We start from the raw sequence: 144179 nt of genomic DNA on the forward strand, positions 1-144179 counted from the left end.
AACAAAGTTATGCATGAACGTGAATTTTCTTCATAGAATTCATTATAAAATATAATCGTTCCAGCAAACCTATGCATGTAAAGGCAAGAAATAGCATTTTAGCTTAGCATAAAGCTAAATGTTCAAATGACAAGTTACAAGGTTAACTATTTTTGCTTCTCCAAACTTCAAAACCCCACAGAGTGTACACAACAACATCCTTTTCTGATCCTATGTGAATTCTGTTCATAGAATGAGGCAGAAAATATATTATTTGTAGCTTTCTATAGTGTTAAAGGCTACATTGGTTAGCATTTCTCGTAAAAAGAAATACCCTAACTACATAAAACATTGACAAGGCTTGTAATCATGTATTTATTGGATTTATGTTTCATCCGTCAAAGTGTTTCTAACTGTTTTTGTTAAGCTGTAGAAACACGATGTAGCTGCTCTATTAAGCTCCCAAGGGAAAGTTCCTCAATGACGCCATATCCACCTTTTTACCCACGACAGTGTGAAAGTGCTCGTATGAATGAAACAAATCATAAAGTGTTTCAATGCTGTTCAAAACTCCTCAAATTGCATCATTTATATGCAGGGGTGGACTGGCCATGGGGAGAACTGGGACTTTTCCCGGTGGGCCGGCTGCAAAACGGGGCTGTACACCATGCTCAACAACATTTGGGCAGCTACCAAAAGGATTTTTGCTGCTTGTTCAATTTACTAAAACAACACAATTCTAGAACATTTTGTAACAACTTGATTTCATTGCATTCTATCCATTTAAATTTGTAAAATGGAAGTTTGCTCAATCAATTTGAGTTGGGACTACATGAACTAATGTAGCATTGATGAAACTGGGGAGAGTAAATGTTAAAATAAGTGTTATTTTGTGTTTTTGTGCAAGATGAATATAAAGGGGGATACTTGTTAGTCTTTCATTTTTTTGTTATGTTGAGATATAGAAGAGTTTCTATTATGGTGAAGAGTTCAGCTTGATCTGAGGCTGAGGACAGGTAGATGTCGCACATGAAATAGATTGCTCTCTTCGTTGAGCAAATGCTGTGCTAATCATAGCATAGTTACTAAACTACACTCTGTAGTGCTACCAACCAGCATGTTTTTAGCATGCTAACATTCACTCTCACTTATTAGTACATTAAGAAATAAAATAGATTTATTTGAGTTACACTGACACGTCTAATTTTGTTGGGTTTACCCAATTCAACTAGGTTCTTTCTACACAAAGTGTTTGTGTTGAGATTACTTTAAAAAATTAAAATTAAAAAATATTTGAATCTATTTATTTTATTATTTTTTTGTGTGTGTAATCAGATTACTATTACTGACTGATACTCAGGGTACATGTATTTCTAAAAAATATTAAGTAGATTATTACATTAAAACATGAACACGTGTGACAATGAACAAGAAAGTAAAATAGGCATTTTGAATTTGTTAAGCAGAATAAGAAATATCTTGTTTTGGTTACATAAAAGTAAAGTAATTATATGATTATGTTTCCATGAAGAAGTCGGTTAAGTAATCTGGTGTAGAGAAATAATTAGTAATTGTTAGTGAATTACTTTGAGTAACTTACTCAACACTGGTTATAATAATGAGAATCCTCAATGATAATAATAATAATAAATGCTAGACGCATTACGGTAGTGAGGGATTTGGAGTGAACGTGCTTAATTGTCATGAAAATAATATCGGAATGTAAATGATCATACAAAAAGGGAACAAAAATAGGCTTAATTTTCGTAAGGCAAAATTATTATTTTTCTTTTCATTTTGGGGGGAAATTTAAAATCGAGCATGTTTTCATAAGATTTACCATTATGTCGAAAATACGGTAAGGGGTACAAAACTTGTAAATAAAGAAAGCATGCACAGGTCCAATGGTAAAGATATTTATTTTAAAATGATATACACCAGGTGCCATTTACAGAACAATGATAAAATAAGATTTTTTTGCAAATGCAAACAGACCTTTTCTGTAATGTACATGCTTTTCTTAAAAAGTTCTTAATCTTAATTAAGGTCTTAATTTTAATCTTTACAATAGGCGACGTGGAAATCCTGGAGATGAGTCCTTGTGACATCTTGAACTTCATATCTTTGGATCCTGTCTTCTTCATTTCATATTATATTAGTGTTTTAATAAGACTTCAAAAATGGGCTTCTGTAGATCTAACAAATGACACAGATATCCCCTTCAGTGTCTGATAACTTCATAGATTTTAGCTGGAGAGAAAAAAAAAGAAAACAGATCAAATAGAACTGTACTAAATAGAACACTGTACTATTGGATGAGATTTTTAGTATTTTGTGATTAGCATCAGTAGACGCTTTTACATGTCATCTTTGTCCTTAGCTCCGTGTTTGAGGATGCGAGTGAACTCTACGTAGTTGAAGTTTCCTTTCTTGTCGATTGGTGCCTCACGGAACAGTTCGTCCACTTCTTCATCTGTGAAACGATCGCCCATGGTGGTCAAGAGCTCACGGAGGTGGTCTTCATGAATGAATCCTGAAGAGTAAAAGATGCTAGGTTAGATATTCTCTTGATTAGATACTTACACACAATAATTAAAGAGCTAAAAAAAAGTTTGACTTCTGAGTAATTCTACAAAACGGGTGCCATTAAAAGTCTTCGACTACATTGAAAATATGATATTCAAAATCAGATTTAAACCTGGAAATAAACTGAGTTTAAAAAAAAAAGAAAAAAATTGCAAACATTATGGCTTAAAATTAAGGGATATTTAAGATTCTGCCCTTATTAGCAAATTTGTACAAAAACTTGTGGAGTTTATGCCAGCTCGAGTGCATGCTCTTATGAAACTAAGTGGGGGGCTTACAAAATGCAAAAAAAAAAAAAAAAAAAAATCATAAATTCATGTTAACTGATAAATAAATAAACACAAGTTAAAGTCTTTTAATCACTTTCTCTTGATTTCTGTTTGTCAGATGTCAACCCTGTTAACATAATTTTGTACAGTGAACAACTGATAATTAAAATAGCTATTTATGTAAATATCAGCATTAGATTCTCTTCGCAAATAACTCCTTGTAGTTGTAGTCACAACCTTGCTTGTAATGTCAAATTAAGTTATCAACCCTGTTAATGTCAAATCCTGTTATGATTTATGAAGAAATAATTATGTCCCGACATATATTAAAATGTATTCATTTAGTTTTAGATTTATCTTAACGATGCAATTTGTTATCCCTTAAAAAATTATTGTGTATTGATTAAAATCTTAATTTAAAATTCATTTTAAAATCTCCATATCAGTCTGGAAAAGGAAGCCATTTAACAAAATAACCCATCTCTCTTTCTGAGACCATCGACTCTGGGAAAGATTTGCAACTCTTTTAGAATAACAGGTATGTATAATATCTATTCATAACTATAGTATAGAGTAGTACTGTATAGTGTTGAGTTGTACAGTATAGTGAATTTAAGTAAATTATAGTACAGTGTAGTATAGAGTAGTATAGTATAGTTTAGTATTCAATAGTGTAGTGTAGTATCGAGATGTATTGTGTAGTATAGAATACTGTAGTGTAGTATAGTACTGAGTGGTACAGTAAAGTGTAGTATACTGTAGTATAGAGTAGTAATGTATAGTATAGTCTAGTGCAGTATTCTATTGAGTGGTATAGTATAGTGTAGTATAGTATTGAGTAGTATGTTTAGTGTAGCATTGAGTAGTAAATTGTAGGATAGTGTACTATAGAGTAGTATAGTATAGTACTGAGTAGTATACTGTAGTATAATGTTGTTTAGTATAGTGTTGTATAGTACTGAGTAGTATATTGAAGTATAATTCAGTATAGTATAGTATAATGTAGTATAGTATTGAGTAGTACATAGTATAATGAAGTGTAGTATAGTCTAGAGTAGCATATTGTAGTATAGTGTAGTGTAGTATTGAGTTGTAAAGTATAGTATAGTGTAGTATAGTATTGAGTGGCACATAGTAAAGTGAAGTGTAGTATAGTATTAAGTGTTAAAGTATAGTACAGTTTAGTATAGTATTGAGTAGTAAATTGTAGGATAGTGTACTGCAGAGTAGTATAGAATAGTATAGTATTGAGTGGTACATAGTATAGTGAAGTGTAGTATAGTATAGTGTATAATAGTATTTAGTATATTGTAGTAAAGAGCAGAATAGTATAGCGTGGTATCATGCAGTAAAGTATACAGTAGTGTAGTATAGTATTGAGCAGCATATTGTAGTATAGAATAGAGTACAGTAGTGTATAGTGCCGTGATGTTTAGTATAGTGTAGTATAGTATGGTGTAGTATAGTATTGAGTGGTATAGTATAGTGAATTGTAGTATAGTACTGAATGGTATAGAATAGTGTAGTATGTAGTGTAGTATAGTATAAAGTAGTATAGTGTATTGTAGTATTGAGTATTACATTTTAGTATAGTATAGAGTAATATTGTGTAGTATAGTTTACTGTGGTGTGTACAGTACTGAGTGGTAAAGCATAGTATAGTGTAGTATAATATAGAGTAGAATAGTATAGTGTATTATAATACTGAGTTGTATATTGTAGTATAGAATAGTATAGTATAGAATAGTGTAGTGTTTTATAGTATAGAGTAGAATATTATAGTGTATTAAAGTATTGAGCAGTATATTGTAGAATCGAGTAGTTTCATGTAGTATAGTATACTGTAGTGTAGTATAATATTGAGTGGTACAGTATAATAAAGAGAGGTGTAGTATAGTAAAATCTAGTATAGTCTTGAGTAGTATATTGTAGTATAGAGTAGTATAGTATTGAGTGGTATAGTATAGTGAAGTGTAGTATAGTATAATGTAGTATAGTATTGAATAGTATAAAATAATGTAGTGTAATGTAGTATAGAGTTGAATAGTTGTGGTTCACAAACTTCTTTAGTGTGAGGCCCCCTTTGTCTTAGCAATCAAATGTTCTATAGTGTATAACTAGCAATATATCTACTCATGTTTCTGTTTGATGACGTTGCAGCTTTGGGATAGTGTTTGGGATAGCAGTGAATTCTAATCAGCAGATTTTATTTTAGGAATAGGAATTGACAGTGCCTGATTTATATACTTTTGTAATTAATTTTAAAATCATTCTAGAATTTTTCGTCAGCCTCCCTAGTGCCACCTTATAGTCCACCAGGAGGCCTCGGCCCATAGTTTGAGAATCACTTTAGTATAGTGTAGTGTTGTATAGTATAGTATAGAATAACTATATATTATAGAATAACCCACTGTACCAGAAGCGTCCTCGTCAAAGCATGTGAAGGCATTTCGTATGACATCTTCAGGGTCGGTTCCGTTTAGACGTTCTCCAAACATGGTGAGGAACATAGTGAAGTTAATGGGTCCTGGAGCTTCACTCATCATACCCTCCAGATACTCATCAGACGGGTTCTTCCCTGGATGACCCGACAGAACAAAGAATGTTTTAATAGAGTTAGAATTAGAATAAATCTTCAAATGGTTTTCCATGTGCACATTAAACCTAGTCTTGGCACCAAGTAGGTCTATGTAGGTAGGTCACACTACCTTGGTCTAAGTTTAATTTGTTTAGATAAAACCATTCAAGTGTGGTTGGTTATAAATTAGATGATTATTTGCATGTTATTTGCCTAGTAAAACATTATTGCTAAAAGACATTATTGGGTGCATCTCACAGAACCTATTAAAAACATTTCCATGTCATTTTTCACCATTAAAATAAAAACAAAATAAGAAATTATATTTCGCTTAAAAAAAATAAAACCTGTTTTTAGGACCATTCAAATGTTTTTGCAATGTGACATTATTTTCCCATTAAGCATGTTTCCCTACAAATGCAATTGTGAAACACGATAATATTATTTAAATTGTAATGTATTTATACATCATGGTAATATTTGTTGTAAATAAGTCATTGTATGGGGATCATGCTGCATCATAATCAATAAACACAAATGTGTGCTGCATTACCAAGAGATGCCAGCATATCATGTAGATCCTCTTTATCAATAAAGCCATCTCTGTTCTGATCAATCATATTGAAGGCTTCTTTGAACTCTTGGATCTGTGATTGGTCAAACATGGCAAACACGTTGGAAGTAGCCCTCTGCGGGCGTTTCTTCGTGGTCTTTCCCTTGGCACGCTTGGCAGCAGACATCTTGTTTCTGTAATGAAGGGACAGATAAGAGTTAATTATCACTTATTTAGAAGAGAGAACAAACTCCAAACATAATTGTAAAAAATACAGCCATCAACTTTAACTTTTGTGATCATAGTGTGTTTTCAAATGTTGAGTATGTAAAAAATGACATGAAGCAACCACAGAACAATATACAGTGTATTCTCATTAACTCTTGTATCCTTACTGTTAGAGGGACATAAAACAAGCAAAACTTTTACATCATACTTTGACAGAAACCCATTTTAGGTTATAGATGCTTCAGTTAAACTTATGAACTCTTAGAAATGACACTACTAGTGAAAAGTTGGGAAATACCTACTCACTTTTTATTATTATAGTTTCAACATTTTAGAATAACAGTAAAGACAGTTAATTTGTCCACAAAAGTATTTCAAGCATTTAAGGATACGCCTTTAGGTCAAAAGGTTTCCAAGATAATGTCCAAACTCTTGAATAGTAGTGTATATTGACTGACAGTACTTATAACTAGAAGTTAAAACACAAACTGTGTTAATACATTAGCCATTAACAGACCAAACAATGGTTAAAACCACCTAAATTAATATCTTCTAGTAACTATACCTTGTTTTTCTGTTGAAACAGGTTGAGAATGTGTGACTGTGTTGGGATTGTTCCTCAGTCAGACTGAAGGGAAGTTTGTTTGGATTTTCAGACTTTCTCCACACCTCCCTGTTCCTGAGTTGGCCAATAAGGTCAAACTCCTGCAGTCGGGCGCGTCTAGAGCATTTAGCCATACAAGGCAAAGGAATCTAAGAGCGGCTGGGCTCTCATATCCTGAGAAACAGCAGAGTGTTTTCACAATAGCTTGGGCCTGGCTGAACAGAGGCCTTATTTAGCAAATAAATTACTGAGTATGTAGCACAAAAGATATGTTTCCTTTCCAGCATGTCAGTGTAGATGAAGGCCAGAGCAGGGTGCATACAGGTCATATTCATGTAATTTCAAGCCCTATAGGGGGTGCTGGGTGAGGAATTTGCATTATAGAAAAAGATGCAAATTTATAAGCTGCTGGCCTGGTAACGTAGAGAGATATATCTTACTTTAGCTCTCTTTCTCCAATATTTATATGCATAAATGGGTGTTTTATTATACCATTATGGAAATTTAGAGCCATATAATGTTCCCACAGCACAAAGTGTTACTTATTTTTAAAAAGTTGAACAATATATATATAAAGTACACTAATGAGCCAAAACATTAAGATCGCAAAAGAATAAAGTAGATCATCTAACAAGGCCACATGTCAAGGTCTGGGTAGATTAGATGATTAGCGAACAATTGGTTCTCGTGGTCAACGTGCTGAATGTAGGAGAAATGGGCAGGAGTAAAGACCTGACTGACTTTGACAAGGGCCAGATTGTTATGGCCAGATGATTGAGCCAGAGCATCTCTGAAATGGCAAGGCTTGTGGGGTGCTCCCGGTCAGCAGTTGTGAGTACCTACTGACAGTGATCCGAGGAGGAACAAACCACAAACCGGCGACAGGGTGTTGGGTGCCCAAGGCTCATCGATACACGAGGACAATGAAAGCTATCTCGTCTGGTCTGAACCGACAGAAGGTCTACTGTGGCACAAGTCATAGAAAATTTTAATGATGGTTACGATAGGAATGTGTCACGACACAGAGTGCATCACACTTTGCTGCGTATGGGGCTGTATAGCCACATACCAGTCAGAGTGCCCATGATGACCCCTGTCCACTGTCAAAAGCGCCTACAATGGGCACACAAGTGTCGGAACTGGACTTTGGAGGAGTGTAAGAAGGTCATCTGGTCTGATGAGTCCCATTTTCTTTTACATCACGTGTATGGCCATGTACATGTGTGACGTTTACCTGGGGAAGTGACGACACCAGGATGCACTGTGGGAAGACGACAAACCAGTAGAGGGAGTGTGATGCTCTGGGCAATGTTCTGCTGGGAAACCCTGGATCCGGCCATTCATTCATGTGCCTCCTACCTAAACATCATTGCAGACCAGGTACACCCCTTCATGGCAATACTATTCCCTGATGGCAGTGGCCTCTTTCAGCAGGATAATGCGCCCTGCCACACTGCACACATTGTTTGGGAATGGTTTGAGGAACATGATGAAGAGTTCAAGGTGTTGCCCTGGCCTCCAAATTCCCCAGATCTCAATTTGATTGAGCATCTGTGGGATGTGCTGGACCAACAAGTCCGATCCACAGCAGCTCCACCTCGCAACTTACAGGACTTGAAGAATCTGCTGCTAATGTCTTGGTTCCAAATACCACAGGACACCTTGTGTCTTATAGAGTCCATGCGTCGGCGGGTCGACGCTGTTTTAGTGGCACGCGAGGACCGACAGCATATTAGGCAGGTGGTCATAATGTTTTGGCTCATCGGTGTATATATTATAGTATATACGAATATATATGATCATATATATTATATTAATATACTATAGTATATATTAATAAAATAATGATATATATATATATTCATAATTTAACCAAACAATTATTTAAATAATTAAAGAAATATTTTAGATATATAGATATAAATACATATATAAATGGATGTATAATTAAATATTTATAATTATTACATTAAACAATTAAACATTTTCTTTATGTAATTGAACAATCATTTAAAATAAATATTATATAAAAAATTCTATACTTATATATATATATATATATATATATATATATATATATATATATATATATATATATATATATATATAATATTAATATAACTATTTAAATAATTGTTTAATTGAATAATTATTAGACAAATTGTATTCCTCATGATTAATTTTATTGTTGAACAAACACAATGCCCTCAGTCAATCCAAAATGTTATTGAACCTCAAACCTGAATGTTTAACAAAAGAAAAGTGAGTTTTGTCATTATCAGGGGAATATATAAGTGTGCACACTTATTAGGCAACTAAATTACAAAAATAATTTCTCCCAACTCAATTGTTTATTCTCAATTTTTTGAGTAAGTGCAACAAATAAGTAACACAAAATTTCAAATTTTTTCAAAAATTTCAAATTTTTTATTACAATTAATTAAAATATTCAGTGGCCAATATAGCCACCCTTCATTTCAATAACTGCCATGAGCTTCCATCCATGGAGTCTGTCAGTTTCTTGATCTGTTCACGATCAACTTTCGCTGAAGCAGCAACCACAGCCTCCCAAATGCTGTTCAAAGAGGTGTACTGTCTTCCCTCACTGTAAATCTCTGCATTTGAGAAGGGTCCACAAGTTCTCAATAGGATTTAAGTCAGATGAGGAAGGGGGCCAAGTCATTATTTGATTATCTTTGAGACCCTTGCTGGCTAGCCAAGCAGTGGAGTACTTGGATGCATGTGATGGGGCATTGTCCTGCATAAAGATCATGGCCTTCTTGAATACTGAGGACTTCTTCCTGTTCCACTGCTTTCAGAAAGTACTTTCCAGAAACTGGCAGTTGGTTTGGGAGTTGAGTTTCAGTCCATCTTCAACTCGAAAAGGTCCAACTACCTCATCCTTAATGATAGCAGCCCATACCAGTGCCCCATCTCCACCTTGCTGGCGTCTGACTCAAACTGGTGCCCTGTGTCCATTAGTGATCCAGCCACGGGCCCATCCATCTGGTCCATCAAGAGACACTCTCATTTCATCTGTCCATAAAACCTTTGAAAAATCTGTCTTCAGGTATTTCTTTGCCCAATATTGATGCTTCAGTTTGTGAATCTTATTCAGTGGTGGTCGTGTTTCAGCCTTCTTGACCTTGGCCATGTCTCTGAGCACTTGACACCTTGTACTTCTGGACACTCCAGGTAGGTTGCAGTTCTGGAATATGGTGGCACTGGAGGATAATGTGTTCCTGGTAGCTTCACGTTTAATTCTCCATGTGTTTTTTGCGCCTCAGTTGACTATTCGCAACAAAACGTTTGATTGTCCGGTGGTTACGCCTCAATACTTTAGCTATTTCAAGAGTGTTGCATCCGTCTGAAAGGCATTTTACAATTTTTGACTTTTCAGTGTCAGTTAAATCTCTTTTTTGGCCCATTTTACCTGAGGAAATGAAGCTGCCTAATAATTATGCACACCTTGACATAAGGTGTTAGTCACTTTCGCCACACCCTCCCTCATTACACAAATACATACCACCTGAAAATGACTGAATCCAATAAGCATTCAAGTTTATATGGTTTGGAGCTGGAAAATGTGCATGGAAATAATGATAAGATCAAAATACTCACTTGCCTAATAATTGTGTATGCAGTATATATATATGTCTATGTATATATATATATATATATATATATATATATATATATATATATATATATATATATATATATATCCCATATGTGTATTACTTTCTTCTGCTGAACCCAAACGAAGATTTTTAGAAGAATATCTCAGCTCTCTAGGTCCATACAATGCAAGTGAATGGTGACCAGACCTTTCAAGCTCCAAAAATCACATAAAGGTACATAAAAGTAATCCATATGACTCCAGTGGTTTAATAAATGTCTTCTGAAGCGATACAATCCCTTTGCGTGAGAAACAGATAAATGTTTCTTTCAGAATGTGAAAGTGAAAGTGGAGATTTATTGTAAAAAGGACCTAAATATTGATCTATTTCTCACCCACACCTATCATATTGCTTCTGAAGACATAGATTTAACCACTGGAGTCGTATGGATTATTTATGTACCTTTATGTGATTTTGGAGCTTCAAAGATCTGGTCATCATTGACTTGCATTGGACCTACAGAACTGAAATACTCTTCTAAAAATCATAGTTTGTGTTTTGCAGAAGAAAGAAAGTCAGACACATCTGGGATGGCATGAGGGTGAGTAAATGATGAGAGAATTTTCATTTTTGGGTGAACTATCCCTTTAAGTCACACTTAAGAATGTATGTATGTTGTATGTCAAAAAGTTTGAGTGGCATCTGCAATTACACTGCAAGTGCTAGAATTATTATTATTATTATTATTATTTCAGAAAGACAATTTAGTTCTGATAAAAATGGTGCCAATGCGATTTTACTGGATGTATGAAGTCAGTCCCCCTTTGATATTTTGTTCATATTTTAATGAATTTATGAAAAAGTACTATGATATTGTAATGTTTTTGGGCATGTCCCATGAAAGTGCCATTGTACATGAATATGGTTATTAGTGTATAAATCAAAGTGCCATAGTATACCCATACAGACTTCTAAAATATGACATTATGTGAAAAACACATATATGAAATATATCTTCAGTTATGATAGTTTAATGGCCGTTTTCATATATGCAACATATCAAATTCATTTCAAATACTAGTGGAATTTGAATATATATATATATATATATATATATATATATATATATATATATATATATATATATATATCTGTTCTCTTAAATATATTAACTATAATTTTAAATTGTATATGCTCATATAAGGCCATTTATCAGATTTTTATTACCATTTGATACAATTACCATAGTACAGTACTTCATATAAGGGTTCAGGCCACATAATTAGACACTGTACTCCATAGAATATTAACAGTATTTTTGTTTTGAGTAAATATTCTGACATCAAAATGATAAAAAATTTAAGACAATAATAACTTACATTGATTACATTCCCTAACATTTAATCAGTGGATTTATTACTTTATTCAGTGCTTAGGCAATAAATAGACTGTACATGAAAATAGTTAGAAAATAAAAAAATAAATACAAAATAAATACAAAAAAATTTATAATTAATATATATTTATATTTGAATGCGCAATCAATTCTGATTGATGTAAAATGTATCCAATCATATGAGTGCCCTCAAACCACGCCCCAGCAAGGCTCCATCACTGTGATTGGTTGGATTATTGAGCGGCAAATTTTACTAGCGAAATGTTTCATTTGAGACACAAAGCGATTCTTCCGCCAAGGGGCGCTTCACGGCTCAGACAGACGACTAACTCTCGGATCCGCATTCAAATCTCACAACGGTTATCGCCTCATTTGAGATATTGGTAAACTAAAGCGTATAATATTTTTAAATTAATTTTTTCCAAGGACAAATAGAAATCTGCCCAGCAATCTCTATACAACTATTCCTTAAAATGACTCATCTAGAAATCATAAATAGCTGTGATTGGTCCATCTATGCCCAGCGCTGAGAAAAGTATTTGGTAACACGTGACAATGCCGTTGATTCGTTTTTTTTTTATTTTATTTTTTAGAAGCTGTCTGGATTTTACAATTGAATAATAGCACTGAGAAAATTCAACAGCCATTTAATTAAAAATACACTGTAAAGAGTTAAAATAGAATAATTATTAAGTCGATTATTTGTGTCTGACCAATTAGAAACAATGTTCGGCTGCCAAACCACGCCCACTCTGGTATGCCTACTCATGCCTCTACTGCTACTGATTTTATTTCTGTTGTTAAACCAGTTTGCATTGGACATATTCAGCATACACACACATACACATTTCCTGAAACACAGCGTTTTAAAACGTTTCTTTACAAACGCTTCTAAAGGAAAACATTAGTAACGTTATATGGATTCGTGTGTGATATCCGTGTGTATTTGTCTTATCTCCGGTTCAGGGTGAGTACAGATCTGATTTTGAAATACACTTATAAAACAGCATGTGTAATATGATGCTGGGCCTCTTATGATCTGATCTGATCTGAGTCATTTGATACCTGCGCAGGTGGACTGACATCTAATGTCCTCTGCTGACCTTCACACCTACACATCAAGACCTGTAATCTGCATATTCAAATCATGGACCATCGAAAGGACAACAAAAAGGCAGAAGCCAGAGTGAATGAGAAGAAATGCTGTGAGTTATTATTCTCTACTCTATAATTGTTTATTAGTTTGTATACTTTTATCCTAAGTAAATTACAGTACACTTACAGTATTACAAGATCAGTCTACCTGGAGTAACATGAGACCACCTTAAATCATGGACCAACCCTTGAATGGTTTTGAACCTACAACCTTTTGGTTTCTGGCACAGATCTTGAATGTCTTAGCTACACTATCTGTATTTAACTGAATGTTTAAAAAAAAAACAATTTTATATATATATATATATATATATATATATATAATTTACAGGAATAAATAAAATAATAAATAAAGTATGAGCAGTAGTAATAACAGAGGGCCTTGCCTTAGCAATAAATAAAATAAATAAACAAATAACAATTATTTAATACAATAAAGTTAATCCAATAATACAATGAATAAAACAAACAAATAAATAAATAAAATAATAAAGTACGAGCAGTAGTAATAATAGAGGCCTTTTCCTAAGTAATAAATAAAAGATGAACAAATAGCATAATAAATAAATAAATAAAAATGGATTCATACAGTAAAATTAATAAAATAATAAAATAAATAAATAAAAGATTAAATAAAGTATGAGCAGTATTAATAATGGATGACCTTGCCTTAGCAATAAATACAAAATAAATAAATAAAACAAATCAATTTAATAAATAAATAATAATTAATACAATAAATGAATTAAATAAAACAAATAAATAAAATAATAAATAAAGTATGAGTAGTAGTAATAATTTAGGACATTTCCTTTATAATAAATAAATACATTAAATAAATAAGTACATTAAAATTAATACAATGAAATTAACGAAATAATACAAAAATAAAACAAACAAATAAATAAATACAATTATTAATAAAGTATGAGCAGTTGTAATAATGGAGGACCTTGCCTTAGCAATAAATATATAAATTAAATAAATACAATACAATTTATGAAATAATAAAATAAAACAAACGAATAAATAAAAAAATAATAAAGTATGAGCAGTAGTAATAATGGAGGGCCTCGCCTTAGCAATAAATAAATAAATAAAATAAATAACAATTATTTAATACAATACAATTAGTCCAATAATACAATGAATAAAACTAACAAATAAATAAATAAAATAATAAATAAAGTATAAGCAGTAGTACTAATTTAGGACATTGCCTTTGTAATAAATAAATACATTAAATAAATAAGTAAATTAAAATTAATACAGTGAAATTAACGAAATAATACAAAAATAAAACAAACAAATAAATAAATAAAATATTAAATAAAGTATGAGCAGTAGTAATAATGGAGTGCCTTGGCTCAGCAATAATAAATACATTAAAAAAATAATGCAATAAAATGAATGAAATAATAAAATAAATAAAACAAACAAATAAATAAAATAAAGTATGAGCAGTAGTAATAATAGAGGGCCTTGCCTTAGCAATAAATAAATAAATACAATAAAATTTATGAAATAAATAAAACAAACTAATAAATAAAAAATAATAAAGTATGAGCAGTAGTAATAATGGAGGACCTTGCCTTAGCAATAAATATATAAATTAAATAAATACAATAAAATGTATGAAATAATAAAATAAAAGAAACAAATAAATAAAATTATTAATAAAGTATGAGCAGTTGTAATAATGGAGGGCCTTGCCTTAGCAATAAATATATAAATTAAATAAATACAATAAAATGTATGAAATAATAAAATAAAAGAAACAAATAAATAAAATTATTAATAAAGTATGAGCAGTTGTAATAATGGAGGGCCTTGCCTTAGCAATAAATATATAAATTAAATAAATACAATAAAATTTATGAAATAATAAAACAAACTAATAAATAAAAAAATAATAAAGTATGAGCAGTAGTAATAATAGAGGGCCTTGCCTTAGCAATAAATATATAAATTAAATAAATACAATAAAATTTATGAAATAATAAAACAAACAATTAAATAAAAAAATAATAAAGTATAAGCAGTAATAATAATGGAGGGCCTTGCTTTAGCAATAAATAAATGTCTCATTATATATTTAATGTACATTTAGAGTGTATTTTTTGTTTTTCTTGACAAAACATCACTGATATCCTACTATATTACTAAATGTTTTCCTACTATATAGTACAGTACCTAAAAAGACCCTTGTTTTAATTTGCAGTGATTGGAATGTCAGTATTGCAGTGTGTCACTCTTGTACGACTTTATGGGATCTTTGCACCTCAAATCTTCCCAAACTTGAACAAAATGATTCCGTCATTTGAATTGAGAGCAGAGAGCTTGAGCTTTAAGATGTCCACTCAAATATAAAAAGAAATCTTAATCGGATTGAAATTTGAGCTTTGGGTCAAACAGTGTGCTTGTGGAATCTAAAGCCCTGTTAAGTGACATGTCAGATCCTGTTTTAGTGCAGGGTAATATACTTATATATGTGTGTGTGACCGTGAAATGACATCATCATACAAGTCAAGTCAGGTCAACTTACTTTAGAAAGCACATTTAAAAACAACAAAAGTTTAACCAAGTGCTGCACAATTAGATATAAAAGTGTTAGAGAGTACACAAATATATATAAATAATCAAACAATAAGCAAACAGACTAAACACCAGTAAACAACATGTAAACTTGATCTTAAATAGTATCAAAAGATACAGAGTAAAATAGGTTTTAAGAGAAGATTTAAATTATACAACACAATGAGGCTTGTCTGATACCTGATGGTTATGCTGAGACAAGCATCACGGCTTCCAGCATCTCTCATGAATAGTTAAGAAGACTGGAACTCGGCCTGGGTAGCTCAGCGAGTATTGACGCTGACTACCACCCCTGGAGTCACGAGTTCGAATCCAGGGCGTGCTGAGTGACTCCAGCCAGGTCTCCTAAGCAACCAAAGTGGCCCGGTTGCTAGGGAGGGTAGAGTCACATGGGGTAACCTCCTCGTGGTCGCTATAATGTAGTTCTCGCTCTCGGTGGGGCACGTGGTGAGTTGTGCGTGGAAGCCGCGGAGAATAGCGTGAAGCCTCCACATGCGCTACATCTCCGCTGTAACACGCTCAACAAGCCACGCGATAAGATGCGCAGACTGATGGTCTCAGACATGGAGGCAACTGAGATTCATCCTCCGCCACCCGGATTTAACGCGGAGTCACTACGCCACCACGAGGACTTAGAGCGCATTGGGAATTGGGCATTCCAAATTGGGGAGAAAAGGGGAGGGAAAAAAAAAGTCTGGAACTCTTATTTCCAAGAAAAAGAAATGATGTCAATAACCACTGCAGCGGAGAGCTTTATGTTGCAATTCGGTAAAACCAACTGATACTTCTCAGTCTTTGATTGATATAGATCTCAAAAACCTTGTAATAACCTTGTGAATGTGTTTTCTTTCCATGAATGAGAAACAGCAGAACAGGAACTGTTATGAGCATAAACAGGGTCACTTGGAAACATGAAGTTCATCAGATGTCGTTCTACTGGTATATACTGCACTAAAAGGGAAATTGCACAAAATAAATCATTTGTGTGTTTATGTTTTCATAGCGTGGGCGTCGTACATGACCAACTCCCCCACTGTGATAGTACTGATCGGCCTTCCTGCAAGAGGAAAAACGTATATATCTAAGAAACTGACCCGCTACCTCAACTGGATCGGGGTTCCGACAAAAGGTAAGGTGATGAGGTGTTTTTTACCCATGAGATATTGTAGTTTTTCTTCCACAAGACTTTTCGGTCCCACTTTATATTAGATGTCTTTAACTACTATGTACTTACATTAAAATACATACAATACAATGTATTTATTTTGTAACTGCATGTTATTCTGCAAAATTCTCACAAGATTCACATTTGCTGCTGTTGAAGTTGAGGTTTAGGAGTAGGGGTAGGTTTAGGGGTTATGGTGAGGTTAAGTTAGGGAAGGGTTAGGGTTAGGTTTAAGATTAGAGGTTAGGTTAACAGTGTAACTACAGATGTAATTAATGCAGGTACTTTAAATGTAAGTACAATGCAACAACACGCATGTACATAGTAAGTACATTGTACCAAATGCTTAAGTACTCATTAGTTAAAGACACCTAATATAAAGTGGGTCAGATGTTTCTGAAAGTACTGTTGCTTTATCTTCAAGTTTCTAACAGAACAGGTGTGTCTGTGTTGACAGTTTTTAACCTGGGTGTTTATAGACGTGAAGCAGTACAGTCGTACAAGTCGTACGACTTCTTCCGTCATGACAATGAAGAGGCAATGAAAATCAGGAAGTAAGAATTGACACAGTTCTCTGTGTACAGTATAAACAGGATATGTCCAGTCTTACATTATGCACACCAATAGGACATTTCAGTAGCTAAATTACATGTATAAACCAAATACTACTTTAAAAGACAAATTTAAGTGGCATTTATTTTTTTACCTGTCATAATGTAGTTTTTCATCACCATTTTCCACCCTCTCACTGACCCTTACAATTAAACAGGCTGTTTTTTATTCTATATATAAATAACCATTGTTATGATTGCATATGAAATTAGTAAAAATGCACGCTGTTGAGTAGCCGAATACTGAATTATGTAAATACGGATGGGCGGTCATATGTTAATCAGCACTTGGTAACCATCTTCATTACCATGAAGATTTCTGAAAGGGTAAATTCTGAATTAGTTTCAATGGTTTAGTTTCCATAATAAAGTAAATTGTCTGGGCGGGCTGAGGAGGGAGTTTTGAGTCTTTATCATATGCTTTTATTTCAAAAGAGCAAGAAAAATCCACGATTATTATTTCAGAAAAGTTGTTAATTGTACACTTCTCTCATTTTTTGACACAAGAAACTCAAATATTCAGACAGATCTCCGAAATTATGCTTTAAAGTCAAACCCTCAGGGCAGTGCTAATGAATAAAGTCAACAAGGCTACTGACACTTTGAAGTTTTGTATGATTATAGGTGGGGTCTGATATCTTTGAGGTTCCGGCTACTGTATCTGATTTGTTTTCTGTCTTTTCTCAGGCAGTGTGCAATTGTGGCTCTGCAGGATGTGAATTCATATCTGAATCAAGAAGGAGGGCAGATCGCTGTAAGCTCGATTCTTATGACAGTTTTTACCTTTGGCCTTTACATACTGAAACTAGATTTTTTCCAATTATTAGATTAAAGATTGAATTAAAGATTGTGTAGTTTGAGGTACATAAATAAACATTTTGCATTAAAATCAAATTGTTATATTAAAGTCAATTAAAAATGGTAAAATTCAATTTTTTTATGCATAATTGCAGTTCAGCCTTGACAACAACTGGAAAGATTTAACATGTTAATGTGGGTATGACACGCTGATAGGATATTGGTCTTGGTGGACTCGATCTGCTGTGCTGGTGCTGCTGCTGCTGCTGAGCAATTACGTAGACTAGCTACTGCTAGAACATACACAGAGCATGTGGACATGCTGCTGCAAAATTAGGCAAAAATCCCTTTGTTGCAGATCTGGACAGGTGGAGCCGGGGGGGAGGAGGGTTTCGGAGAAAACTCACAGTGTGCTGTAGTGAAACCGGCTTAATTGCAAACTGAGCAAATTTAAATGTTAGGCAGAGAGAGTGTATGCAAGTTACACATCAAAGGACCTATAAGCTTACACCATGTGAGCCGATTGATTTGACATATTACATTTGAGCGAGCTGATTGGCTAACAGATCAAATCAGCTTACGCCATTCAGAGTTGCATGCCTGAATATAGTCATTTATGTTGGTTAGTAAACTTGATACATTATCATTGATCAGATATTTCCTAATCTATATGTCCTCAGAGTCTTTGTTTGCAGTGTGAATTAAAGCATTTGTCTCTGACAGGTTTTTGATGCTACAAACACAACCAGGGAGAGAAGAAACCTCATTCTGAATTTTGCACAGGAGAACGCATATAAGGTCAGTGTCACAGAGGAACTGTGAATATCAGTCATTATTTACTGAAATATCAGCTGTTCTTTGGTCTTTGTCTGTCTGTTTTTATCAGTCTTTTTAAAGGGATAGTTCCCCCAAGATTGAAAATTCTCACATCATTTACTCACCCTTATGCCATCCCAGATGTGACGTTCTTTCTTTTCTTCTGCAGAACACAAATGAAGATTTTTAGATCTAATTGATTTTCGTTGAGAACAGAACAAAATATAACTCCTTTTTCACTGTACATCTTGCCATTGCAGTCTCTAGGAACGATTATGATTTCAAGCTCGATTACACTTCCAGGTGCTTCATGCGTGCAAAGAGCACTAGGTGGCGCTAGGAAGAATAACTGAGCTTGAAATCATGATCGCCAAGGAGACTGCTGATGTCAAGATTTATAGTGAAAAAGGGTTATTTTTGATCTGTTCTCACCCAAAAATCATTTGGATCGCTTCAGAAAACACTGGACTCTTTGGAGTCTGTGCTTTTTGGAGCTTCAAAGTTCTGTCCACCATTCACCTGCATTGTATGGATTTACAGAGCTGAGATATTCTTCTAGAAATCCTCGTTTGTGTTCTGCAGAAGAAAGTCATACACATCTGGGATGAGGGTACGGAGCCCCTGAGTGGACAGGGTGGGAATTGTATTTCTGAAATAGTTTTGCTTTCCCTCACAATAGTTTGCGTTCCCTCGCAATAAGTTTTGCATTCCTCGCCATAGGTTTTGCGTTGCTCGCAATAGTTTTCCGTTCCCTCGCAATAAGTTTTGCGTTCCCTCGCAGTGGTTTGCGTTCCCTCGCAATACGTTTTGCATTCCCTCCCAATAGTTTGCATTCCCTCGCCATAAGTTTTGCGTTCCCTCGCCATAAGTTTTGCGTTCCCTCACAATAGTTTGCATTCCCTCGCAATAGTTCCCTCGCAATAGTTTGCGTTCCCTCGCAATAGTTTGCGTTCCCTCGCAGTGGTTTGCATTCCCTCGCAATAAGTTTTGCATTCCCTCCCAATAGTTTGCGTTCCCTCGCCATAAGTTTTGCGTTCCCTCGCCATAAGCTTTGCGTTCCCTCGCAATAGTTTGCATTCCCTCCCAATAGTTTGCATTCCCTTGCAATGATTTTTGCGTGCCCTCGCAATAGTTTTGCGTTCCCTCGCAATAGTTTTGCATTCCCTCGCAATAAGTTTTGCGTTCCCTCACAATTGTTTGCGTTCCCTCGCAGTAAGTTTTGCGTTCCCTCGCAATAAGTTTTGCGTTCCCTTGCAATAGTTTGCGTTCCCTCGCAATAGTTTGCATTCCCTCGCAGTGGTTTGCGTTCCCTCGCAATAAGTTTTGCTTTCCCTCCCAATAGTTTGCATTCCTTCACCATAAGTTTTGCGTTCCCTCGCAATAACGCAATAAGTTTTGCGTTCCCTCGCAATAAGTTTTGCGTTCCCTCACAATAGTTTGCATTCCCTCGCAATAGTTCCCTCGCAATAGTTTGCATTCCCTCGCAATAGTTCCCTCGCAATAGTTTGCATTCCCTCGCAATAGTTTGCATTCCCTCGCAATAGTTCCCTCGCAATAGTTTGCATTCCCTCGCAGTGGTTTGCGTTCCCTCGCAATAAGTTTTGCATTCCCTCCCAATAGTTTGCATTCCCTCGCCATAAGTTTTGCGTTCCCTCGCAATAAGTTTTGCGTTCCCTTGCAATAAGTTTTGCGTTCCCTCGCAATAGTTTGCATTCCCTCGCAATAGTTTGCATTCCCTTGCAATGATTTTTGCGTGCCCTCGCAATAGTTTTGCGTTTCCTCGCAATGGTTTGCGTTCCCTCGCAGTAAGTTTTACGTTCCCTCGCAATTGTTTGCGTTCCCTCGCAGTAAGTTTTGCGTTCCCTCGCAATAGTTTGCATTCCCTCGCAATAGTTTGCGTTCCCTCGCAATAGTTTGCATTCCCTCGCAATAGTTCCCTCGCAATAGTTTGCATTCCCTCGCAATAGTTTGCATTCCCTCGCAATAGTTCCCTCGCAATAGTTTGCATTCCCTCGCAGTGGTTTGCGTTCCCTCGCAATAAGTTTTGCATTCCCTCCCAATAGTTTGCATTCCCTCGCCAGTAAGTTTTGCGTTCCCTCGCAGTAAGTTTTGCGTTCCCTTGCAATAGTTTTGCGTTCCCTCGCAATGGTTTGCGTTCCCTCGCAATAATTTTTGCGTTCCCTCGCAATGGTTTGCCTTCCCTCGCAATAATTTTTGCGTTCCCTCCCAATAGGTTGCATTCCCTCGCAATAGTTTTGCGTTCCCTCGCAATGGTTTGCATTCCGTCGCAATAAGTTTTGCGTTCCCTCACAATAGTTTGCGTTCCCACACAATACGTTTTGTTTTCCCTCGCAGTAATTTGCATTCCCTCGCAATAAGTGTTGGGTTCCCTTGCAATAGTTTTGCGTTCCCTCACAATGCATTTGCCATGGTTTTACTATAGTAACCATGTTTTAACCATGATATTCGTATTGAAACCTTAGTGATAATACAGGAAAACGAAAACTTTGGTAATAAAAATAATAATTTTTCGGGTATTATGGTTTTACAATGCAAATACCATAGTTTAACTATGGTTCTACTATAGTAATATTGTGGTAACGCTTTAAAATAAGGTTACATTTGTTAACATTAGTTAACAACATTAGTTAACGTGAACTAACAACAAACAGTACTTTTACAGCATTTATTAATCTTGGTTAATTTTAACATATACTAACACATTTTTTAAATCAAATGTTGTATAGGTAAACAGTAATGCACTATGAACAAACAAACAACGAAACATTTTATTTTTATTAACTAACATCAACAAAGAATAATATTGTAAAAAATATTCTGTTCATTGTTAGTAAATGAGACCTAATGCATTTACTAATGTTAACAAATGTAACCTTATAATAAAGTGCTACCGATACTGTAGACTGTAGTAACCGTAGTTTTTGGCGGAAAACATGTTTTTTTAAGTAGTAAAATATAAATAACCACAAGATAATGATTTTTATTATCAATAGTTTTTGTTTTCCTGTGTTGTTATGATGGTTTTACTATGAATGTCAAGGTTAAAATATGGTTATTTTAGTAAAACCATGGTAAACTTATTGCGAGGCACGCAAAACTATTTCAGAGAAAATATTCCCACCCTGTCCTCTCAGGGGCTCTGAGGGTGAGAAAATGATGAGAGAATTTTTTTTTTGGTTGATCTATCCCTTTAAGAAACAAGGATATAGTCTATGATGTTAACATGATTATTATGGTTTTGCAGGTGTTTTTTGTTGAGTCACTGTGTGATGACCCAGAAGTCATTGCTGCCAACATCCTGGTGAGTGACACTGCAGAAAATATACTCATATACTATCATTACATTCACTAAAAATGATTATCCATTGAAAAGTGCTGTCTAGATTTTAAAACTCACACTATGGGCTGGTAACACTTCTTATAATCTCAAAATGGCCAAATATCGGCTGATTTATTGGCGTGTGGTTGATATATGGGTCTATCACAGCATTCTACATCAAAATGGCTACTTTGTTATTATTGACATTCATGGATATCATGTATGTGGTGTGTCATGAATCATGGCTTCAATCCTGTAAAGTTTTAATTAATTTCTGTCCAGGATGTGAAAGTGTCCAGCCCTGATTATCCTGAGAGAGGCCGAGAGAGCGTCATGGAGGATTTCCTCAAAAGAATCGAGTGCTACAAAGTGACGTATCAGCCGTTAGACCCCGATGAACATGACAAGTAAGATTATACCTTCTCGATGATAATAAGAAAACATTTATCATTAAACTGAAACATAAAAGAAGTTTATTGATCCCTGAGGGAAAATAAACCACTTAAATACGTTTTTTTGTACTGCTGTTTTAATTCCATTTGCTTCCTTCAATGATTTGTGATTTAACTATATAATGATATTCAAAATCAGCAGTTCATCTGTGACCTGTGATCGTAATTTTCCTATGTTTTGTCACAAAGTGCCCAGCAGAGGGCGACTTTAGACCAATGAATTCTGTAATTCAATACAATTTACTGAATTTATTTTGTACATTTGTTTTAATGGTCATCTTAAATACCCCTTTTGGAATAGGTTTTAAGTATTGCAAACTTATGTGGCCATTTAAACATTTACCAAGTTTCACTAATAATTCTGAATCCTTTGGACACTCGAGGACATTTTTGAAATTCCTCTGGCTGAAGCGCTCGGCTTTTCTGTAACATCCAGTTGTGAAATGAAATGTGTAAAGGTTGAAGACAGAGCTGTGAAAGTATCTCTTCCTCTGTCATTGTCTTCATACATGGTGAATTAGTTATTATTTTCTTGGCATACACGTGCTCATACAACATCCAGAAAACTGTTAAACTTACTTGTAGACTAAACTCTTGTAAGACAAGTCATTTTTCCCCTTTTTCACCCAATTTGGAAAGCCCAATGCGCTTTTAAGTCCTCGTGGTCGCGTAGTGATTCGCCTCAATCCGGGTGGCGAAGGACGAATCCCGTGGCTTGTTGAGCGCGTTGCCACGGAGACATAGCGCGTGTGGAGGCTTCACGCCATCCACCGCGGCATCCACGCTCAGCTCACCACACGCCCCACCGAGAACGAACCACATTATAGCGACAACGAGGAGGTTACCCCAAGTGACTCTACCCTCCCTAGCAACCGGGCCAATTTGGTTGCTTAGGAGACCTGGCTGGAGTCACTCAGCATGCCCTGGGATTTGAACTTGCGAACTCCAGAGGTGGTAGCCAGCGTCTTTTACCACTGAGCTACCCAGGCCCCATCGAACACTATTTTTGAGAATTTTACTAAACTGAGTCACCAAATATACAGATTAGCACAGTAATAATTTAATTTAAATCTAAATTCAGCATATTTACATATGTGCATTAATTTAGATTTAGATTTGGTATTAAAAGTATTAAACCCCCTAATACCACCTAATACCACCTACCACTGACTAACAATAGCAAGTAGTAAATCATGGTTTTGCATTGTGTTTTAAACTATAGATTATTTGCTATTGAAATAAAAGGACACAGAATTACGTCAACACAGGACAGAGCATTTTTCGTCTAACGATTTCACAGGATCTTTAAAACTGATTTCCTCTTTGGCTCTCGCTGGCTCTTTTTTCAGGGATCTTTCCTTCATTCAGGTGATCAATGTTGGTCAGCGTTTCTTGGTGAACCGTGTTCAGGATTACATCCAGAGTAAGATCGTTTACTACCTCATGAATATTCACGTACAGAAGCACTCGATCTACCTCTGCCGCCACGGCGAGAGCCAACACAACGTCCAGGGCTGCATCGGAGGAGATTCTGAGCTATCCACCAGAGGAAAAGAGGTACAAATGAAAGGTTTTCATTCATTTATTATGGATCCACTGGCTCTCTCATGATTTGAAAACTAGAAAAGGAAAGTTTGTGAAAGTTGTCTTGACAAAGTCTTTGTGGTAATTTTATGGTAATAAGTCTCAGGTAATTTGAATATTTGGGGCAGGTGGTTCTATTTTTTTAATTTATTTATTTTTATCCCCTTTTCTCCCCAATTTTGGCATGCCCAATTCCCACTACTTACTAGGTCCTCGTGGTGGCACGGTTACTCACCTCAATACGGGTGGCGGAGGGTAAGTCTCAGTTGCCTCCGCTTCTGAGACGGTCAGTCCACGCATCTTATCACGTGGCTCGTTGTGCATGACACCGCGGAGACTCACAGCATGTGGAGGCTCATGCTGCTCTCCGCGATCCATGCACAACTTACCACACGCCTCATTGAGAGCGAGAACCCCTAATCGCAACCACGAGGAGGTTACCCCATGTGACTCTACCTTCCCTTGCAACCGGGCCAATTTGTTTGCTTAGGAGACCTGGCTGGAGTCACTCAGCACGCCCTGGATTCGAACTTGTGACTCCAGGGGTGATAGTCAGCGTCAATACTCGCTGGTTCTATTGTGTTAAATCAATAAATGTAAATGTGTTTTGCAGTGTTCCCATGGTCATGGAAATATCAGGGAATTTTAAAATTGTGATTTCCAGGCTTGGAAAAGTCATGGAAATTAATGAAACTTAAAAGTCTTGGAAAAATCGTGGAATTTGTTTTTTTATAATTAATATATTTTTATTTATTATGCTCTGTCCTAAAATATTTAATCGGGGTGTTATGTTGCACTGGATTAAAAACACATGGTAAAGAATTTAAAATATATTATGTTATTTAGAATACCTGACCAATTAGTGACAACAACGTGCTGCTAATTCCCACCCATTTTAGGATTCACGTTTTCAGGCTAATTGCCATTAACCTGCTTATTTCAGTGATGTGTGTCTCTCTTTGCTAATTTTCACATAAGCTACTTTAGCATGTAAAATTTAGATTTTACAGCTAAGTTTATCCATGACCCTGTACCTTTTACAATGCCTGGCTCAGCATGGCCAGGTATGAAAAATGGCTGGCAAAGGATTGGGATCCTACACGGGCAGCGTACAAAATAGGTTGTAAGTCTTTTGATCTTTCTAATATGGTGGAGGCTTTTTTGAGCAGCCACATGAGGAGCAAAAAAACACCAACATGCAGGAACTGCTCAAGCTTCCGTATCTTAAGTTAATCATTATTTTAGCACGGGCCGTACAGAGGAAACCTTGTTGTGGAATATTGAAGTCTCTTTCCCTCTCCGTAAGAAAACTCTCGAAGTCAGGGGTTCCAGATGTCAAAGGTTAAGCTTTATTGAGCAACACAACAAAACCTGAGATGCCAGCATCTGAAATCACACTTCAGGATCATGCATATTTTATACAGTCTCTGTTCCACCTTCTCTCTTTGAATGACGGCCTCTTCATCCAATAAAAGCATCTTATGCCTCCCTAGTTTCATCTTCCCTTCCAGCTGGTCACCTTTGGCTCCAACTTGCTGTTTCATCTCAGTGCCTTTTTTGGTGACCTTAGCGTTATCAGCACCAGCTCTGCTCATTAAATTTTCCTTTCAATATCCACATTCACACCTCCCTTTGGGTCATACAAAGTTTGATAGAAAGAGGCAAAACCCTTCAGACATAATTCGGAAAAATTATGTGCTCACTGCTGAAGTACTTTGGGCACTAAAATCCGCGATTATGTGATTTCGATTTCATTTTCAGAATGAGAGGCTAAATGTTTGGGCATGGAAATTAGCTTTCAAGTCATGGAAAATTCATGGAAAAGTCATGGAAATTCATTGGTTGAAAAGAGTGGGAACCCTGGTTTTGGGTGTTTGCTAGGGTGTTGCTACCTAGGACTTTACTTGGTGGTTACTCAGCTGATGCTAGGGTGTTCTGGCTGATTGCTAGGTGGTTGCAGGGGTGTTGCTCTGTGGTTGGTAGGGTGTGCTGGCTGGTTGTTAGGGTGTGGGATAGGTCAGGTAATCATGACATAATTTTCATTTTTGGGGGAACTGTCCTTTAACTACATGTAAAATTATTTGTTAAAGGTATTTGCCAGCAACAATATAGATGTAAGTTAGCACATGATTGCATGCCTTGCTGGAAAACAATGACTGAGGAGAAGGATCATAATGTAGGTTGTATGCAATAAAAATCATTCCATCTGAATATAACTAAAGGTAAGAATTGAGGTAAATATTAGTCCCCTGGGAGATATGTATGAGATTTGTTAAATTTCGGATGTTTTAGTTTTTCAAGATTTATTTACGCTACCGGGAAAATGTTTTGTGGACTGATGAAAGGTTGGATTATTTGGGAAGAACATGCAGCACTACGTATTGTGTAAAAAGAGCCCTGCGTACCAACATGAAAACATCATCCCAACGGTGAAGTACGGTGGAGTGAGCATCATGATTTGAGGCTGCTTTGCTGCTTCGAGGCCTGGACCGCTTGCCATCACTGAGGAAAAATGAATTCCCAAGTTTATCAAGATATCCTACAGGATAATGTCAGGGTTGCTGTGCTCCAGCTGAAGTTCAGTAGAAGTTGGGCGATGCAGCAGGATAATGACCCTAAACATCGAAGTAAATCCACTACAGAATGTCTTACAGAAAAAATAAATAAATCCAACTTTTGGAGTGGCCCAGTCAGAGCCCAGACCTTAACCCAATAGAGATGCTGTGGAATGACCTCAAGAGAGCCGTTCACACCAGACATCCTGAGAATATGGCTGAGCTGAAGCAGTTCTGTAAGAAAGAATGGTCCAAAATTCCTTCTGAAAGTTGTGCAGGTCTCATCCGCAGCTACTGGAAACGCACGGTTGAGGTTATTGCTGCCAAAGGAGGATCGACCAGTTATTAAATCCAAGGGTTCACTTACTTGTTCCATAGCACTGTGAATTTTAATGGGATGTGTTCAAAAAAGACATTGTGTTGTTAGCTTAAGCATGTTGTGTTTGTCTATACTTGTGACTTTGATAACGATGAGATTACATTTTATGACCAATTAATGCAGAAAACCAGCTAATTCCAAAGGGTTCACATACTTTTTCTTGCCATTGTAGATAGACAGATAGATGAATGTCATAAACAGGCTGTTTTTGAAACTGTACCTTTAAGACTTCTATATTTAAATTACCTGTTTTTTAAAGATCAGATTACACGTTTTTGTGTGCATTATAAGTGGATTTTAGGGAAAACCACAAACATTTGACAAAAGTGTAGAATTTAACCTTAACTTTAAGATGTATATAATATTTAGCAAAACTGTGAATCTTGAAGCATAGATGAACAGTAACTACTGTAAACACAAACTGCTTTTATATACTGTGTACACCAGCATGCTCTGCGGCAGCACTTTACCACAGCAGGTGAGGAAAGTTTTAGGCTTGTTAACATTTTCCCCACTTTGTTTTAGTTCTCAAAAGTACTGCGTGGGTTCCTGGAAAACCAGAAGATCCCAGACCTCAAGGTGTGGACCAGTCAGCTCCGACGTACCATCCAGACAGCGGAGGCACTGGGCGTCCCGTACGAGCAGTGGAAAATACTCAACGAGATTGATGCTGTGAGTTCTGCGGTGCTGTTTTTATTGTAACAGCAGCACTTCTGTTTCTCATATCAAAATTTGGACTTGTTATTCATAATTTACTGTGAAGGAAACAGAGTTTTTTGGTAGAACTTGATTAGTCAATTTGAATCAGAAGTTTACGGGAAGTGTATCACATCTCACTCATTTAACTCATAAACCAAGGGCTTCCAGTTTAGAAACAAATTAAAAATCCATGGAGGTGGACGACTTTGATATCAATTGCAAAACAGAAAACAAATCCACCGTGTCATTAGTGAACAAAGTCTGAATCAGTGGAGAAATATTTGTGCCCCATTGTTTAAATTGACTTGTGTGTTTGTGTTCTGTATCAGGGTATTTGTGAGGAAATGACATATGAAAAGATACAAGAAACATATCCGGTAGAATATTCACTCAGAGACCAGGACAAATACCATTACAGATATCCAGGAGGAGAGGTATGTACCATTACCAAAATTCACAGCAATCAGTGAGTGGTAAATAGGGATGCACCGATGTATCGGCTGCCAATATTTATTGGCCAATTATCATTGGCATATCTGTTATAAGCATGAAAACACCAATATGAAAAAACATTGGTTTATTTATAATATTTTAATTCTTTCTCATTCTCACGTTAATGTGGAAAAACCACCATAAATGGACGCGACAGTTGTGCAGGTGACACTTAACTATAGGCTACATGATGAGGGAAACCATTCAAAACTCTTTGAAACCAGCAGACTTTGACTTCTGAGACATCGGTATGATCGGCATTAATGCTGCATTATTGATTGAAAAAAGATTAATATCGCAATATGGCCTTGCACGATTACTAAACCTTAAAAGGCTGTTTTAAAATTCAGTCTGCAGTCAGCGCTGTGTGAGCATGCGGCGCCCTCTAGTGGTCTGGACGGCATTATCCATTATACGACTATAATACAGAATATAAAAAGGGGTTTTGTTCCTTTGATTAAAATGTTTTATTTTTCCATGATGTGGTTGACATTTCCGTGGAATTGCCCAAAATATGCATGGTATGAATTTGTAATGTTCTATTATATACAATACATACATGTAAATGTGAGTTCTGTTGTTCTGAACTGCAAAAACCAAAATGCAGAATTGCTTTAGAAGTACAAAATAACATATCAATCAATCACCGTGTTATCATATTGAGTTATTTTTGTATCTTTTTGTATCTTCTATTTATCTTTCATTGTGGCTCTCTTTAAAATGTTGGCGTGTCATGTGTTCAACAGATCCAATCCATGTTCAGAGGAAAAAAGTTATTGTTAGAACAGTAAAAAATAATTTGTACCTCTTTGTACAATATTAAAAGATTAGTTAACCAAAAATTTAAATGTAGTCATTGTTTACTCACCCCTGTGCTGTTATAACCCTACATTACTTTCTTTTTCTTAACACAAATGGAGAAATTGTGAAACAATTTTGTGCTCAGTGATGTCATACAATGGCAGTTTATGGTGACCACCACTTCAAGCTTCAAAAGAATCCAAAAATATAATTCAGAAGTCTAATAAATTATTCCATGAGACTCATGATTGTTATGAAAGCATACGATGAGGTTTGGTGAGAAACAAATCGAAAACTAATGTATTATTTAGTGAAACTGTGACCAACCGTTGATCTCCTGTGCACATTCATGATAGATAATGATAGCAACAGTTCACGCAGTGCCCTCGCGATATTGGGGCATTCAAGTGAAAACTTGTTTTCTTTATCTATAAACAGGCCTGCCACAGCGATAGCGACAACAGAAAACACAATACAGCTGCACACAAAACAGAGAACAGAACTTACTAAACATGTCTGAAGAGTTTGTAGTCAAAGAATTGATGCATTGCTATGCCCAGCCTTATTTTTTTAACGGAGTACTTAGTCACAGTCATACCATTTCTTAAACTGATGGCAAACGGCATGTAATAAAAGGTATATTTTCTATGGTAATCAGAGTTTTTGTCCTAACCAGCAGTGATGAGCACACGGTACATTCTATCGATTGCTGTCTCCCTTCTAGCTGGTCACCTTTGGCCCCAACTTGCTGTTTCATCTCAATGCCTTTTTTGGTGACCTTGGCGTTATCAGCACCAGCTCTGCTCATTAAATTTTTCTTTCAATATCCACATGCACACCTCCGTTTGGGTCATACAAAGTTTGATAGAAAGAGGCTGTAATTCTTTCTAGAGAAGCCAAGCTGCTACAGGTGGTGTTTCTTATCCTTAAAACTCGCTTGACACATGCATTCCATCCCCTCCTGTTTCCCAAGGTCTCTCATTGTCTGTATCACATCAACTCATTTTCCCTTGACACAGAAAGGCCTTACACAGAGAGAGACTGCAAGCTAAGCTGTTTTCCATAGTTTCAAACTGCATCAGAGTAAATCAGAGTATTAAATCAATAAAAGAATGATTAAATGTGCAACATATTGAATAACATTGATAATGCAGTTATTCGTAGTACATTGATTACACATTGTCATTTTTAGATAATTGCATATTGCATACATATTAATTTATCAAAATTGGATTAACTGAATGATTAAATAAAAATATTCCATACTTACCCGTCTGCTCCAACAGCAAAAAAATAAAATAAATCTACGATTACGCTTTCATAGCTTTACAACAGAAGATACAAATATACAGCGCTGATAACAGCAGTAAGAAGAGAGAAACAGGCCAATTTTTCTGTTACTCTCTCAGCAGCTGTGTTAGAAGTTTCATCGCAGCTATGGAAACTTATTCCAGGGTAATATAATACAAAGTGCAATGTTATAAAATTACACTAAATATTTAAAAAAAATTGGAAATATAAAAATGTTTGCTACATTTACGTTGTTAAAAGAAGGTGGAAACGCATCATAACAGGTCTGTGAAAAGTGTCCATAGTGAATTTCACTCACTATACCAACATCAAGAACATGTTCAGGCATACAGTAAGGGCTTGACTTAACCATGAATTACGGACAAATTATTGACAGTTTTCTCCTGTTCTAACTGGCCATGTTATTTAGAGATTTCAAAGAGATCTAGTTATGCGACAAAAGATGTATTAGTAAAAAAAAACACAAAAAACCCCCAGACATCTCTTTGTGAGAAACAGTTTTGTCCCTCTTCTCTTGCTGTAGTCATATCAGGACCTGGTGCAGCGGTTGGAGCCAGTAATCATGGAGTTAGAGAGACAGGGTAACGTGTTGGTGGTCTGCCATCAGGCCGTGATGCGCTGCCTGCTCGCGTACTTCCTGGACAAGAGCGCTGGTACATCACACACACACACACACACACACACAAACACGGTATCTTGTGTGTTACTGTCCTGATATCCTCTGCCTGTTTACAGACTATAATGAGATAACAAGAAGCATGAGAATCTAGGTTTCTACGAGCTGGTTTTTATTCAGTAAGTGTCCAAATGAAGGGACAAGGGTTGAATGGGATAGTTCACCCAAAATTTTGATGACATTAAAATAAAAATTGAAGACATTCCACAGGGCTTAACAATAAGCATTTTTTTCTTCTTTCTTTTAGTCAGGTTAGTAGTTCAGATTTTTACTTGCCCTGTCTTTGTTTTGACTGGCCCCACCACAAAAATGATACCTTTTTATTTTTATGGATTTTTTTTTATTATTAAATCTTCATCCATCTTAATGAGTTTTTCTGGTGTTGTTGTATTGTACAGATGATTTGCCTTATCTGAAGTGCCCTCTTCATGTGGTTTTAAAGCTGACCCCAGTGGCTTATGGTATGTGTTTGGTTTCTTTTGAAAATGTAATCTAGTACAATGACTAATAATTTATAAAAATAAATAATGCACTACAGTGTGTATAACACGGTATTATGAATAACTTTAAAATGTATTATGTACAGTTTTGCGCAAGTTTCTCAAAGTCATCCTCTACAAATTACTGATTACTTAATTGGAAAAATTAATCACACTTCACAGAAAAGTTTGTGTTTTTTTCCGCTCAACGAATAAAAAATAAAAAGTCTGTTTCCTCCTAATTCATACTCTCAACACAACACTTTTCTCCTTTACAATAACTCTTTAAGGGGTGTACGCCCTTCAGCTGTCACCAAAACACAAACGGACGTATGAATGTAATTCATGTTTTACATGTATTCTGCATAAATAATATTATTATAAAAATATGTTTAACCCAAAGCAATGTAATCAAAAGTAATTAGCTGTAATCTGATTTATTGATAATATAATGCGTTATGGTACTTTTCGTACTAAAAGTAGTTCGGTTACACTCAACACTAATTTAATGCCTTTTTTATAATTCTGGCTGAATAAAATAGGTTTTGTCATATCTGTTGGTGTAAATGAGATGGAAATGACAACTTTCATTGCTGTATATAATATTTGTCAATGTCTGTTGCTTCTATTACAGGTTGTAAAGTTGAAATGTTTGACCTGAAAGTAGAAGCTGTAAACACACATCGGGACAGACCACTAGTAAGGAAATATGTAACTTTTATAACATTAACAGTTATTACAGTTTATGCCCTTTATAATAAGTTTTAATGCATTATTCATATTAACATCTGTTAAATCAATGGCTCTCTACTGGTTTTGCTTTGGGACGCCCAGTTTATGTTTGGACATCAAATGGCGACACAACATTGTAAAAAGCGTAACTTGTATTTAATGTAGCCTGGGTCGCATTTTATTTTATCTTAAGAATTTTATTTTGGTGCATGGCACAATATTGTGTCTTTTCCTCTTCAGTGCGGTTTAGCATGTCGGGGCTGTCTACTGTTTGAGAGATTTGACTTCCTCCCGTAGCTCTTTGGAACATTCTCACTTGAATTAACATGGGTCGCATCAGTTTTGTGGTCTGCGCCACGATATCGAGGGAAACCCGGTTGATGCATGCGCCCTTCAGAGATACAGTAGGTTAAAGCAGAGCAGATCATTGGTGCAAGTGATTCTGTGATGGCTAACGTGGAAACCAGGCTTCAATCGCCCCGCGGAAATATCGTGTTGCAGATGAGAAGCATGTTTAGAACGTATAAAGCGCAGAACGCCAGATTAATAAAATTTTTGTTGGGCAGCTGGAGAAAGATTTTCAATTGAGGGAGAAACCTTTTCTTTCCCTGCTGTCCGGGACACCATCCAAACAGACCTGTGATCCACTTTTGGGTCGCGACTCAACAGTTGAGAAAAACTGTGTTAAATAGAAATTCAAGACTGACTCATAACGTCTTTTGAGAATATATTTTTATATATTTTTTATTTGAATTGTATTATTATGATGGGCTTTTACCTTTATTTGAATAGAACAGGGTGAAAGGTGACAGGAAATGATCCCACTCCAGGCCCCGTCCTCTGTTTTTGTGCAAAATAATTTTGGATTATTCTGGTTTATGTTGTGGTCCAAATGGTTTGTCCAAGACAAATACATCTTCATAAATCAGCGACTAAGAAAAAACCCTGAAAAAACAAAACACTTTTCATGTCGTACCTCTAATGGAACACTAAGGGCTGACTAAGTCACCGTACGGTCTGCAAAGTTTGTTCATATTACTGTGGTCTGTTTTTGCAGTGTAAGTATGTAGGTGTGAGTCTTGCCTGTAAACACACAGTGAGAGAGCTTGAAATTGCAGACCACAGGACTGTGGTCAGAGCAACAATATAATGCTGAGATTCAAGCACAAACAGGTTCTGTGTCTCTCCTTTCCTCTCTGTTTTTTTCCCCCCCAAGAATAGTTTTGGCTTGTATTTGAAAGCTACAAGCTGTTGGGATGAGATCAGCATGTAATTTTATTCTACTTTATTATATTCTTTTTAGCCACAGAGGGAGTTTCCCTGCCTGAGCTTTAATTTCACTATGTGCATCAACACAATCATTTGAAAGAAAACAGGATTTTTCTTGCACTTTTGAAGCATTTGATGTAGTATGTTTTGTTCACAACTCAGAGCTCCCTCCACAGAAACCAGATCAGATTTCGGCCCAAATAAAAAAATAAAATGCTATATATATATATACACACACACACACACACACACACACACACACACACACACACACCGATCAGCCACAGCATTACAACCACCTGCCTAATATTGTGTAGGTCCCCCTCGTGCCACCAAAACAGCGCCAAACTGCATCTCGGAATAGCACTGATATTTGTCTCACCACAATAGTACTTTGTCAGTTCAAACCAGTCTGGCCATTCTCTGTTGACCTCTCTCATCAACAAGGCATTTCCGTCCACAGAACTGCCGCTCACTGGATGTTTTTTGTTTTTGGCAACATTCTGAGTAAATTCTAGAGACTGTTGTGTCTCAGGAGATCAGCAGTTACAGAAATACTCAAACCAGACCATCTGGCACCAACAATCATGCCACGGTCCAAATCACTGAGATCGCATTTTTCACACCATTCTGATGGTTGATGTGAACATTAACTGAAGCGCCTGACCCGTATCTGCGTGATTTTATGCATTGCACTGCTGCCACACAATTGGCTGATTAGAAAATCGCATGTATGGTTGTTGGTTCCAGATGGGCTGGTTAGAATATTTCTGTAACTGCTGATCTCCTGGGATTTTCACACAAAACAGTTTCTAGAATTTACTCAGAATGGTGCCAAAAACAAAAAACATCCGGTGAGCAGCAGTTCTGTGGACGGAAATGCCTTGTTGATGAGAGAGGTCAACAGAGAATGGCCAGACTGGTTCGAACTGACAAAGTCTACAGTAACTCAGATAACCGCTCTGTACAATTGTGGTGAGAAGTATATCAGTGCTATTCTGAGATGAGGGTTGGTGCTGTTTTGGCAGCACGAGGAGGACCTACACAATATTAGGCAGGTTGTTTTAATATTGTGTCTGATCGGTGTGTGTGTGTGGATATATATGTATGTATATAAACTCATCAAAAAAAGAAACGTCCCTTTTTCAGGACACTGTATTTTAAAGATAATTTTGTAAAAATCCAAATAACTTTACAGGACACTAAAGAGACCTTTATACTGACTCTGAAAAACACCAAAAGAAAGATGCCCAGGGTCCCTGCTCATCTGCGTGAACGTGCCTTAGGCATGCTGCATGGAGGCATGAGGACTGCAGATGTGGCCAGGGCAATAAATTGCAATGTCCGTACTGTGAGATGCCTAAGACAGCGCTACAGGGAGACAGGAAGGACAGCTGATCGTCCTCGCAGTGGCAGACCACGTGTAACAACACCTGCACAGGATCGGTACATCTGAATATCACACCTGTGGGACAGGTACAGGATGACAACAACAACTGCCCGAGTTACACCAGGAACGCACAATCCCTCCATCAGTGCTCAGTCTGTCCGCAATAGGCTGAGAGAGGCTGGACTGAGGGCTTGTAGACCTGTTGTAAGGCAGGTCCTTACCTGACATCACCAGCAACAACGTCGCCTATGGGCACAAACCCACCTTCGCTGGACCAGACAGGACTGGCAAAAAGTGCTCTTCACTGACAAGTCGCGGTTTTGTCTCACCAAGGTTGATGGTCGGACTCGCATTTATCGTCGAAGGAATGAACGTTACACCGAGGCCTGTACTCTGGAGCGGGATCGATTTGGAGATGGAGGATCCGTCATGGTCTGGGGCGGTGTGTCACAGCATCATCGGACTGAGCTTGCTGTCATTGCAGGCAATCTCAACACTGTGTGTTACAGGGAAGACATCCTCCTCTCTCATGTGGTACCCTTCCTGCAGGCTCATCCTGACATGACATGACAATGCCACCAGCCATACTGCTCATTCTGTGCATGATTTCCTGCAAGACAGGAATGTCAGTGTTCTGCCATGGCCAGCGAAGAGCCCGGATCTCAATCTCATTGAGCACGTCTGGGACCTGTTGGATCGGAGGGTGAGGGCTAGGGCCATTCCCTCCAGAAATGTTCGGGAACTTGCAAGTGCCTTGGGGGAAGAGTGGGGTAACATCTCACAGCAAGAACTGGCAAATCTGGTGCAGTCCATGAGGAGGAGATGCACTGCAGTACTTAATGCAGCTGGTGACACCAGATACTGACTGTTACTTTTGATTTTGACCCTCCCTCTTTGTTCAGGGACACATTATTCCATTTCTGTTAGTCACATGTCTGTGAAACTTGTTCAGTTTATGTCTTAGTTGTTGAATCTTTTTATGTTCATACAAATATTTACACATATAAGTTTGCTGAAAATAAAAGCAGTTGAAAGTGAGAGGACGTTTCTTTTTTTGCTGAGTTTATATTTTTACATACTGGGACCTTTCAGTAATGTGGTGGGGATGTTGTTTCTGATTTCACATGCAAAGAAGTTAGCCAATCATAACAGAGGTTATTTACTTATAGAAGTCTTAAAGGTACAGTAGCAAAAAATGCCTTTTTTATTAAGGAGCAGATAGAGCGTGGAAAATGATAATGTCACACTAAAATGGTTTTGGTGCTTGACAAAAATTATAAGAATTATATGAATGATATGGTCACTTTAATGTTAATATGGCTTTTGTCACAGTTTTCACCTGCATACTTAATCCCTTAAACATTCTTTTTTTTTATCAGGGAAACACCAGACAGGAAGTGCTACCCACTCTTCTTAGAAGAAACAGCTTTACGCCACTGTCTAGTCAGGATCAAGTCAAGCGACCTCGCCTATTTAGCGTTGGCAACCCGCCCCGTTTACCAGCTGTTCCTGCTTTATCTTCCACACGATTTCCTGACGCACAGGAAAGTGAGGAACTGAACGAGAATCAGGTTAGACTTGTGTGTGTGGTTGTGTGTGTGTGTGAGCGTGTGATTTACATTGTTTCCCTCTGCATAATAAATCAGTTTATCATAAATGTCCCATATGATCAGGAAGCACAGACAATTACAGCTTAAATACTGAAATATATTTACTTTATATTTTAAAAAAAGTACATTAAAAAAGTTACAAATACATAGTATCAATCAAATATGATGCATCATACACACAGGGCCTTCTAGGAATGTCCTTTGTACTGTTAATTATATGTCACCATAAATTGGAAGGGGCTTTGTATTTTTTACCTACAAAAACCATTATTTAAAAGCTATTTTCGTGTAGAGTACATTTATTCATTATTGTAATATATATTTATCCTAAATTATAAATTCACACTTTACATTTAAATAACAGGTTTTTGGGTCAGTGAAGTGATGCAATTTTTTATTTATTTTTTAAATCTATTAAGATATTCAGTAATACATAAAAATACAATTTGCACAAAACAATTACTTGAATTCACCTGTACTATGATGAGCATGTTATTTTTTTTTTTATTTTTATTTTTTCTGGATTGCAATATTTAAAAAATATTAAAAAAGTCATTTTTATATTTTTTGGGGGACTTAACCTCTTGCGACCCCACGTCCACATGCGTGAACGTTGTATGTTGGCTTCGCTATACGCAATGCATAATTAAGTTTTTATTTAAACTGACTTCAGGAGACTCTGTGCTGTCAGTAAAGGGTTAAACCTTTGATGTACGGAGTCATGTGACCAAACAACATGGCGCTGATCACAGCGGAGTTAGTGTTTGGTTGAAACGCCAACAAAACCACATCTGGTAAGAAATCTAATTAAGTTTTTACATTGAAACCTGTTTGAGTCAAAAGAGTTGAGTCTCTAGTTTCATCCGATATTACATTTTTTAAAGTTGAGCGATTTATCTAGAAATGGCACGCTGCTAAATCCAATGACCATGTACGTGGACTGTATGCTCATTTTCATTTAAAATATCCCATATTAACTGTTCATTATCACATTGAGAATCAATGGATGCATCCAAAAGCTGAAAAATATTGCTTTCAGAGGGTTTATACAGAGTTAGGATGAAAATAATGTGCATTTAGAACTGTTCTGAGACCAGTGCAGACAGACAGCACACTGAAGTCATTCACTAGGATCTCTAACCCTCACTAAATAGGGAGCAAGGGAGCATCCTGTAGCTCCCTATGCAGCTAAGTGCATTCAATCCAGACTTGCTATTTAAAGTTCAGTTTCAGGCTGCAGATGATGTTTGAATCACTCAACGTTTGGCAGACATGAGACAATGATAATCAGTACATAGATTCAGAATTTATAATGTATCGTTTTATTTTAACCTGGTTGGCAGTGATTGGATGATGCTGGCCATTACTTTGAATCAGAATTAATTATGCTAATTTCTTTTTTTTTTTTTTTTTTTTCTCCCCAATTTGGAGTGCCCAATTCCCAATGCGCTCTAAGTCCTCGTGGTGGCGTAGTGACTCGCCTCAATCCAGGTGGCGGAGGACGAATCTCAGTTTCTTCCGCGTCTGAAACCGTCAATCCGTGCATCTTATCACGTGGCTTGTTGAGCGCGTTACCACGGAGACAGAGTGCGTGTGGAGTCTTCACGCTGTTCTCCGCGGCCATGCGCCCCACCGAGAGCGAACCACATTATAGTGACCACGAGGAGGTTATCCCATGTGACTCTACCCTCAGTAGCAACCGGGCCAATTTGGTTGCTTAGGAGACCTGGCTAGAGTCACTCAGCACACCCTGGATTCGAACTCACGACTCCAGGGGTGATAGTCAGCGTCAGTACTCGCTGAGCTACCCAGGCCCCCAATTATGGTCATTTCTAATGTAATGTCTGTAACATTAATAACATGAAACATGAATAACCAACACTCCTGGAAACATAATAAACAATTTGATTTAAAAAATCAGACTTTCTATAGCTTGGTATTATTTAAAATTTCAGAGGTTAGTCCCACTGTCCACATATGTGATCATACATTTTTTTTAGGAAAAGTATTTGTTTAAAAAAAAAAAAAAAAAAAAATTCTTAGGTAGGGGCTACTAGTTACAAATCAAAAAGGGGAATGAAAAATGCACACAGCAGTCACGCTCGGGTCTCAGGAGGTTAAAGTCAAAAATGTCTAAGTGGTGTAACTGGATGGTTTAAAAAAACAATGAAAGTCTTATTAAAAGCTCAAGTTATTGAAAAAAATGTATTTCTAAAATATTATTAATATTTGAAAAACTTTTGTCCACCAAATCAAAGTCTGGTGGTGTAACCAACATGAAGGTAGCCATTCTGTTGTCATATGACCAACAAAAAAAACAAGCACACAGATATTTTGTCATTTTGTTTAGGTCAAATGGAGTAACCCTAAGAAAACTTGATATTTGTGATAATTTTACCTTAATCTGTATGAAACTATTTTGAAATTAATGATTAAGATGTGTATACTAGAACACCTTTTACTTGATGGTTACACCACTTGACATTTCTCATTTTTATAATTTTACTTCAGACAACTTCATTTGTCAATGACCATAATGTATACTGTAGTACATACTGTAGGATTTTTAAATTTATCCATTAAAATGACATTTTGTACAATGTTTTTACAGTTAATTTGTTTGATGGAATAAAAGTCAACATAGTCATTATTGCCACCACACCAACAAAGTAACCCATATGTTCTGTCTCATAGGAAATACTTAACTGCTTCCAACCTGGAGACTCGACAGACGCCGTCCAAGAGTGACAACATAAACAAACCACAAGTTGTGTGACTCCCGACAACGTAACTTGAATATTTTCCGCTTGTAAACAACCTCAAAAGACCTGTTTTCTCCAAACAGACTCTGACGGTATGACGCCTGATGCAAACAATCAGAAGTCTAAAGGCAGTTGCCGAGTTTGAAGAATCGTGTAGCACATTAGAGTGAATGCGGTTTAATGCAGTGCAAGCACAAGCGATCCGTCCTGTTCAACCATCATCCATCCATAAACATTTGGAATGGGAGTTGATGAGTCTGAAAATGACTTTTATTGATTTATTGACTCAACATTAAATGCATAGAATATTCATTCATAATATTAAGCTGATTGATGACTTTTGGGACCAGTCAGAACATAGTTTAGAGCCAAACAGATTGAGTGGGTGCAGCTTGTGGGACCAGTTGTACCACAGAATGTTGATTTCGGGAAACCGACGAAGCTAAAATTGGTTTGATATGGTCATTGGTCTTGCGGCATTTTCTGATGCCTTAGTAATGTGAATGCCCATGTTGCCACTGGATATAGTCTAAAACATTTTTATTGCAATTTTAGGTGTTAATTGTCTGTGATATTACCATTGAAAGAATGTTCTGTGTTCAATACAAGTTAAGCTAAATCAACAGCAATCATGGCATAATGTTGATTACCGCAAAACAAATATTTTAAGTCATCCCTCATTCTGTAAATTTTAAAATACTCACTTTTTTGTAAATTATCGTCACAAGACATAAACAATATGTGGGTTAACATGATTTAACATGATAACCTTCTCTGTCCATAGTTAAATAAAATGTTACAACTTTGCTGTCATGATGACACAACACTTAAACACCCCCCTAAACTCTATGGGGGGACTATATTGCGAAAAAAAGTTTACGCTTAAAACATTAAAGTTTACGTATACATAATTTAAGCATATGAGGTATCATTTGAAATCTGAACTTTTCAGAGATAACCATCAATCCTGCATTAATGTTACTTAAAATATCAAAATAAGGCCTCAAATCATTCGCGTTGAAAATTAGCGCCCCTTAGAGGTAATAGGGTAGAAATATTTATATAAAAATAAAGGTCTTTCACATAGCGTAAATGAAAGCTCTCACTCTCAGAAATGTGACTGAACAGCCCTAATACCACAGTTCGAAAGATTTTTTTCAAAAGAACCACAAAGTGAAATATGATTTCTGTAAGTCATCAGATACAAACGTCTCTTTTATGCTCCAATAACTGCTGCTGTTAGCCCCAAATAGCTCAACTTTATATCTGCTTTTACCTTAGAAACCTCTCTAAAAAATAAGCCATTGGTAACTTGTCTGCGAGCTTGCTTGGCTGAATAATCCAATGTTATATCTTAGATGTCCAGAACAAAATATGCCATCCAGAGGGAAAAGCATGCAAAACAAATGATCAGAAAATATGTTTTCGACATTAATGATATAATGTTTTACATCATCGTAACCGATGTGGATCTCAACTTTCTAATGACTCCTAGATTCAGCTTCTAGTCTGCTCAGAGGCCGAGATATTCAGTGGAACAACAAGGGCGGTTTTCTGAAAAAGTATACCATTTTTTTTGCAATTAGTCCACAGTATGTGTGAATGGTGAGCTTTTAAATTTGAGTGTGAAAAATTGCAGGCGGCAGCCCAAAAATGCACCAGAGATTATGGAGTTAAACCCCTTCATCCCTCCACTGACTATAAAAACGTCAATTTAAACAACTTTACAGCTCAAATAATACACGTTTTAACAGAAGACTTAATGTAAGTGCTTTTATTAAATTATTAAATTCACATTTCTGCCTTTAAACCCTCCAAAAATTTGCCCCATTCACTGTAATCTCGATCGTTTGACTTTATTTAAAGAAAAAGAGGGACAAATTGAAATACATATTTGTTATAATAAACATTATGCCACAAATGCTAGTCGACTGAGCTTAATTTGTATTGAACAGCGGACTGATTCAGCTTTATAACAGTTTTTGTTGTGATGTTGTACAGCTCTGTATAAATATTTAATTCAATATTATGAATGTTTTTTATAGTTTCATGATGTCAGAAGTCATGTAGCAAGGGTTTGTTTAATTTATGTTCTGCATATTTTTCTCTTCAAACTTTCTATAGTTTAGAAAAGGGATGTCAGGCTAATGCTTGAAATAGTATATGAAACTCTTGATTGAATCTGTGATGAATGTCTCATCATTAGATGATATTATACTGCATATTATTAGTCATTAATAGTTTCCTCATTTTTCTATTCTCCCACCGAAGACCAGGTTCTGGATGTGTCAGAAGAATATTTAAAACTACTGAGAATATTTCCACTCATAGTGTTGTAATATGTTTTTATGGTTATGTAATATAGATTACCTTTAGTGGAAAGCTTTAAGCTATTTAAACACTGAATGCTTTTGTTTTGCCTCAGACTGGAAAAGGAGGTATTCCAGATTGTTTTTATATTTCGAATAAGTTCAAGTGGTTTGACTTTTGCATTTGTAACTGTAGTCTTAGAAAGGCAACGCACAAATGTTTTTAAATTTAAGTAACATGCCAAATGTCCTTCAACCATTCTAAGGTCTTAAAAAGTGAGTGCATTGTAATTCGTAATAGTATTAATACAAATAATAATTAGGTGACATCATTGGTAAGTATCTAATCAGTAAGTGCCTTTGCATCGCAACCAAAGTCTTTAACCAATCAAAGCCTGATGCTTAAATGCTCCAAAGCTTTGTGAATTAGTGTGCAGAATTTTAAATTCTTGGACTCATAAAGACCCTTGTATTTTATCCAAAGCATTTATTTTAAAGTAAATGTGATTCTGAAGTTAAGAAAAGAGTTTTGCGTTCTGGTTCCAATGTGTTTCATAACCAGGATAAAAGCATCACAATATCAGTATCAGCTGTATATAATGTAATGTCATGCTGAAGACCATTCATTAATAGACTTTGTGATGTAATAAATCAACCTGCAATGCAAGTCATATGATTTTTTTTCCTGTCACATATATATATATATATCTTAGTACTATACATATAAATATTTGTATATGCTATATTTGCAGGAACCATGGGCACTGCATTTAATTTGCAAACCTTGATTGACATGTCCTATAGTTCCAATACCAGACTTTTTTTGGAACTAGGATTTTAAAAAAATGTTAGTCATATGATAACGCAAAGGCATCTTTAGGTACAGTTCTGAAAATGAAATATTGGTGAGCTTTATGTGACGTAATTCCTTACGAACCCGCTACAAATAAAGCAAAACAAATATTGTCCACCACTCAAAATAAATAAATGGGATCGTTCCATTTTCATCTACCTCGTTCATGTTCATTTTGAGCTGAACTGGTTAATCTGGTGGGAGATTGTCACAGTGTTTGCTGTAATTCTGATAGCAGGGTGAGGCTCCCTCAATTATTTATACTCCCTTTTCCTCCATCGTGACCGCAAAAATAGACTGGTCTGTCATGTGGAAATGGGTGATTTATTGCCATCGTCACAACATCAGTCAGTGCTGCTCATACAGATCTGGATGTAAAATCGACTAGTAGAGTGTAGCGCTGGCAAAGGTTTAAAGTTCAATTACCAGGGTACTCATGCACCGATGAAAAGGATAGCTATACATATAACACTTTATATAACTTACCTATTCATAGCTATACTTTTAAAGATCATAATGGATTATCACACATAAACAACAAATAAAAAAAATCCAATACAGCCTATTTTTAGGACTTTTTTGCATTGCAACATTATTTTCATTACAAATATACTATAAAGCAAAATTAAAGATATATCAAAAATATATATATTAAAATATGATTATATTTTTAAATAATGGCACTTTAAAATATTTGATTTTAACATATACAAAGAATATTTTAATTACATTTTAAATATATTAAAATAATAATATTTTTTTATTTTATTCGCAGCACATTAATTCGTTGAGACATGAAAATGTCACAATGCAAAACTTTTTATGGTTTTAAAAATATGCTTCATTTTCTAGAAGTAAAATAATTCCTTTGATTTTGGAGTCAAATATGACCGCAATATTTTCTTAAAAAGTTTTGTGAGTTTCACCCATACTACAAGGCATTGTACTCTTTAAAGGTGTAACCATGAATGGGTAGGTATTATATATAACTGTGGTTACAATTATTTATAAAAATAAATAAATGCATTATTAATAACTTTATAAATGTATTATGAACAGTGTTGGGCAAGTTACATCTCCCATTACAAATTACTAACAATTTATTATTCATTGTGATTATTACCTCATTTATTCTTCATTCTGAATACATTCATTGTGTTCAGCTGTCACAGAAACATAAACAGACGTACATATGAACGTAATTCAAATGTATTCTGCATACAGTAAATAATATTATTTTAGAAATACACTGATGAGCCAAAACATTATGACCACTCACAGGTGAAGCAAATAACGTTGATCATCTCCTAACAAGAACACATGTCAAGGTCTGGGTAGATTAGATGGTAAGCGAACAATCAGTTCTCATAGTCAACATGTTGAATGCAGGAGAAATGGGCAGGAGTAAAGACCTGAGAGACGGGCCAGATTGTTATGGTTAGACGACTGGGTCAGAAGTGGTGAGTACCTACCGACAGTGGTCCGAGGAGTGACAAACCACAAACCGGTGACAGGGTTTTGGGCGCCCAAGGCTCATAGATGCACGAGGGCAAAGAAGGCTATCCTGTCTGGTCTAAACTGACAAAAGGTCTACTGTGGCACAAGTCACAGAAAACTTTAATGATGGTTACAGCGTAGCTGCAGACTGGTCCACCGTCGAAAGTGCCTACAATGGGCACGTGAATGTCGGAAATGGACCTTGGAGCAGTGGAAGAAGTTCGCCTGGTCCGATGAGTCCTGTTTTCTTTTACATCACGTGGATGGCCGTGTACGTGTGCGCTGTTTACCTGGGTAAGTGATGGCACCAGGATGCACTGTGGGAAGACGACAAGCCGGTGGAGGGAGTGTGATGCTCTGGGCAATATTCTGTTGGGAAACCCTGGGTCCAGCCATTCATGTGGACATCAATTTGACACGTGCCACCTACCTAAACATCGTTGCAGACCAGTTACACCCCTTCATGGCAATGGTATTCCCTGATGGCAGTGGCCTCTTTCAGCAGGATAATGCGCCCTTCCACACTGCACACATTTTTAGGGAATGGTTTGAGGAACATGATGAAGAGTTCAAGGTGTTTCCCTGGCCTCCAAATTCCCCAGATCTCAATCCGATTGAGCATCTGTGAAATGTGCTGGATCAACAAGTCCGATCCACAGCAGCTCCACCTCACAATTTACAGGACTTGAAGGATCTTTTGCTAATGTCTTGGTGCCAGATACCACAGGACACATTCCATGCCTCGGCGGGTCAGCGCTGTTTTGGCAGCATGTGGAGCACCAACAGCATATTAGGCAGGTGGTTATAATGTTTTGGCTCATCGGTGTATGTGTAACCCTAGCAATGTACTTAAAAGTAATCAAATTAAATAAAAGTCAGTAACTGTAATCTGATTATTCCCAGTTCAATACAAGTTAAGCTCAATCGACATGTTGATTATCACAAAAAAATCATTTTGACACATCCCTCCTTTAAAAAAAGAAGCAAAAGTCGAGGTTACAGTGAGACACTTACAATGGAAGTGAATGGGGGGCCAATCCGGAAACATTAAAATACTGTTTCAAAAGTATAGCCACAAGACATAAACAATATGCATGTTAATATTATTTTACTGTGATAAAATAGCTTGCTAAGCTTTTCTGTTTAAAGTTATAGCCAATTTTACAAATTCGTTGCCATGACGACATAACGCCATAAACCCTAAAAAGACCATAAAAATGATGTAAACAACTTTACAGCTCAGATTATACATAACTTTTAAAAGAATAATTAATGTAAGTGCTTTTATAAATTTTACAACTTTGTTTCCATGACGACGTAACGCCGCAAACGCTAAAACGACCATAAAAACAACTATTTAAACAACTTTACAGCTCAAATTATACACAACTTTTAAAAGAACAATTGATGTAAGTGCTTTTATTAATTTTACAACTTTGTTTCCATGACGACATAACGCCGCAAACGCTAAAACGACCATAAAAACAACTATTTAAACAACTTTACAGCTCAGATTATACATAACTTTTAAAAGAATAATGTAAGTGCTTTTATTAATTTTACAACTTTGTTTCCATGACGACGTAAAGCCGCAAACGCTAAAACGACCATAAAAACAACTATTTAAACAACTTTACAGCTCAAATTATACACAACTTTTAAAGAATAATTAATGTAAGTGCTTTTATTAATTTTACAACTTTGTTTCCATGACGACGTAACGCCGCAAACGCTAAAATGACCATAAAAACAACTATTTAAACAACTTTACAGCTCAAATTATACACAACTTTTAAAAGAATAATTAATGTAAGTGCTTTTATTAATTTTACAACTTTGTTTCCATGACGACATAACGCCGCAAACTCTAAAACGACCATAAAAACAACTATTTAAACAACTTTACAGCTCAAATTATACACAACTTTTGAAAGAATAATTGATGTAAGTGCTTTTATTAATTTTACAACTTTGTTTCCATGACGACGTAACGCCGCAAATGCTAAAACGACCATAAAAACAACTATTTAAACAACTTTACAGCTCAAATTATACACAACTTTTAAAGAATAATTAATGTAAGTGCTTTTATTAATTTTACAACTTTGTTTCCATGACGACGTAACGCCGCAAACGCTAAAACGACCATAAAAACAACTATTTAAACAACTTTACAGCTCAAATTATACATAACTTTTAAAAGAATAATGTAAGTGCTTTTATTAATTTTACAACTTTGTTTCCATGACGACGTAAAGCCGCAAACGCTAAAACGACCATAAAAACAACTATTTAAACAACTTTACAGCTCAAATTATACACAACTTTTAAAAGAATAATTAATGTAAGTGCTTTTATTAATTTTACAACTTTGTTTCCATGACGACATAACGCCGCAAACGCTAAAACGACCATAAAAACAACTATTTAAACAACTTTACAGCTCAAATTATACACAACTTTTAAAAGAATAATTGATGTAAGTGCTTTTATTAATTTTACAACTTTGTTTCCATGACGACGTAAAGCCGCAAACGCTAAAACGACCATAAAAACAACTATTTAAACAACTTTACAGCTCAAATTATACACAACTTTTAAAAGAATAATTAATGTAAGTGCTTTTATTAATTTTACAACTTTGTTTCCATGATGACGTAACGCGGCAAACGCTAAAACGACCATAAAAACAACTATTTAAACAACTTTACAGCTCAAAATAATACACAAGTTTAATGAATGTAAGTGCTTTGATAAAATTATAAGCTTCACATGTCTGCCTTTAAACCCTCTAAAACTTTACCCCATTCACTTCCATTGTAAGTGCCTCACTGTAACCTCGATTTTTGCTTTTTTTAAAGAAAACCCGGAATGTTCCTTTAAAATGTAATACGTCACACCACTTTTTGTTTAGACTAAAAAGCAAGTAGATTACAGTAACTAATAACTTAAAGTTTTACCAAACGAGGATTTATAGTTGCAATAACATTGTATCAATTTAATATAAGCATATATTATTATTACTATTATTAAAAAGTAATGTTGACGTAGATTCATGGATTATTGATACATGGGTGGAAAAAATCTTCTTTCACATTTTTCTGCAGTACTGTGATCAGCTGAAATCATATTGTGAAAATAGTTCTGAAAATGATTCCTGTCTTTAATTTCCTGGAATTCTAGGCAAAACAAAGCTTGATCTTTCCCAAACGCATCCATAAAGATCAGCAGCTCGAAGTTTAACTTAATGTGTCTCCGCAGTGAATTCATCATGACCTGAGATTATATTTAAACTGCAGCCAGGAAACCCTGAAGATGGAAAAGATCCATCATGAATTAATGGCAAAAACACTGACGTATTGGGCGTAGTAAAACAGCACTCCACCCGCAGCAGACAAAGTAGCAGTTATGTTTTTCTCAAGGTGGAGTGTCAGAGTTTTGTAAGACCTGCTGTGAGTCTTATCGGCCTCACCTCAAAACACCTTAACTAGTATGGCAGAGGTTGTCACAGTAATAATAATGCTCTCATATTGGTACATGTTGTCTCATAACACAGCACACATATCAGATGTTTGTTTGACAAGAGAAAATTGTGCATCTTTGTTACGACTACTCGTTCAAGGATGTCCTTAAGAATTCAAAACCTTGTCTATTGTGGAGAAAAAACAACTGAATCCAAAGTAACTCAAGGACTGTTTAGCCTGAACATTGCAAGTAAAACTCCACATTAACACTTTAAAACTGTATTCCTGATCGTCTGTATGGAGAACCTAGATTGAGATGCTTATAATATTGTTCTACTTCTGTAAAGTTGATAAATGAAGACAAAGAACAATATGTGTAGTGGATAAGATATGGTACAGCAGTATTAAGAAATAGTCATTTTATTTTTTACACCACTGAGGATCTACGTAGCCTATTTCACATTTTGAAATCATGGTTCTTTTATGAAAACTGTAGATGGCACCAAAAAGGGGTTCTGCTATTATTCTGGGGGCATTTTTGTGGCAGTATTTCCATGTATATTTACATCATCATCAGTGTTACGTAACAGTTACAGACATTAAAGAAGCATGCATGAGCTTGTTTTAATGATATGTTGTAGAGCCTTGAGCATTTTTCAACTATAGTATTACTATCAAGTACATTCTTGCCGGGGCCTGTTTAGCTCAGCGAGTAAAGATGCTGAATACCACCACTGGAGTTCGCGGTGTTCGAATCCAGGGTGTGCTGAGTGACTCCAGCCAGGTCTCCTAAGCAACCAAATTGGCCCGGTTGCTAGGGAGGGTAGAGTCACATGGGATAACCTCCTCGTGGTCGCTATAATGTGGTTCACTCTCGGTGGGGTGTGTGGTGAGTTGTGCGTGGATGCCGCGGAAAATAGCGTGAAGCCTCCACACGCACTAGGTCTCCGCGGTAACACGCTCAACAAGCCACGTGATAAGATGCGCGGATTGACGGTCTCAGACGCGGAGGCAACTGAGATTCGTCCTCCGCCACCCAGATTGAGGCGAGTCACTATGCCACCACCCATTCCAAATTGGGGAGAAAAAGGGAGACAAAAAAGTACATTCTTGTCGCTGATGAGTCCTATATATTGTTATTTACACAGTGCAAATATACTATTTATCAGATCTAATTTTATTACATATAGTATTTTAATGGGGATATAATTTATTACAGCTGACAGTTACGTAAGCAAACAAGGTTTGAACATCAACCGTAACAAGATCAAATTGAAGTTCGCGGCTTTTTAACACTTCTGTGTACAAATATGAAGGCTGTTTATTGGATCAATACAGGTAAACGTCATATTATGCGACTATGCATTACTTTCCGGAGAGCTTACGACCTACTAGTTAAGTCTTGCCTTAAGAGCAGGTGGTGCAACCAAACTAAGCACTGACTTAGTTACAAACTAACTAGTAGTTACTAAGCCCTTAGTGTGAACTTTACGTCCCAACTTACGCGAGACCTTACGCACAGCTGGTGCAACCTTACCCAGATGAGTTGAAGTTTTAAATGAGTAAAAATGTGATAATATATTTTAGGATCAGTGAAGAAGATTCTTAAGTGAGAATTAACACAATTCATGATATTTTCTGTGAATATTATGACTTACATTTTGCCCTGTTCCTCACAAAAAGCTATATCGTAATGTAGTGCACAAAACATGGACTACTTTTGTCTTAGCTGGTCACAAAACTGGTTTACTTCATAAGTATTCCTCATGAATTCTCCTTTTGTGTTTCACGGATAAAAGGATCACCATACAGGTTTGTAACGTCATGAGGGTGAGTATGTAATTACACAATTTTTTTATATTTGAGTGAACTTTTTCCATTTAGTAGCGCGCCATCCACTTGTTTTTGAACACAAGAACGTATACTTAATGAACGCCCCACTAGAGTCTACTTTTTTATGTTATTTTACAAAAACAAACGTACCACATGAAGAAGCGTTTATGAGGGTTAACGCTGAAATGAGGGAAGGGTTTGAGCGCTCATGACGACAGCGGGTGTGCGTTATAAGCACTAAGCCTGTTTGTGTAACTTGAACGCATCAGCTTGTTTTGATTCAGAAAGTCTCTTTCACTCTCCGTTTGGACGTCTCCGTGAATATGGCGATTTTTTGGAGAATTACTCACATACTTGTGTTTGCACACTTTGTTGGTGAGTAGCTTTTAGATATTTAAACCGTGTCTCCTCCGCACGCGACGTAAGTGAAAAAAAGTATATATTTCTTGTCACAAGGATGAAGCTAAGAAGCTGATTTTAGCTGTTTTATTTCCCAACACCAGGCTCTTGCATAATACTTTAAATCATCTTTTGTTTCTGATAGCCTAATATACTGTATACACGTTAGTTAAAGGCATGCTAACATGTACAATTCTGTAGCTAAATCCATCTAAGGTATACAAAGTCAATTTTATACCTTTATTTTTTTATTTTGTATTAACTTCATTGAAAGTCAGTGACTGTAATCTGATTACAAGAATTTAAAATGTAACGTTACGTTATTTTTTAAAAAAGTCAATTTTATACCTTTATTTTTTATTTATTAACTTAATTGAAAGTCAGTGACTGTAATCTGATTACAAGAATTTAAAATGTAACGTTACGTTATTTTTTAAAAAAGTCAATTTTATACCTTTATTTTTTTTTATTTATTTATTAACTTCATTGAAAGTAAGTGACTGTAATCTGATTATAAGAATTTAAAATGTAAAGTTACGCTATTTTTTAAAAAAGTCAATTTTATACCTTTATTTTATTTATTTATTTATTAACTTCATTGAAAGTAAGTGACTGTAATCTGATTATAAGAATTTAAAATGTAACGTTACGCTATTTTTAAAAAGTCAATTTTATACCTTTATTTTTTATTTATTAAAAATCAGAGTTTTTGTCCTAAGTAATGTAACATTTTCACCCTTGATTTCTATTTTGATGCATCAAAATAATTTGTATGCAATAAGAAATCTTATTGGTTAAAAATCCTGCTCCACAAAATAAAAAATGACATGACAAGTTTCGAGCGTCAAATAATTTGAAGTGATCAGACAAATTCGACCTGATGACACAATGTTAGTCGCTTGCAGTGTCACCAAAGCAGGATTGAACACTTTATATCAGTTCAGTGTTGACCTGTGCATTGATACTCTATCCATTTCAGTGTCTCAAAAACATAACCAGTGTGGTGAACCAACAAAATATGAGGGCAGGCAGCTGGACAAAAGATATCTTAACAGATCACAGTTCAGCAACAACGAAAAGGTGGCGTATAACTGCTATCCGGGTTATGCACAGACATACGGTAGCCGAATTACGTTCTGTAAGGACGGACACTGGACACCCTTGACCATGATATGTAAAAGTAAGATCTATCTATCTGTCTGTCTGTCTGTCTGTCTGTCTGTCATATATGTCTGTCTGTTTGTCTATCTATCTATCTGTCTGTCATATCTGTCTATCTGTCTGTCTGTCTGTCTGTCTGTCATATCTATCTGTCATATCTATCTGTCTATCTATCTATCTGTCTGTCTGTCTGTCTATCTGTCTGTCATATCTATCTGTCTATCTATCTGTCTGTCTGTCTGTCTGTCATATCTATCTGTCTGTCATATCTATCTGTCTGTCTGTCTATCTGTCTGTCATGTCTGTCTGTCTGTCTATCTGTCTGTCTGTCTGTCATATCTATCTGTCATATCTATCTGTCTATCTATCTATCTGTCTGTCTGTCTATCTGTCTGTCATATCTATCTGTCTATCTATCTGTCTGTCTGTCATATCTATCTGTCTGTCTATCTGTCTGTCATATCTATCTGTCTGTCTGTCTGTCTATCTGTCTGTCTATCTGTCTGTCATGTCTGTCTGTCTGTCTATCTGTCTGTCATATCTATCTGTCTGTCTGTCTGTCATATCTGTCTGTCTATATATCTGTATGTCTGTCTGTCTGTCTATCTATCTTTCTATCTGTCTGTCTATCTATCTATCTATCTATCTATCTGTCTGTCTGTCTGTCTATCTGTCTGTCTGTCTGTCTGTATATCTGTCTGTCTGTGTCTATATATTTGTCTGTCTGTCTGTTTGTCTATCTATCTGTCTGTCTATCTATCTGTCTATATATCTGTCTGTCTATCTATCTGTCTATATATCTGTCTGTCTGTCTGTCTGTCTGTCTATATATCTGTCTGTCTGTCTGTCTATATCTATCTGTCTATCTATCTATCTATATATCTGTCTGTCTATCTATCTGTCTGTCTGTCTGTATATATATATCTGTCTGTCTGTCTGTCTGTCTGTCTGTCTATCTATCTATATATCTGTCTGTCTATCTATCTGTCTATATATCTGTCTGTCTGTCTGTCTGTCTATATATCTGTCTGTCTGTCTGTCTATATCTATTTGTCTATCTATCTATCTATATATCTGTCTGTCTATATCTGTCTGTCTGTCTGTCTGTCTATCTATATATCTGTCTGTCTGTCTGTCTGTCGTTCTATCATTTTATCTAAGGATTTTACATTATTAAAATATCTCCATCATTCTTTCACTCTTTTCTTTATCACAAAAATCTTGTCTATTTTTCTAGAGAAAACGTGCAGCCCGCTGGCTGACATAGAGAATGGACAATACCTCCAAGAAGGACAGTCATTCCTTGATAAAGCCACTGCTGTGTGTAATGCAGGGTATGGATAACATGATAATATTTAGATTATCATGTTATATTTTTTTACTTAAAATACATAGGCTTATTAAATAAAGTGAAATAATAACAAAAACGTTTTGTTCTGTGTCTCCCTCTACTACACGGTTTATTAAGCCAGACCAAAAATCTTTACCTTTTGTGATGTTTTCTGTCGTTTATATGGCTGATAATTAATATCATTGATTTCTCCTGCAGATATGTTTTGAGAGGAGATAAAGTCCGTGTGTGTGAGGACAAAGGCTGGACTGGGATGAGCCCGACCTGTGAGGGTGAGTGTAACCCACTGTCGTGCACAAGTCTTCACAAACCTTCTATTTACCTTAATTTCATCAAAATGCTAAATAGTAACTAACTAGTAGCGATGCTATTAACAAAATATATTTTTTAATAGCGTGACAGGAGATTAGCTGACTTCAAAATTGAAAAAATGTGCACACATTTTTATTAAACATGAGGAAGTCTGATTCATTTTGTGAATCGGTTCGTTCTGAGAGTTCAAGAGAGACAAATCATCAATTCATTGTGTTCGCAAAAATCCCTGTGCACCTTTTCCCATCTTTTTTTGTAGCTTGATATTTAGCTAGATGATGCTGTTAATTGCAATGTTTTTAATTCAGTTATGTAAATTATAGCGTTTCAAGTTTTATTGGATACATTTAGTGTATATTTAACTGTTTAAATGCTGTTTAATGCGCTATTTTAAAACGTATTGCCTCATTCAAATACTGTAGCTTAAATGCAGTTAACTATTTTGTGTTGTTAACCACTTTTTTAAAGAGTAGCTTGACTTTAAATTTGAGTAGGTTATGGTGGCAAGCTACAGTTTTGAAGGACTGTTACACCAGTTACTGACCTTTGCTGTGCATTAGATGTAAGAGGATTGTATGGCAGCAAATCCTCCTTGATCTGTTGTGTTTGACTGAAATTAGAGGCAAGTATTTCATGACATGTAGAAGTAAGCAGGCATAGATTCTGTAGCTCATTATCATCCTCTAGTGATGGATTCTTGTATTTGATCATGAGGAGCTCCTGGGGAAACACATTTGTCGAGTTTGGAATGGAATACTAGCTTGCTATTTACTGTATAATGCACTGTATACACTGTATACTGGCTACTGTTCTTTAAAGATAGTAAGTGAAACAGTAAGCATTGTTCCACAATAAACATTTTCAAACAGTAGTATGCTACATTGATGTCACAAGTAAGTTGCATCCATTTAATATCTTATAAATAAAAATAAAAAGTTATTTGGCCTTTTCAAATTCAGTTATGTGTATAAATGTAAAAATGTTGTAAATTTTGGCAAAAACAGAGATTTGATTCCAAAAACATAAATGGCTGTAGTTATGTCTGTCCATTTTATTGCGTGAATTATATATTCATAATTAAACATTTATTAATGATCAAGTACTCTGAAAAGTTGAGATGGTTATGTCATGGCCATGGCCAACTTAAGTTGTTTAGTAAGGAGGAAAAACCATTATCAAACTTCTTATATATGAACTTGCTACAGTAAATATATAAGAGTAACATACTATTTGTATGTAGCCTATTAATGTATTAATAATGCAGGAACAGGGTCTGGGTAGCTCAGCAAGTAAAGACGCTGACTACCACCACTGGAGTTTGCAAGTTCGAATCCAGGGCGTGCTGAGTGACTCCAGCCAGGTCTCCTAAGCAACCAAATTGGCCTGGTTGCTAGGGAGGGTAGAGTCACATGGGGTAAACTCCTCGTGGTCGCTATAATGTGGTTCACTTTCGGTGGGTGCGTGGTGAGTTGTGCGTGGATGCCGCGGAGAATAGCGTGAAGCCTCCTCACACATTATGTCTCTGCGGTAACGCTCTCAACAAGCCACGTGATAAGATGCGCGGGTCGATGGTCTCAGACGTGGAGGCAACTGGGATTCGTCCTCCGCCACCCATTACATTATATTACATTTATGCATTTGGCAGAAGCTTTTATCCAAAGCAACTTACAGTGCACTTATTACTGGGACAATTCCCCTGGAGCAACCTGGAGTTAAGTGCCTTGCTCAAGGACACAATGGTGGTGGCTGTGGGGATTGAACCAGCAACCTTATGCCAGTTATGTGTTTTAGCCCACTACGCCCACACCCGGACTGAGGTGAATCACTATGTGACCATGAGGACTTAAAAGCACATTGGGAATTGGGCATTCCAAATTGGGAGAAAAAAAAATAAAAAATTGTTTAAAGGGGTCATGAAATGCTTTTTTTTTCAGTAGTTTTATTTTCTTTGCTGATGTCCACTGATAATGTTAGTAATGTTTTTTTTTGTGCACCAAAACAATCATAATTTAGTAGTATATAATCGTTATGCACCGTGTCTCTGGCCTTCTGTCTGAAACGCTCGGTTTTGGCCTAAGCGCCTCCTTAAAACTTCAACGTAAATGCCCACTGTTATGATTGGCTAACAACGTGCAGCCCCTTAAATAGAGTCATTTTTGAATCTCAATCGGAAGAAAATGAATAAGAACCAAAACATTATAAAACTAAATGTCAGGGTTTCATCCAACACATTGCATCTGAATATATTAAACTGTTCATCTCCTTGTCTTCACCAGACTCGAGAGTCGCGTCAAAAGCAATAGAACCCATTATAATCAATGATGCTGTCTACCATGGAAGCGTCCATAGCGGCGTGATGTTCTGTTCCATTTTACACTGCACATGGTGGCGATATTACTGCCAACAGCATAAAAACACAGTTTAGAAAGTTTGTGTTGACACGCCCGGTGTAGCCTAAAGTCGTTGCGTCTGTCAACGGACGCACCCGGTGTAAACAGGGTGTCAGCACCATAAACTATCACACAGTCATGACATATGAAATATTCATGAATGAAATGATTTACTCACGGTTTTTGCAATCACGTTCAAGTGTTTTGAACTGCCCCAGTTCAACAGTTCCTTTGGAAAGCTTGAATCGTATTATGAGTAGTATGATATGAGCCGGACATACAATCCACTCTAAAATATGCTGAAGACACATCCACATCCAGTTTCCAGTATCATTCCATCATGTTCTCATACACCAACAAATAAAAATAGTGCAGATGGGCGAAATAACGCGTCCATGATGCCTTCTCCTTTTCAGAGTTGTAACTTGACACTGCATCTTTTAAAAGCATCCCGAGATATGTATCAATTGGTCAAACATGTCTGTCTGTGCATGTTTATGTAAAAAAAACATTTAAATCCAGACAGGCACATGAAGGTGTCCTGTGTAAGTCCACTTTGGATGAATCTCCCATGATAGACCCTATTTCTCTCCTTCTGTGACGTTACAAGTTCCACGAATTCCAAACGAGTTGTCTTTGCAGATTGGTTTAAATAAATCCTCTTTTTCGATTAATGACGAAGTTTTCAGTTCTAAAACTTACAGTATTTTTTTATAGTACAATTACCTCTTATACACGGCCTGGCCAACAAAAATGTCGCCATTTGGATTTAAATAAGCAGATACTTAAGAGCCTATGATTGGATCATTATTGCAGTGATTAATATGTTTCATCTGGCAACAATTCTTTTAACCCTAAATGATGCAGTGTAGCTTCTCATTTCTTAAACAACCATGTTGGAAGATGTATCCCATGGTTGTGGAAAAGATGTTATTGTGTTTTAGAAGGGGCAAATTATTGGCCTGCATCAAGCAAAGAAGACAACTAATAATCAAAGCTAAAGGTGGTCCAATGTAATCAAACTTTTTTTTTTTGGCCTGGCAGTGTGTCAAAAGATCATGGAAAATTTGATTCCTTATGTCATGACCCCTTTAAATGACAAATTAATATGGAGTAATAAATGAATACTAATACAGTAGACTGGGAAAAAAAATAACAAAACATTTTAATATTGCATATATTTTGTCGCTAGGCAGTCAGTTTATTTGGCCAAGAGTTTGTGAGTTTCTTTTTCGAGAATCTTAATAATTCATGGAATTTCTGCAACATCATAACCATGCACTGCAAGACCGCAAAAGCCTTTTAAAAAAAATATACCTTGTTGACATGTTAACGCTTTATTAGGAGACCATAAAACAGCATCAGGGCTCTACGTCAAGGTGGACGATGTAAATGTGTTAACCGATATACATTTTTAAGTATAGTTTTTATCTTAGTTTTGCAAAATCCCGCTACATGGCAGTGTGTGTTCCAAAATGTCATTATATTATCATATTATATTATAATCATCATATTAATTGTATTAGTTGTTATACTTTTGCGTTATTTTTGCCTTTCTCACAGCCTTGGATGATTTCACTCTCTCACGCAAGTGAAATATTTAGCTAGTTATACATAGTGTTATGTCTCATCTAAGTTTAATGGTGCAGTGCTCAAATATTTACATGTGGAAGTGCATAAATTGTAACTTGGTGTCCATTTTAGCTATTACTAGTCTATGTTGTAACTTGCGCTTTAGAATACTGACATAGTGGCTGCTTCTTAATGTGCATTCTTTTTTTTTTCTTTTTTTTTAATTAACATTTTTATTGATTCATAAATGAACACAAAAAATACAACAACAAATATATATTGAATCAAGCACTTTAAACATTAAACCCCCACTATATCCCCTCCCCCTACCAAACTCCCACCCCCCCACGAACACCCCTGTGGTCAAAGGAATATAGACACACACACACAGAAAAAAACACAAAACTAAAACAACAACAAAAAATAAAATAAAATACAATATTCAAGTATAATAATAATAATTAAAAAAAAAAAACTCTAAATTACTCCCTCCACCGCCCCTCCTCGAGATTCCCCCAAAAATGCTAAGTAATTCCCCATTTCTCATTGTAATAATCCCTAACTCCCATCCTTATGCTCGACCCCTCCTCGAAGGCAGCCACCCTCCCCGTCTTCGCGCACCACTCCGGGAAGGAGGGTGCTCCATCCGACTTCCAACTCCTCAAAATAACCTGCCTACCAATCATCACACTGGTCAAAACCCAGTCCTTCATGTACTTATCCTCCAAATTTATGACCTCCCCATCTCCCAAAATGTCTGAGTCTGGGGCAGAACGAGACCTGAGTGCCCAACACATCACACACATAACTTTGCACCTTCAGTTAAATTCTTGGATCTTACGACACCCCCAAAAAACATGGGTGGTGTCTCCATCTTCAGAATGGCATCGCCAGCAGATGGGTGTGTCCTTAAGATCAAGCCTATACAATCTAGTGGGGGTCCAATAAAATCTATGTAAAATCTTAAATTGTATAAGGTGAACCCTTGCATCTCTAGATGCAGACTTGATGTTTTTTAGAATCCTAGCCCACACTCCCTCCTCCAATATCAAATTTAAATCTTCCTCCCATAATCTTTTGAGAGAATTTAAAGTCCGTCCCCCAGACTCTGAATTAGCAGGGAGTAATACACTGATGCCTCATGACCCTTCCCAAAAGCAGCAATCACCACTTCCAGAGTATCTGCTGCTCTAGGGGGGTGTATGCTACTCCCAAAAACAGTGCAGAGCAGGTGGCGCAGCTGTAAATACTTATAAAATTGAGATCTGGGAATACCAAAATGTTGAATTAAATTTTCAAAAGATCTCAATACTCTCTCATATAGGTCACCAAGTGTATTAAACCCCTAACAATCTAATCTGACAAACAGAAATGGGACTTATTAATACATAGTTTAGGGATCAGCCATATGCTCGAGGCTACATTTAAATAAATATCAGAATTAAACACTCTGGACACTTTTGTCCATATCGAGTGCAAAAGGAAAATAACGGGGTGTGATTTAACCTCTCCGGCTAGTTTAATCGAAAGGCTTTGCAGTGGCGAGATAGGGGCAAGAACTTCCTTTTCCATACAAAACCAGGGAGGGGCTCTCTCAGGTGGAAGCGACCAATGAGCCAAATTTCCAAGACCGAATGCATAATAATAAAACAAAATCTTGGGTAGGCCTAACCCACCTTTGTCAATCGGCCTATGTAACTTATTGAAATTTAACCTGGGACGCTTACCATTCCAAATGAAGGACTTCGCTATGCTATCAAATTGCTTGAAATAAGAGAGGGGGACATCTACGGGGAGAGACTGTAGCAGATAGTTGAATTTTGGAAAACAATTCATTTTAATATCATTAACCTTCCAAATCATCGATAAGTGTAATGAAGCCCACCTGTCCACATCATTCGAAAACCTTTTTATTAAGGGATCAAAATGAACTCTGACTAAAGCAGACAAATTTGCTGGGAATAAAATTCCCAAATACTTAATTCCCTATTTGGGCCACTGGAAGGCACCCGGCTGGAAGGCTGTTACAGGACAGTATGCTGTCAAAGCCAAAGCTTCGGATTTAGACCAATTGACTTTGTATCCTGAGAATTTGGAAAAGGAGTTAATAATTCTGTGGAGGCAAGGCATAGATCTAGTGGGGTCGGAGATGAATAATAAAATATCATCTGCGTAAAGCAGAAGCTTATGCGCCACTCCTCCCGCAATCACCCCTGGAAAATCATCCTCCTTTCTTATCGTGGCTGCTAATGTTTCCAGGGCAAGACAGAACAATAATGGGGAAAGAGGGCAACCCTGCTGGGTGCCCCTATCCAGAGTAAAATAATCTGAAATTAACCTGTTTGTTTGTACCGCTGCTACAGGGTGTCTATAAAGTAACTTAATGCAACCAATAAATGTACTCCCGAACCCATACATTTCCAAAATCTTAAAAAGATAATCCCATTCTACCATATCAAACGCCATTTCAAGTGAGATGGCAGCGACCGGAGATTGATCATTCGCTACTAACCACATGATATTGATGAGACGCCTAATATTATAAGAAGAGCTACGGCCTCGAATAAACCCCACCTGATCTATATGTATAAGTGATGTCATAACTTACTTAATCGATTAGCCAGAATTTTGGACAACATTTTTACATCTAACTGGATCAGGGAAATTGGGCGGTAACTTTTACACTCACTTGGATCTTTGTCCATTTTAAGAATCTGACTGATCCGGGCTTGCGTCATGGTTGGAGGAAGCTTTCCGTTCTTTAAAGATTCCGTATAAACTTCTTACAAAAGTGAAGCCAGTGCTGTAGCATAAGATTTGAAAAACTCAGAGGAAAAGCCGTCAGGCCCCGGAGCCTTGCCTGTAGGCAAGGCCTTAATTACCTCATCAAGCTCCTCCAAGGTTATCTCAGAATCAAGAGAATTTTAGGGAGATCTAATGGTTCCACAAAGTTCCTAATATCTTCATCAGTAGACGAAGACATGGAACTATAGAGATCAAAATAGAATTCTTTAAAAGCATTATTAATATCAATGGCCGAGGTAAATATTTCACCACCAGCAGATTTCACTGAGGGAATGGTAGAAAAAGACTCTCTCTGCTTTATATATCTAGCCAAAAGTTTTCCTGCTTTGTCCCCCAACTCAAAGTATGACTGTCTTGCCCTGAATAACCAAAACTCCACTTTCCGTGACAAAATAGTATTATATATGTATTTCAATTGGGTCAATTCTCTGAGGCCATCAGATGACATACGGCGCTTCAGCTCTGCCTCGGCACTTTTAATATTTCCTTCCAACTCCACAAGTTCTTGTGCTTTGGATTTTTGGTGAATGAGGCATACTGTATGATCCGACCCCTAAGAACCACCTTAAGTGCCTCCCAAGCTATGCCCACAGAGGATACTGAGGACCAGTTGGTCTCCATATAAACATTGATTTCAGTCTTTAACATTTGTTGGAAATCAATATTTTGCAAAAGGGACACATTAAGGTGCAAACTATATGATTTATTTTTCTCTGTATATGGCAGCACCTCTAAACTCACCAGGATGTTTTCTGAGACTAAGATATTTCCAACTGAGCTGAAATGAGGGATTTGGATATCCAAAAAAAATATATATATATTTTAGAATAAATCTTATGGACTGATGAAAAAAATGTATAGTCCCTACCAGGTGGGTTCAAAAGTCTCCAAATATCCATAAGACCAAGATTTTTACACATCCTGTGAAAAGTCAATGTTGCTCTAGGGGGCTTACACTCTTTTGCTTCACTGTGATCAAGGACTGAGTCCATCAAAAGATTAAAGTCTCCTCCCAATTTTACAGTGCATCCGGAAAGTATTCACAGCGCTTCACTTTTTCCACATTTTGTTATGTTACAGCCTTATTCCAAAATGGATTAAATTCATTATTTTCCTCAAAATTCTACAAACAGTACCCCATAATGACAATGTGAAAGAAGTTTGTTTGAAATCTTTGCAAATTTATTAAAAATAAAAAATGAAAACAAATCACATGTACATAAGTATTCACAGCCTTTGCCATGACACTCAAAATTGAGCTCAGGTGCATCCTGTTTCCACTGATCATCCTTGAGATGTTTCTACAACTTGATTGGAGTCCACCTGTGGTAAATTCAGTTGATTGGACATGATTTGGAAAGGCACACACCTGTCTATATAAGGTCCCACAGTTAACAGTGCATGTCAGAGCACAAACCAAACCATGAAGTCCAAGGAATTGTCTGTAGACCTCCGAGACGGGATTGTATCGAGGCACAGATCAGGGGAAGGGTATGGAACATTTTATGCAGCATTGAAGGTCCCAGTGAGCACAGTGGCCTCCATCATCTGTAAATGGAAGAAGTTTGGAACCACCAGGACTCTTCCTAGAGCTGGCCGCCCAGCCAAACTGAGCGATCGGGGGAGAAGGGCCTTAGTCAGGGAGGTGACCAAGAACCCGATGGTCACTCTGACAGAGCTCCAGCATTTCTCTGTGGAGAGAGGAGAACCTTCCTGAAGAACAACCATCTCTGCAGCACTCCACCAATCAGGCCTGTATGGTAGAGTGGCCAGACGGAAGCCACTCCTCAGTAAAAGGCACATGACAGCCTGCCTGGAGTTTGCCAAAAGGCACCTGAAGGACTCTCAGACCATGAGAAACAAAGATTGAACTCTTTGGCCTGAATGGCAAGCGTCATGTCTGGAGGAAACCAGGCACCACTCATCACCTGGCCAATACCATCCCTACAGTGAAGCATGGTGGTGGCAGCATCATAATGTGGGAATGTTTTTCAGCGACAGGAACTGGGAGACAAGTCAGGATCGAGGGAAAGATGAATGCAGCAATGTACAGAGACATCCTTGATGAAAACCTGCTCCAGAGCACTCTGGACCTCAGACTGGGGCGAAGGATCATCTTCCAACAGGACAACGAACTAAGCACACAGCCAAGATAACAAAGGAGTGGCTATGGGACAACTCTGTGAATGTCCATGAGTGGCCAAGCCAGAGCCCAGACTTGAACCCGATTGAACATCTCTGGGGAGATCTGAAAATGGCTGTGCACCGACGCTCCCCATCCAACCTGATGGAGCTTGAGAGGTCCTGCAAAGAAGAATGGGAGAAACTTCCCAAAAATAGGTGTGCCAAGCTTGTAGCATCATACTCAAAAAGACTTGAGGCTGTAATTGGTGCCAAAGGCGCTTCAACAAAGTATTGAGCAATGGCTGTGAATACTTATGTACATGTGATTTTTTTCATTTTTTATTTTTAATACATTTGCAAAGATTTCAAACAAACTTCTTTCACGTTGTCATTATGGGGTATTGTTTGTAGAATTTTGAGGAAAATAATGAATTTAATCCATTTTGGAATAAGGCTGTAACATAACAAAATGTGGAAAAAGTGAAGCGCTGTGAATACTTTCCGGATGCACTGTATATCATGAGGGCTGCCAGTGGTTTGCAGCATCCCTTCAAGATCTATAAAAAAGCCCTGATCATCAGCGTTAGGTGCATAAATACTCAAAATCAACCTTTGCCCTTGAATTTCAGATAAAACAATAATGACTGTTCCTAATTTATCTTTAGTCTGTTTGAGACATTTGAATTGTAGATATTTATTAATCAATATAATGACTCCCTTGTTCTTACTTGAGCCAGCACTAAAAAAAACATGTCCACCCCATATCTTCCCAATTTTTTCAGCTTCCTGCAGGGAGAGATGTATTTCTTGAAGAAACACAATATCATATTTCTTACATTTAAGAAAAGTAATGGGGTGCCCCAACCCATTTACATTCCATGTGGAGAGAGACAATTCACTCATATTAACATTTGACATTTTGATATAGTAGAAAAAATAAATTGTGTGTCAAAAACAAAATTATACAGACCACATTCCCCATTAGTGAAACAATCAAACCCTGGTCATCCGTAGTGTCCACTCTCAAACTGGCCTGGAAATTCAATGCAAAAGTAATCTTTCGTCAATGCAAAAGTTTCTTTAAGGAAAAGTGTTATTCACAAAACAAGCTCCAGCCGCTTGGCGGAGCCAACGCAAAGAGCAAAAAGAAACCAAAATGACGCCCAGCTTCCTGAAAAGCCGGAGTAAGTACAGCGAGTTGACCCACTCACATGAGAAACACCCAATGGTTTACTCACCCATTGATTCAATAAAAGACATTGCCTGATTGGGACTTGTAAATACTTTGTGACCGTCCTTCGTTTCTATTCTCAGTTTGGCCGGAAACATCAGAGCAAAAGTGATCTTTCGCTGATGTAAGAGTTTCTTACATTCCTTGAACCGATCGCATTTCGCTCTTGTCGAACTCACAAAGTCCAGGAACAAGAAAATATTATGGTTCTTCCAAGAAAGCTTCCCTTTGCTCCTCGCCTGGCACAACACAAGATCTTTATCGGATGATCTCAGAAATCTGTCCAGAATCGATCGGGGCCTGTCTCCCTCAGCAAATCTGTGAGCTGGGACTCTGTGAGCTCGCTCGATTTCCAGCTTGTGGCCTGTTATGTTGAGCAGACTCGGGAAAAGCTCGTCTAGGAATTTCACCATATCTCTGCCCTCCTCATGATCAGGAATTCCAACAATTCGAATGTTACTCCTGCGGCTTCTATTCTCAAGATCTTCAAGCTTTTCAAGGAGATGTTCCAAATCAACTTTGGTCGCGGGCAGATTAGAAGTTAATTCCCTCTCCGAAGATTCCAGACAATCGATTCGTCTCTCAATATCAGACACTCTTGTAACTAAATCAGAGAATTTTATTTCCATTGCCGTAATCGATCGACGTATTACTGCGAGATCCTCCAAGTCAGCAAGAACCTTCGTCAACATCACCGACATGTTGAACAACTGACGCTGGATCACCTTTCCCGCCGCGCCATCCAAATCGAGTCCCCGGTCTGTAGGCCTGTTGGGGCTTTCATCCCCAAAAAACACGTAAGTGTCTTTTAATGTCTCCAGAGCCCGAGGATTTTGACTTCTTTGCCATGTTTTGCCTCAAAGAGCAAATGTGTAACTGGGTGTATCAAATTTCACCAGATTATAACATGAAAATAATAAAACATTTAGCAAAGTGCGCAGAGCTCGTCGCTCACACATCTGCTTCTTGCATGGCATCACGTGACCCCCCCCCCCCCCTTAATGTGCATTCTTACATTATTGTGGACTCGTTCAACATCATTATCAACCAATAAAAAGAAAATAGTTGTGAGGTTGTTGAATATACATCTACATATCTATACATCTCAAAACTTGCAAAGATGCGTTCTACATCCTCCTGTTTTACCAAGTTTGCTCTATCAAGGTAGTTAGGCAAGACCGATTTTTCACAAGAATGCAGGTTTGTTCTTTGTGTTCTTAGCATTAAGAAACACAAAAATGGGAGTACTAATTCCACTATTCTTACTAATGCCAAACATGGAATTTGGTATTGACTTTCAGCTTGCCATAATTTGGCTGTATACCATATTTTGTATGAATCGGTCACAAGGTGGCACTATAATAAGCTAATTCACATTTGTGCTAATAATTCATATTTCCTCTGATTCTTTCAGTGCCTCAAAATCGTGTGGTTATGTGGATTTCCATTACTTTTTTAACTCGTCCTAGGCCGTTTGTCAGTTTCCCACAAAATTTGGTGTATATCATTGACAGACCCTCCTGACAAAAAGTTGTTAAAATCATTTTTACTCCGAAGGCATTTCGATGTTATAAGCCAATATGTTTTTGGGTGTGGCTCATTATGACAAATTGGCCTGTATCTTGTGAGCAGACTTGTGAACATTTAAACTTAACAAAACTTGGTACACAGCGATGACAGAACAATCTGAGCTCTCATGCCAAATGTAATCAATTTCCGATGTTGGAGGCACTATAACTTAACAAAATCCTCATTGTGCAGCTGTGATCAAAGCAGTTGAAATTTGACACAAAATTAACTGTCCACAGGGACAGTTCTGTCAAATATGATTGTTTTGGTCGTCTTCTTTTCATGTGCTTGGACCCCAATAATTGCAGCTTGCGGCTATTTTTATATTTTATTATTGTTTTAATTACACTGTGTAGCACTTTCATAAAAAATTCTCTCTTTCTCTTTATATTTCTAAGTGTTGCTCACAGAGCAAAACTTAAAACCTAGGAAATGTCCAAGACCTAATATAGGAGACAAAGGTATTGTGAAAGATCTGAAGTCTGAGTATGGGACAGGAGAATCCTTATCCATTACCTGCAATGAAGGATACAATGGATCGGGAGTTTTCACATGTGTTAAGAACAAGAAATGGATCCTACATGAGCCAAAGTGTCAGAACTGAATAGAAGACAAATACAACATCTTAGAATTCACCTTGAATGATGTGATTTGAGCCTGTTGGCTACGTTTTTATCATACTAATTGATTTTGTACTTATTTGTACTTAAAAATGATTTTGACGAGTAAAGATGCTGACTACCACCCCTGGAGTTAGCGAGTTCGAATCCAGGGCATGCTGAGTGACTCCAGCCAGGTCTCCTAAGCAACCAAATTGGCCCTGTTGCTAGGGAGGGTAGAATCACATGTATAACCTCCTCGTGGTCGCTGTAATGTGGTTCGCTCTCGGTGGGGCACGTGGTGAGTTGTGCGTGGATGCCGCGGTGGATGGTGTGAAGCCTCAACACGCGCTATGTCTCCGCGGTAATGCGTTCAACAAGCCAAGTGATAAGATGCGCGGGTTGACAGTCTCAGACGCAGAGGCAACTGAGATTCGTCCTCCGCCACCCAGATTGAGGTGAGTCATTACACTACCACGAGGACTTAGAGCGCATTGGGAATTGAAACGCTCTGTTTTAAGCTGCCTGGCCCCTAAAGACTTAAATGTAAATGCCCACTGTTGTGATTGTCTAACATCATGCAGCCCTTCCAATGCAGGCATATTTGAAATGCAATCCGAAGAAAATTAATCAACTCCACACAACATTGTAAAACTACATTTCAGGTTTAACACATAACGTACACCCAACACATTTCATCTGAATGTATCGAACTGTTCACTAAAGCACAGCAAACAGTCATGACATATGAAATATTCATGAATTAAATTGGTTACTTACAGTTTTTGTCCAATTGTCCAATTTTAACTGCCCCATCTTTCAATAACAGTTCCTTTGCAAAGCTTTAATCATATTGTGACTGTTTCACAAGCAATTCACACCAAAATTTTCTGAATACACAAAACTTAATACAACCCCGATTCCAAAAAAGTTGGGACAGTATGAAAATTATATTCACCCTTTGCTATATTGATAGCACTACAACTAAACATTATATGTTTTACCTTGTGAATTTCATTGTTTTGTTTTTTTAAATGTACAGTAATTTCAAATCAGATGATTGCAACACGCTCCAAAAATGTTGGGACATTCGAGTGTTTACCACTGTGAAACATCACCATTTCTTCTAATAAGCATTTAGGTACTGAAGACACAAGTTTGTTAAGTTTAGAAGGTGGAATTTTCCCCCATTCATCCATTATGCAGGTCTTCAGCTGCACAGTTATATAGGGTCTTCATTGCCATCTAATGCGCTTCATAATGCACCACTCATTCTCAATTGGAAATGGTCAAAACTGCAGGCAGGCCATTCTAGCACCCGCACTCTCTGTTACACAGCCATGCACTTGTAATCCAGGCAGTATGTGGTTTGAAGTTGTCCTGCAGGAAAATGCAGAGACGTCCCTGGAAAAGATGGTGCTGGATGGCAGTATATGTTGCTCCAAAATATTTACATATCTATCTGCATTAATGGTGCCCTTACAGATGTGCGAGTTACCCATGCCATGGGCACTGACACACCCCTGGCCCATACAGGCACTGGCTTTTGGACCTGATGCTGATAACAGCGTGGATGGTCCTTTTCCTTTTTGGCTCAGAGAACACGATGGCTGTGTTTTTCAAAAACTTTTTGAAATGTGGACTCGTTGGACCAAAAAAACACGGTTCCACTGTTCTACTTTCCATCTAAGATGAGACCGAGCCCAGAGAAGTCGGCAGCGCTTCTGGACAGTGTTGATGTATGGCTTCTCCTTTACATAGTAAAGTCTTAACTTGCATCTGTGGATGCAGCGGCGAATGGTGTTGACTAACAAAGGTTTACTAAAGTAATCCCAAGCCCATGTTCATGATATCCATTACAGATGAATGATGTTTTTTAAGACAGCGATGTCTGAGGGATCAGAGAAGTGGTTCATTCAGAAGCATTCAGAATTGGTTTTCGTCTTGCCGTTTACACACCGAGATTTGACCATGTTCCTTGAATCTTTTAACTATATTGTGCACTGTAGAGGGTGAAATGCCCCAAATCCTTCCAATTTGTCTTTGGGGAACATTGTTCTCAAAGTGCTGGAATATTTGCTGAAGCATCTGTTGGTAAATTGGCAAGTCTCGAATGATCCTTGCTCTAGGCTGTTTTTGGAGGCTCCCTATATATTATGACACGATTGCCTCACTTGTTTAACATCTCCTGTTTCACATCGCCTTGTTATTAGTCTTAAATTGCCCATCTCAACTTTTCTCTAGCGTTGCAATCATTTGATTTGAAATTACTGTACATTTTCAAAAAACAATAAAGTTCACAAGGTAAAACATAAGGTAATATTTAGTTGTTGTGATTCCAATATAGCAAAGGGTGAATATAATTTACAAATCACTTCTTTTTGTTTTTATTAGCATTTTTCAGAATGTTCCAGTTTTTTTTATATTGGGGTTGTACAGTACACGGTGATGTTGGGTGCTACAATCGGCTTCAACTGGCCAAAGCAAAGATGCTGGTCTTCACATCTCACATTTTCCCAGTTTGTTTTCACACATGACTACATATTCATTTTTAGAGTCATAACTTGACATTGCATCTTTTAAAAGTGGTGTGAGATGTGTGATAATAACGGTCAAATCCGTTTGTCTAGTGCACGTTTATGTAGAAAAACATTTAAATTCAGACAGGCACATGAAGGTGTCCTGTGCAAGTCCACTTTGGATGAATCTCCCATGATAGGCCCCATCTCTCTCCTCTTCACCTCTGTGACTGACTGAGCATCAGTGGGCAGGGCCAAAGGTGCAATGACAGAAAAATAGGCGTTGCAGATGTATTTGGTCCTTTTTCTATTAAGCAGGAAGTTTTCAGTTCTGAAACTTACAGTATGTTTTTATATAACAGTTATCTCTTATATGTACCCCTTATAAGCAAAATGTTATTCCTCATGTCATGAACACTTTAAGGTGATTAAAAATGGTCTAAATGATGACCAGTTACAGAGTCTAAAATATACACTTTATATATTAACCTAAAATCTTGATGTTGATTGAAAAAAAAAAAAACTCCATGAGCTCAGAGATTGTTAATCAGTGACATCAGCATGATTCTGTAGAAGCCATACATTTTTTATTTTAAATTTATTTATACAACAATCATGCTTAATGACATGATTGGTCATCATTTACTCATGTTAGTCCAAATCTGTGTTGGACAGAATGTTAGCCTCAGTCACCATTCACTTTCATTGTATGGAAAAATTCTACAGAAAAGTTCCTTTTGTGTTCCCAGGGAAAAAAAAAAAAAAACAGCATCACGAGGATGAGTAAATGACAACAGAATTTGTATGTAATTCTGTTGTCATAAAATATGATTCCAGAACCAAGGGTATTTAAAAGGAGGGCAATCGCTGTGCTCCAAAGGACAGTCAGAAAAGATAGCTGTCTTTTTTGTTGTTTTTTTGGTAAAGAAATGGATGAACTATACTTTGAATTTTGAAAGCTTGAATGTGAAATAAAGACACTGTGAAGACGCAAGTTGTAATGATATTTCACACTTTGATTCTTCAGTGGTGAAGTGTCCAGTGATAAACATCAGCAATGGAAAGGTCACCCCAGAAAGGGTTGTTTTCAGAACAGTTGTCCAAATCACCTGCTCTCCTAAATTTAAGCTGAATGGAGCACAACAACTGCGTTGTGCAGCAAACGGCACCTGGACACCAGATGTTCCCAAGTGTGAGCCCGGTAAGTGACCTTTAAGCATGCAAGAGTTTTGAGTGCAATCTAAGATGTCTAGGGCCTGATAGTGTTTGAAGTTTTAACAATGTTTGAAGTAGAAATTAAAAAATTACTTTGATACCAAGTTGATTGTTACGTTCCCGTAATGTGGGCAATCTTTGCTGTGCTGTCTGTGTTCTTACACTCTCTCTGTGTCTATGGGTGTGCCTTCTGCTCTGAGTGTCTGCAGGTGCCGCTGATTTGCAGGTTGGCCGTTTCTGATTGTGTGCCTATAAAATCCCTGTGCTGCCTTTCATATGCGAGCTGTTGTGACTTAGGGCCGTCACACTCCTCCACGCTCCCCACCAGCCGCCAGACCAATCCCTCGTGTTCTCAAGCTGAGAGTTTGTTACATTGTTGCTTTTCAGAATTGGAGTGTTTTCTGAGCTATAGCAGTTAGGTTCCCTATCTGTCACTCATTCTACATTGTGTCGATGTAGTGACACTAGGGTTCACTCTTGGGAGCCCGAGACACCTCTGGTCTTTGATAAAAGGCAAATGAAAATTGGTGAGTGGTATTTGCATGCCACTCCCCCGGATATACGGGTATAAAAGGAGCTGGTATGCAACCACTCATTCAGATTTTCTCTTCGGAGCCGAACGGTCATGCTCACTGAGCTGAATTCCCACGACTGTTCATTCACCTCTGCTGGATCTGACGGCGCATTTCAGCGGCTTCTCCCTCCTCTGCACTGGTGCACTGTAGAGAACGCCCCTGGGCGCTTCAGCAGAAATAAGAGTATAATTCTCTAAAAGAGTATATTTCTCTGAAAGAGTGGCACACATGGAACGTCTTTTTAAAGACGCGTCTTTTTAAAGATGCCTTTCCTTTGTGTGTTATTCCTGGTTGCGCTCGTTATTTCTTGCCTTCTGACGGTCACGATCACTGTCTTTCGTGTCTGGGCACTGCTCACGCGGAGACAGTGTTCGTGGATGGGTCATGTACTCATTGCGAGGACATGTCCATGGCAATGATGCGGTCGCGGCTTGCCTTAGTAAGAAAGCAAGCCACCCCAGAGGCTCCCCACCTCTGTCCTTTTACCCATGGGTATGAGGCCAGTGCGGCTAGCACTGGGGGCGATTTGGGGACCCAATGGGACCGCCTCCGCCGGGTATCCCCCCGTGGACCTCCCATTCCCCACCACGCTCGTCTGCCCCAATCGGGCTTCCAGATGAGTCCTCCGGCTCATCTCACGGCGAGTTCGACCTCTTATTCGGAGCCCGCGAAAGTGATGAGCTCTCGAGCGCAGCATCAGAGAGCGGGCTTGTCTAGTCGGATGCGGAAGCCTCAGCTGGGCTCCTCCCTTCGGGGACGATTGCCCAGTCACAGGCTGACGCGGAGATGATGACATGCTTTCCCGGGCTCAAAGCCACGCCCCGCCCCCGTTCCTTTCTTCCCGGAAGTGCATGAAGAGCAGACAAGGTCATGGGAGGCACTTTTTACTGCCCGGTCCTGATCTTTTCAGCTTCTCCGCCCTCACTACCCTCACTACGCCGTCACCTGGCGTGGGTGCCCAAAGCCCCTGTCCAAGGCCTGTGGGCTTACGTTGTCTCTGACGGCCAAGGCCTATGGTGCCGCTGGACAAGCCGCCTCGGCGCTAAAGGAACTGCATGAGGGTAGTTCCGCCCCAGGATTGATGCAGGAACTGTGCTCGGTGACCGACCTCGCTCTCCGAGCGACGAAGGTCACGGCGCGGTCTCTCGCGGTGGATGAAGTCCACATTAGTAGTCCAGGAGTCCCAACTTTGGCTCGACCTGGTCGAGATGGGTGAGGCCGACAGGACACGGTTCCTTGCTGCCCCCATCTCCCAGGCTGGCCTATTCGGCGACACCGTCAAGGACTTCGCCCAGCAGTTCTCGACGGTGGAGCAGCAGATGGAGGCTATCTGGCGGTGGGTTGCGGCCAATCTTGAACCTGCGAGTACTGAACCAGGCTTTACACAGACTCCCGTTCAAGATGCTGACGCAAAAACGCATTCTGGCGAGCGTCCGCATCAAGATTGGTTTGCGGCGGTAGACCCGAAGGACACGTACTTCCACGTCTTGATTCTACCTTGACACAGACCCTTCCTGCAGTTTGCATTCGAGGGTCAGGCGTATCAGGTCCTCCCTTTCGGCCTGTCCTTGTTTCCTCGCGTCTTCACGAAGGAATTCGCATTCTCAACTATCTCGACGACTGGCTAATCCTAGCTCACTCTCGGGACATGTTGTGTGCACACAGGGACTTAGTGCTCTCACACCTCAGCTGACTAGGGCTTCGGGTCAACTGGGAAAAGAGCAAGCTCCTCCCAGTTCAGAGCATCTTTTTCCTCGGTTTGGAGTTGGACTGAAGGCGTTCAAACAGAAAACAGTGGTTCCACTGAAATTCTTTCAGAGGCTCCTGGGGCATATGGCATCCTCAGCGGTAGCCACCCCGCTCGGGTTGATGCATATGAGACCGCTTCAGCACTGGCTTCAGACTCGAGTCCCAAGATGGGCATGGCGCCGCGGGACACATTGCGTGGTCATCACACCGGTCTGTCACTGTCTTTTCAGCCCTTGGACCAACCTCTCGTTTCTACGGGCAGGTGTTCCCCTAGAACTGGTCTCCAGGCTCGTCGTGGTCACGAGGGACGCCTCCAAAACGGGCTGGGGCGCTGTTTGCAATGGGCACGCAGCCGCTGGCCTGTGGACTGGCCCGTGACTGCATTGGCACATCAACCGCCTCGAGTTGTTGGCAATTCTGCTCGCTCTGTGGAGGTTTCGGCCGTTGATCCAGGGCAAGCACGTGTTAGTTCGGACAGACAACACGGCAACAGTAGCATATGTCAACTGCCAAGGCGGTCTGCGCTCTCGTTGTATGTCACAACTCACCTGCCGTCTCTTTCTCTGGAGTCAGCAGCACTTCAAGTCGCTGCAAGCCACTCACATCCTGGGCAACCTCAACACTACAGCGAATGCGCTGTCATGGCAGGTTACCCTCAGGGGAGAGTGGAGCCTCTACCCTCAGGTGGTCCAGCTGATTTGGAGTCGATTCGGACAGGTACAGGTGCGCCTGTTCGCCTCCCAAGAATCCTCCCACTGCCCGCTCTGGTATGCCCTGTCCGAGGCCCCTCTCGGCATAGACGTTCTGGCACACAGCTGGCCCCCTGGCCTGCGCAAATATGTGTTTCCCCCAGTGAGCCTACTTGCACAGACCCTGTGCAAGGTCAGGGAGGATGAGGAGCAGGTCGGCCTGGTAGCACCCTGCTGGCCCACCCAGATGTGGTTCTCGGACCTCACGCTCCTCGCGACAGTCTCCCGCCGGCGAATTCCCCTGAGGAAGGACCTTCTTTCACAGGGACAGGGCACCATCTGGCAACCGCGACCAGACATCTGGAATCTCCATGTCTGGCCCCTGGACGGGATGCGGAAGACCTAAGCGGTCTACCACCCGTGGTGATAGACATGATGACTGAGGCTAGGGCCCCTTCTATGAGGCGCCTGTATGCCTTTAAGTGGCATCTGTTCGCTAAGTGGTGTTCTTCCTGATGGGAAGACCCCCAGAGATGCGCAGTCGGATCAGTGCTTTCCTTCCTGCAGGAGAGGTTGGAAGGGCGGCTGTCCCCTTCCACCTTGAAGGTGTATGTTGCCGCCATAGCAGCACACCACGACGCAGTCGACAGTAAGTCCTTAGGGAAGCACGTCCTGATCATCAGGTCCCTGAGAGGCGCCAGGAGGCTGAATCCCTCCAGACCGCACCTCGTTCCCTCATGGGACCTCTCTGTAGTTCTTCAGGGTCTACAGAGAGCCCCTTTTGAGCCTTTGCAGTCAGCTGAGCTTAAGGCACTCTCCTTGAAGGCTGCCCTCCTGACTGCGCTCACTTCCATCAAGAGGGTAGGAGACCTGCAAGCGTTCTCTGTCAGCGAAACGTGCCTGGAGTTCGGTCCGAGCTACTCTCACGTGATCCTGAGACCCCGACCGGGGTATGTGCCCAAGGTTCCCACGACCCCTTTTAGGGACCAGGTGGTGAACCTGCAAGCGCTGCCCCAGGAGGAGGCAGACCCAGCCCTGTCGTTGCTGTGTCTGGTGCGCGCTTTACGCACCTATTTGGATTGCACGCAGAGCTTTAGGATCTCTGAGCAGCTCTTTGTCTGCTTTGGTGCACAGTGGAAAGGAAGCACTGTCTCCAAGCAGAGGATTGCCCACTGGCTCATTGACGCCATAGCTATGGCATATCACGCCCAGGACATGTTGCCCCGGTAGGGCTACAAGCCCATTCTACCAGGGGTGTAGCGGCCTCCTGGGCCCTGGCCAGGGGTTCCTCTCTAACAGACATTTGCAGAGCAGCAAGCTGGGCAACACTCAACACCTTTGCAAGGTTCTACAACCTCCGGGTGGAACCGGTTTCGTCCCAGGTAGTGGCACACAATACAAGCGGATAAGCCCGGGATAGCCTGCCAGGTGTATCGCTTGCACATAGTGCCTTCCGCCTCTTTTGAGCTGAAGATGTGCGCCATTAATTCCCAGTAGTGTTCACGAACTATGTTCCCTGGTTGACTTCCTCCGAACCCTGTGGCAGTTGAGTTTTCGGAGAGACTCGCTGCTGGCCCAGTACACGTGCTAATTAAAAGCCCTGTTCTGGGGTAGGTGCTCCGCATGTGCCGGTTCCCTGTAAGGTAAAACCCCATGTGATGTATATCTTCCGCTAATTCATTTCCCTGTTGGCAAACTGTGTCTTCCTTGGGCAGAGCCCCTCTGTCCCAGTCTCCATGTTTGTAGTAACTCCTCCCCTGTTGGGTAGGATCTACCTTGAAGACTCTCTACATGGTCGGCAAGACCATGTGATGTATTTTTCCACTTAAATATCCCCCCCTCTCTTTGGGCGAGGTGTGGTCTCCGCGGTGTCCTCCCCTTGGGAGGGACACCCCCTGACTAGACCTGGCGGCCCAGTCCCCCTTCTTTTTTTAGGGAGTGAAAAGAGGCCACGACTGGGTTAGCCTGTCTCTATCTTTGGGTAGTCGACTTGTCCCCAAAGGGCCGTTTGACACTCATAACTATTTTGGGGGAGGTTATGTGTCGATCTGGTGTGCTGGCGATGAGGCACCCAGTGGTCTGCCTGTCACACGCTGCCAGTTCACGTAACACAGTTCAGTCAGTTGTGGCGTTTTGTATAGGGACCCCTAGTGTCACTACATCGACACAACGTCGAATGAGTGACAGCTAGGGAACATCATGGTTACTTGCGTAACCTCCGTTCCCTGATGGAGGGAACGAGACGTTGTACTACCCACTGAAATGGCCGGACCTTGTCTCGGCTCCTCCGCATAAAACCTGAATGAGTGGTTGCATACCAGCTCCTTTTATAACCGTATGTCCGGGGGAGTGGCATGCAAATACCACTCGCCAATTTTCATTGGCCTTTTATCAAAGACCAGAGGTGTCACGGGCTCCCAAGAGTGACCCCTAGTGTCACTACATCGACACAACGTCTCATTCCCTCCATCAGGGAACGGAGGTTACGCAAGTAACCATGATGTTTTGTTAGTGAAATACAATTCGGCTGCTTTATTCTGCCTTCCTCGCAGTCACTCTTCGATCAGGAGATGAATTCACCGGTGGGAAGAAATACGCGGACACAGAATGTCACAAGCAGTTCTTCGATTTATTAAATGGAAGCAAGGGATTTATATGGTTCTTGTCACACATGGCTGGTTACACCCATTACCTTGAACTTTCTCAATCCTCCATATATGGGGTCGTTTCCTCTCGCTTACAGAAGTACATTCTTGTCAAGTATATTTTGTGATCAAGACAGTGCCGAAAACATACAAAGCAGATAAGCAAGCATCAAGGTCACATTGTTCCATCTGAGGCCTATTTCTCACAGGTTTGTAGGGGTGAACTGCCCTGTTTATTTGAAATTGTTCGCTCTGTTTCTGTTAGTGTAGTCAGGTTAGTTTAATTGTATTTTTATTTCCTTCTTTAAGGTTAGTTATTTTCTCCTTTTTCTTTCTAGGTGGTTTTGTTTATTATTTTGGGCTAGGGGGTCACCCTGAAGCCCAAATACCTGCTGCATTATTACATCTTTAGTACTTTATCTACTTCCAATAAAAACAAATATTGGATCTATGATCTTGTTGTCATGGGCTTTTGGTCTGACGGTTGTGCGGGGAGCATATCTCCCTTTACTTTGTTGCGTCCTACCCCTAGGGGACATAACATCGATACTAAAATGTAACTAAAAATGTAACGATACCAGTCTTTCTGCAGTATCGGTAGTAATAAGTTCCATCTCAATATAGTGCAACAGTCTGGTTCCGGAAGTAAAAATCCTGTTAATTTATTTTGTGGTGAATACATTTTTTAACAATAACCTATAAACCTTTATAGATAGACCTACCATGAAATAAAAAGGTTTTTAATCAATATTAAATGCTTCTGTTGAAGCCATCGATCCACGTTATTTCAACTTAAATTTTTAGAAATTGTGTTTAATAGAGGAATTCCTGGTAAAGAACTACTCTACCCAAGATCCTGAAGAGAAAGATCCACCAATCAGAGAATCGTGGCCAAAAAAGTGCACCAAAAGAACTCTGTAGTTACTGACAACTCCCATGACACAATCGAGACTCAAACTACTTATATATTTGTAAATATCTGAATATTTTGCAATAAAAATTAAATATTGTTTCTGTGCTTATACTCAACCACTTATTATAAAACAATAGTTTTATATTTTTCCATCGTTTTTAATTTGATTACATCATTCGCATTGTTTAATGGGACTGGAGTTCATTCCCTTATTAAAGTTCTTCAATGGCATATTTATGTTTTTGTGGTATTGATATTCGTATTGATTGTTGTGAAATTTCTCTGGTATTGATATTGATGTGCTTACATGCACAGCAATACGCTGATAACTACCCTAAATCAGCGTATTAAAAAAAAACACAAGGTAAGAAAAATTGCGCTTACGTGAGATTTGAAATCATCGGATTATTCTCTGCTTTTGATGTCAAAATTTAAACAGTCAAGCGCACAACACTTGTGCACATTGGATAAGCTGGTAAGAATGCCTGTAAAGGTGTTGACATGCAATGAAATATCGGGGTAATGGGCAAAAGTTGTGCCGATCTTTTTTTTTTTCAGATCTGAAATGTATGTGGTGCTCTAACACATCTCAGCCCTCAGCTTGTCCATAGACATTCAGTCTTAATTTGGGGTTCATGCACCACACCCATTGTTTCATCGAATATATTGCCATCTGTGTGGACTAGTTAGTGGTCATTAGAAAGCTGAGATCCTCCCCTTTGTGATGATCTATAACATTTTATCACCAATAGTCAATAACATATTTTTACGATGATTTGTTTAGCATGCTTGTCCTGCCGGACTGCATATTTAGTTCTGGACATCTAAGATATAACATTGGATTATTTACCTTTGCATGTAAGTAAAAAATGGCAATTTTTTTAGAAAACTGCCTAAGGTAAGAGCATATAAAACGTTTTTGGCTACTTTGGGCTTACAGCAGCAGTGATCAGCGCATAAAAGGTGTTTGTATTTGATGTCTTACAGAAATCATATTCACTTTATTATTTTGAAAATATTTCAAACTGATGTAATAGGGCAAAAATCATATTCCTGAGAATGAGAGCTTTCATTTGATATATGGGTTAGAGTTAGTAAGCACTTAAATGGACAAGTCATATATCAAATGAAAGCTATTTTATATTTTGATATGTGAAAGAATTTTATATTCATATTAATATTTTAACTCAAGGTGGATCTTATTTGTGGCGTAGATGTTTTCAGCCCTTATTTTGTTATTTTATGTAACATAAATGATAAAGTGATGGTGTTCTATGAAATGTTCAGATTCTAAGCTTTCAAATGTTACCACATATGCCTGACTTATGTATCCGGGGACACTTATTTTGCGAAATTGCACCCCACTTTGGACCCACTGGCGGGTCCATAGAGTTTAAGTGGTTCTAAACCATTTATGACCTTACAATTTACCTAAAGGAATGCCATTTAAGCCATTTAGAAGACCTTACACGTTGTCGCTTTAAATTGTTAAGCATAACTGGTGTAAAAACGCTCAATGTGTTCTTTTTTCACTACAAATAAAACAATAATAATAATTGTTTTAATAATTGTTCTTGATAATAATAATAATATCTTCTGGTTTAGTGTCAGTGGTCACCTGTTCAGCACCTGCTGTGGCAAACGGAGGTATATATTATGGATCCAGGACATCGTACAAACCTGAAGACACAGTGACCATCACTTGTAAGGAAGGCTTTGATCTGATTGGCTCAACACAGGTCATATGTGGGCCAGATGGCCAATGGCAGGCATTGCCTGAGTGTCGCTTAAAGGAGATTTCAGATACCAGTAGGTGCATTAAAGAAATAGATCACCCAAAAGTTATTATTCTTTTTCAGACTTTCCTCCAAAATAAGACTCATTTTGGTTCCTCCCCAGGTAAATGTGGTCCACCCCAGTCTACTGACCTCGCCCACCCCAGAGAGGAGTATTACGGAAAAGAATTCAAATCTGGTGATCGAGTTCGTTACAAATGCACTGTCGGACACCGTTGGTCAGCAGGGCAAGCCAGTATATACTGTAAAGATGGACGATGGACTGAACTTCAGATCCAATGTGAACGTACGTATGAGAACTTTTAACTTTATGTTCTCACCTTATTGTGATAAGGTGATAACGTGGTTCTCGTGAAAACATGTCCAGGTTATATTTTATCCCAAAATCAAAAAGGATTTTTTATATATATATATATATATATATATATATTGCATAAAGAAAATGAAAACTATTTTAAGGACCAATTAAGATTTTGCATTGTGAAATTCTTTTCGTGGAATTTAAGCACAGTACATTACAAATTATTGTAATACAAAGGTTTTTTGTTGTTGTTGTAATTTAAAAATTTTATTGATTCATATATACATGACAAAGAAAAAACCAACACATATACAAGGAATCAACATTTTACATTCAAACCCCACTAATACAATCCCACCCTGACCCCCAACAAACATAATAACACACACAACCAAAAAATAAAAATAAAAATAATAATAAAAATACATAATTAAACTAAACTACACTCTCCAAATCCCCTCCCTGAGAGTCCCCCAAAAAAACTAAATAATTGCCCCATTTTTTTTACAAATAAGTCCCAAAACCCCAGACTTCTACTTACCACTTCCTCAAATGCAGCCACTCTCCCTATTTCCACACACCACTCGAAAAAGAGGGTGCTCCATCCGACTCCCAACCCCTTAAAATGATTTGCCTGTCGATCATGAGACTGGTCAGAACCCAATTTTTAATGTGATTATCCCCCAAATTTATGACCGCCCCATCACCCAAAATACAGAGTCTGCTACAAAGTAAAATTTGAGTGCTCAAAACGTCACACATACAACTCTAAACTTTCAACCAACATTCTTGAATCTTAGCACACCCTCAAAAAACATAGATTGTGTCTCCATCTCCTGATTGGCATCGCCAGCAGGTGGGTGTGTCTTTAAGACCAAGCCTATATAATCTAGAGGGGGTCCAAGAGAATCTATGTAAAATCTTAAATTGCATAAGGTGAACCCTTGCATCTCTAGATGCAGATTTGACATTTTTTAGAATCCTAGCCCACACTTCCTCCTCCCAAACCAAGTTTAAATCTTTCTCCCATAATCTATTAATAGAATTTAAAGCTCTGTCCCCCAGACTCTGAATTAACAGGGAGTAATACACTGATGCCTCATGACCTTTTCCAAAAGCAGTAATCACCTCTCCCAGAGTATCTGCTGCTTCAGGGTGGTGTGAGCTACTCCCAAAAATATTACATAGCAGGTGGCACAGCTGTAAATACCTAAAGAACTGAGATCTGGGAATCTCAAAGTGTTGAACCAAATTTTCAAAAGATCTTAACATTCCACTCTCATATAGGTCACCGAGTGTAGTAACCCCCCTCACAATCCACTCTGACCATCAGAAAGGGGACCTTTCAATACATGATGTAGGGTTCAGCCATATGCTCGATGCAACATTTAAATAAATGTCCGAATTAATCACTCTGGACACTTTTGTCCATACCGAGTACAAATGCGAGATAACGGGGTGTGACTTAACTACTCCGGTTAGTTTAATAGAAAGGATTTGTAATGGCAAAATAGGGGCAAGAACTTCCTGTTCAATACAAAACCAGGGAAGGGCTCTCTCGGGTGGAAGCAAACCATGAGCCAAATGTCTGAGACTGAATGCATAATAATAAAACAAAATCATGGGTAGGCCTAGCCCACCTTTGTCAATCGGCCTATGTTACTTGTTAAAATGTAATTTGGGATATTTACCATTCCATATGAAGGACTTCGCTATACTATCAAATTGCTTGAAATAAGAGAGGGGGACATCTACAGGGAGAGATTGTAAAAGTAGTTAAATTTTGGAATACAATTGATTTTAATAACATTAACCTTCCCAATCATAGATAAATGTAATGAAGCCCACCTGCCCACATCGCTCGAAAACCTTTTAATTAAGGGGTCAAAATTAACTCTAACTAAATCACACAAATTTGCTGGGAATAAAATGCCCAAATACTTAATGCCCTGTTTGGGCCACTGAAAGGTGCACGGCTGGAAAGCCGTTACTAGGCAGTACGTTGTCAGAGCCAAAGCTTTGGATTTAGACCAGCTAACTCTGTATCCTGAGAACTTAGAAAAGGAATTAATAATTCTGTGGAGGCAAGGCATAGATCTAGTAGGGTTGGAGACAAATAACAAAATATCATCTGCGTAAAGCAAAAGCTTATGCGCCATACCTCCCGCCACCACCCCTGGAAAATCATCTTCCCTTCTTATTGCGGCTGCTAATTGTTCCAGGGCAAGACAGAACAATAATGGGGAAAGAGGGCAACCGTCCCGGGTGCCCCTATCCAGAGTAAAATAATCTGAAATGAATCAATTTCTTTGTACTGCTGCTACCGGGTGTCCAAAAAGTAACTTAATCCATCCAATAAAAGCATTCCCGAATCTGTATATTTCCAAAATCTTAAAAAGATAATCCCATTCTACCATATCAAACGCCTTTTCGCTGACAAGTGAGATGGCCGTGACCAGATTCTGATCATTTGCCACTGTCCACACGATATTGATGAAACGCCTAATATTATCAGAAGAGCTGCGGCCCCGAATAAATCCCACCTGATCTATATGTATAAGTGATGTCATAACTTCACTTAATCGGTTAGCCAGAATCTTTGACAGTATTTTAATGTCTAGCTGGATCAAGGAAATTGGATGATAACTCTTACACTCGCTTGGATCTTTGTCTTTTTTAATAATCAGACTGATCCGGGCTTGTGTCATGGTTGGTGGAAGCTTTCCATTCTTTAATGAATATCCGTATAAACTTCTAACAAAAGTGGAGCCAGCTCTGTAGCATAAGATCTAAAAAACTCGGTGGCAAAGCCATCTGGCCCCGGAGCCTTGCCTGTAGGCAAGGCCTTAATTACCTCACTAAGCTCCTCCAAGGCTATCTCAGAATCAAGAGAATTGTTTTGCTCAGTCGTCAGTTTAGGAAGTTGTAATGGTTCCACAAAAGTTCTAATATCTTCATCAGTAGATGAAGAAATGGAACTATAGAGATCAAGATAGAATTCTTTAAAAGCATTATTAATATCAATGGCCAAGGTAAATATTTCTCCACCAGCAAATTTCACTGAGGTAATGGTAGAAAAAAACTGTCTCTGCTTTATATATCTAGCCAAAAGCTTCCCTGCTTTGTCCCCCGACTCAAAGTATGACTGTCTTGCCCTGAATAGCCAAAACTCCACCTTCCGCGACAAAATAGTATTATATCTATATTTCAGTCGGGCCAATTCTCTGAGGCCATCATATGACATTCGGCACTTCAGCTCTGCCTCTGCACTTTTAATATTTCTTTCTAGCTACACGAGTTCTTGTGCTTTGGATTTTTTGATGAATGAGGCATACTGTATGATCCGACCCCTAAGAACTGCCTTAAGTGCCTCCCAAGCCACACCCACAGAAGATACTGAGGACCAATTGGTCTCCATATAAACACTGATTTGAGTCTTTAACATTTGTTGGAAATCAGGATTTTGCAAAAGTGATACATTAAAGCGCCAACTAAATGATTTCTTTTTCTCCGTATGTGCCAATACCTCTAAACTCACCAGGGTGTGATCTGAGACTAAGATGTTGCCAATTGAGCAATCAACAACAGATGAAATGAGGGACTTAGATATAAATAAAAAAAAATCTATTCTAGAATAAATCTTATGGACTGATGAAAAAAATGTATAGTCCCTCCCAGATGGGTTCAAAAGTCTCCAAATATCTGTAAGACCAAGATTTTTACACATCCTGTGAAGCGTCAGTGTTGCTTTAGGGGGCTTACACACATTTGCTTCACTATGATCAAGGACTGTGTCCATCAAAAGATTAAAGTCTCCTCCCAATATTATATCATGAGGGGTGCCACAAATTTATCTTTAATTTGTTTGACTCATACTAACATTTTGATATATTAGAAAAAATTGATTGTGTGTCAAAAACAAGATTATAAAGACCACATTCCCCATTAGTGCAACAATCAAACCCGAACTTCCACCCAAACAAAACAGACAGAAAAAAGAAAAACGTGTGCATTAACCCCCATGCGTGACAGCGCCAACCGGCATCGTACGCCTAAGAGAGTCCCTGCAACAACTTTGCCATCGGATTGCTCAAGTCTGGTGCTTCTTTACAAATTTCGTGAGGCGAAATTACATAGCATACTTTGTAAAACAAACTCGTGCCAATAGGCAGAATAAACACTAAGAACGTGTAGATTCATTCACAGAACTCTCTTGAAGGTATGTTCCTCTGCAAAACAAGTTCCAGTCTCTAACGGAACCAGCACAAAAAAAATAAAATAATAAAAAAAAAAAGCCCTTCAGGCAGATGACTTAATCCTTCCGATGTCCTGCAAAAAATATTCCACAAAACAATCTCCAGCCAATAGGAGGCATAAGCACAAAGAACGAGCAAATTCATCCACAACTGTCCCGAAGGAGAGTTATTCCACAAAACAAACTCCAGCCACTAGGCGGAACCAGCACAAGAAGAAACAAAACAGGCATCCTGGTTCCTTGGACGGTGAAGTGAATATTTAACAGGGTTAAGTTCACTTGGAGGCCACATAAGAAACACACCATGACTTCCTCAGTCCAGACATCGCTTGTTGTGGGCATGTAGATATTTTGCGGCCATCCTTAGAATCCATTCTCAATCTGGCTGGGAACTTCAGTGTAAAAGCGATCTTCCGTCAATGCAAAAGTTTCTTGAAGAAGTGTTATTCCACAAAACAAACTCCAGCCGCTATGCGGAACCAACACAAACAGACACAAAAAATGGCGCACAGCTTCTTCGGACAGCCAAATGTATGTACAGTGAGACAGCTCACTCGGGGGCCACATGAGAAACATCAAATGGTTTACTCATCCCATTGTTTCTATGAAGGACAATGCTTGCTTGGGACATGTAAATACTTTGCGGCCATCCTTAGTATCTGTTCTCAGTTTGGCCAGAAACGTCAGTGCAAAGCGATCTTCCGTTAAAGTAAGAGATTCTTGCATTCCTTGAATCGTCAAAAAGTCCGGGAACAAGAAAATTTTGTGATTCTTCCAAGAAAACTTTAATTTGCTCCTCGCCTCGTGTAACAATAGATTTTTATTGGATGATCTCAGAAATTTGGCCAGAATTGATCATTTTTATATATTTTTTTCTCATAGCAGTAAAGATAAATTTTTTTATTTTTTTATTTTTTGCATTATGATTATGAGAATTCAGGGAAAAATGTGCCCAATTGCAATGGAACAAAATCTTAATGGTTTAATTTTCTTTAACCTCATGAGACCCCTGCATGAATGCTGTGTGCATTTTCCATTTCCCTTTTGATTTGTAACTAGTAGCACCTAATAAACAAGCAAAAAATTCTAGAGCAAATAGTCATCCTAAAAATGTGTCCACATATGTGGACTAAATTGTGAAATTTTAAATAATACCAAGCTGTAGAAAGTCCGATTTTTTTTTATTTTTTTTTCATCAAATTGTTTATGTTTCCAGAAGTGTTGGTTATTCATGTTTTTGAGATGTTACAGATATTTCATCAGAAATTAGCATTATTAATTCAGATTCAAAGTATCATCCAATCACTGCCAACCATGTTAAAATAAAATCATACATTATAAATTCTGAATCTATGTACTGATTATCATTGTCCCATGTCTGCCAAACATGTTGAGTTGTTCAAACATCATCTGCAGCCTGAAATTGAACTTTTTGTCGGATTTTAGGAGTGAATGCATTGGAAAGCTATAGGATGCTCCCTTGTTCCCTTGCTCCCTATTTAGTGAATAACTTAACCTCCAGTGTGCTGTCTGTCTGCATTGGTCTCAGAACAGTTTGAAATCCATAACTCCATATAAAGCCTCTGAAAGCAACATTGTTCAGCTTTTGGATGAACCCATTGATTCTCAATGTGAAAATGCACAGTGAATACAGGAATGCATTTTCTAAAGTTAATGACTAGAACCATATTGTACAGTGATAACAAAATAAAATAGAACAATTTATATTAAAATGAACCAAATGACCCACAGATATTTTATTGTTATTTCTACTTTTGAGGGAACAATGTCCCAAAATCCACATATGTGGACATCACGTTTATCAGCACGCTGACGCGAGGAAAATAAAGCGGCATATCAAACAAAACTAGAGACGGTGCTCTTTACTCCCAAACAGGTTTCAGTGAGAAAACTTAAAGAGGTTTATTACCAGAGGCACTTTTGTTGGCTCTGTGCCAGAAGAAGCGATTAACGAAAATCAACTTCATGTTACTGTGTCACGTACTTCGGTGCGCCAGAAGTTTAACCCTTAAATGACAGTCTAGAGTCTTGTGAACAGTATTCAGTCGGTTTAAATTAATTTAAATTATGCGTTGCGTATAGCGAAGCCAAAATATAATGTCCACGCATGTGGATGCGGGGTCGCACAAGGTTAAAGCAGTATTCTTGGTTCAATACAAGTTAAGCTCAATCGACAGCATTTGTGACATAATGTTGATTACCACAGAAATACATTTCGACTCGTCCCTCCTTTTCTTTAAAAAAAGCAAAAGTCTGGTTTACAGTGAGGTGTTTATAATGGAAGTGAATGGGGCCAATCAGTAAACATTAAAATACTCACTGTTTCAAAAGTATAGCCACAAGACATAAACAATATGTGTGTTAATATGATTTTAGTGTGATAAAATTGCTTGTTTACCTTTTCTGTGTAAAGTTAGATACAATTTTACAACTTTGTTGCCATGACGACATAACACTGTTAACCCTTAATCCCTAAAACGACTGTAAAAATTATGATTTTAACAACTTTACAGCTCAAATAATACGTTTTAATAGAAGAATTAATGTACTAAATGTGCTAACAATTAAGTGCTTTTATAAAATTACAAGCTTCACATTTCTGCCTTTAAATCCCTCCAGAAACTGTCCCCATTCACTTTCATTGTAAGTGTCTCACTGTAACCTCGATTTTCATGTTTTTTAAAGAAAAGGAGGGGCGGGTTGAAATACATTTTTGTTGTAATCAACATTATGCCACAAATGCTGTTGACTGATGTTGATTGGTGTTGAACCCGGAATATTCCTTTAAGCAAAATACTATTTCTTGTTTTTCTTTTGATTTTATGATCAAATATGACCCAGTGTGTTTTTGACAGGTTTTGTACAATTGACCCTACAAGTTATTTTGTAATTTATATGTATGTTTTATCAAAAGGGAAAAAATGTGGTTCTGCTGGAGAGATTTCCTATGGCCGCTTTGAATACACCGGCGTGTCATTCGGAGATTCGGCTAAAGCTGTCTGTCAAGAAGGGTGAGAGACAATGATATTTATAGCCTTATGCTGATGATTAAATTGTATTGATACTGCTTGTGTTTTTATCGTATTGTGGGGACTTGAAGTAAATTCTCACAAGGATTTTAGCCAATTTTGTGTTTTGTGGTTCTGTTATTGCAGGTATGAGCTGATTGGTCCAGCTGTGAGGTACTGCCTGGATGGAGGCTGGAACGGAAGGATCCCTGTGTGTGAACGTATGACTGTTTGCTTGCATTTCTTATGTTAATATGACATTATGTGGCTTCTACAGTGGCCCAACAAAGTATTTAGACACTCAAGACACACTGAATTGTCCGAATGTCATTGCATTGAATAACAAAACATCAAACCAAGTGGCATCGGCAGACAGATGATCCTAGACCATTTTTCAGAATTAACTTTTAGCAATTTATACTTTTAACCAACTAGTGTCAAGGCGATTTTCAGTGGAAGTTTACACAGGTGTCCTAGCCAATAAACAACACACATTAACTATGGATGTGTTCCACTAACATTTGACAACCACAAAGTGTCACAAATACTTTTTGTCTTCAGTTTAAACAGCAGGTATATTATTTTATCATTTGAAAACTAACAAATGTCTTTTTGTGAGATGTTTTGCTAGAAAAGTGTGGCGCTATCTTTCTTAAAAATAAATGCTACTTTAACCAAGTGTATCTGTCTGCATCCCTCAAGACGACAAGGTACACCCACTACACGATGCGCCCACTCCAAATAGATCACAAAGCGATTCTATTGGCTGAAAGAACTTTTCAAATCCTTTGTAATCGCTGTACGATTCATGTTGTCTCAACTATGTAAATATGACAAATAGTAACTTTTAAATTATGTCGCATAACATATTATTAAACCGAAGATATAAATGGTCAAATTGAAAATGTTTCTGGTCTGTTTTCTCCAGTTAGCACACAAGCTAACCGGTTAGCCTTTTAGCTTAGCATCTTCTCATTTTCATCACGCTTCTCCTCATTGTCGCCACCTAATGACACAGCGATTTTACTGTATTCAATAAAACTTTTATGTTGCAGTATAGTATATATAAAGACTAATAAAGTAAGTAATAATAAATCAGGAAATGTAAATAAAGTTTCCAAATAAGAAAAGGCACTATATATAGGACTACGTACTGCATAATTATCTTCCTTTTCTTAAACTAACCTCGATTATGTTACTTTGAATTATAAATAAACCACTGTATTTTGCTTAATTGTACGGTATCCATGTGTGTCCTCCCCATTTATGTTACTCACCCTTGAGCCGGGTGGTTTGTAACAGAGTCCGAATCATTTTCATGGCCACTTTATACAGCATATAACACAAAAGTTCATTCACAAGAATGTGTTCTTTAATGCATGCCATTTGTTTAGGTTATGAATCTATTTTCTGCTATTAGACATGGTGACCTGCTGTTTCATAGTTGGATGACATGTGAAGTGTGTTTTTGAATTTGTTGTAGCTGTTCACTGCCCTCCGCCCCCAGTGGTCAAAGATGCCGACATGTTTGACCCCACATATGACTACGTTCCCTTCGGTTACGCACTGTCCTATCGCTGCCGTACTGGCGCTCTGATTGGTGAAAGGGACATACACTGCACCCAGAATGGTACCTGGAGCGCCCCTCCTCCTAAATGTAAAGGTAATGATTGAGTTTGTGTGTGGTCATTGAGGTATGTCATACTTGATAGAAGACTATGCAGTTATTGATGTAGGAGGAGTATAGGGTAAGATGAACCATCCCATGCACTTGCCATAGATGTGGCTGTCTTGTCGGGCACTTCTCACACACCTTACAGTCTAGCTGATCCCACAAAAGCTCAATGGGGTTAAGATCCATAACACTCTTTTCCAATTATCTGTTGTCCAATGTCTGTGTTTCTTTGCCCACTCTAACCTTTTCTTTTTGTTTTTCTGTTTCAAAAGTGGCTTTTTTGCCCTAATATTGACCTTAAGTCATTACAGTCTATTGCATACTTTGGCAACTCAAAAACAAACACAAAGACAATGTTAAGCTTCATTTAATGAACCAAATATCTTTCATCTGTGTTTGATATAATAGCAAGTGATTTTCTAGTACCAAATTGGCAATTTAGCATGATTACTCAAGGATAAAGTGTTGGAGTGATGGCTGCTGTCTAGATTTGATCAAAAATGACTTTTTTTTCAAATAGTGATGGTGCTGTTTTTTACATCAGTAATGTTCTGACTATACTTTGTGATCAGTTGAATGCCACTTTAGTGAATTAAAGTACCAATTTCTTTCCAAAACAGCAAAATCTGTTCATTATTCCAAACTTTTGGCTGCCAGTGTGTATATATATATATATATATATATATATATATATATAAACTCAGCAAAAAAAGAAACGTCCTCTCACTTTCAACTGCTTTTATTTTCAGCAAAATTATTATGTGTAAATATTTGTATGAACATAAAAAGATTCAACAACTAAGACATGAACTGAACAAGTTTCACAGACATGTGACTAACAGAAATGGAATAATGTGTCCCTGAACAAATCTGGTGTGGCCACCAGCTGCATTAAGTACTGCAGTGCATCTCCTCCTCATGGACTGCACCAGATTTGCCAGTTCTTGCTGTGAGATGTTACCCCACTCTTCCACCAAGGCTCTTGCAAGTTCCTGGACATTTCTGGGGGGAATGGCCCTAGCCCTCACCCTCTGATCCAACAGGTCCCAGATGTGCTCAATGGGATTGAGATCCGGGCTCTTCGCTGGCCATGGCAGAACACTGACATTCCTGTCTTGCAGGAAATCACACACAGAACGAGCAGTATGGCTGGTGGCAATGTCATGTCAGGATGAGTCTGCAGGAAGGGTACCACATGAGGGAGGAGGATGTCTTCCCTGTAACACACAGTGTTGAGATTGCCTGCAATGACAGCAAGCTCAGTCCGATGATGCTGTGACACACCGCCCCAGACCATGACGGATCCTCCATCTCCAAATCGATCCCGCTCCAGAGTACAGGCCTCGGTGTAACGTTCATTCCTTCGACGATAAATGCGAGTCCGACCATCACCCCTGGTGAGACAAAACTGTGACTTGTCAGTGAAGAGCACTTTTTGCCGGTGATGTCTGGTAAGAACCTGCCTTACAACAGGCCTACAAGCCCTCAGTCTTAGGCGTCTCACAGTACGGACATTGCAATTTATTGCCCTGGCGACATCTGCAGTCCTCATGCCTCCATGCAGCATGTCTAAGGCACGTTCACGCAGATGAGCAGGGACCCTGGGCATCTTTCTTTTGGTGTTTTTCAGAGTCAGTAGAAAGGTATCTTTAGTGTCCTTAGTTTTTATAACTGTGACCTTAATTGCTTACCGTCTGTAAGCTGTTAGTGTCTTAACGACCGTTCCACAGGTGCATGTTCATTAATTGTTTATGGTTCATTGAACAAGCATGGAAAACATTGTTTAAATCCTTTACAATAAAGATCTGTAAAGTTATTTGGATTTTTACAAAATTCTTTAAAAAAAATTATATATATATAGTTTATACTGTCACTTAAGTAAAAACTGGCTCATCTTACCCTACATCTTACCCCACTTTTGCACAACAATTTCTTATAAGCTACAGACATGCAAATTAACACTGTTTCTCATTATGCCTTTTAGATGTCTTCTGCCCTGTCCCAAAAGTTCCAAATGGATCCAGAATGATGGGCTTTAGGTCTGTCTATAGATTCGGGAACACCGTCATGTTCACCTGCAGTCCTGGTTATAAGCTTAAAGGAGAAAATTACATCGCCTGTGGACAAGATGGAGAGTGGAAACCAAACCTCCCGCAATGTGTGAACACTGGCAGACATCATTTTAAACGCCACAGTCACCGGGTCTCCACCAACATGTAGTGACATCATGCAAACACTGGGGTGTCCAGAACAGAAGTTTGCACACTGAGTGATGGCACTCATATGGCTTTCTCTGGCTCCATAAGAATCCTAATGAAGGACTTTTCAAATTACTGCATTTCATTAAATTAAATATAAGCAGAATACTTATTTACTATGACTTTTTATTTTCACAGAAAATTTTGAGTAAAGATTTAAAACACCAAAAATCTAAAGAAGCTTTCTGAAATATAAAAAAATTTTTACAACTGATTTCAAATTTTATATTTATGTATTCTACTAATGGTATAAGCTACAGCATTTGTAATATTTTTTCCATTTGTTTTTCTCCCTTGTTGACTCTTTATAACCCATAAATGAGAAAAAATATCAATCTCTTTTGTTTAAATCAATCAGTAAAAAAATAAATTTAAAAAATGTCAAGAATGACACCAAAATGTTTGGTTACTTATAACACAAAACTGAGGCAAACAAAGCAACGTTTAATATATGACTGTGTGTAATTTATGTTGCGGAACAAAATGTCCAAGTGTCTTAATGTTTACCACAGACCTTATTTTACTTAAAACTGCTATTATAAAAAGAAATAGGAAAATCCAGAAGGAACTCATGGCTCAACTCGAAAATGCTAATTTGCGGGTTTTTGGACTTCAACCCAAACAGCTCTTTTCCATTGATAGCTGACGGTTAGTTCTTCTATGGATTCTTTTCACACTTCTGCATTCGCAAAGCAGAAGTCATCATAGTTGGGTAAACTATGGCGGCGATCGGGAAGAACAGTAATAACCAGTGTCACTGCAGTGTTCCTGTTTGCACAAATTCTAAAAGAAAAGACCCGGATTTGTGTTTCCATGAATTTCCAAAAGATGCTAAACTTTGTACGAGCTCAGTGGGTTCAGGGAATTAAACGTGAAGTGGATAACTTCGTTATTAATCGAGGAAGCACTTTCATCTGTGGACAGTATTTTCAAGATGAGGACTTACAGCAGTCGTGCACAGGTGGAATTGTGAAACGTTTTGAAATCTGAGCTGTACCTCACGGTTTCACTGGAATGATTACATATCACGACTGTCACAAGAATGTGTGTTTGACAGGGTTAGGAGTCAGATGGAGCGGGACATGGGTCCTTCACATCTTGCGTCGCCCACCATCAGGTATTAGTTTCACCAGGTACAACTCACAGATTTGTTAACTGTGCCCTCTTTTTTGCAATTTATGGTGACAGATTTGTAGATCATTCCTTTAATACAGAAATATGTGCCTGCTGATTGAACGCACAACCTCTCAGTAATCGACCTACCTTCGTATTCGTGCATATAACCCTCGAAAAACAACTTGTAACCTTTGTTGACTTTAGATTTAACTGTTGCTGGCCGATGTGGTCAACGTCTCCAAACATAAATGCAGGCAAAACTTTTAAGGACTGTGAAAACGCATACACCTCGGCAGCGTCCATAGTTGCATTTACCCAACTGTGAGGACTATAACTTTGTGAATGCAGAAGTGTGAAAAGGGTCCATTCAGTGTTGACTGCCAGGAAAGGGCATTAACACGGGGTTCCGCTTGACAAAGTGTATTGTCGTTAATGTAGTTGAGGTTGAAAACTCCAGTGAGTTAATTTACTTGTTTTTCTGATTTAAAGTGAAGCATCATTATTCTGTTTTGCCTTGAGAAAAACCAATGTAATTGTAATGTCTGTGGATGTTCCTCTACTATGTGTACCTCAACATTGGTTGTAAATGAAAATGTATTCACGGAAAATGCTGAGGAAATGACTGATATTGCTTTGTGAAGTTGTTTTTTATTGAAACACACAACAGGATTCAAATATGGCGAACCAGACCTGACGCAGATGGACTACAAAACTTCCATTAGCCTCTGTGAAAACAAGCACCTGTGGACTAAAACTCTAAAAGATAGTTCACCTAAAAATGAAAATTCTCTCAACCTCGTGCCTTCTAAAATGTCTATGAATGACTGTCTTCTGCTGAACACAAACCAAGATTTTTAGAATAGTATTTCTGCTCTGTGGCTTCATACAATGCAAGTGAATGGGGATCAGACCTTTAAAAGCTCCAAAAATGAGAAAGTCTGCATAGTAATCCATTAGACTCCAGTGGTTTAATCTTCTGAAGTGATCCAGTTGGTTTTGGGTGAGAACAGACCAGAATATAACTCATTTTCACTGTACATCTTGTCATTGCAGTCTCTAGGCACAATCATGATTTTAAGATCGATTACACTTCCTAGTGCTTGACACGTGCGCAGAGCACTAGATGGCTTTATAGGAAGCGTAATCAAGCTTGAAATCATGATGGCCAAGGAGACTGCTGTCAAGATAAAATTACAGTTTGGTCTGTCTTCACCCAAAACCAATTGGATCGCTTCAAAAGGCATTTAAGTCTGAAGGATTGTTTTTGCTGACTTTCTCCTTTTTGAGCTTCAAAGGCCTGATCACCATTCACTTGCATTGTATGGACCTACAGAGCTGAGATATTCCAAAAATCTTAATGCGTGTTCAGCAGAAGAAAGTCAAACACATCTGGGATGGCATGAGGGTGAGTAAATGAGAATTTTTGTGTAAACTAACCTCTCAATGACAGTGACTTTTGAAACTGTAATGTGTAATATTATGATATCTAAAAATGGGGGGAAAAAATTTAGCTTTACATTAGTTCCATAATCTAAAAGTTTTGAAGGCTAGTGAAAGATTAATTAAAAAAAAATTGTTCATCAACTTTAACCTTAAAGTAACTTTCTATCAGACTCCCTGCCACTGTAGCTCTCAAATCTTGGTTGTGTCATTTAGGCATATATTCTACTTTGCAGTGATCTGATATCGCAAAACATGAACCACTTGGCATCAATAGTGTCAAACCTGTTGCACCACATCTGTTGCCATACAAATGAGTTGAGTGGCAGAGATACATATCCAAAAAAACAAAGTTTACAAAAACACAAAATCCAGAAAATGGTCAAGCTTGGTAATTTAATGACAATGTGGAGGTACACAGTATCAAGTAACATGTGGAAAACTACCATCAAAGACTATACTGTACATGTTAAGGTTTTCGCCACTGGTTGAGACAACGGGGCAAGGCCTGCCACTGGCCATCTAGTCCACATGTGACATGGTGAGCCAATCATATCAAAGCCACCTGCACATGAATATCACAGTGTCTTTGGGTTTGTACGATGGCCTCACTCCATTTGTCATCACTCCAGTTACCACTACAGGTATGGAACAAGTCACTGTTACAACACCAGAGACCATCTGCTTCACATAGTTGCTGCGCTCCATTCAGACTGAATCCAGGAGAGCAGGTGATCTGAACCACAGTGGGGTTTTTTTTTTTTTTTTTTTTTTTGGAATACAATTCATTTTAATAACATTAACCTTCCCAATCATAGATAAATGTAATGAAGCCCACCTGCCCACATCGCTCGAAAACCTTTTTAATAAAGTGTCAAAATTAACTAACTAAATCACACAAATTTGCTGGGAATAAAATACCCAAATACTTAATTCCCTGTTTGGGCCACTGGAAGGCCGTTACCAGGCAGTATGCTGTCAGAACCAAAGCTTCGGATTTAGACCAATTAACTCTGTATCCTGAGAACTTAGAAAAGGAATTAATCATTCTGTGGAGGCAAGGCATAGATCTAGTGGGGTCGGAGACCAATAATAAAATATCATTTGCGTAAAGCAAAAGCTTATGCGCCACACCTCCCGCCATCACCCCTGGAAAATCATCCTCCTTTCTTTTCGTGGCTGCTAATGGTTCCAGGGCAAGACAGAACAATAATTGGGAAAGAAGGCAACCCTGCAGGTGCCCCTATCCAGAGTAAAATAATCTGAAATTAATCCATTCGTTTGTACCGCCACTACTGGGTGTCTATAAAGTAACTTAATCCATCCAATAAAAGCATTCCCGAACCCATACATTTCCAAAATATTAAAAAGATATTCCCATTCTACCATATCGAATGCCTTTTCGGCATCAAGTGAGATGGCTGATCTGATCATTCGCCACTGACTACATGATATTGATGAAACACATAATGTTATATAAGAGCTACAGCCCTGAATAAACCCCACCTGAACTAAACTCAGCAAAAAAAGAAATGTCCCTTTTTCAGAACACTGTATTTTAAAGATAATTTTGTAAAAATCCAAATAACTTTACAGATCTTTATTGTAAAGGATTTAAACAATGTTTTCCATGCTTGCTCAATAAACCATAAACAATTAATGAACATGCACCTGTGGAACGGTCATTAAGACACTAACAGCTTACAGATGGTAGGCAATTAAGGTCACAGTTATAAAAACTTAGGACACTATAGAGACCTTTCTACTGACGTAGAAATCTGAAGAAAGATGCCCAGGTTTCCCTGCTCATCTACATGAACATGCCTTAGGCATGCTGCATGGAGGCATGATGACTGCAGATGTGGCCAGGGCAATAAATTGCAATGTCCGTACTGTAAGACGCCTAAGACTGTGCTACAGGGAGACAGGAAGGACAGCTGATTGTCCTCGCAGTGGCAGACCATGTGTAACAACACCTGCACAGGATCGGTACATCCGAATATCACACCTGCGGGACAGGTACAGTTACAACAGGAAAGCACAATCCCTCCATCAGTTCTCAGACTTTCAGCAACAGGCTGAGAGAGGCTGGACTGTGGGCTTGTAGGCCTGTTGTAAGGCAGGTGCTTACCAGACATCACCGGCAACAACGTCACCTATGGGCACAAACCCATCTTCGCTGGACCAGACAGGACTGGCAAAAAGTGCTCTTCACTGACGAGTCGTGGTTTTGTCTCACCAAGGGTGATGGTCGGACTCGCATTTATCATCGAAGGAATGAGCATTACACCAAGGCATGTACTCTGTTCTCTGGAGCAGGATCGATTTGGAGGTGGAGGGTTTGTCATGGTCTGGGGCGGTGTGTCACAGCATCAACGGACTGAGCTTGATGTCATTGCAGGCAATCTCAACACTGTGCATTACAGGGAAGACATCCTCCTCCCTCATGTGGTACCCTTCTTGCAGGCTCATCCTGACATGACCCTCTAGCATGACAATGCCACCAGCCATACTGCTCATTCTGTGCGTGATTTCCTGCAATGTCAGTGTTCTGCCATGGCCAGCGAAGAGCCTGGATCTCAATCCCATTGAGCACATCTGGGACCTGTTGGATTGGAGGGTGAGGGCTAGGGTCATTCCCACCAGAAATGTCTAGGAACTTGTAAGTGCCTTGGTGGAAGAGTGGGGTAACATCTCACAGCAAGAACTGGCAAATCTGGTGCAGTCCATGAGGAGGAGATGCACTGCAGTACTTAATGCAGCTGGTGGCCACACCAGATACTGACTGTTACTTTTTATTTTGACCCCCCCCCCCATTATTCCATTTCTGTTAGTCACATGTCTGTCAAACTTGTTCAGTTCATGTCTAAGTTGTTGAATCTTTTTATGTTCATACAAATATTAACACATATTAAGTTTTCTGAAAATGTAAAAAAAGTTGAAAGTAAGAGGACGTTTCTTTTTTTGCTGAGTTTATATGTATAAGAGATGTCATAACATTACTTAATCAGTTAGCCAACATTTTTGACAATATTTTAACATCTAGCTGGATCAGGGAAATTGGACGGTAACTCTTATACTCGCTTGGATCTTTTTAAGAATCAGACTGATCCGGGCTTGTGTCATGGTTGGCGGAAGCTTTCCATTCTTTAATGATTCCGTATAAACATCTAGCAAAAGTGGAGCCAGTTCTGTAGCATAAGATCTAAAAAAATTCAGCAGCAAAGCCATCTGGCCCCAGAGCATTGCCTGTAGGCAAGGCCTTAATTACCTCACCAAGCTCCTCCAAGGTTATCTCAGAATCAAGAGAATTGTTTTGCTCAGATGTCAGTTTAGGAAGTTCTAATGGTTCCACAAAGTTTCTAATATCTTCATCAGTAGACGAAGAAGTGGAACTATAGAGATCAAGATAGAATTCTTTAAAAGCATTATTTATATCACGCTGAGGTAAATATTTCACCACCAGCAGATTTCACTGAGGGAATGGTAGAAAAAAAACTGTCTCTGCTTATATATCTAGCCAAAAGCTTCCCTGCTTTGTCCCCCGGCTCAAAGTATGACTGTCTTGCCCTGCATAGCTAAAACTCCACCTTCTGCGACAAAATAGTATTATATCTGTATTTCAATCGGGTCAGTTCTCCGAGACCATTAGACGACATTTGGCGCTTCAGCTCTGCCTGGGCACTTTTAATATTCCCTTCGAATTTCACAAGTTCTTGTGCTTTGGATTTTTTGGTGAATGAGGCATACTGTATGATTCGGCCCCTAAGAACTGCCTTAAGTGCCTCCAAAGCCATGCCCACAGAGGATACTGAGGACCAGTTGGTCTCCATATAGACATTGATTGATTGATTTCTAGAGTAAATCTTATGTACTTATAAATAAAACCTACCAGATGGATTCAAAAGTCTCCAGATATCTTTAAGACCAAGATTTTTACACATCCTGTGAATGTTTTACACATCCTAGAGCAATGTTGCCCTAGGGGGCTTGCACAATTTTGCTTCACTATGATCAAGGACTGAGTCCATTAAAATATTAAAGTCTCCTCACAATATCATATCATGAGGGGTGCCAGCGGCTTGCAACATCCCTTCAACATCTATAAAAAAGCCCTGATCATCCACATTAGGTGTTTAAATATTAGCCAAAATAAGACTTTGCTGCTGAATTTCAGCTAAAACCATAATGACTCTTCCTAATTTATCTTTACTCTGTTCAAGACACTTGAATTGTAGATGTTTACTTATAAGTATAATGACTTCCCTGCTCTTACTCGAGCAGCACTATAAAAAAATGCCCACCCCATATCTTTCCAAATTTTTCCACTTCCTGCAGAGAAAGGTGCATTTCTTGAAGAAACACTATCATATTTATTATGCTTAAGAAGAGAAATAACCTTCCTTCTTTTTATGGGGTGCCCCAACTCATTCACATTCCACTTGGAGAGAGACAATGCAAAATATTTTTACATTTGACATAAAAAAAATTATAGATTGGGTGTCAAAAACAAGACTATAAAGACCACATTCCAACACTGGTGCAACCATTAAAACCCAAACATCCCCCGGAACAAAACAAAACGTGCGCATTAACCCTGCGCATGACAGTGGCAACTGTCGTCCATCCGTCCAAACTCAAACAGTCCATGTACACCTACGATGACTCCCGCGACAACTTTGCCGTCGGATTGCTCAAGTCCAGTGTTTCTATACAAATTTTGCAAGACAGAATTGCACAGCAAAAGATAATCTATAAAACAAACTCCAGCCAATAGGTGGAACCAGCACCAAAAAAATGCTCAGTTTCCTTAAACAGTCAAGTGAATGATCAGTGAGCCAGTCCACTCAGCTGCAACGTGGGTATCACAAAATGACTTACTCCATTGACTTTATGAAGGACATCGCTTGCTGTGGGCATGTGAATGTTTTACGGCCCTCCTTAGCATCTGTTCTCAATTTGGCCGGGAATATCAGTGCAAAAGTGAGCTTCTGTTGATGTAACATTTTCTTGAATTCCTTGAATCGATCACATTTCTCTCGTCGAATTCACAAAGTCTGGGAACAAGAAAATGCTGTGGTTTTTCCAAGAAAGCCTTCCTTTACTCCTCGCCTCGCTTAACACAAGATCTTTATCGGATGATCTCAGAAATTTGGCCAGAATTTATCGGGGCCTGTCTCCCACAACGGATCTCCGCACCATAACCCTGTGAGCTCGCTCGATTTCCAGATTATGGCCCGTTTTGTCGAGCAGATTCATAAGGATCCAATCCAGGAACTTCACCATATCCCCACTCTTTTCGGCCTCAAGAATTCCGACAATATGGACGTTATTCCACCAGCTACAGTTCTCCAAGTCCACCAACTTCTCCCAGACATGCTCCAAAACCACCTTGGTTGCTAGCGGATTAGCAGATAATTCCCTCTCCGATGACTCCAGATAATCTATCCGTTTCTCGACATCCCCCATTCTTGTAACCATCTCAGAGAACTTTGTCTCCATGGCAGTGATCGATCGATGTATCACAGCAAGATCCTCCAAATCAGCAACAACCTTCGCCAGCATTGCCGACATGCCCAGCAGCTCTGGCCGCATTTCCCGCATCTCTCTGACCAAATTGACTCCCTGGCTCACGGCCCTCTCGGGGGTATCAGCTTGAGCACGTAAGTGTCTTTTAATGTCTCCAGAGCCCAAGGAATTTGAATTCTTTGACATATTGTCCTCCTAGAACAGTTATGAAACAGAGTGCATTGCATCTCACCGGTTTATATTATTAAAAGTGTTAAAACTATCAAAGTGCGCAGAGCTCGCCGTTCACATGTCCGATCCTCGCATAGTGTCACGAGACTTGAACCACATTGTTAAACATAACCCCATGTGGGGAACCCTTAGCATCTGTGACTACCATACCATTCTTGACGTCAGCCATAGGACATTTCACCACTGAGGAACCAGAGCGAGATATCAGAACAGCATGTGGATTGTTTTTGCAAAGGAGTTTACTTTACAGACCATTTTGCAAATTAGTTTAATCAGAGTCCAGAAGTTCTCAGTCCAAAAAAAAAAAAAAAAAAAAAAAAAAGACCATTTACTTTAAACACACTTTTTTTGGACTGGGAACTTCTGGACTCTGATTACAGACTATTATGACTAGTTCATCTAGAGCTCTCATTGTACGATGAGAAATATACATATTTGCTCATTTAATGGCTGGATTACAATAAATACCTTTGCCAGAAGCTTGTAGGGAAGCACATTTCAATGTTCAAAATGTATCTTCCACTTTCAGACATAACTAGGGGGAAACAGTTTTGTTTTGAGAAGTTGTGATGTCAGTATAATAGGATAAACTCACCCTCACATATTAGGCTCGTCCCACTCCAGCCACCATCAAAACACACATAGACATGGGTTCCTCTAAAACATATCTGCAAAAGAAATCATAAATATTGTTAGTTTAGCTAATTAACCTTTTCATGAGTGGGGTCTAAATTCCCCTGCAGTGCCCCCTGGAGTGAGTTATTTTTGCACGTGACACTGCACAGCCAGTAGAGGTGGGCAGAGTGTAGAGTAATTTTTAATTTATTTTATTTTATGATTTCTTGTCATATAATAAAATACTGTATATTATATAGTAAACATGTGAACAAATGGGTTATATTTGCTGTACTGTATTTGTTTTATTCATTTCGTTTGTATAGATGTAAAAAACAAATGAACAAATAATATCAGCAGTCTGGTTTGCCTATATGCAATGTTTGACTTCTCAGACATTGTGTGTGTGGGTGTGTGACAAGTGCTAATGTAAACAGACTTGGCTGCGTGCATCGGATAATCACGCTTGATCAGCATGTTTTCACTATGTGTATACAAGTTTTAAACAGTTACTGTTTTGCTTTTTGTGACTGTCTGTTTCAGAAAACAAATGTATTATATGCCTGAAAAGACTGTGAGTTTCTGTTTGTGTGAATGAAAACTGCATCTGCACCTAATAAGTAGACGTGGCTGTGTGCATGGGAAGATTGCGTTTAGATATGATGGCTGTGCATATACAAGCTGTGAACTGATATTGTGGTACTTTGGTGACAATTAGGCTGTTTGTTACATAAAATAAACAATATGTGCTTGAAGACTCTTTGAGCAGCTGTTTGTTTGACGAATGACAACCGCTACTAATGTAAACAAATGGCAGCATACATCGGAGGAAGATTGCGTTTGATGTATTGACTGCATATAAGAGCTGTAAATTTTTATCGTGGTACTTTGGTGACAACTTGGATGTGTGTATATAAAATAAATGTATTCTGTAGTTTAAAAGACTGTATGAGTAACTGTTTGAGCGAATATAAATGACAGATGCTTAACCAGTGCAGCCTGCATCGGCGCAAAAGCAGATTTGAATCTGGCAGCTTGTAATGTAACTAATGTTGCAGAAACACATGTGACGCTGCTCTGCGGGGCCCAGTTATTAATTGTCATATATGCGTGAAGGTACATATGAAAGGGTTAAATGGCACAAACTACAGAGAGATCATAAGCCTGGTTTAATGGACAATTTAGTAGAGACTTTAAATGTGCATTTCAGTAAAATAAAAAAGCCCTGATCCTACTCTCAATTTGAAATCACTGCCAAATCAATGCATCTTTTTTATTAAAGAAATAAGATGAATGTGTCATTGTGTTTGCAGTTTCACCATGTCATTCGTTTTAAAATGAAATGTGTTTACACCATCTTCCAGTTTTGCTTTACATCATTACGGCAACAAAAAAACAAAACAAAAACCCTCATGGTGAGTATTTTAAGTTTTACGGACTGGCACCGTTCACTTCCATTGCAAGTGAATCATTGTAACCCAGTTTTTAAAACCCAGAATACAAAAGGTCTTCCATACCCTTTATTACACAGCAATGGCTTTATCACCAACCAATTGTCCTTCTTGAACATATCGGCCATTCTGTATGACACTTAGTGGGCTGCACTTCATCGCTGGGAGAAAGTACACTAAAATAGAATAAGTTAACATTTTAAAAAGGAAGTGTATTTATACACCAATTTCTTCCAGGGCACGTTCTTCGTACGTCACTTAGTACTCTGAGATCGAATGACAAATGCCAGATCTTCCAATCGTGCTAATTATGTTTTGGCTAATTAGGTTCTTCGAAAACACGTGCGGATTTGATTAGTATAGCTGGATTGAGTTGTCTGAGATAATTGCGTGTTCATGTGTTGCTTGAAAAGGGTGTATATATACACTATGTAGCAAATTAGCTTAAAAGGGAATTATTTATAATTAATTATAACTGGTTATAACCAATAATAAATATTTAGATTAGATCTTAGAATTAACTGTAGCAGAATCGATATTACAATTACTTGATCTGTCCGTCCAGCAAGCAGACAATATAATTATTTATCAGTTCTAAGAAGATTACTTTCCTGGCCAAGGAACGATAGCCTTCCTACTTATACAGTGCTAGCAGTAGTTTAGCATGTAGCAAGGAGCAACATTCAGTGACTTTGAATTGTGAGCGGAACACAGAGACAATCAATTGTGAATATAAGGGATTTAATAAATGAAACTATAACTAACATACAAACAAACTAAGCAAACATACATATATAGAATGAAGGAAAGTAAGGAAAAGAGAGAGAGAAGAGCACAGAATGGCAGTATTTCACGTCAGTTAACTACAACCTAAATGAGAATCATCAGAGGTACAATTCACCTTAAAAGGGGTTCAAACTTAAACGCGCATCTAATCAGTTGTAAATGGTTACTTGCATTGGTTTGTTGCTGAATAAGAGTCTTGATGCGGTAGATGAGGTTCACATGGTGTACATTATTGTGTGAGAAATAAAGGGAAGATCATTTTGATACCAAGAAGGTAACCTCCAGACGATATTAAAGCAGAGATACACTCATACACTTGAATATAGGCATTTAACGTCTAACTAATACAAGTAAAGGGTTTTAACTAAGTTAATATGATAGGGGAATATACATACAACACATGCATATAGCAGATATATTTATAACTGCTTACTATGGCCTAAAATAGAGAAAATGACTTTAGGTGTGTGTGTGACGTGTATTGGAATTACTGGAGACAGACAACTGCTCTGGTGCCTGGCACGGGGGGGGGGGGGGGGGAGTCACCTCCCTTTCTGTGGAATGTGTTTGAAGCTTGATGGAGACACTTCAGAGGAGACCTGTTTTAGCATCCTTTTGATAGTGATAAAGACCATCTGCAATTTAGCACCCATATAAATGTAAACGTGGAGACCAGGTCAGTAATTTATATGCAAATGTCAAAAGGCTAAAAGGTTTTTTTTCAAACAAAGTTTTTTTCAAACAAAGTGTAATTAGCCATCACTGATCTTACACAGACTTTACAACTATATGGCCAAAAGTTCTAATTAACGAAATCCTAATGTTTCTTTATGTAATGGCTTGGGCTTTGTGTGCTTCCAAATTTGTGGCAACTGTTTGGGGATAGCCCCGTTCTGTTCCAGCATGACAATGCCCCTGTGAACAAAGTGAGGTCCATAAAGAAATGGTTTACTGTGTCTGGCGTGGAAGAAATTGACTGGCCTGCACAAAGCCCAGACCTGAACCCCACTGATCACTTTTGGGGTGAACTGGAACAGCAACTGTAAGTCAGGCCCCATCGACCAACATCAGTTCCTGACCTCACTGATAGCCTTGTGTCTGAATGAGAGCAAATCACTGCAGCCATGTTACTACATACAGTATAGTGGAAAGCCTTCCCAAAAGAGTGGAAGCTGTTATTACAGCAAAGGGGGAAATTGATGCCAAAGGTTTTGAAATCAAATGTTCATCAAGCACATATGGTGTCCACAAACTTTTGGTCATATAGTGTGTATATATCTCGATACTAGAAACCATGATCGGCAACACTTCAATTGGCTGGTTGCCACAATGGCCAAAGAGCAAGTCCAGTTTTTCACTGTTGCGGAGCAAGGATTATTGCTGGAATAATTTGAATAATTTCAAAACCTTAGTAAAATGCCAGGAAACACATCAAAAGCTGCCAAAACAAGGAAAGGCAGTGTAAGCGTAAGTGTTCCCTCATGTTGCATTTTTTCCCCCTTTTTACAGTATTTTGTATACTTTTGTTCACTTTGAATTGATTGGTTTTGTGTTTTGACATTTTATTTTCTAAATGTAAGAGCCACCTCAGGACCCGCTAGAACTTGGAAACAAGTGAAAGTGAAATATAAGAACATTTTACAAAATGGTAATTCTTTACTACTTATACTGTGCTTGAAATACCTTTTAAAATACACTGTTAAATGGTGTTTCTGTCTGTTTGGAAACAGCAACCAATTAAAAAAAAAAAAAAAAACAGGTGGTGGTCCTGCACCTCCACATTTTACCCCGACAGAAGAGCTGGCCCTAGGGCTTAATGTTAACAGATCCATTGTGCAGGGCATCCCTGGGGGCAGCTCTTCCTCAGACCCACAGCAAGGGAGCAGTAGCAGCAACACCATCATTATGGGTAAAGGTTTAAATTCTTTCTTTTTGTTAGTTGTTCATTATAATTTTTTTTTTTTTTTTATGCAGTTGTAGATAATACACCAACACTTTTAACGGTTCCCAAGCAAGTGGTAAATGAAGCATATGTAGTAAGTACATTTTTCAAGTTAATTTTACATCTAAAGGGGGAAATGTGCAGCTGTGTCCGATACCCATTTTATGTTCATTGCAGGACAGTAAAAAAAACCCTTTCAGATGACTGTCCTTTGGGAGTACCTGTAAATATTTAAATATCTTAAATTGCATGTATTCATGTAACTGTAATATTTCTCCGACTAGGACTGCAATCAGTTGCAAGAGTCCACTGCTGCTGAGTCTGCACAGAAAAGTGGTACATAGGTGAGAAAAATATTAGACATTATTTTTTCAATTTGAGTACATTTATTTCTCCATAAAAGGCACAGGGTGATGTCCGTTCCCTATATAAAAGGAGTCTTGTGACAAAGATTGAATATATGGTACTTAAAAAGCAAAAACTCCTAAAAGAGATTGAAATTGACAACATGAGGAAAACAAAAGTTAAACTGAAGTTCTCTCTGAAGCAACTATCTCCAGAGTAAGTGCTAAATCACTTTCACACAGACTAATGTCGTTGACTGTACATAACATGTCTTTTTGCAGGTAAAAGATGACCGACTGCTGCCTTTGGGAGGAATAAAAAAATAAAATACATATGGGCTTAAGCATGTTTGCGTCTTTTCTACTTTATCCCGTGCTGCTCTTCCACTAGGTTGGTCCAGGTGCACTGCATTTTCTGATGGTGGCAATGTTGTGTAGAACACAGCATGCAACAATAATGTCACAGGGCCTGTCAGGTGCAACCCTCAGACTATTCAGACACTGAAATCTTCCCTTCAAATGCCCGAAGATCAATTCAATGCGTGCCCTTGTCCTGGCTAGAGCTGCATTGTAACGGGTTTGTGGAATGGGGTTTGGGTCAGGGAATGGAGTCATGAAATACTGCCTGCAGGCATATCCCTGTCTCCAAGTAGGATCCCCATCATAAATCACCTGGTGTAATAGAAAAATGCAGTTCAATTAGGTCCAGCATAAGTGCATTTAATACAGCGAGCCTGACATTTCTATTTTCTCTTACCACATTCAAATAAATGTGACTCTCTGAAGATTTTGGAGTCATGCACAGATCCAGGCCATTTTCCCTCTACGTTGGTTAAAAGATACCTCGAGTCGCACACCATCGAAGATTTTATACAGTCCATGTCAGTCAACTGCACTTTACTTTTTAATCCAGTACCTTTTAGTTTAATATACTATTGATATTCAATATTAAGATTCTTAATTGTAGCCTTCCTGCATGTTTATACTGTGAACTGCCTTTGTTCACAAAATCACCTTCACTGGGGCCTGATGGGGCCTTGATTGGAATGTGTGTGCAGTCTATGGCACCAATCATATTTGGGAAGCCTGGGGGATACATCAGGAATGCTTATTGGCATGGTCATGATTGCATAATTAGAATTATAATGTACCTGCAATGGTGAAAAAGTTATGTTTTATAACCTGTGGTTTAAGTGACTCGGAAATACCACAAAAACCCCCAAAATTGCTTGAGCGTCAGGTACACTTTGCAGATGGCACGGCAGACAGCACTTTTCACTAAGTTCTCTGCATCTCCAATAGTGTACAAGAAAGTGTGACTCGCGAAGAATCAAGCCAATGCACACTGTCTGTGCTGTTGTTAAAGACTGACTCCGACGAGTTGAACTTTTAATATGAGGGTCCAACAAATTAATCAGGTAAATTATTCCCTCACAAGAAAAACAATATCTCTTTTAAAGTAAACTGGTGCTGCGCTAAAGGATCCAGTCTATCCCACATTGTGGGTTGAATTTTGAAAGCTCTCTGTATTATTCATGCACCTTCTGCAACAGGTTGCTCTCGTAAAAATGGAGGACATGGCTGCGAAAAACTTCCTGTATCACCTCTACTTATAAAGCCACAATCTAATCTTGTTTACGTGAAATAAGCCTGCTCCCGAGCAGGTTTGAATTTACGGACCTGTTGCTATGCCAGCAACTCCAGGATAAACTTAGAAGAACCAAACCATCCTGGATCATGTCAAACCGTAAACAGTGTAATCCAGATAATGGAGTTATCCACGTACAAAGAACGGGCCCCAGGTCTAAGGGTATTTGTCGTCATCTACCTGGCTCACAGGTGGGAACACTCAGTGTCCAGGAACTATCTGCTCCACAGCAGAACTGCAACGCTCCATTCAGCTTGAATCCAGGAGAGCAGGTGATCTGAACAACGGTGTTAAATGCAACCTCACGTGGGGAACCTTTAGCATCTGGGACTACCATACCATTCTTGACATCAATGACTGGACATTACACTGAGGAACCAGAGAGATAGAGATTGTGATGAGGAGGAGGGAGGGGCCGGGCCGTGATTACGCATGCCCGGCCCCCAATCGGGCTAATCAGCCGAGGAGAGGGATAAGTGCAGTAGGATGCGGCAGTTCGAGAGAGAGTGTGTGCCGTGTGTGAGTTTGTTTTTTGTCTTAAGTTTAAATTAAAATATTTCTTTGATTGTTCAGCCTGTTCCCGCCGCCTCCTTTCCCATTTTAAACCTTGTTACAGAGATATTACAGCAAAATGCGGATAAACCTGCACATGTAAACAGCAAAGCAGATGTGCAAAATACACAGTTGAAAACACCTGCTCTTACACAGTGAAGATCACCTACCTGGCTCACAGGTGGAAACATTTGGGGTCCAGGAACCATCTGCTCCACAGCAGAGTTGTTGTGCTCCATTCAGCTTGAATCCAGGATAGCAGGTGAGTTGAACAACGGTGTTATATCCAACCTCATGTGGGGAAACCTTAGCGTCCAGGACTACCATACAAATCTTGACATCAATGACATGAGAGCGAGTTAGAGAACCCCAAGAGGAAAGACAGCAGCAGCAGGAAGAGCCATCCACCTACCACAACAGCACCGAGAGAACAGAGGAGAAAGGACAACATTGTCATCCTCTGTGACTCCAATGGCAACCACCTCAACCAGAGACGGCTGTTCCCAGGGAGGACTGTGAGGAAATTCTGGTGTTCCACCACCGGCTCCGCTCTGAAGATGCTGAGAGAGGGTGTATTGGGTGCGCCTTCTCAAATAATACTAGACACTGGGACAAATGACCTCAGCACCAGAAGGGTGGATGTCACTTAAGCTCTCACCGACGTGGTGGAAACAGCTTCCAGGATCCACCCCAGTGCTAAGGTCATCATCTCTACCCTTCTCCCTCGCAAAAACATTCCAACAAAAGTTATAGGTGTTAATTAACAGAGGTTTGGGAGGAGCATGTTAATTTTAATCTGACATCAGATCAGCCTGCGAGCAGGAGTATATAAGCCGCTGCTTACCTGCTTCCTGTGACAACTCTCCCGACATCCCACCTCCACGTATTCTCTAGATTCATTATCTAATTAAGTCTGGGGAGATAATCAGGACTCGAGTCGAGTCTTGAGCTCCGAGCCCTCCAGTACATGGACAGCAAGCCAAATACGTTTACTGTTTATTGCATGTAGTTCAGATATAATTATATTACTTGAGACATGAAGTCATTTAGAGTCTCAGACCTACACTCCTTCAAACTACAGAGAGTCATTTACACCTTCAATCAAAAACCCTCATGTTAAAAATGGAAGAGATTCAGGAAGAATTATAGTTTGGTTTGAAAGAGCATCTTTTCCACTACATGAAAGGTAAAACGCATCTGGATGAAACTTAAGAAATTCATTTGTTCAGATGAGGACACTTACCTTTATGTGCAGTGTATATCCCCAAATACGAGTCCCCCTACTATAATGAGGACACCGTACCTACACTACAGTTAGAGATCATTTAGTTTCAGTCTCTAGGCTCTGTACTGTTAATATGGGATCTGAATGCATTAGTTCAGCTGGAATATATATATAACACTACACATATACAGCAGAATCAACTTTACTACAGCACGTGGCATTTACAACAGACATGGGAAACACATCCTGCAGCTCTACAAAAGCCTGGGTTTATATATATAGTTAATGGCAGGACAAGGGGAGACTCTCTGTGTCAATTTACTTACTGCTCACCTCGAGGCAGCAGCACAGTGGACCATGCTACAACAGATATAGACCACAAGATCAACTTCTTCATGGTGATGCCATAGCTTCCTTTCTCAGATCACAGTCACAGTCATTAGTCTAAACAAGTCAGCAAATCTGCCATCTTCTGTTCAGAAAATTCAATTGTATTCCCTCCCCACCAGATTAAATGGAAAAATGACAGTCCTGTATGGTATGAAGCTGAGCTCCACAGCATTCATGTTCAGAAAATTATGCACATTTGTCTACACCAAATTTGGACTAGACAAAAAAAAAAAAAAAAAACATTTGGCAACAGAACAGTTAACAAAATGTTCTACAGTGGCCAGCAAAGCCCAAAGAAAAAGCAAAACATACAGAAAAAAATAAAAATAAAAAATAAATATGTGTTAAAGCTGATTGGTTTGACAAAGATTGTCAAACATCAAGAAAGGAATTACAATCATTATCAAATGAAAAACACAGAGACCCTGCAAACCAGTACACACAAACCACATATCAACACTTAAAAGTCACTACTAAGAATGAAGAGAGCTGAACATATGACAGCAAAGCTCAACAAGATTGAGGCTGTCAATGAAAAATATAGCAGTGATTGGGCCTTACCAATAAACACGGAAAAGTCCAAAGTAATGATTTTTCAAGGGGAAACCCCCCCCCCACATTATGAACAATAGATTTTTACAATCAGGGGAACGATCCTTCATGCCAACTGCTATAATTATTTGGGTCTTAAAATCTCTGCTTCAGGACAATTTGATTTGGCAATAAAAGATCTGACTGACAAAGCCTGTAGGACATATTGTAGTATGTCATTATTTAAATTCAACCCCCCACTCTACTACTGAGCTTAGTGAAGAGTCCCCTATGCCAGCTTGTCCTGAGACTGACTGAACTCACACCTGAGGAGATCGGCCAGTCTCAGGATACCCACATGCTCACAAACATTCTAAATGGAAAATTGGAAAAATTAAGGAAAAATACATATTAAAAAAAACCAAACACAAATTGGAATGTTTTTCGGCACTAAATCGAGAGTACACCGTCGAAACCCATGGCCACAGTGACTGACAGAAAGTTAATAAAAGCACTGATAATGTACAGACTTAGTGAGCACAGTCTGGCTATAGAGACGGGCCGCCGCAGACAGACCTGGCTGCCCGCGAGGACGGACTGTGCTCCCAGTGCAACCTGGGAGTGATTGAGATGGAGCTGCACTTCCTCACAGAATGCCCAAAAGTACCAATCAATTAGAAACAAATATTAACACAAAATTTAAAATATATGCCATAGGGATGTGGGAGACTAGTCGACTAGACAGTTCTGATGCTGCTAGTCGATACTGGAATTACTAGTCTGTTAATATTTCACCCCATTAAAATTCTCATCATTTTTACACATTTATGTTTGGCTATTTTTAACAGAGGCTGCGCTTAAATTACTATATTAATGTTACATATTTTTTAACAGAATTAATAATACAAATATTATATTAAAAAAGAGGATATCTGGAGCAGATACCAAGTTTAATTTCACCTCAGGCTGCGTGTGCTTCTTCACTCTCTCACTCGAAGCGCGCGCAGGAAAATGTCCTCTCACTAGACAAGCAAACTCAAAGTAGTTATGAAATCACTTTGGTGGTGGTGCGGGAATCGGATTTCCAAACTTTTGAAAGTCCCTATGGATGTTTTCACATTTGAGTCTTCTTTAAATCTGTGCATGCTTGTATGTTATTTTTCCGCTGTGCGGGCTTTTTCAAGCGCAGGACAGCAGCCTCAGGCGAGTCAAGTCCCGTCTTTCACTGGACCATGTCGATGTGTTAATTTGCTCATCAAAAAAAACTTATGCTTCGAGTATGTAGCCAAGAAAATGACTATTTTCAACGAGGTGCCGACTGCTTAACGGGTTAAACTCTTTTATTCTGTGTGCATGTCATGTTTAGAATACATTAGGTTTATTTTAGGCTACATCACAGGCCTATTTTATCCTATGCCTACTTTGTTTTTCTTTTTTTTTTACATCGTAACTGTTATTGGTTAAGGTTCATATTAGATCAATGGCTAATGTACGACTGCACGTCGTGAAATACGCACAACTTTTCAGTGCATATTTTTTCTCTCGTAGATTTGACTGTCTACCTGTTAATTATTTTCAACAATGTCCTGACTGTTTTAATATGTTAAGTAACTTTTACTTGGTGAATTCCATTTAGAACAGGCTGGGTTGCTCTATTGGTCCTGCACCATTCATTCAAATGTTTTCAATAACATGCCTGTTAAACTAATGTTGATTCAGTGAATGCGTGTCATGTTCTATATTTAATGTACAATGATCATAATGTAAGGTGAGCACGTCACAGATAAATGCCCCTTTCAGTGGAATTTAGCTTCGGATTTGGAATAGATTAAGTTTTTAAATGGGTCACAAACATTTTTTGTTTTCTGAAGGTTGATTTCTTTTTAGACTAGTTGACTTCAAAATTTCCATGTAAACATCTGTGAAATTAGTTTTTCAGCACATCCCTAATATGCCCAGATTTCAATGAATGTACCATGGCACAAAAAATATGTTTTATTCTAGGTGAAGAATGTGCAAATATAGCTGCAAAATTTGTAGTATCCTGTAATAACCTGAGGGACAACCAGAACTAAAAAGAATACATGAATGTGTTGATGGCACTGATCTCCCTGCCCCTTATCCCCTACTAGGGCTGGGTATCAGCACAGAAGCCCCAATTCGATTTCGATTTACAAGATCTCTATTCGATTCGTTAATATTGTTTAATCAGACATTGAAAATTCAGTAATACTAATTGGAGAGATGTTTTTAAAGCTGTACATGGAACACCAATTTAAAAATAAATAAGAGTGCAGTGTTTTCTACAGGATTCTGAGCAGTGGAGGGAGACCTGTAGACTACCCCCTCATATATATATATATATATATATATATATATATATATATATATATATATATATATATATATAAAACTAAGCCCGAAAGACACTTTAAAAATGCACAACACCAGTTGAAAACCCCTGCCCTTGCACACTGAAGATCCCCTACCTGGCTCACAGGTGGGAACATTTGGGGTCCAGGAACCATCTGCTCCACAGCAGAGTCTGAATCCAGAAGAGCAGGTGATCTGAACAACAGTCAAACACAAACTCACTTGGAGAACCCTTCGCATTGAGTACCATACCACTGGCAACATCAATGACTGGACATTTTACAGAGGAACTGGAGATTGAGATGTCAGCTGCACGTGAAATAATGAAATAATTTGGAATCAGGCTTAATGAACAAAGCACGTGTCTGACAGATTCCCACCAATATTTTAAATCTAAAAGAACTGACGGATCTTAGGCTCACATTGCATGTTCAAGGGTGTCCACGGTTCATCCATACAGAACGATATTGGACTGCCGCCCGTTTGCATGTTACCAGAAGTGCATTTATACATAACTTTCTCCCCGTGTCTGAATACCAAAGCGAGAAGGTATTTGTTGTCCAGCAGCTTGTCTGGATATTTTCTTGGTTCACCACACTGTTTTTGTTTAAAGCATTGAAACAGATACAGGAAGAGTTTCAAAGAACAACTCAATAAATAAGCTGAACTAATAAAGGTTGACTCAAAACCTAATGTTACTGCCCATATCACCTGTGAAACGGGCATTAAATACAGTGTTTTTGCACTTTCAGTCTGCAAGCAAACTCTACTACTAAACAGTTAGTTTACTGAAAACAGTTCCTTGCCTCCCAAGGGCACAGAAACAAATTTCAATATAGTCCTCCAAACATTTGCCATTTCCACAAATATCCCCATATCTATGTCAAATTGAATGCAGGATTCTTTCTGATCCAAAACAAGCCACACAATGCAATCCAATTTGCACACTGTCTGTCTTAAATAGTGGGTGAGATGTACACATGTACAGACATTGCCAATCAAGCAATTATTCAATCAAACGCAAGCTAATTAATTATGCTCTGCGCATGCGCTGTACATCTCTTATGCTCTGCGCATGCGCTGTACATCTCTTATGCTCTTTCTGCCCACATGTTGCTAGGATGAAAGAGGCGGGAACAGAAGAATCACGTGATGAATCTAGGATGTTTTTACCAACTGATTTTGAGATACATTTTTTAAATAAAAGTTTTGACGTCTTCAAATTTAAACAATGTGAGAAATAGGCCTCAGATGGAACAATGTGACCTTGATGCTTGCTTATCTGATTTGTATGTTTTCGGCACTGTCTTGATCACAAAATGTACTTGACAAGAATGTATTCAATTCAATGGTGAACAAAGGATGGGGCGACACAGAATGGGATTATAAATATATGAAAAATCATTTGAGGTGACCGAGAAAGAATTAATTGACGAAGTCCCCGAATTGGATAGCACACACAATCTACCAAATGGAAGAAGAAGCCAATTAAGATCACAAGAAAAAGGGAAAGACGGTAAGGTAATGTTAAAACAAACACTAGATTTTAAATGGGCTAACACACAGATGTTCAGACATATGACAGAATTTATAATCAAATTATCAGACCGTAAACAAAATCTTTTGCCAGATTTGTTCAAAATGCATGCTTTTGTAATCATACCAGAGTGTATTCAGTCACTGTGCCTACAGGAGGTGTGGGTGAGAAAGTGAGAGGACAGCAACTGCTGGAGGCTGATGAAGTAAAAATTAACCCCAGACTATGGGCTCAGCACAAAGACGAAGCTGGCCTTATAGATGTGAAACCATATACAGCTAAATTAGCTGTAACCACTCCAGTATACTGTAAGCAATATCCACTATAGATTGAAAAGGAAGAAGGTAATCATTGAGCAATTGTTTGAACAAGGTATTCTAATACCAACACACTCTCCATACAATACTCCAATAAATCCTGTGAGAAAGGCTAATGGAACTTTGGATTGACACAAGAATGATTTAATTGAACCACTTTCTCCAATAGTCCCAGATGTATAAACAATTATTAATTTAATATCATCAACACATGGTCATTTTACTGTAATTGATTTATGTTCTGCCTTTTTCAATGTACCTGTTTCGCCTGTGACCCAGCCATTGTTCACATTCACCTACGGGGGCCAACAATATACATAGACAAGATTGTCACAAGGGTACAGAGATTCGCAGGCTGTCTTCTCAGCTTTTGTGCACTGTACATTACAGGATGTGAAACTACCACCTGACAAATGCCTGTTGCAGTATGCCGATGACATCCTGATTACTGCTGAAACATCAGAGGATCGCAGAAAAGCATCAATTATTAATTGAAGCTACAGTGGGTCAAACAAAAGGTTGAATACCTTGGACATGTGCTAACAAAGGGGACTGCATGCATGTCTGCAGATCGAATCAAGACAATTTCACAACACTGAACAATGATGATGCAATTCAATGGACTACAGAAATGGACTAGGCATTTAAACGTCTGATGTAATGCCTTGGGAAACCACCAGTGCTCGGTCTTCCAGACTACAGCAAGCATATTCTTCTGTACGTGCACGAGGCTGGGGAGACTGCTGCTGCAATCCTTGCCCAGGAACACAGGGGTTCTTTCTGCCCGGTGGCGTATTTATCTAAAACTCTGGATTAGGTTGCAAAGGGCTTCCCTGGTTGTCTGCGAGCAGTGGCTGCAACAGCGATGAAGGTACAGGATGCAGAATGGAGTTGTGCTTTCACATCCTCTGACTGTGCACACAACTCACCAGGTAGGTGTTATTATGCACAATATTTCAACACAACACGACTGCACAGAGATGGTCTGCTTGTGAAGCTATTTTAACATCTATTGCTAATTTGACTCTAAAACCAACCAGTGTGGTCCACGGACCAACAATCCATCTGCTTAATTTGTTGGTTCAGGGCACTTTCGAGCATGACACACATGATTGTACGGAGAGACTACAGGTTTCCACTGCATGTAGACCGGATGTTTCTGAATCCGCTCTGCAAGAGGGGAGACACTGGTATGTAGATGGTTCATACTATAAATGAAATGACAATGTGTACTGGTGTGGTTACGCAATTACAGAGCTACCCAATCAAAATTATTGAAGCATACTCGTTACCATACAAATCAGCACAAGCTGCTGAACTAGTAGGTTAACAAGAGCCTGCCAATTGGCTAAAGGCCAATACATAAATATATATACAGATTCAAAGTATGCATATGGGGTAGTGCACGATTTTGCAAAATTATAGGAAGAAAGAAATGATAAAACTTCGGATGGAAAACCAGTATCACATCACAATGTGGTAGCTGATTTGATTAAAACAGCACAGCTGCCTTCCAAATTAGCAGTAATCAAAGTGGCAGACAATGCCACTGGTGACTCAGAAGAAGCAAAGGGCAACAGGCTTTCAGATGAAGTAGCAAAGTGGGCAGCAAAAGACGTAATTCATAGCACACACATAGGTGAATGGGATACCAATGTGGGCATCATACCAATGATGCATTCCACTTTGACTAGTGATCTAGACATTACATTTTTGCAAGCAAACCCATCAGCACACGACTTAAAGCATTGGGCAGCCAATGAGGTATCAGATGATAGGGGACTGCTAAAAGACAGACAAAAACAATTGGCACTACCAACATCAGCAATAGTGCTGTTGTTCAGACATTATCATAGCATATCACATATTTCAAAAGAAAAGGTGATACAGATGATCAATGAATTGTATTGCATTGCAAATGTGAGAAAAACATTCTCTTTAATTGTAGACGCGTGCTTAGTGTGTGCACAAAATAACAGAACAATAAAAGATAGGTTGACTAAGGCATGCCTGGAAACAGGCTGAAAATGGGTAGATATACTACCAGCAGTCTTATCAAAGATAAGAATGACTCCATCAGCAACAACAAGACTGTCTCCATTTGAAATACTAATGGGTAGGCCTTTCCCGACCGCTTGGGTCAAAGGCTGCGCATGCTCTTTGTGGATTCCCTTGTCAAAACATTGAATAGCATAAATGGTGATGTTTCTCTTTCTCTCCCTATGCTCACAGAAAAGCCCACTCACCCATTTGTTCCAAACTAGCAGGTCCTAGTGAAGTGTCTGAATCCAACGAAGCTCGGTGAGCACAAGTATCTGTGTCCAACAACGGTTCTGGCGGTAACCAGGACAGGGGTACTGACAGATTTGCAACCACAGTGTATACACGCAAGCCGTGTGAAGCCTGCACCTGGGGAGAGCCTGACTATTTCGAAAGCGAACGGTGAAAGTACCAGAGGAGCTGAACAAGCAGCGCCAGTGCCTAACCGGGAACTTGAGAATTAGAAGGGACGAAGAATGAAGTTCTTTATAATGTCACTCTGTCTTATGACAGTAGTCGAAGCTCATATATCTAGCGGTAATGAGACATGGATATATAATGGTGCTACCATGCTACCAGTTTGTGGTGGAAACTAGCTAACTTTACGGTCAAAAAAAACGGGAAAGGTAGTTGTTATATATGTATGCATATGCTGCATAGTGTATCTACACCAGTGGTAAAGGTAACTCCATAACACCTACTAAACAAGGAATATGAGTGATAGGAGACCGATATAGGCAATGTGGTCATAATTTGTACACTGCCCTGCTGGAATTGTGGACAGGTAGATGTGCCATGGTAGAATTAAGTGACCACACCATGGTGGTCTGTGCTATTGAGAAAACAGCAAACAGAAGGAGAAATAGTCTAAATAGACCCAATAACACACCGAGAGAACATACATTATGGACAGGAACAGAGAAATTCTTTGGAGCACTGTTCCCACAACAGAGTTGCAGTAATACAGAAAGTTGAAATGACTAGATATGAACTGATATCATTCATAAATTCGACAAAAACAATGTTTGACGCAGTACGCCAAGAACTAAAATGCCTAAGATTAACAGCGCTACAAAATAGACTGGTCCTTGACCAGTTAACAGTTGCCAGTGGAGGAGTATGTGTTATCGTGGGAATGAGTTGCTGTACTTTCATTCCAGAAAATGATGAAGATGGACATGCCATAGAAATGGGCCTGAAAAACATGAAGATAGCAGCGGACTTGGCAGCGAGAGAAACTGTAGATGATGTCAACGAATTACTGACATGGTTAAATTGTTGAAAAAAATGTTTTTGAATACTTTAATACCTATAGGAGTAATTTTACTTGTTATAGCATTACTGATTTGTCGTGTGATTCCATGTGCTAAAACATTGGTCAGTATGACCATTGATAACGCTTTGAATGTTAATTACACTCTGATAAACCTTGAAGATGCTGATATAAATGGTTATGGGACACATTGGGAGGAATATGATGGTAATGAGCAATAGATAGAATGTAAGGTAAACAGGATGTGACTTTTGAATAGCCATCTGAGGCACTTGTCTCTGAGTCAAAAGTGGGCAATGTGAGAAATAGGCCTCAGATGGAACAATGTGACCTTGATGCTTGATTATCTGCTTTGTATGTTTTCGGCACTGTCTTGATCACAAAATGTACTTGACAAGAATGTACTTCTGTAAGCGAGAGGAAACAACCCCATATATGGAGGATTGAGAAAGTTCAAGGTAATGGGTGTAACCAGCCTTGTGTGACAAGAACCATATAAACCCCTTCCTTGCTTTTAATAAATCAAAGAACTGCTTGTGACATTGTCAGTGTATTTCTTCCCACCAGTAAATTCATCTCCCGATCGGAGAGTGGCTGTGAGGAAGGCAGAATAGAGCATCCGAATTGTATTTGACTAACAAATATCTAGTTTATCCCAACATGAGCACACCCAAACAGAAATTGGCAATATATTGTAAACAAAATACAAATCTGAAATATGTTCACTGATATAAAAGACAAACTTCTACATATGCAACATTTCAATACAAAAATATTTTTCATACATTTACTGGATATTGTCCAATATATTAGTTTTTAATTTCCATATGCACCATAAAATGCTTTGGAAAATTTTATTGCCATTTCCAACTCAAACATTACTATGAGGGGAAAAATCCTCAAAATATTGCTTTACAGTTTGGATTTCCCCAAGAAAACATCATGAATTTATGAACAGTTAGCCTACCTCAAGGTCAGTGGTCTTCTCACCACATGCTGTCATGTTACTTTTAGATGGTGAGCTCATGTAAAACTTTTTACCAAGTCATTTGACCCCTTTCAATATTTTATTTCTTGAAGTCGGCCCACTCACAGTCCCTCTCCCCAACCTCAAATGTTTTCTACCAGTTGGATACAAAAACTAAAGGTTTTGGTAGGCTACGGAGTCAAACTAGCAAAAAAAAAATAAATTGTAACAGTAAGTTCTTATTGGAGTTCCTATTCACCCTTCATGTAATTTCAGACCTGTACAAGTACTGTGGAACACAAATTTATAATTTGAGGAATCTTTATGCAGCTCTTGTCAAGCTCCAAAAATTCTTCTAAAGCCATACACTAGCTTTGTGAGGAAATGACCAAAATTTAAGTCTGCTGTGTTCTGTTGTAGCAGGTTATTGACCATTATAGTGTTCTTTTCCCTGAAAAGAACGTTTCATTAACAGGCAGGGACACATTCAACATGGCCTTAATGCTTCTGTAAAGGTGTAGGATGTGCAAGTTAAATACTTAAGCCAATTTTAATGTGGTGAAGTTCTTACATACTATTATAAAAATATTTGATTGTGCCAATTCAATAAGGTGTTGAAAGCCAGCCAATAGCTTTAAAATTAGTAACCTAGTAAGTGGGGAGGGCCAGACAAAGTCCAAATTGAATTAATCCAGAAGCACTTTATGCTTTCTGCAACAGCTGGAAACACTCACCCCACATACTTGAGGAAATACAGTGTCAGTCACATTGAAGGATGTAGCACATGCATTTAAATCATTCTTTTTGAAGTCTGATAATCACATTAAGTCATCAAGATTCCGGTCTTTACACCCCCAAATTTAAAGACCTCAACCCCCCCCGTATCATTTGATATTGAATTAAGTCTTCCAAAATTTAAGACATCAAGACTAAGGATCTGTTGGAACCCTGGACTCTCATTTTGGATGAATAGTTGGAACACCATCCAGAAAGGTAGTATTAGTCAAGAATGATGCCAAAGAAAGCTTGATCATTTAATGACAAGATGAGGCACACAGGATCAAGTAACACATGGAATACAATGAACAGTCAAAGACCATACAGGTTAAGGTTTTTGCATCTGATTGAGACAACGAGGCAAGTCCTGCCACTGGCCATCTAATCCACATGTGACATATGGTGAGCCAGTCATGTCAAAGCCCTCCCTGCACATGAAGATCACGGTGTCTTTGGGCTTGTACGATGGACTCTCTCCATTTGTCAGCACTCCATTTGCCACCACAGGTGTGGAACAAGTCACTGATTAAGAAAACAAATTAGTTTTTAAAAGAATCACTACCAAACACTTCAACATGCTCTTAAAACTAAAACACCCCCCCCCTCCACACACACCTTGTTCACAGGTGGGAACACTTGGGGTCCAGGAACCATCTGCTCCACAGCGGAGTTGCGCAGTTCCGTTCAGGCTAAATCCAGGAGAGCAGGTTATCCGAACAGTGGTGTCAAACACAGCCTCATGCAGGGAACCCTTTGTATTGGTTATTACCACACCATTGGTGATGTTAATGACTGGACATTTCACTGAAGGAACCAGAAAGTGAGATCAGCAACAGTATGAAGTTTTAAACCCCCCCCCCCCCACACTTTAATTACAAGAACATAATTTGTAAGTCTCATTATGCACTTGACTGCATGCAATTCATTACTACCAAACACTGCTCAAAGACTACCCACCTGGCTCACAGGTGGGAACACTTGGGGTCCAAGAACCATCTGCTCCACAGCGGAGTTGCGCAGTTCCGTTCAGGCTGAATCCAGGAGAGCAGGTGATCTGAACAACGGTGTTCAACACAGCCTCAAGTGGGGAACCCTTAGCATTGACTACAAAACCATGTGGGACATCAATGATGGGACATTTTACAGAGGAACCAGAGACTGAGATGTCAGCAGGTTGTGGAGAACCTGAAATTTAGAAACAGATTTAACAGTTGGGGGGGGGTCCTCCACATACACTTAGTCTCAGCTGACCACATGATGCGATTACTCCCAACCACCCTCCCAAGTGACATGTGGCCTTCACTAGCAGTGGATAATCCATCAATATGGACTTCAAAATACACATGTTCTGCTTGGGCATGCCATATAAAAATGGCCCCTCACCTCAACTGTACCACAACGGTTTAGCTCCTACTTTACCTAGCTTACAGGTGGGAACATTTGGTGTCCAGGAACCATCTGCACCACAGCGGAGTTGCGATGCTCCATTCAGTCTGAAACCAGGGGAGCAGGTGATCTGAACAATGGTGTCAAAAACAGCCTCATGCAGGGAACCCTTTGTATTGGTCATTACCACACCATTGGTGATGTTAATGACTGGACATTTCACTGGAGGAACCAGAAAGTGAGATCAGCAGCAGTGTATGAAGTTTAAAAAAGAAAAAAAAAAAAAACCTAGTCAGCAAAACACACTTATTGCCTGTCAGATAGACTTAAATCCAAGTTAGACAAAATTACCCCTTTTAAAAATGTATTACAAGAACATTTGTAATCTCATGACACACTTCAGACTACATGCAATTCATTACTACCAAACACTGCTCAAAAGACTACCTACCTGGCTCACAGGTGGGAACACGTCGGGTCCAAGAACCATCTGTTCCACAGCGGAGTTGCGATGCTCCATTCAGTCTGAATCCAGGGGAGCAGGTGATCCGAACAACAGTGTTCGACACAGCCTCACGTAGAGAACCCTTAGCATTGACTACAAAACCATGTGGGACATCAATGATGGGACATTTTACAGAGGAACCAGTGACTGAGATATCAGCAGCATGTGGAGAACCTGAAATAATTTAAAAACAGATTTAATGAACAGTTGGGGGGGGGGAGAGAGAGAGAAATGAATAAGTATGCACACTTCACGATAAGTCTCACCTGACCACATGTGATGTGATTTACCCCCCTCCCAATTGACATGTGGCCTTCACTAGCAGTGGATAATCCATCAATATGGACTTCAAAATACACATGTTCTGCTTGGGCATGCCATATAAAAATGGCCCCTCACCTCAACGGTTTAGCTCCTACTTTACCTAGCTTACAGGTGGGAACATTTGGTGTCCAGGAACCATCTGCACCACAGCGGAGTTGCGATGCTCCATTCAGTCTGAAACCAGGGGAGCAGGTGATCTGAACAGTGTTAAACACAGTCCCACGTGGCGACCCTTTAGCATAGAGTACAAGTCCATTGGCAACGTCAATGATTGGACACGTCACTGAGGAACCAGAGAGAGCAAAATATTGAAACAGTCACATGTAAACAAGGAGACTTGCAAAACAGCATACATTTCACTGAAGCCCAAAAGACCCTTTAAAAATGCAAAACGCCCTGCCCTTGCACACTGAAGATCACCTACCAGGCTTACAGGTGGGAACATTTGGTGTCCAGGAACCATCTGCGCCACAGCGGAGTTGTGATGCTCCATTCAGTCTGAAACCAGGGGAGCAGGTGATCCGAACAGTGTTCAACACAGCCTCACGTAGAGAACCCTTAGCATTGACTACAAAACCATGTGGGACATCAATGATGGGACATTTTACAGCAGAACCAGTGACTGAGATATCAGCAGGATGTGGAGAACCTGAAATAATTTAGAAACAGATTTAACAGTTGGGGGGGGGGGGGCTCTCCACATACACTTCGATAAGTCTCAGCTGACCACATGATTACTCCCACCCACCCTCCCAAATGACATGCAGCCTTCACTAGCAGTGGATAATCCATCAATATGGACTTCAAATACACGTTCTGCTTATACACTGCTTAGGCCGTTTTTATACCACATGCCTTTCACCTCAACTATTTAGCTCCTACTTAACCTAGCTTACAGGTGGGAACACTTGGGGTCCAAGAACCATCTGCTCCACAGCGGAGTTGCGACGCTCCATTCAGTCTGAATCCAGGGGAGCAGGTGATCCGAACAACGCTGTTCGACACAGCCTCACGTAGAGAACCCTTAGCATTGACTACAAAACCATGTGGGACATCAATGATGGGACATTTTACAGAGGAACCAGCAACTGAGATATCAGCAGCATGTGGAGAACCTGAAATAATTTAAAAACAGATTTAATGAACAAAGCATGTGTCTGAATAATTCCCATCAATCTTTTAAGTCTAAGAGAGCAGACAGCTCTTAGGCTCACATTTCAGGTTCAAGGCTGTCCACTGTCCATCCATACAAAACGATATTGGACTACCACCTGCTTGCATGTGACCAGGAGCACATTTATACACAATTTTGTCTCCGTGTCTGAATACCAAAGCAAGAAGGTATTTGTTGTCCAGCAGCTTGTCTGGATATTTCCTTGGTTCACCACACTGTTTATTTGTTTGAACCACTGAAACAGATACAGAAAGAGTTGAAGCATAACTCAACAAATAAGCTGAACTAATAAAAGTTGATTCAAAACCTAATGTTACTGCCCCCTCACATGTGAAACTGGGCATTATTATTTGCACTTTTAGTCTGCAAGCAAACAACTAATTGTGGGTTGTGAAAACAGTTCCTCACCTACACAGGACACAAACACAAATATCAATATAGTCCTCCAAACATTTGCCATTTCCACAAATATCCCCATATCTATGTCAGATTAAATGCAGGACTCCTTCGGATCCAAAACATACAATCCAATTGGCACACTGTCTGTCTTAAATAGTGTGTGAGATCGCTTACACATGCACAGACATTGCCAATCAAGCAATTATTCAATCAAAAGCAAGTTAACTGATTACTCTCTGCGCATGCGCTGTAAATCTCTTGCTCTTTCTGCCCACATGTTGCTAGGATGAAAGAGGCGGGAACAGAAGAATCACTGATGAATATCTAGGATGTTTTTAACAACTGATTTTGAGGTATGAAAGATATTTTTTTGTTTGTCTAAAACTTTCAAACACTACACCAAAGATTTGATGTCTTCAAATTTAAACAATATCTAGTTTATCCAGCACACCCAAACAGAAATAGGAATAATGGCAATATACTGTAAGCAAAATACAAATCTGAAATATAAATTAGGGTGACCATACGTCCTCTTTTTCCTGGACATGTCCTCTTTTTTGGACCTTAAAAAAGCGTCCGGCCGAGATTTCTGAATTTGCGAAAATGTCCGGGATTCAGCTTTAGTTGCATTATGATGTGCATCTGGTCTATACTTCATTGTGTGTGCGCGCATATTTGCATTGCTTTAACCCCTTTTTGTAAGTCCCGCCTTCTCGCACACCAATTGGTCGATTATAAGAGGCTTGCAGCAACTATTGGCCAAATTCCTGCCTGTCAATCTCTCCGCGAACGCGCGAAGCGCTGTTGTGTTCGGCATCAAATAGTTGCTTGACAGTAGCATCAAATGACAGCTGAGTGGAAACAATGCCCAAACGAAAGTGCAAATTTACAGAAGATTTGCAAAAAAAAATTCCCATGCTTTCGTCCGGGTTGAGATCTGTGGGAAGCAGAATGTATGACGTAAAGCTGGCACTTATGTGTCAGTTGCTAATAAAGGTGCAAGTGATTTAGAAGCACACATTAACTGCGAAGCATAAAGGGTCAGCAAAAGGTGAAAGTTCATCAGGTAAATTAACGGACTACTTTTTGCGACCAGGTAAAATTGTTATCTCATTGCTGTTTTCCATGGCCATTCAAAATAATAGTAAATGAAGGTACACTCATGGCATCAAATATTTTATTTTAGTACATGGACATTCAAAAGAATGTTGGAAATGTTTATTTATTTATATATATTTATGTTATGCTAATAGAGTGTCTTTTTCACTGTATTAAAGTTTGCATTCATAATAACACTGTTTTGAACCCTATTATTCCTTCGGCCATGTCCTCGCCAGCTGATTCTCCCTGCTTCCTGGGTACCTGGGTAGGATGAGGAGAGGGGAGGGGAGGGTAGAGGAAAAGAGGGCGGGAGAGGCAGAGAAAAAGAGAGAGAGAGAGAGAGAGAGAGAGAGAGAAAAGAAAAAAAAACTCAGGCTCCCGACCACGCCGCCATTCGGTCCTCGGCCAGCTGGGCAGCTGTCCTCCACGATGCCGGGCGATGGCACTGGACCTCACCTCCTGGTGGACGGCAGCGAGCTCCCCTGCCTCCTGGCAGGCATCAGCGGCTGCTCCACCTCCTGGCAGATGGCAGCGAGTTGATGGTGGCCTTTGAAAGCCCTGGTCCAAATTCCAGACATGAACTGTCAATTGACAGTGTCTGTATATCACCAACCCATTTAACTGAGGCCAGAGCCAACAGAAGTACGGTCTTTAGAGAAAGCACACGCAACTCAACGGATTCCAATCGAGTGGAGGGCTTGTGAGCTCCCTCAGTTGCAGATTTAAATTCCAGGGTAGGAATTTAGCAGAGCGTGGGGGGTTCAAGCACCTCGTTCCCCTAAGGAACTTTATGATCAGATCATGTCTGCCTATAGAGGGGCCAGCCTCTGGGGTGTAAAATGCCTAGATAGTCGCTACATAGACCTTAAGTGTTGATGAGTAAGAGCTGTGTCCAGCCACTCTTGAAGGAATGTAAGAATTTCCACTATGGAGCAATTCACTGGATCCTTGCTGTGTGAGGAGCACCAATCTGCAAACACATACCATTTTAGTGCATAGAGGCATCTTGTGGATGGTGCTCTAGCCTGCAAAATGGTGTTTTATTACCGACTGAGCCAATTCTGGCTTGTTCGCTGTGCTCTGTTCAAAGGCCACACGTGTAGGTTCCACAGCTCTGGCTTGGGATGCCGAATCGTGCCCAGCGCTTGAGCCGCCATCGGTCCCTGGCGCAAAAGCATGTCTGCTCCACAGTTCAAGCAGACCGGGACATATAGTACTGTGCAAAAGTCTTAGGCACATAAGATGTTTCACAAAAGCATTTGTCTTAAGATGGTTATTTTTATCTTCAGCTTTAGTGTCAATAGGAAATATAAATGTTAGACTCCCAAACATTACTTTTGCAAATAGAAAAGATTAGATTAGGAGAACAGGAAGCCCTGCAACAGATGTCATGGCCCCCACAAAGCCCCCCACAGAACAGTCTGAGATTACATAAAGAGACAGAAGCAATTGAGACAGCCTAAATTGATAATAGAACTGTGGTGAATTCTCCAAGAAGCTTGGTACATCCTATCTGCCAACAACCAAGAAAAACTGTGTCCAGGTGTACCTAGGAGATTTGGTGCTGTTTTAAAGGCAAAGGTGGTCACACTGAATATTGATTTAGCCTTTTTTTTATGTTTACTGGACTTTGTATGACATTAAGTGATAAATGAAAACTATTTATGTCATTATTTTTGAAGACATTCTCACTATGCAACATATTTTTAGGCATAAGTGCCTAATAAATTTGCACAGTACTGTTGTTTGTAGGAAAAGTAGATGGTGCTCGCTCATTGGTAGAGAGCAAGTTCCACCCTTGCGATTTATGTATGCCAGCACTGACATGTTGTCTGACCAGATCAGAATGTGATGATTCGCTTAGTCAGAATGAAAAGCCTTCATGGCTAAGAAGACAACCAGCAGTTCCAGGCAGTTTATGTGCCACACCCGTTTCGCACCTGTCCAGGTGCCGAAAGCTTGGCATCCGTCGCACAGTGTGCCACAGCCTGTGTTGGGCACATCCGTGGTCACCACTTTTCACCTGAAAACCTGACCCAGCATAATACACTGCTGATAAAAGTTTGGAGCTGTCCATGGTGCTAGAGCAGCCAGACAGCGGCGAGTCACAGTGACGTGCATGCACCCTTGGTGCCAGGCATGCTGTGGCACGTGATGTTTGAGCCAGCACTGGAGAGGTCTGATGTGTAAAAGACCTAACGGTGGAAATGCTTTCCCCAGTTTGAACTGAAACACACTGATGAATGGTCCGAACATACTCACTTGTGAGGTGCACTTGCATGCTCACGGAGTCGAGTCTAATTCCCAAAAAGGAGATTTGTTTGCTGGGAGAAAGTGTGCCTTTCTCCCAGTTGACATTGAGACTTAGGCTGTTCAAATGGTGAAGTATCAAGTCTCTGTGCTCACACAACAGAACCTCTGATTGGGCTATTAATAGCCAATCGTTGAGGTAATTCAGACCAGTCCTGTGGGTAGATGTGAGATAAGATCTGTTTCCGAGTTAACATTTTGAATGGGCATTTTGCAAGTGCGCGATTCAAACTTTTCAGATCTTAAATTGGTCGAAGCCTGCCATCTTTTTTGGGAATGAGAAAAAAGCAGCTGTAAAACCCTTTGTGGACATGGCATTCCAGAACAATCTCTATCGTGTTTTTTGCGAGGAGATTGTAAATGTCTGCCTGTAACAGTGCCGCATCTCGTGACGGAACCGTGGACGGTAGAATGCCGTTGAAGTGAGGTGGCCGGCATGCATACTGGATCGTTTAACCATGTTCGATCATATTTTGCACCCAATCTGACACACCCGTGAGAGCTCGACATGCGTCCGTGTAATGAGACAGCGGGTGCATCGGTTTGCTCACTATAGGAGGTAAAGTGCCGCTCGCCATAGGGAAGCGGTTGTGCATAGTGTGTGGGGTTTGAGAAGCGTGAAGAGAAATTGAGCTCTCCCTTTGAAAATGTATGTGTGTCTCATGCAGCTGCAACAAGCCCTTTTCTTATACTTTTTTATTTGTACACAACACACAGAAACATTTTGCATAACATTACCCCGCGAACTTCGGCAGGGAGGGGGAGTGGAACAGCGTGTCAAACCGGGCTTTCTTCAGATCTGGGCCCTCCTTCTCTTTAAAAACTTCAGGGTTTGGGGCTTGCTCATCTATATCGTTGTGAAGCTTGGCCTGGAAGACTTGAAACACCGCTATGCTATGGAGTGCAGAGCCGGCCTGGCCCGCTGCTGTATAAGCTCGTCCAGCCAGTGCGGACGTCAGTCGACACAGCTTGGAGGGGTGGGCAAGGCAGGACTTCTATCCCATAGTGGCAGTTGGGCAGAGATAGGCTGCAGTCCCCTCTTCAATAGGGTGAAGCTTCAAATATCCCTTCATCTCTGCATGGTCCACTTTCATTAGAACTGCAGCTGCGAGGACGCGAAGGAGCTCTCTGTGAGTGGCCTGTGAACGTCCCTCGCCCTCGCTGGGGGAAGGGGTGGCAACATCCTCCGTGGACCGTTCGCACATGTCTGATGCTGCGAGGGATATGGCATCATCTCCGCCTTCAGAACCGCCAACAAGGAACCAGCAGCGAGGTGGAGAGAGTTAGGCGATGAATCGTCCTGTTGCGTCTGCAGTGAAGTCCCGTCCGCTGAAGGGTGTATGTCGACATCGAAGAGGGCTTTTCAAGATGAGATTTAGTCGTGGTCAAAACGAGAAAATGTCGGTCTTAAAGGAAGGAAATTCTGAAGAAATGGTGATCTAGCACCCACTTATATAGGCCAACTGCACATGTAAAGGGACGGGGCTCAAACACCATTGGAGGGATTGGCGTTATTATTAGTGGTCAACAGATGTGGGTTTTTTAATGGCCAATGCTGATATCCAGAGAGCAGGGTGGCCGATAGATCGATACAATGCCGGTATATAACAATTTAATATCATAAATAACAAACATAATATTGCAAAAAAAATAAAATAATAAACTCTTATTTAGCACTATATTTACTCAGTTTCACACAAAACATTAACTTTGTAAAAAAGAATCTAAAAAAAATATTGTATTTTAAATGGGAGGTAGCAGTTTCTTCTGGGGAAATGAATGTGGGTAGGACTTCCTCCGGAAGTCGTTCTACAACATTCCCTAGCTCTGGCTGCAGTCATTTTAAGACCCTGTTTACAGCTGGTAATACGACGTGTTTCGGATGATCCAATCGCAAAGGTCAGCGCTAAATATAGTGTAAACGGGGTGCAAAATGTTTTGTGATTGGACACATGCAGAGGTAGTAAAAAACCACATCTCATTTTTGGTTTAAAACGGCGTCCTGATGCATCCCGGACAGCAGCAAAGCACCACCTCTCACCAGTCAATCACCCACCAAACAGAGGGTTTGGTCTTTCTCCATTCAAGTAGATAGGAGCTGCACTTTCATGACTGGAAATAACCTCCAGAGAGCATTCCAAACATGGCCGACTGTGGACTGACTTACTACAATGACTTTGGTTGCACTCACACACTCCTGCGGATCCAGCATGAGAAGCAGCAGTCTCCTGACTGTTAAAACGGCCTGGATCACCTGCTTGGATTATCATCATGATTTGTGAATGAGAGGAACTTTTGATCCTGAAGTTTTTGATTCTGGCTGATAGAGTAAGCGCTTCAGACGAAGATATTAGAAGAGTGCTCGATGGGAAGAAAATGCTGGATTTTTGTGAGGTTTGTGACGTATGTTTAAGTGAATTATCTTTATATTTGCAGATGTCTATAATAGAAGCTTTATTTATATTTGCCATTTATCATTAGAAAAGTGACAGGGAACTGTTGAGAGACTGTTAGAATATGTGCTTCATAGGAAGATTTATATTAGGTTGATTGATATTTGCCATTTTATCATTAGAAAAGACAATTAAAAGTCACATTGAACTGTTAAGGAGAGGGTGAATGAAACAGGCGGGCACTTTAATATGAGCTCAAATGCATCTGCCACAGCTCTGATATGCGGACCATTTAAATGAGACTGTGTTGCACACCGGTCTATTATTGTAGTAACACGATTCACGTAACAAGAAAACGAACCGTGACTGGTCATTTACATGTCTCAGTTGCTTCACATGCAAACAGGCAATTCTCAGCACCCTCAAGAAACAAATCGGCCAAAGCGGAAAATTTATTGGCCAATGTTATAATGAAAAAAAGTCAGAATATCAGCCAATTTAATCGGCCTCTGCGATATATCAGTCGACCACTAGTTATTATACAAGGGCTTCAGTTTGGTCATCGGAGAAGGAATTTCATAAAGCATTTACTGCAATGTCGAGTGATCTGTAGTTTATTTCACCCAGTTGGAATAAAATTCCATGACTTTATTCACACATTGGCATCTGAACATACAAAATTTGTTAAGATAAATTTTTATAAGATTTTGTTTTATTTAACTTTGCTACACCAGTGGTGTTACTGGTCTAAAGTGACCGGCCGTTGGAAATGAATGGATTAGACTACAGAATACAAATTACAGACTACATTTTGATTATTTGATAATCATTATCAAATTTTATTTATTTGTATAGCGCTTAACACATCATTTCAGAGCAGCTTTACAGGAAATCATGCATTAACCAAAGAATTAACCTAATATCTATAAAGTGATAACTGTGTAGTTTGATTAAATATGATTGTAAAGTGTGTATAAAAATTAAATAATTGTATTTATAACCCCAGTGAGTAAGCTGAAGGCAACTGTGGCAAGGAACACAAAACTCCATAAGATGTTGGTTAATGGAGAAAAATAACCTTGGGAGAAACCAGACTCACTGTGGGGGCCAGTTCCCCTCTGGCTGAACAACATTTAATGCCAATTAGTTATTTGTGTGCAGTGCAAGTCATGGTTTTTGTAAATTAAGTCAGCGTTAAGGGCCAGTGTTTAAAAAAATATTTTTTATTAACTAAGATTAATGACTAATATCTTTGAAGTCCATCCTGGATTAACTGCACAAGTTCACATAGATGTATTGTCCTTTGTTAGTTGGCTAATAAAGGCTTTTGTTGGCAATTAATTTATAGTCTATGTATTCCATTTCAAGAGTGTAATCCATCAATAGACAAAAGGTGATGCAGGCAGAGTTCAATGAGATGCATCACAGTTCAACTGGCAGGTCATTTCGGTGAGATCTATCTTAAGTCCAAGGTTCAGGCAGTGGGATATGAAGTATCCAATGTCTTTCAGTTGGAGTTGGCATCAGTTCATCCTCTGAAGTCAAAAGACTGAAGTGATGTCTGGCTAGCACTGGCTGTAGTTTGTCACCATCACTCAGCGGCACATAGCGGTGGAGTCCGACACCGAGCAGGAATGGAGCTGGATCTGGATGGCTCTGGTAACCTCGGGATATGAATCCAGAGGTTGGGACATGGAAACAAATAGAATATTATTAGCGTAGATGCCATTCAATTTTATGCAGAGTTATAGATCATGATAGATGTTTCTGGTTCTGGCAGACCTAACTAAAGCAGCCCAATTGTGAGTTGGATAAATTAGGTGTATGCCTGGCTAAATAGAGGAGTCTTTTGTCTAGACTTAAACTGTGTCTGCATCCCAAACAGTGTTAGGGAGACTATTCCATAGTTTAGGAGCCAAGTATGAAAAGGATCTACCTGCTTTTGATATTCTAGGAATTAACAAGCCAGAATTTTGTGATCGTAATGAACATGACTGAATATAGTGTCAGAAGGTCACTTAAGTACTGTGGAGTTAGGCCATTCAAAGCTTAGTATGTAGTTAACAGACTTTTAATACTAAACTTTTCAATTATTTACCATCAATTATTGCATTATCATTAACCACATTTCACATGTCATACTGGGATGGTATGAGGGAGTAAATGAAAATTAGTTCCACAATCTGCACGTACTGAAATAGGAAGAAACATGTCCCTTAAGTTTTAGCTAATAGTTGGCTGACTAGATATTTAGTGTTAAAATAAGAGAATACAAGAGCTTTTTTGCTCTGTGGTTAGCCTCAATTAGAATTGGAAATGAAAGGACTTCAGACCTTCAGTAGCAACCTCCCTTCAGTCGTCTTACATGCAGTCTCAAACTGCTCTTAACCCGCTTCTGAGGAATATCAATTTTCTTAATGTCAAATTCTTTAGACATAGTCAATTGTTAGTCATTGAGCATTTAAGGATCAGTTTTGCACATTAAAATCTGAGTGCAAACTGAAGTGCTCCACAAGATGCCCTTTAGTTTCACAGCTAAGAGTGTTCAATCCTGAATGCATTTTCTGATTTGCAGTATATAACATGGAAACCACTTGGCATCAGTCAAACCTGTTGCAGTACATCAGTAACCATACAAATGAAAGGAGTAACATAACTACTAAATGGTCTCTTCCCCTCACACAAAGCTATCTTATGAAGACTTTGAATAGTAATGCTTTCAGCTATTGTTTGCTTGACAGTCCAGTATCACCAGTTGGTTTCATTGTGTGGAAAAGATCTTTGCATTTCACAGAAAGAAAGTCATGTGACTGACCATCTCATTTGTCAAACAATCCATCTACAAAAATACAATATCCAGAAAGGTTGTTTGTATTGGTCAAGAACGAGGCCAAATAACATAAAGCTTGATCATTTAATGACAAACAGGATCAAGTAACATTGAATACAATGAACAGTCAAATTATACATGTTAAGGTTTGCCACTGGTTGAGACAAGGCAAGGCTTTCTCCTGGCCATCTAGTCCACATGTGACATACGGTGAGCCAGTCATATCAAAGCTCCAACTGCACATGAAGATCAGTGTCTTTGGGTTTGGACAATGGCCTCACTACATTTGCCACCACATGTGTGGAACAAGTCACCGATACAAAACCAGAGAAACAACGCATTCGTTTTTAAATAAGATCACTAGCAAACACTTCAGCACAACTTAAATTATAATAAAAAAAAGAAAATGCACACTGAGGATCACCTACCTGGCTCACAGGTGGGAACACCTGGTGTCCAGGAACCATCTGCTCCACAGCGGAGTTGCTGTGGTCCATTCAGCTAGTATCCAGGAGAGCATGTGATCTGAACAACTGTGTCAAACACAACCTCTTTTGGGGCAACCTGACCATCAATGGCTGGACATTTCATTGGAAGCACCAGAGAGATTGATTGAGCAGCAGGCAGATAAAAAACTGAAAGTGCCATTTGTGTGCCTCCCACTGCACATAACTTGTTTCATAGGATCTCTAAACAATGGTCAACTAGTTCATCATTTCTGTTGCTTCATAAAAGCCTCTCTTGCAAAAAAATATAGTGTTGAGAAATAGGCATACGGTGAATTACAGCAGCAAACAGAGCCACACTGCTTGTAAAAACAGTAAACGGTTCATTTGCATGCCAATATAAACAAGCCTTACACCCGAAATCCCTAGCACACCTAAAAGATCACCTACCTTGCTCATAAGTGGGATTTTAACATCTATTGCTAATTTGACTCTAAAACCAACCAGTGTGGACCACGGACCAACAATCCATCTGCATAATTTGTTGGTTCAGGGCACTTTTGAGCATGACTAACATGATTGTACGGAGAGACTACAGGTTTCCACTGGATGTTTCTGAATCCGCTCTGCAAGAGGGGAGACACTGGTATGTAGATGGCTCACGCTATAAACAAATTACAATGTGTACTGGTGTGGTTACGCAATTACAGAGCTACCCAATCAAAATTATTGAAGCATACTCGTTACCATACAAATCAGCACAAGCTGCTGCCAATTGGCTAAAGGCCAATACATAAATATATATACAGATTCAAAGTATGCATATGGGGTAGTGCACGATTTTGCAAAATTATAGGAAGAAAGAAATGATAGAACTTCGGATGGAAAACCAGAATCACATCACAATGTGGTAGCTGATTTGATTAAAACAGCACAGCTGCCTTCCAAATTAGCAGTAATCAAAGTGGCCCTGGTGACTCAGAAGAAGCAAAGGGCAACAGGCTTTCAGATGAAGTAGCAAAGTGGGCAGCAAAAGAAGTAATTCATAGCACACACATAGGTGAATGGGATACCAACGTGGGCATCATACCAATGATGCATTCCACTTTGACTAGTGATCTAGACATTACATTTTTGCAAGCCAACCCAACAGCACACGACTTAAAGCATTGGGCAGCCAATGAGGTATCAGATGATAGGGGACTGCTAAAAGACAGACAAAAACGACTGGCACTACTAACATCAGCAATAGTGCTGTTGTTCAGACATTATCATAGCATATCACATATTTCAAAAGAAAAGGTGATACAGATGATCAATGAATTGTATTGCATTGCAAATGTGAGAAAAACATTCTCTTTAATTGTAGACGCGTGCTTAGTGTGTGCACAAAATAACAGAACAATAAAAGACAGGTTGACTAAGGCATGCCTGGAAACAGGCTGAAAATGGGTAGATATACTACCAGCAGTCTTATCAAAGATAAGAATGTCTCCATTTGAAATACTAATGGGTAGGCCTTTCCTGACCCCTTGGGTCAAAGGCCGCGCATGCCCCTTGTCCACAGGTGATTTGAAGGTGGTAGTAGCTGATTATGTGGATTCCCTTGTCAAAACATTGAATAGCATAAATGGTGATGTTTCTCTTTCTCTCCCTATGCTCACAGAAAAGCCCACTCACCCATTTGTTCCAAACTAGCAGGTCCTAGTGAAGTGTCTGAATCCAACGAAGCTCGGTGAGCACAAGTATCTGGGTCCAACAACGGTTCTGGCGGTAACCAGGACGGGGGTACTGACAGATCTGCAACCACAGTGGATACACGCAAGCCGTGTGAAGCCTGCACCTGGGGAGAGCCTGACTATTTCGAAAGCGAACGGTGAAAGTACTGGAGGAGCTGAACACGCAGCGCCAGTGCCTAACCGGGAACTTGAGAATTAGAAGGGACGAAGAATGAAGTTCTTTATAATGTCACTCTGTCTTATGACAGTAGTCGAAGCTCATATCTAGCGGTAATGAGACATGGATATATAATGGTGATGCACCACATAACTATGCTACCAGTTTGTGGTGGAAACTAGCTAACTTTACGGCCAAAAAACACGGGAAAGGTAGTTGTTATGTATGTACGCATATGCTGCATAGTGTATCTACACCAGTGGTAAAGGTAACTCCATAACACCTACTAAACAAGGAACACGAGTGATAGGAGACCGATATAGGCAATGTGATCATAATTTGTACACTGCCGGAATTGTGGACAGGTAGATGTGCCATGGTAGAATTAAGTGACCACACCATGGTGGTCTGAGCTATTGAGAAAACAACAAACAGAAGGAGAAATAGTCTAAATAGACCAAATAACACACCGAGAGAACTTACATTATGGACAGGAACAGAGATATTCTTTGGAGCACTGTTCCCACAACAGTGTTGCAGTAATACAGAAAGTTGAAATGACTAGATATGAACTGATATCATTCATAAATTCGACAAAAACAATGTTTGACGCAGTACGCCAAGAACTTAAAATGCCTAAGATTAACAGCGCTACAAAATAGACTGGTCCTTGACCAGTTAACAGTTGCCAGTGGAGGAGTATGTGTTATCGTGGGAATGAGTTGCTGTACTTTCATTCAAGAAAACGATGAAGATGGACATGCCATAGAAATGGGCCTGAAAAACATGAAGATAGCAGCGGACTTGGCAGCGAGAGAAACTGTAGATGATGTCAACGAATTATTGACATGGTTAAATTGTTGAAAAAAAAATGTTTTTGAATACTTTAATACCTATAGGAGTAATTTTACTTGTTATAGCATTACTGATTTGTCGTGTGATTCCATGTGCTAAAACATTGGTCAGTATGACCATTGATAACGCTTTGAATGCTAATTACACTCTGATAAACCTTGAAGATGCTGATATAAATGGTTATGGGACACATTGGGAGGAATATGATGGTAATGAGCAATAGATAGAATGTAAGGTAAACAGGATGTGACTTTTGAATAGCCTTCTGAGGCACTTGTCTCTTTGAGACAAAAGTGGGCAATGTGAGAAATAGGCCTCAGATGGAACAATGTGACCTTGATGCTTGATTATCTGCTTTGTATGTTTTCGGCACTGTCTTGATCACAAAATGTACTTGACAAGAATGTACTTCTGTAAGCAAGAGGAAACAACCCCATATATGGAGGATTGAGAAAGTTCAAGGTAATGGGTGTAACCAGCCTTGTGTGACAAGAACCATATAAACCCCTTCCTTGCTTTTAATAAATCAAAGAACTGCTTGTGACATTGTCAGTGTATTTCTTCCCACCAGTAAATTCATCTCCCGATCGAAGAGTGGCTGCGAGGAAGGCAGAATAAAGCAGCCGAATTGTATTTGACTAACAAATATCTAGTTTATCCCAACATGAGCACACCCAAACAGAAATTGGAAAATTGGCAATATATTGTAAACAAAATACAAACCTGAAATATGTTCACTGATATAAAAGACAAACTTTTACATATGCAACATATTTCAATTCAAAAATGGTTTTCATATATTTACAGACTATATATTGTCCAAGATATTAGTTTTGAATTTACAAGTGCCATATGCTTTGGAAAATTTAATTGCCATTTCTAACTCAAACATTACTATGAGGGGAAAAAATCCTCAAGATATTGCTTTACAGTTTGGATTTCCCAAGAAAACATGAATTTATGAACAGTTAGCCTACCTCAAGGTCAGTGGTCTTCTCGCCACATGCTGCCATGTTACTTTTAGATGGTGAGCTCATGTAAAACTTTACCAAGTCATTTGACACCTTTCAATATTTTTTTCTTGAAGTTGGCCCACTCACAGTCCCTCTCCCCAACCTCAAATGTTTTCCACCAGTTGGATACAAAAACTAAGGATTAACCTAAGTTTTGGTAGGCTACAGAGTCAAACTAGCAAAAATAAATTGTAACATTAAGTTCTTATTGGAGTTCCTATCCACCCTTCATGTAATTTCAGACCTGTACAATTACTGTGGAACAAATTTTTAATTTGAAGAATCTTTATGCAGCTCTTGTCAAGCTCCAAAAATTCTAAAACCATACACTAGCTTGAGGAGAGGACCAAAACTTAAGTCTACTGTGTTCCGTTGTAGCCAGTTATTGACCAATATATGGTGTTCTTTTCCCTGAAGAAAAGTTTCATTAACAGGCAGGGGCACACATTCAACATGGCCTTAATGCTTCTGTAAAGGTGTAGGATATGCAAGTCAAATCCTTAAGACATGTTCACCACATTAAAATTGGCTTATGTTCTATTACAACAATGTTGGATTGTGCCAAAAAGGTGTTGAAAGCCAGTAAGTCAGCCAATAGCTTTAAAACTGGTAACCTAGTAAGTGGGGAGGGCCATACAAAGTCCAAATTGAGTTAATCCAGAAGCACTTTATGCTCCATTTCCAGCTGTTGCAGAACACTCAGCCCACATGCTCTGAGGAAGTACAACAGTGCCACATTCACACTGAAGGACATAGCACACATTTAAATCATTTTTGAAGTCTGATAATCACATTAAGTCATCAAGATTCCTGTCTTTACACCCCAAAATTTAAAGACCTCTTAAAAAAAACCCTTGTATCACTTGATATCAAATTAAGTCTTCCCAAACTTTAAGACATAGACTAAGGATCTGTGGGAACCCTGGATCCATTTTGGATGAACAGTTGGAACACTATCCAGAAAGGTAGTATTAGTCAAGAATGATGCCAAAGAAAGCTTGATCATTTAATGACAAGATGAGGCACACAGGATCAAGTAACACATGGAATACAATGAACAGTCAAAGACCATACAGGTTAAGGTTTTTGCATCTGATTGAGACAACGAGGCAAGTCCTGCCACTGGCCATCTAATCCACATGTGACATATGGTGAGCCAGTCATATCAAAGCCCTCCCTGCACATGAAGATCACGGTGTCTTTGGGCTTGTACGATGGACTCTCTCCATTTGTCAGCACTCCATTTGCCACCACAGGTGTGGAACAAGTCACTGATTAAGAAAACAAATTAGTTTTTAAAAGAATCACTACCAAACACTTCAACATGCTCTTAAAACTAAAACACCCCCCCCTCCACACACACCTTGTTCACAGGTGGGAACACTTGGGGTCCAGGAACCATCTGCTCCACAGCGGAGTTGCTGCGTTCCATTCAGCTTGTATCCAGGAGAGCAGGTGATCTGAACAGTGGTGTCAAACACAGCCTCAAGTGGGGAACCCTTTGTATTGGTCATTACCACACCATTGGTAATGTTAATGACTGGACATTGCACTGAGGAACCAGAAAGTGAGATCAGCAGTATGAAGTAAAATCACTTAATTTTTTTTTTTTTTTTTAAAAAGCCACAGTTAGCAACACTTATTGCTTGTCAGATTTAATCAAAGTTAGACAAAATTACCCCTCTTAAAAAAGGTACTTTACAAGAACATAATTTGTAGATCTCATTATGCACTTGACTACATGCAATTCACTACTACCAAACACTGCTCAAAGACTACCTACCTGGCTCACAGGTGGGAACACTTGGGGTCCAAGAACCATCTGCTCCACAGCGGAGTTGCGCAGTTCCGTTCAGGCTAAATCCAGGGGAGCAGGTGATCTGAACAACGGTGTTCACAGCCTCAAGTGGGGAACCCTTAGCATTGACTACAAAACCATGTGGGACATCAATGATGGGACATTTTACAGAGGAACCAGAGACTGAGATATCAGCAGCATGTGGAGAACCTGAAATAAAATTTAATGAACAGTTGGGGGAAGAGAAATGATAAGTATGCACACTTCACAATAAGTCTCACCTGACCACATGTGACCGGATTTACCCCCTCCCAATTGACATGTGGCCTTCACTAGGCATGTGAATAACCCATTAATATAAACTTCAAATACACATGTTCTGCTTAGGCATGCAGTATAAAAACAGCCTCTCACCTCAACTGTACCACAACTGTTTAGCTCCTACTTTACCTAGCTTACAGGTGGGAACATTTGGTGTCCAGGAACCATCTGCACCACAGCGGAGTTGCGATGCTCCATTCAGTCTGAAACCAGGGGAGCAGGTGATCTGAACAATGGTGTCAAAAACAGCCTCATGCAGGGAACCCTTTGTATTGGTCATTACCACACCATTGGTGATGTTAATGACTGGACATTTCACTGGAGGAACCAGAAAGTGAGATCAGCAGCAGTGTATGAAGTTTAAAAAAAAAAAAAAAAAACCTAGTCAGCAAAATACACTTATTGCCTGTCAGATAGACTTAAATCCAAGTTAGACAAAATTACCCCTTTTAAAAATGTATTACAAGAACATTTGTAATCTCATGACACACTTCAGACTACATGCAATTCATTACTACCAAACACTGCTCAAAAGACTACCTACCTGGCTCACAGGTGGGAACACTTGGGGTCCAAGAACCATCTGTTCCACAGCGGAGTTGCGATGCTCCATTCAGTCTGAAACCAGGGGAGCAGGTGATCTGAACAGTGTTAAACACAGTCCCACGTGGCGACCCTTTAGCATAGAGTACAAGTCCATTGGCAACGTCAATGATTGGACACGTCACTGAGGAACCAGAGAGAGCAAAATATTGAAACAGTCACATGTAAACAAGGAGACTTGCAAAACAGCATACATTTCACTGAAGCCCAAAAGACCCTTTAAAAATGCAAAACGCCCTGCCCTTGCACACTGAAGATCACCTACCAGGCTTACAGGTGGGAACATTTGGTGTCCAGGAACCATCTGCACCACAGCGGAGTTGTGATGCTCCATTCAGTCTGAAACCAGGGGAGCAGGTGATCCGAACAACGGTGTTCAACACCGCCTCACGTAGAGAACCCTTAGCATTGACTACAAAACCATGTGGGACATCAATGATGGGACATTTTACAGCAGAACCAGCGACTGAGATGTCAGCAGGATGTGGAGAACCTGAAATAATTTAGAAACAGATTTAACAGTTGGGGGGGGGGGGGGGCTCTCCACATACACTTCGATAAGTCTCAGCTGACCACATGATGATTACTCCCACCCACCCTCCCAAATGACATGCAGCCTTCACTAGCAGTGAATAATCCATCAATATGGACTTCAAATACACATTCTGCTTAAGCATGCGGTATAAGAACAGCTGTTCACCTCAACTGTACAGCTCCTACTTTACCTGGCTCACAGGTGGGAACATTTGGTGTCCAAGAACCATCTGCTCCACAGCGGAGTTGTGATGCTCCATTCAGTCTGAATCCAGGGGAGCAGGTGATCCGAACAACGGTGTTCAACACCGCCTCACGTAGAGAACCCTTAGCATTGACTACAAAACCATGTGGGACATCAATGACAGGACATTTTACAGCAGAACCAGCAACTGAGATGTCAGCAGCATGTGGAGAACCTGAAATAATTTAGAAATAGATTTAATGAACAAAGTGGAATTTCTATTTAGAGAAAAAGTGCACCTTGAGAAGTCACAGCTGACCACGTTATGATTACCCCCACCCACCCTCCCAAATGAGGTGTGGCCTTCACGAGCAGTGTGGCTAATCCTTTAATATGGACTTAAAATACACGTTCTGCTTATACACTGCTTAGGCCGTTTTTATACCACATGCCTTTCACCTCAACTATTTAGCTCCTACTTAACCTAGCTTACAGGTGGGAACACTTGGGGTCCAAGAACCATCTGCTCCACAGCGGAGTTGCGACGCTCCATTCAGTCTGAATCCAGGGGAGCAGGTGATCCGAACAACGCTGTTCGACACAGCCTCACGTAGAGAACCCTTAGCATTGACTACAAAACCATGTGGGACATCAATGATGGGACATTTTACAGAGGAACCAGTGACTGAGATATCAGCAGCATGTGGAGAACCTGAAATAATTTAAAAACAGATTTAATGAACAAAGCATGTGTCTGAATAATTCCCATCAATCTTTTAAGTCTAAGAGAGCAGACAGCTCTTAGGCTCACATTTCAGGTTCAAGGCTGTCCACTGTCCATCCATACAAAACGATATTGGACTACCACCTGCTTGCATGTGACCAGGAGCACATTTATACACAATTTTGTCTCCGTGTCTGAATACCAAAGCAAGAAGGTATTTGTTGTCCAGCAGCTTGTCTGGATATTTCCTTGGTTCACCACACTGTTTATTTGTTTGAACCACTGAAACAGATACAGAAAGAGTTGAAGCATAACTCAACAAATAAGCTGAACTAATAAAAGTTGATTCAAAACCTAATGTTACTGCCCCCTCACATGTGAAACTGGGCATTATTATTTGCACTTTTAGTCTGCAAGCAAACGACTAATTGTGGGTTGTGAAAACAGTTCCTCACCTACACAGGACACAAACACAAATATCAATATAGTCCTCCAAACATTTGCCATTTCCACAAATATCCCCATATCTATGTCAGATTAAATGCAGGACTCCTTCGGATCCAAAACATACAATCCAATTGGCACACTGTCTGTCTTAAATAGTGTGTGAGATCGCTTACACATGCACAGACATTGCCAATCAAGCAATTATTCAATCAAAAGCAAGTTAACTGATTACTCTCTGCGCATGCACTGTAAATCTCTTGCTCTTTCTGCCCACATGTTGCTAGGATGAAAGAGGCGGGAACAGAAGAATCACTGATGAATATCTAGGATGTTTTTAACAACTGATTTTGAGGTATGAAAGATATTTTTTTGTTTGTCTAAAACTTTCAAACACTACACCAAAGATTTGATGTCTTCAAATTTAAACAATATCTAGTTTATCCAGCACACCCAAACAGAAATAGGAATAATGGCAATATACTGTAAGCAAAATACAAATCTGAAATATAAATTAGGGTGACCATACGTCCTCTTTTTCCTGGACATGTCCTCTTTTTTGGACCTTAAAAAGCGTCCGGCCGAGATTTCTGAATTTGCGAAAATGTCCGGGATTCAGCTTTAGTTGCATTATGATGTGCATCTGGTCTATACTTCATTGTGTGTGCGCGCATATTTGCATTGCTTTAACCCCTTTTTGTAAGTCCCGCCTTCTCGCACACCAATTGGTCGATTATAAGAGGCTTGCAGCAACTATTGGCCAAATTCCTGCCTGTCAATCTCTCCGCGAACGCGCGAAGCGCTGTTGTGTTCGGCATCAAATAGTTGCTTGACAGTAGCATCAAATGACAGCTGAGTGGAAACAATGCCCAAACGAAAGTGCAAATTTACAGAAGATTTGCAAAAAAAAATTCCCATGCTTTCGTCCGGGTTGAGATCTGTGGGAAGCAGAATGTATGACGTAAAGCTGGCACTTATGTGTCAGTTGCTAATAAAGGTGCAAGTGATTTAGAAGCACACATTAACTGCGAAGCATAAAGGGTCAGCAAAAGGTGAAAGTTCATCAGGTAAATTAACGGACTACTTTTTGCGACCAGGTAAAATTGTTATCTCATTGCTGTTTTCCATGGCCATTCAAAATAATAGTAAATGAAGGTACACTCATGGCATCAAATATTTTATTTTAGTACATGGACATTCAAAAGAATGTTGGAAATGTTTATTTATTTATATATATTTATGTTATGCTAATAGAGTGTCTTTTTCACTGTATTAAAGTTTGCATTCATAATAACACTGTTTTGAACCCTATTATTCCTTCGGCCATGTCCTCGCCAGCTGATTCTCCCTGCTTCCTGGGTACCTGGGTAGGATGAGGAGAGGGGAGGGGAGGGTAGAGGAAAAGAGGGCGGGAGAGGCAGAGAAAAAGAGAGAGAGAGAGAGAGAGAGAGAAAAGAAAAAAAAACTCAGGCTCCCGACCACGCCGCCATTCGGTCCTCGGCCAGCTGGGCAGCTGTCCTCCACGATGCCGGGCGATGGCACTGGACCTCACCTCCTGGTGGACGGCAGCGAGCTCCCCTGCCTCCTGGCAGGCATCAGCGGCTGCTCCACCTCCTGGCAGATGGCAGCGAGTTGATGGTGGCCTTTGAAAGCCCTGGTCCAAATTCCAGACATGAACTGTCAATTGACAGTGTCTGTATATCACCAACCCATTTAACTGAGGCCAGAGCCAACAGAAGTACGGTCTTTAGAGAAAGCACACGCAACTCAACGGATTCCAATCGAGTGGAGGGCTTGTGAGCTCCCTCAGTTGCAGATTTAAATTCCAGGGTAGGAATTTAGCAGAGCGTGGGGGTTCAAGCACCTCGTTCCCCTAAGGAACTTTATGATCAGATCATGTCTGCCTATAGAGGGGCCAGCCTCTGGGGTGTAAAATGCCTAGATAGTCGCTACATAGACCTTAAGTGTTGATGAGTAAGAGCTGTGTCCAGCCACTCTTGAAGGAATGTAAGAATTTCCACTATGGAGCAATTCACTGGATCCTTGCTGTGTGAGGAGCACCAATCTGCAAACACATGCCATTTTAGTGCATAGAGGCATCTTGTGGATGGTGCTCTAGCCTGCAAAATGGTGTTTTATTACCGACTGAGCCAATTCTGGCTTGTTCGCTGTGCTCTGTTCAAAGGCCACACGTGTAGGTTCCACAGCTCTGGCTTGGGATGCCGAATCGTGCCCAGCGCTTGAGCCGCAATCGGTCCCTGGCGCAAAAGCATGTCTGCTCCACAGTTCAAGCAGACCGGGACATATAGTACTGTGCAAAAGTCTTAGGCACATAAGATGTTTCACAAAAGCATTTGTCTTAAGATGGTTATTTTTATCTTCAGCTTTAGTGTCAATAGGAAATATAAATGTTAGACTCCCAAACATTACTTTTGCAAATAGAAAAGATTAGATTAGGAGAACAGGAAGCCCTGCAACAGATGTCATGGCCCCCACAAAGCCCCCCACAGAACAGTCTGAGATTACATAAAGAGACAGAAGCAATTGAGACAGCCTAAATTGATAATAGAACTGTGGTGAATTCTCCAAGAAGCTTGGTACATCCTATCTGCCAACAACCAAGAAAAACTGTGTCCAGGTGTACCTAGGAGATTTGGTGCTGTTTTAAAGGCAAAGGTGGTCACACTGAATATTGATTTAGCCTTTTTTTTATGTTTACTGGACTTTGTATGACATTAAGTGATAAATGAAAACTATTTATGTCATTATTTTTGAAGACATTCTCACTATGCAACATATTTTTAGGCATAAGTGCCTAATAAATTTGCACAGTACTGTTGTTTGTAGGAAAAGTAGATGGTGCTCGCTCATTGGTAGAGAGCAAGTTCCACCCTTGCGATTTATGTATGCCAGCACTGACATGTTGTCTGACCAGATCAGAATGTGATGATTCGCTTAGTCAGAATGAAAAGCCTTCATGGCTAAGAAGACAACCAGCAGTTCCAGGCAGTTTATGTGCCACACCCGTTTCGCACCTGTCCAGGTGCCGAAAGCTTGGCATCCGTCGCACAGTGTGCCACAGCCTGTGTTGGGCACATCCGTGGTCACCACTTTTCACCTGAAAACCTGACCCAGCATAATACCCTGCTGATAAAAGTTTGGAGCTGTCCATGGTGCTAGAGCAGCCAGACAGCGGCGAGTCACAGTGACATGCATGCACCCTTGGTGCCAGGCATGCTGTGGCACGTGATGTTTGAGCCAGCACTGGAGAGGTCTGATGTGTAAAAGACCTAACGGTGGAAATGCTTTCCCCAGTTTGAACTGAAACACACTGATGAATGGTCCGAACATACTCACTTGTGAGGTGCACTTGCATGCTCACGGAGTCGAGTCTAATTCCCAAAAAGGAGATTTGTTTGCTGGGAGAAAGTGTGCCTTTCTCCCAGTTGACATTGAGACTTAGGCTGTTCAAATGGTGAAGTATCAAGTCTCTGTGCTCACACAACAGAACCTCTGATTGGGCTATTAATAGCCAATCGTTGAGGTAATTCAGACCAGTCCTGTGGGTAGATGTGAGATAAGATCTGTTTCCGAGTTAACATTTTGAATGGGCATTTTGCAAGTGCGCGATTCAAACTTTTCAGATCTTAAATTGGTCGAAGCCTGCCATCTTTTTTGGGAATGAGAAAAAAGCAGCTGTAAAACCCTTTGTGGACATGGCATTCCAGAACAATCTCTATCGTGTTTTTTGCGAGGAGATTGTAAATGTCTGCCTGTAACAGTGCCGCATCTCGTGACGGAACCGTGGACGGTAGAATGCCGTTGAAGTGAGGTGGCCGGCATGCATACTGGATCGTTTAACCATGTTCGATCATATTTTGCACCCAATCTGACACACCCGTGAGAGCTCGACATGCGTCCGTGTAATGAGACAGCGGGTGCATCGGTTTGCTCACTATAGGAGGTAAAGTGCCGCTCGCCATAGGGAAGCGGTTGTGCATAGTGTGTGGGGTTTGAGAAGCGTGAAGAGAAATTGAGCTCTCCCTTTGAAAATGTATGTGTGTCTCATGCAGCTGCAACAAGCCCTTTTCTTATACTTTTTTATTTGTACACAACACACAGAAACATTTTGCATAACATTACCCCGCGAACTTCGGCAGGGAGGGGGAGTGGAACAGCGTGTCAAACCGGGCTTTCTTCAGATCTGGGCCCTCCTTCTCTTTAAAAACTTCAGGGTTTGGGGCTTGCTCATCTATATCGTTGTGAAGCTTGGCCTGGAAGACTTGAAACACCGCTATGCTATGGAGTGCAGAGCCGGCCTGGCCCGCTGCTGTATAAGCTCGTCCAGCCAGTGCGGACGTCAGTCGACACAGCTTGGAGGGGTGGGCAAGGCAGGACTTCTATCCCATAGTGGCAGTTGGGCAGAGATAGGCTGCAGTCCCCTCTTCAATAGGGTGAAGCTTCAAATATCCCTTCATCTCTGCATGGTCCACTTTCATTAGAACTGCAGCTGCGAGGACGCGAAGGAGCTCTCTGTGAGTGGCCTGTGAACGTCCCTCACCCTCGCTGGGGGAAGGGGTGGCAACATCCTCCGTGGACCGTTCGCACATGTCTGATGCTGCGAGGGATATGGCATCATCTCCGCCTTCAGAACCGCCAACAAGGAACCAGCAGCGAGGTGGAGAGAGTTAGGCGATGAATCGTCCTGTTGCGTCTGCAGTGAAGTCCCGTCCGCTGAAGGGTGTATGTCGACATCGAAGAGGGCTTTTCAAGATGAGATTTAGTCGTGGTCAAAACGAGAAAATGTCGGTCTTAAAGGAAGGAAATTCTGAAGAAATGGTGATCTAGCACCCACTTATATAGGCCAACTGCACATGTAAAGGGACGGGGCTCAAACACCATTGGAGGGATTGGCGTTATTATTAGTGGTCAACAGATGTGGGTTTTTTAATGGCCAATGCTGATATCCAGAGAGCAGGGTGGCCGATAGATCGATACAATGCCGGTATATAACAATTTAATATCATAAATAACAAACATAATATTGCAAAAAAAATAAAATAATAAACTCTTATTTAGCACTATATTTACTCAGTTTCACACAAAACATTAACTTTGTAAAAAAGAATCTAAAAAAAATATTGTATTTTAAATGGGAGGTAGCAGTTTCTTCTGGGGAAATGAATGTGGGTAGGACTTCCTCCGGAAGTCGTTCTACAACATTCCCTAGCTCTGGCTGCAGTCATTTTAAGACCCTGTTTACAGCTGGTAATACGACGTGTTTCGGATGATCCAATCGCAAAGGTCAGCGCTAAATATAGTGTAAACGGGGTGCAAAATGTTTTGTGATTGGACACATGCAGAGGTAGTAAAAAACCACATCGCATTTTTGGTTTAAAACGGCGTCCTGATGCATCCCGGACAGCAGCAAAGCACCACCTCTCACCAGTCAATCACCCACCAAACAGAGGGTTTGGTCTTTCTCCATTCAAGTAGATAGGAGCTGCACTTTTATGACTGGAAATAACCTCCCAAGAGCATTCCAAACATGGCCGACTGTGGACTGACTTACTACAATGACTTTGGTTGCACTCACACACTCCTGCGGATCCAGCATGAGAAGCAGCAGTCTCCTGACTGTTAAAACGGCCTGGATCACCTGCTTGGATTATCATCATGATTTGTGAATGAGAGGAACTTTTGATCCTGAAGTTTTTGATTCTGGCTGATAGAGTAAGCGCTTCAGACGAAGATATTAGATGAGTGCTCGATGGGAAGAAAATGCTGGATTTTTGTGAGGTTTGTGACGTATGTTTAAGTGAATTATCTTTATATTTGCAGATGTCTATAATAGAAGCTTTATTTATATTTGCCATTTATCATTAGAAAAGTGACAGGGAACTGTTGAGAGACTGTTAGAATATGTGCTTCATAGGAAGATTTATATTAGGTTGATTGATATTTGCCATTTTATCATTAGAAAAGACAATTAAAAGTCACATTGAACTGTTAAGGAGAGGGTGAATGAAACAGGCAGGCACTTTAATATGAGCTCAAATGCATCTGCCACAGCTCTGATATGCGGACCATTTAAATGAGACTGTGTTGCACACCGGTCTATTATTGTAGTAACACGATTCACGTAACAAGAAAACGAACCGTGACTGGTCATTTACATGTCTCAGTTGCTTCACATGCAAACAGGCAATTCTCAGCACCCTCAAGAAACAAATCGGCCAAAGCGGAAAATTTATTGGCCAATGCTATAATGAAAAAAAGTCAGAATATCAGCCAATTTATCGGCCTCTGCGATATATCGGTCGACCACTAGTTATTATACAAGGGCTTCAGTTTGGTCATCAGAGAAGGAATTTCATAAAGCATTTACTGCAATGTCGAGTGAACTGTAATTTATTTCACCCAGTTGGAATAAAATTCCATGACTTTATTCACACATTGGCATCTGAACATACAAAATTTGTTAAGATAAATTTTTATAAGATTTTGTTTTATTTAACTTTGTTACACCAGTGGTGTTACCAGTCTAAAGTGACCGGCCGTTGGAAATGAATGGATTAGACTACAGAATACAAATTACAGACTACATTTTGATTATTTGATAATCATTATCAAATTTTATTTATTTGTATAGCGCTTAACACATCATTTCAGAGCAGCTTTACAGGAAATCATGCATTAACCAAAGAATTAACCTAATATCTATAAAGTGATAACTGTGTAGTTTGATTAAATATGATTGTAAAGTGTGTATAAAAATTAAATAATTGTATTTATAACCCCAGTGAGTAAGCTGAAGGCAACTGTGGCAAGGAACACAAAACTCCATAAGATGTTGGTTAATGGAGAAAAATAACCTTGGGAGAAACCAGACTCACTGTGGGGGCCAGTTCCCCTCTGGCTGAACAACATTTAATGCCAATTAGTTATTTGTGTGCAGTGCAAGTCATGGTTTTTGTAAATTAAGTCAGCGTTAAGGGCCAGTGTTTAAAAAAATATTTTTTATTAACTAAGATTAATGACTAATATCTTTGAAGTCCATCCTGGATTAACTGCACAAGTTCACATAGATGTATTGTCCTTTGTTAGTTGGCTAATAAAGGCTTTTGTTGGCAATTAATTTATAGTCTATGTATTCCATTTCAAGAGTGTAATCCATCAATAGACAAAAGGTGATGCAGGCAGAGTTCAATGAGATGCATCACAGTTCAACTGGCAGGTCATTTCGGTGAGATCTATCTTAAGTCCAAGGTTCAGGCAGTGGG

General features: G+C 39.2%; 3 protein-coding genes across 4 annotated transcripts; 2 read left to right on the forward strand and 1 right to left on the reverse strand.

Annotated features, from left to right (window-relative positions):
* Nucleotides 1-1879: 1879 nt before the first annotated feature.
* LOC127419637 (myosin regulatory light polypeptide 9-like) lies at nt 1880-6946 on the reverse strand. The gene is made up of 5 exons (XM_051661198.1): nt 6759-6946; nt 5966-6159; nt 5251-5412; nt 2341-2512; nt 1880-2229 (listed from the first exon to the last, which is right to left on the reverse strand). The coding sequence occupies exons 1-5, from the start codon at nt 6929-6931 to the stop codon at nt 2226-2228; spliced, it is 705 nt and encodes a 234-aa protein (XP_051517158.1). The 5' UTR covers nt 6932-6946; the 3' UTR covers nt 1880-2225.
* Nucleotides 6947-12594: 5648 nt separating this feature from the next.
* pfkfb2a (6-phosphofructo-2-kinase/fructose-2,6-biphosphatase 2a) lies at nt 12595-43165 on the forward strand. The gene is made up of 16 exons (XM_051661194.1): nt 12595-12780; nt 12887-13018; nt 16567-16692; nt 17186-17282; nt 18027-18093; nt 18861-18935; nt 22219-22275; nt 22576-22700; nt 24095-24302; nt 27789-27935; nt 28292-28396; nt 31090-31219; nt 31641-31703; nt 32356-32420; nt 36492-36683; nt 39417-43165. Exons 2-16 carry the CDS (start codon nt 12961-12963, stop codon nt 39468-39470), a joined length of 1569 nt encoding a protein of 522 aa, XP_051517154.1. The 5' UTR covers nt 12595-12780; nt 12887-12960; the 3' UTR covers nt 39471-43165.
* Nucleotides 43166-49635: 6470 nt separating this feature from the next.
* On the forward strand, nt 49636-88684 carry si:ch73-217n20.1 (complement receptor type 2). 2 transcript variants are annotated; one of them, XM_051661192.1, is made up of 11 exons: nt 49642-49815; nt 50819-51019; nt 52238-52334; nt 52550-52623; nt 68500-68673; nt 76864-77067; nt 77158-77340; nt 84546-84642; nt 84787-84860; nt 86123-86302; nt 88299-88684. In XM_051661192.1, exons 1-11 carry the CDS (start codon nt 49764-49766, stop codon nt 88532-88534), a joined length of 1572 nt encoding a protein of 523 aa, XP_051517152.1. In that variant the 5' UTR covers nt 49642-49763; the 3' UTR covers nt 88535-88684. The 2 variants fall into 2 exon arrangements, with proteins under 2 accessions (XP_051517153.1, XP_051517152.1); XM_051661193.1 differs by lacking the exon at nt 68500-68673 and having other exon boundaries at nt 49636-49815.
* Nucleotides 88685-144179: the final 55495 nt, after the last annotated feature.

The sequence above is a fragment of the Myxocyprinus asiaticus genome, chromosome 29 (genome assembly GCF_019703515.2).
Source record: "Myxocyprinus asiaticus isolate MX2 ecotype Aquarium Trade chromosome 29, UBuf_Myxa_2, whole genome shotgun sequence".
NCBI lineage: Eukaryota > Metazoa > Chordata > Actinopteri > Cypriniformes > Catostomidae > Myxocyprinus > Myxocyprinus asiaticus.

What these genes read in the sequence shown, in the direction of transcription:
- LOC127419637 (XM_051661198.1), bottom strand. Translation starts at nt 6,931, where the DNA reads ATGGCTAAATGCTCTAGACGCGCCCGACTGCAGGAGTTTGACCTTATT. An exon ending in TGTTTCAACAGAAAAACAAG is followed by an intron (nt 6,160 to 6,758) that starts GTATAGTTACTA and finishes CCTTCATTACAG; the next exon opens with AAACAAGATGTCTGCTGCCA. An exon ending in TGATATGCTGGCATCTCTTG is followed by an intron (nt 5,413 to 5,965) that starts GTAATGCAGCAC and finishes CGGGTCATCCAG; the next exon opens with GGAAGAACCCGTCTGATGAG.
- pfkfb2a (XM_051661194.1), top strand. Translation starts at nt 12,961, where the DNA reads ATGGACCATCGAAAGGACAACAAAAAGGCAGAAGCCAGAGTGAATGAG. An exon ending in GAGGCAATGAAAATCAGGAA is followed by an intron (nt 17,283 to 18,026) that starts GTAAGAATTGAC and finishes GTCTTTTCTCAG; the next exon opens with GCAGTGTGCAATTGTGGCTC. An exon ending in ACAGATATCCAGGAGGAGAG is followed by an intron (nt 28,397 to 31,089) that starts GTATGTACCATT and finishes CTCTTGCTGTAG; the next exon opens with TCATATCAGGACCTGGTGCA.
- si:ch73-217n20.1 (XM_051661192.1), top strand. Translation starts at nt 49,764, where the DNA reads ATGGCGATTTTTTGGAGAATTACTCACATACTTGTGTTTGCACACTTT. An exon ending in CTTGACCATGATATGTAAAA is followed by an intron (nt 51,020 to 52,237) that starts GTAAGATCTATC and finishes CTATTTTTCTAG; the next exon opens with AGAAAACGTGCAGCCCGCTG. An exon ending in AAAGCTGTCTGTCAAGAAGG is followed by an intron (nt 84,643 to 84,786) that starts GTGAGAGACAAT and finishes CTGTTATTGCAG; the next exon opens with GTATGAGCTGATTGGTCCAG.